Below are 144,179 nucleotides of genomic sequence, written 5' to 3'. Positions count from 1 at the left end.
ATTTATATTCTACCCTTAGTAGATTTAACATGTACCCTTGTAAAATTCACCATAGATGGTGTCCCACCAATTATCCTCTCCCCACCCATCCTCCCCCCTTCCCTCCCCTCCCTCTCCTCTTTCCCCTTCATCTTGGGCTGTAGTTGGGGTATAGCTTTCATTTGGAAGTGCAGGTGCCTACAAATTAGTTTCATAGTAGGGCTGAGTACATTGGATACTTTTTCTTCTGTTCTTGAGATACTTTGCTAAGAAGAATATGTTCCAGCTCCATCCAAAAATGGTAACTTTAATGTTACGCATATTTTACCACAAGAAAAAAATTGATGTATAAAAAAAAAGCCACTCAAGTCCAAAAATGATCTACATTATAATACATACTAAATTCAAAATTAAAGCAAATTGTGGGGGTCCACTTGCTTTTTATTCTGAACAGTGCAAAAAAAAATCACATTTAATCTACTTCTCTTTAAACACATAGAATAAAAGAGGGAAATCAAAGCTTCCCCCCCCTCACTTATCCTCTTCATAATGAGACATATTTTAAATTGCTTTTGATATCTGTCATTTTTGTAATCAGCATTCAACTGGTGTTCTGGGGGTTCCCACTCACCTTTCACCCTTCCTTTTCCTCTGGCCTGGCTTTCATCTGGTTCATAAGTCCCCTAGTTCCGGTCCCTCCCACCCACACACCTGGGAAGTCAGAGGAAATCTCTCTCCTCTGGGGTTACCAGTGTTAGCAAATCATGTTGACGATTCACTCTTAGAAAAGCAGTAATACAAACAACCAAAACCTGGTCAAGTGGATTCTGCAGAGTCAGGGCTGATGGGGACGCTGACACACGGGCTCCAGAGCACTGGTTCACAACACCCCTACTGTTCTGAAAGTCGGTTTTGTGGGGAGTGGATGGGGGAGGATGTCGGAAGAAGGGAATGTATTCTGTGGGCGATAGAAAAGAAACATAATGGAAAAGGCAATGATAAAACTGGAGGCTTATCTGAAATTAGACCTGAAAAGAGTACAGTGTGTACTCTTAATGACTGGAGACTGGACAAGGACAAGGTAGGCTTTTATGTATCCTGAAAATATCTTACCATTTTTTGCCTTATTGAAAAAGTCCTTAAGAGCACGGAGAATGTACTGTTTTGAAAGTAATAAAGCTTCCAAGTAACTATCCTAATATTTTTTATGATCAGAAAAAACAAATACTCTAAACAAAAAAATGAAAAGGTCACAGTGAATTTGGGGAACGCTTCAAATATTTTGACTGCTTAATAAAGGATCACCTACCCAAATTCTAACCCATGCCAGAGGATGATTCATTTTCCATACCATTCTCGCCATGTTTAACCAAGGACAATACACGTACTTAGTCTTATTTTTGAGGAGGAGAAAGAGACAGAGACAGAGACTGGGGGGCAAGGCACTAGAAGAGGCGGAGTCTGTGTTCCAACCTGCTTTAATGCCTGGCGCCACTTGGTGGCACTGTTGATTCCAGTTTGTGCCCAGATCCAAGGGGTGGGTCTATCAACCGATCCAGCCTTAACAAGCACGTGTGGCTCTTGCCCCATGAGGAACTTCATTAAGCCCTGACAGCCTTTATAGAAACATCAGAACATCTGTATTTCTACCACCTCCAGATCTAAATGGTAAATTGTCTTGCAAATGCCCTTCCCTTAGAACTTTCCCTTGCCTTTCCTCCAAACACAGAAATATCCCCAACCTTCCCTTGCAGGTGTCTGTGTCAACCTTAGTCTGCAAAACCTTCTCTAGGAATTGGAGCCAGAGCCTCTCATGGGGCTTGGCAATGTGGGACGGTGTCTTGGATGCTTCCCCAATAGAAGGAAAAACTGGGCAGAGACTGGGAAAGAAAGTGAGGAGATGAAAAGGAAATTGTCCCACCATCCTGAGATTTTAAAGCGTGCAAAATAAAATGCAGAGAAAATAATTCTCTGATAGGTTTTATTTCTGCAGTTTATTTGGTAGATGCTTTCCTCAAAACCTTCCAACATACCTATGTTCATACCCTATTTTGGAGCTAAGGAAACTCAGTTTCATGGGGCTTAAATAACTTGCTCCACGGAGGCACACAGTGAGAATTTGTGGGTCCAAGACTGGAGCCTTACCCTTTTCTCCAAGTTCCCAACACCACGCAGCCTTGATGGAACACAGGCCTTTGTGGAAGAGCTCCCCACGTGAACACATGGGGTGTCCCCAACAAATTCTAACCCAAATATCAGGTCTCCCCCTCTGCCCCATAAACCCACAAACATGCACGCTGAGCTTCATAATGCTTTATTTGTTCAACTTTTCCTTCCCACTTTTGAGATGCCCAAAGCTGGTAATTTCGTAAAGATTTTCATTATATAAGCATGCAGAGGAAATGCGTACATGTGTGACCATCCTCTTGTTCTCCCAGGGTTTATTCCTGTTCTATATTGATCTTTTGCTTTCTTGTAAAATAAGAGGATGTTACAGAAGCTTTCCACAATGACCAATACAGAGTCCTCAGAGAAAGCAGACAACGGACACTGTCAATGATTATTCCATTATTGCTTTGAACAATGTGTGTTATGATTCTTTAGTGGTGAGAATACTGTGCCATGATGCCTCAGCTAACTCAGAATATAAATCATCATCGGTGAAATACAAAACATAGGGAGATATTTCTGGTAGCTGTAATCTTATGATAAGCATTTGGTTTGTAATGCGTATGAAATATGGCTGACTGTAAAGAAATGAAATGGATCTTTAAACAAACACCAGGGCTCACATGCACCACAAAAGAATATCACCGCCTGCTAAGGAGACACTTTGGGATATTATATACATATTCTGTAATCTTGAGACTGCTCAAACCTCTGAAAATTCCCCTCTTGGTATGGTGCCAATGCCTGAAACAGACATTTTGACTCTTCTCAAGTGCTAAATATTCATACTTTGAAGGCGAATTTCATTTTTGGGAACAAGCTGAGTCACTTGGAACTAAGTTAAGCTGGAGAAAACTGAATCAGAGGCAAGATTCATTCATTAAGTGATTCAACGGTTATTGCGTTGGATGCTATAAAATATGAAGTTAGTCTCTGCTCTCAGGGTCTCAGTCTCCAGGGGAAAAAGGGTGTGTAAGTAAGTAATCATAATAAAAATAATAACATTTTCCCAATGAGATTTAAGCGCTCTGGTTGCTTTTAATTAGGGCTAGCCACAGTGGTACAGTAGCAGGGCTGGGCGACATTGACTTGGAAAGTGGTTATAAAAGCAGGTCCAGAAGTAGGAAGCGCCAAATAGAAAGTGCAGGAGAATGAGGGTGCCACCTCCACACAGGGCTACTCCAATAAGGGACAGCGCTCGTCTAGATACTGACATTCTGGAACTGGAGACACTGGTGCAAACTCATGGTTTTAACATACACATAGATAAATTAATATCTAACACACCCGTAGAAATACCTAGCTCTGTTCACTGTTTGACACTGAAACCCTACTGGCAACAAATATGCCTAATGTCTGAATGACAGATTTCTTTTTTTTTTTTTTTTGAGATCGAGCCTCAAGCTGTCGCCCTGGGTAGAGTGCTGTGGCATCATAGCTCACAGCAACCTCCAACTCCTGTACTCAAATGATTCTCCTGCCTCTGCCTCCCAAGTAGCTGGCACTACAGGCTCCTGCCACAACGCCCAGCTATTTTTTGGTTGCAGCCGTCATTGTTGTTTGGCGGGCCCAGACTGGATTCGAACCCACCAGCTCAGGTGTATGTGGCTGGCGCCTCAGCCAGTTGAGCCACAGGCGCCGAGCCAGAATGATGGATTTCTAAATACTATTTCACACTAAAAGGAACTGAGGATCCTTGGAGAAGGTGCTGATTCCTCCAAAAGAGGAAATATGCCCTCAAAGTGTGACTATTTACCACGATTGGGAAAAGTGAAAAAATATATTCTCAGCCATTGAATGTGACAGCAAAAGAGGGATGTGTACAGAAAATAGAAGATAAGCCTGAAACATCTTATTGTGCCAGAAAGCAAGGGTATGTCAAAAAAAATTATGGAATCGTGTCCAAAGGACCCAGAAACGTGCTTCCAATGGCTCCCAATGACCAGGTATGGGACAACTTAAGGATGGAAATAAGTAATGATGACGGATGGGTTTCCAACCCATTAAATAAAATAGAAAGTCATACACAGACACTGAAAAAAATAAATAAACAAATTAAAAGTTTGATGAGGACGACAATACAGATTAGCTTCAAATATACTCCCAACAAAATTCTTATTAAAGTTAAAGGGGGAAGAGGGGGAAAGAGTAATCTCAGAGAAGAAGCCTGGCAGACATGACCTTAATCAAATGATGTAGGTTAATATCTCCTCAGAGGATGCAAAGGAAAGCACAGAGCATCACCCATGAAACGCCCGCCAGTGACACCTCCCCGCACACAAACCTGAAGACAACACACAAAACTCCAATTGAGGAACATCACCTGGCCTTCAAAAACATCATAAAGTCACACAACAATTAAGGAAGCATGCCAGGCTGATGGAATCTGAAGAAACAAAACCAATGCAGTACGTGATTGTAGACAAAATCCTTTTACAATAAAGAATGCTGTGAGGGCTGAATACTATAGCTCATGTCTGTAATCCTAACACTCTGGAAGGCTAAGTTGGAAGAATCACATGAGGCCAGAAGGTTGAGATCAACCTGGGCATAGTGAAACCCTGACTCAACTAAAAGTCTTTTTTTTTGAGACAAGAGTCTTGCTCTGTAACCCTGGGTAGAGTACCATGACATCATAGCTCATAGCAATCTCAAACTCCTGGTCTCAAGCAATCCTCCTGCCTCAGCCTTTTGAGTAGCTTGGACTACAGGCATCCGCCTGTGTTCTACATTTAGTAGAGATGGGGTCTTACTCAGGCTAGTCTTGAACTCCTGAGCTGAAGCAATCCACCCGCCTTGGCCTCCCAGAGTTCTAGGATTACAAGTATGAGCCACCATGCCTGATCTTATGACGAAAAGATGAAATAAAAGAATATTATTGGGACAAGTGGTAAAACTTTAATGAGCTGTAATGATCATCTTATTGTGTCAGAAAATGATAACAGTGATAAAATCAATATTAATTCCCTGGTTCTGATGGTTGTATTATGATTATATAGGAGGATGCCTATTTGCAAAAAATACCCTCTAAAAGATTTGGTGGTAAAAAAAGCACTCTGGGAGGCAGGTGGATTGCTTGAGCTCAGGAGTTCAAGATTAGCCTGAGCAACAGACAGACCATGTCTCTGCTAAAAATAGAAAAACTAACCAGATGTAGTGGCGGGCACCTGTAGTCCCAGCTACTTAGGAGGCTGAGGCAAGAAAATCACTTAAGCCCAAGAGTTTGAGGTTGCTTTGAGCTATGACACCACAGTGCTCTACCCAGGGTAACACTGAGACTCTGTCTCAAAAAAAAAAAAAAAAGAAAGAAAGAAAAAAGTAGAATAAAATGATTTGACTCAGCAATGAGCTATTTCCTCACCCAACTCCGCTGCCCATTCTGATCTGTACCAGTGAACTATCACAAAAAAAAAAAAAAAAGAAAAAATACTGTATCTGTAACAAAGGACTAAAAAATACAGGGTGTCCCAAAGTTCACCAGACATACACAGAGAAAACAGGAAACTGTAGCTAAATGCACCTTTACTTACAAAATATTCATTACAAAATTTCACATATATTTACAAAATATTTCTCTGCATGTTGATTATAAATATAAAAAACATTAAAATATAAAACATACGAGTTTGTTGATTTTCCTGTGTATAGTGACCTTTGGGACACTGTACATTTGTTTAAAAAGAAAAAATTATAGGACCTGCAGGAGGTAGGTGCCCTTTTCCCAGTGACAGCTTCATGGACCAAGGGCCAAGGTACAGAGAAGAAATCTGAACACTTGCCAGGAACCAGCAGGTCCCCTGTGGATATGAAAGATTCTTTAGGGTATAAAAATACAAAATAAGTGAGGAAAGCCTAGAACACATGCTGGGCAGAAAGCATCAGTTTGATTTAAATTGATTTCATGAATGGGCTGCCGAAAAAGGAATTGTATTTCCATTGAGTTTGACTATCCAGGAAGTTTCCCATCCTTTTTTCTGAGAGTTGATTCTGTCCCTTCTCTTCAGTCACCACACCCCACGCCTTGTGAGGGTGAGTTGCTGAACAGGTGCACTGTGACCCCAAAGAGCCCGTCTGAGCTTTCCCTGGATTGTTCATGTTAATATGATGACTCTGTTTGCACTGCAGTCACTTAGCTGCGATCACCAGCACTCAATAGCCCATGCATTCTGTTTCTCTCATCTGTCCCCAAAGACACCATCTTGAAAAAAACCCTGGTGTAAATAACCTAAATTTCTGGCACCGATCCCTACGTGGGTCAAGTGGGTTGCACAAGCTGGCTTTCTGGGTCGTAACCACCCATGGGATAAACCAGGTACTGGGGTCCCAGATGGGAGATTAGAGAGACAGGAGTGGCTTTGAGACTTCTTCACATGTCTTTGCTTGTTTAACCACAAAAGATCACTGTGTGTGGGCTGATAGTTTAGGTGCTGAATGCTGCTGTATGCACGGCTGCCCTGCTCACAAATTGTTTTGTGTTTGTACAGCCTGACTCCTCAGTTACCCTACCACAGCCTTACTAGCATGAATCTATACTTTGCTTCTCTCGCTGCAAACAGTTGAGTAGACGCTCAATAAACAACATTGGACTGGGAGGACAAATACAGAAAGAGAATATTAACTGCTCCAGCTCAAAGCGAAATGAAACTACAGCTGGCCCAAGAGTTCACTAGAAATGTGTAAGAAATACTGAATGAATGAAACAGCCTTGCCTTCCTCCTCCTGTTCAATAGCCAGCTACGTTCACGCCAATAAACAGAGGCTCAAATAAGAGCACAGAGAAAGCCTGCTTGCTGCCAAGATGTGACATGACTTCCCACCTGGTCTGGTCATGGTTCTTGGTCAACTCACTAGGAAGCTTGGTGGGGAGTTCACGCATGGCCAGCCCCGTCACACATGAATGCGTTTTAGAAAAGAGACCAGTGGGTTAGTGCAGAAAAATGTGAAAAGGTGATGCCAATCTGATCGCCTCCATCCCGTGCCAGTGTCACCACACCTGTCACACTTGCTGGGCCTGAACAGCTCCTTCCAAGCCACTGACCAACGCCACTTGGAAGACGAACTACCAGAGACTTGGAAAGAATCGCCTTCTAAAACCGCCTCACTTTCATTTTAGGACCCATCTTATTTTCTTACGCTCCACATGTATACTTCTTAAAAATCTTTCTATTTCTTCCAAAAATATTTTGCACCCACCCACCCCCCACAGAGATATAAAGCTGGGTCCACTTTCTTCTCATTGTTTTATAGAAACTGAATTTTTCTGATACTGTGTTTTCAGTGACTATATTTTGGAATGACAAACACATAAAGACTCATTTATTTATGACATGAAAACCATTGTTTTCTCCAAAAATATTAAGAAGTTTACATTTGTTTAAGTTAAATTTTCTTCTAATGTGAATGCGCAACTATGGAAATATACTGTATGTAAATGTGAAACCTTACAGCCACTAGGCAACAAAAATAGGCAACGAAAAGAGACAAAAATATTGATTCCTCATTTGCATCTCACCCAGCAGGGTAGACAAGTCACCCAGACACCATGAATAAACATAAAAAATATTTTTGATATACAAGGGGAGCTTTATGGAAATCTGCAGGGTTTTTTTTCACTTTAGATTTTCTTAAAGTGGGCTACACCTGAACTTTTCTCTTATCTTCAAAATATTTCTTTGATAAGATATATTTTGAAAGAAATCCATAAATATGTTTTATTTGGTATTCTACTGGTACACTGACACAGAAAACAAACTAAAGGGACGAGGGCCAATCTGATTCTATGTGGTTTATCATCAAAGCAAATATTAATATAAAATAGAGCTCTTTCACAGTAGCATTCAGAAATAGCCCAGAATAAACACTGGCTTATGCAGATCATCGCTGTTTGTGTAAGGAGAAATCAATGACGTAGCAGATTGCTAATTTTCTATCAACTGCATTTAGACCCTGAAACTCAAACAGGATGATGCTATTTCCAAATCAGAAACCAGACTTCTCGAGAAACTGGAAACCAAAGACAGACACCAGTTTGCCAAAGAGTTGGGTCCCACCTGTCTGCCACTGGTAGGGTGAGTTCTCTGCATGAAAATCTTCCCCAACCTTAAATGTCAATCCCTGCCAATTTGGTTACCTGCTAAACTACCCATGTAGACTCAGCAGAATCATTACTGTTTCAAAGGATCTCTCTTAACCTACCACCCTCCCTCACCAAGATTTTGCCTCTGTTTCTTGTGAGTTTCCAACCCACCATGTCCCACCTCTGGCAAAAGGCAGGCACACAGTGTTGCATTTACTTAGGTTTCTATCTCTGTGAACTCCTGGAAGATAGCGACAGTACCTCCTTTGTTCCTAATGACTAGCAATGTCTGTCGTAGGCAACAATACTTATTTATTCTCTAAATAAATGAATGGGTAATTTTTCTGAAAACTAAAGCTTACCCCTTTTTTCTCTCAATTTTATTCTTTATGATAATCTTTGTGAGATGACTCTACCTTGAAGAGTACAAGGCATAATTAAGGGTTTTTTTTCTCACTTTATAAAACATACACTGGGACCCTCTGGCTATTGATCTGTACAGGACTCCCTGCTAGAATTCGAATAAGCCTTCATGTCTCTCTTTTCAGACTTTTTTTCTCTTCTCCCAGTTTTTACTAAAACCACCTCTAATAGAACTCACAATCTACCTCTTCTAATTGGCATACTTTAATCTGCTAAGGGCGGAGGAATGTGATAACCAAGCTTGTTAAACTTGTACGACTAAAACTAAATAGTCTCTGAATTGGAGCCTATAGAGTAATAATGTCTTGGGGCTTTGATATTTGAAATGTGTGACAATTAATTCAGCTGTCTGAGGTCTTGCAAATTACTTCACGAGTTCTCTAGTTTGCAGTCCTGACCTCCACATAATTGAGATTTTATAATATTTAAGTGCCTTAGATAGGATTTACCATAATCTGTCCTTAAAAGAAAAAGGCTCACATGAAAATTACTCAGAAACAGAAATTTAAAACAAATTAAATGGCTCTGGTTACATTCTGAAATAGGTTAATCGATTCTTGTCCTGAATCTGACCATTTGCAAAATGGAATATACCAGTAAACTCCCCTAGGTAGATATTCCGGGATAGTCAGGACAGGCTTGAGAGGCTGTGGGAACAATCAAGCCCAAACTTCCCCTGACAGTGGCTTTCTTCTCACTCACGCTACACGTCCATCATAAATCACCCATGGGGTCTCATTGCCACCCTGGGACTCAACAATCTATGTCAACACGGTCAGTCTCCTGGTGGCGGGAAAGAGACATAGTGCAACACGTCCTCACTCCTAACACTTCTTCCCAGAAATGACACACATCACCTCTGCCGTCATTTCCTTGGCTAAAGCAAGTCCCAGGACCCCTCTGAGCACAGCCAGATAGGAAGGTAGAAGCCTCCTGCGGTAAGGGAGCTGCAGGAAGGAAACTGGAATATCTGGTAAACAGAAATACCATCTACTGCAGTTACTACAAGATCCCGGAGCAGCTTGGCTACAGGCACTGAGCCATCAACCTTTTTTATCTCATGGCACACTTGAACTTACAGTTAAACTTCCACACCACACTTACATTATGTTGATCAAAAAAAAAGGATAAGAAAAAGAATATACTTACTGCACTTTGAACTTCTTTCAAAAATACTTTAATGATCTTTAAAAGTTCTCATGGAGCACCTAAGATCCTTTCGTGGCACACAGGTTAAAACTCACTGAATCAGAGAGCTGAGTGGCCTCTCTGTTCTTACCTGCTTCTGGCATTAGCCATTGCCCACCTGGCTAAGAAGGCACATACGGCTCATTGTTGCTGGACCGTTATGTTCACCTCCTGCTTGCTATTGAGTCTAAATAAATTTTTCTCCAGAACTTCAGATATACATATCCAGCTTGCCAGCAGATCCACTGAGATGTCCTGCAGACTCTTCAGACTCAATATGACAAAACCAAGGTCATCACCACCGCCTCCTATAACACCATTCCTTCCCTGTGTCTCATCCCAACCAGAAGCTCAGCCCCCAGCTTAGGAATCCTTCCTGCTCCCCCATGCCCCAAGGTCAACTCCACCTCCTGAAGCCCTCTCAGATTTCTCGACATATGGCCTTCCTACCACCAGAGCCTAGATGCAGACCTCCATCCTCTCTTTCCTGGTTTACTAAAACAGCTCCTAAATGGAAGCAGGAAGAAAAGAAGTTAGAACTCATGTTTAGCTACAAAGACTTCAAATGTCTACACGTGCACTTAACTCTATAGGGGGGAGAGGCAGGGAGGGGGCAGGGGGGCCTTATAATGTTCAGTTATAACATTTTCCTTTTGCAACATTTGGCCTTTCATCCTTCTTTTCCTCAAAAACCTTAAGATTTTCTTTTTTAGGGGGCCAGGTGCCATGGGCTCATGCCCGTAATCCTAGCACTCTGGGAGGCCAAGGTTAGTGGACTGGTTGAACTTAGGAGTTGGGAGACCAGCCTGAGCAGGAGTGAGCAATTTTTTCTACCAAACATAGAAAAACTAGCCAGGTGTTGTGGTGGACACCTGTAGTCCCAGCTATTCAGGAGGCTGAGGCAGGAGGATCACACTTAGAAGCCTGAGGTACTGTGAGCTATGACAGGGCACTCTAGCTTGGGCACCAGAATGAGATGCTGACTCAAAGTGGCTAGGGCATGTTAGTAAATGCAAAAAAAAAAAAAAAAAAAAAAATTAAAGGAAATTATGTTCTACTACAATGAAACAAAATATTAAATAAACAGGGAGCCTACAAAATACAAACTGTTAATACAAAACAAAAGCACTTCACCTCTTTATCCGATTAGCTACCAGATGCTCACATTTTCCTCTGAAATTTCACTGAGTCATTAGAGGTATCTTGGTTAGCATGGCTGCCTTCCTCTAAAATTTCTCCCCAATTCAGTCATTGCCCTCCATCTCTCCAACCGAAATTCTGACTAATTCATGCTCAGAGTGCCACTTTCAGCTAGGTAGCTTTTTTCTCCATCTTGTGTTTGCTACCAGTATTTTTATCCATAACTAATATAATTCTATAGCATGGCATTTTCCAATCAGTTAAGGTCAATCTGAATTCTTTGATAGTTCTACATCAGCAACTCCACGAAATCTTAAAACTTAGTGAGTTGTGTTCGCATACATTAAGCAGAACTGGTCCCTCTGTGCGATTACTACTCACCTGACCCTTGATGGACTGCAGGGACAATGACAAGGACAAGACATTCATTCATTCATATACCATAACCACAGTCGAGAGAAAACACCAGCTTACTAAAGTTAAAATGAACACATCTATTATTTTCCCATGGTTTGCCTGCATTTCTACATATAGAAGGCAGTTAGATTGGTCTAATAAGAAATTATTAGATGATTTTTTTGCTGATATCACTTCATATCTTTGATGTTGGTATGGCCTGTCTATAATTTCCAAGGTCAGTCTATTCTGGACGTGAAACTTTTCAGCGAGTTGCAATACCTTCCCTATTTTAATTCTCAGAAACGTCTCTTTATCTCCATAATTGAAAAATAATAATGGTAATGCTAATAGCTCACCACCACACTGGCACCTGCTAGTTCCTTCAGCAACCAGCAGGCTTTGCTAACACAAATGGTTCCAGTTCTTCAAAGCACTTTTTAACTCTTTTTCTATTTTGACTCTCTTTACTTTCATCAAAACTGGGAACTGTTCCAGGCCCCTTCACATCTGATGTCTCTTATGAAGAGCGAATTGAATAAGACATTAAAAGCCTCTGCCTTTTCACCAGCTTCTGTTATCAGTTTTCCCAGCCTGTCCATCAGAGACTCACACCAAGCAACTTGCAAAAGTATATTACAACAAAGTCTTTCTGGAACTTTCAGTAACTAGCCCATATGGACAAGGTCCAAAGTGGACTCACAGGAGGTTCTGTCTGATGTGGGAAAAGTTTATGACAAGGGAATAAGCAAAGTAGAGCCAGCTTTGTTCAATTTATTGTATTTCATTTTGGGCTCTGGGCTTCCTGTCCACCTACCAAGAAAAAGGAAAAAGGGTAGAATTTTTTAAGAACATTTCTGTTAATTTAGAATCGAGTCAGTCTATTTTTTTCCCCCATTTTAACACAGCCAAATGAAGATTCGTCAAGATTTGGTCTTTTTTTCACTTGGCTGTAGCTGCCTGAGTGACTCAGAGGATATGTATTTGGTAAAGACATGCTTGGCGGTGCCAGGGACAACAGGCCCAGAAGCATTTGAGGCATTTTATCAGAGGACCACAAGTTGGACAAAATTTTATAGGTGGAAGGAAAAGAAACAGGCCAGAGAAAGGGGATCCCCGAGTTTCCTGGCTCCCTTCAAGTCTCCTCCTCCTCCTCTCGCTCAGCTCATCAAAGGAACCAGGTGCCCAGAGACAAGCTCCCCATCCTCTGTACCAGTGGCGGAAAAGATCCACCCATGTTCATCTAGCTGCTGAGCCCGCGTACACTGAGCAACAGTGCCAAATTGCCAGTCTTGCCAACAAGCTGAGATAGGAGAAAGAATGTGCAACTAGACACAAAGAGGTTTAAGTGCTTTCTTCAAGAATAAGAGAGTTGAGGCCTGGGCTATGGCTAGCACCTGCAATCCTGGTACCCCAGGGGGCCGAGGCAGGAGGATCTCTTAAGCTCAGGAGTTGCCAAGACCAGCCTGCCCAAGAGTGAGACCCTGTTTCTACTAAAAATAGAAAAATTAGCTGGACGTTGTGGTGGCCTCCTGGAGTCCCAGCTACTTGGGAAGCTGAGGCAGGGAGATCCCTTGAGCCCAGGAGTTGGAGGTAGCTATGAGCTATAAAGATGCCACAGCATTCCAGCCTGGGCAACAGAGTGAGAACTCTGTCTCAAATTAAAAAAAAAAAAAAAAGAAGAAGATTAAAAGAGTTGGTAGAATTGAGACAAGGAAAGACCGCTGGGTTCTCTTCAGCTCCTGCATCACAAATCCTGTTCAGGTATACCTAAGTTCACTCAATGGAAAAGGAGAAAAACATTTTCTCCCTGAAAAATCTACAGCTTTATGAACAAACCAACAGACTTCTTGTGAAAATCTTTTACGAAAATGTCCTAGACTGGTTTCCTAAGCCCCTGCTCATGTGTTACTCACACTGCATGAATCACCCCAAAGCTCTCGCTGACCTTCTTTTCTAGAAAAATTACCTTTCTTTTTTGCAGGAGGGGAATCCAAGAAACATTTTGTAAAAGAAACATTTTTTGTAAAAGACTATTTACATTCCAAGTTGTCCACAGAAAATTAAAATTATATTTATCTGTGGTTTGACCATTAAACATCATGACTCAACTTAATTCGTTCTTTTGAGTCCTTAAGAATGAAAAGAAGACCAGCATTTGCTCTTGGGCAGAAGTCACACAGATCCCTATTAACATCAGGTCTTCAAAGCCTTACACTGTCAGAAGGGAATTTCACAGAACCACATTCATCAACTGTAAGGATGGCAATCCTAGGGGGGGAGACAATTCTCAAATGATGGTAAAGAAATACCTAGAGCCAACAGACACAGAAAAGGTAAAGAAAACCAGAGTGTTAAATGTCTCTATGATTTACAGTAGTGTATCCAAAATCGGACACCACCAAGCATGTGCCTTGTGGATCACCTGCTACCTGCAGAGGATGCCCCTCAACAGCAGTGTTTGCTGAAAATTTATATTCCAAAGCTTCACCTCACACCAGCCATATCAGAATCTAGAAATGGGACCCCTGAATCAGCCCTCTAGACTAATCCTGAGCCCCACTAAAGTTTCAGAACCTCCTTTCCTGAAATATCTCACAAATGTTCTATCCAATAGGGAGCTCTCCAGCGGGTGTTAAAATGTAGAGCCATTTGGCTGAGGTATGGATTGAATTGGGGACCTTCTGGCCTAAGAAAGGCAGGAAGGAGGAGAGATCAAAAATTGATGAGAAAAGATGGCCACAACCAACTACAAATTTTCTCCCATGTAGACTTTTTTTCTTCAGTCTAAATCATTAAACGTTTGGAAAACATGAAGAGAAACTATGATGTCAGCATAATTCTACCTTTTAAAATCCAATCACTAAACTCCTATTCAAACTGTTAAGCTTTATGATTTTGATGCCAATCAGGTTATTGAGAGTATGATTTCTTTTCCCCTTGCAGGGAATCTTTTTTTTTCCCCCCCCAACAGATGTAGGGGATACAAGTGCAGTTTTATAGAGTGGTTAGCAGTGAAGTCTGGGTTTTTATTGTAACCATCATAGGGTACGATTTTAAAGTAAGTGTGGCCCAAATAAGAATGGCATTCTTCTATTAAATCTTGAAAATTTTCTCTATTAATTCACCTTAAATCTGTGTGCAGAGATACAAGGCCACCCCAACTGTGTATGTCTCCCGGATGCTGGGTTGGCTACAGTTTTTCTCAACCAGGAGTAGTCAATTCCTTTCAGCTTTTCGAGAAATGACAAGGGAAGTCTGGGTTTCTCTTTCTCAGACAGAACCAAGATGTAAGAAAACCTAGTTTCTGATCTCTACTAGGCCACTGCCTAGCCTAAGTCCTTTAACCTTGTTTGGTTACAGCTTATCAGTAAATTGGGAAGGTTAGACAAGTTTACCTTCCCGCTCTAATATTCAAACTGTAACATTATATCCGATAGAGATGCCTTCATTTTCACTTTAAATAGGCATTTACAGCATTTCGATTTATTTTCCCCCAAAGAGAAATGCACTAAGTCAAATTGATCTTCTTGTTAATACTGTGACTTTGACAAAACAAAAAAGATTCTGCCTAAGTGAAATGAAATAAACTCCAGTTTGGACTTGAAGAGCCTCATTTTTCCTTGCCCTCTCCTCCCTTCCCAATCCTCACACTCAATCAGCTAATTCCTCTAGCTTCAGCTGGCTATAATATAATTTGCATATAAAACTTGCTATTCAAAAATAAACATCGTTGAGGGTAGTAACTTAGATTAGCTTGAAGAAGTTGTTCAGAAGCCCCTTTCCTAAAGGGTCTATCTGCAGTCTGTAAAGAACAGAATATTGACACAGGCCTTAGAGCTACTTAGGTTTAGAGTGTTTTTTTGTTTTTGTTTTTAGAAAGTCTCTTGCTCTGTCACCCAGGCTGAAGTGCAGGGGGCATCATCATAACTCATGGTAACCTCGTACTCTGGGGTTCAAGCCATCCTCCTGCCTCAGCCTCCTGATGAGGTAATTGGACAGTGTGTATCACCACATCCAGCTTGCTTATTTATTTATCTATTTATTTATTTGTGAGACAGACATTCTGGGTAAAGTGCCATGGCATCATAGATCAGCCTCCTGAGTAGCTGAGACTACAGGCATGTACCACAATGCCTGGCTAGTTTTTCTATTTTTAGTAGAAATTGATTCTTGGCTCAATGGTTACGAGCCACAGTGGGTATGGCATCAGCCACATACACCAAGGCTGGTGGGTTCAAACACAGCCCAGGCCAGCTAAATGACAACTACAAAAAAAAAAAAAAAATGACAACTACAACAAAAAAAATAGCCGGGCATTGTGGCAGGTGCCTGTAGTCCCAGCTACTTGGGAGGCTGAGGCAAGAGAATCACTTTAGCCCAAGAGTTTGAGGTTGCTGTGAGCTGTGACACTAGGGCACTCTACTGAAGGCAGCATGGTAAGACTCTTTCTCAAAAAAAAAAAAGAAAGAAATTAGGTCTTGCACTTGCTCAGGCGGGTCTTAAACTCCTAAGCTCAAATGATCCACCTGCCTCGGCTCCCAGAGTGCTAGGATTATAGACATTAACCACGAAGCCTAACCCATCTTGTTTATTTTTTGTAAAGATGGAGCCTTGACTGTTGCCCAGCCTGGTCTTAAGCAATCTTCCCACCTTGGTCTCCCAAAGTGCTGGGAATACAGGCATGAGCCACTGCACCTGACCTTGTAGAATTTCCATAGTTAACCACCTTCCTACAATGACCACCTCCTTAAGTTGACCTCATCTTCGCAGACCAGACATAACTACTGTACCTATCAGTATAGTAGGCCTAGTTCCTTATATTGAGCCCTCTGTATGTTGACCAGTTTGTTATAGTCCCTTGCGTAATCAATTTACAGAGGTTCTGCTGTATTTTTTCACTGAGAATTAGGCTGGTTTCACCACATCAGTCTCTTTTCTTGTCCTTATATTTCCACTTCTCTCTAGGCCCAGCTATTTCATCCTGTCTCCCCACAGCTTCCTCTAACCCTCTCAATCACAAGGAGACTCAACATCAAAAATCTGTAAGCTGTCCTTAAATATATATATATATATAATAAATAATTACTCAGCTTATATCTTATTTAAATATACTCATAGGAGTTTTTAACTTCTCAGATATCACTACTTTGGAAATTTTTGCCCACATGTTCCCAATTCTTTATTATTTCCATATAAAATTTACAATTACTATTTGTTGCCTCTCAGCAAATAAAAGGAGCTCAATAGACACGGTGCATCCTTCTGTCCCCTCCAGCAACAGGCTGCCGCCCAGGTCAGCATGGCTTAAATGCGTCATTTCATGCACTGTCAGCCTCCAGGCTCAGCCTGGACTACTCTGGTTGTCTCACTACTAACAAAAGATTTACAAACAGGTTTCCATGGCGAGCAACAAGAACAAATGGAAAAAGTCCAAGAGAAATGTAAACAGAAAAGATAAGTCTGAGTCAATCTCCCATGAAATCCGAATGCAACCCACCCAAAAAGCAACCACTTCAATCACCACAACTGAAATTGTTGTCATTTCCCTAAACATGACAGGAGCCACCCAATCAAGGAAGACACTGGACTTTTTTATGGATATAACGGTCACAGCTCCATCAGACTCTAATGACATAAGGGCAGTCACCTTCTGCACACAAATTCCTTCCCTTGGCTAATGGTCTACACAAGCATTGCCACTTTAATTCATGGCCCTACATAAAATGAACGTCTATAATAATCCTCTCTGGAATCTTGATGTTTTCTGTAACCTTGTTAGAAAAGTGCTGATAACAACAATTATCTCAATGTAAACAGTTGTTGCAAAAGGATGAAATCAGTAATGATGGGTTCCCTGAAAACAGGCAAAAATATGGGTGAATGCGGCTTTACAACAGCAACAAGATAAAAGCTGTGGGTCCCTCTTGTGTAGGAATAAACACACGCAGACTAGCACTCAGATGCCCTCTCACACACATTCCCGCATACACACACTCTCGCACAGGCAGTGCAGACAGGACAGGGGACATTTACATTCTCCCACCCAAACAAAGTATGACTTTTTCCTCTTTGTTGCCCTAGAACTTTTCCCAGCACACAGCAGGTAGTGCCTAATGCTCACCAAAGGGAGGTAGAGCATCAAATTCAGAGTTAGAAACTCTATTGGTGTTTCATAATTATGCAGAATAAAAACTGTATCATTTCACACAAAGGGAAGGAATGTGGGTGAATTTTTTCCACCCCTCTTAGAAAGGAGAAGCCATTCTGGACATCCTAGTATGCTGCAATTAGAAAAAATGTCTTGTTTCTCAATTTCCTCTTCTCACAATAATTCCTCCCTTGCCAAGCAATCCCTGATGAATTCCTACAAGACTGTTACAGGAAAGCATAAATATTCTTCAATATATACGTATCATCATAATTTGAATGCATATAGAAAAAAAAATTTGATAAAGTGTCCCTCTGGCTCACTTCCTCCATGGCTCTCCTTAGTGACAGCTTGAATGGTCGGTCATTTTACCAATAGCTATAGACAGTAATGAAGTCAAATGGGCTGGATGCAGCGGCTCACACCTATAATCCCAGAACTTTGGGAGGCCAAGGTGGGAGGATCCCTTGAGGCCAGGACTTTGAGACCAGCCTGGACAACACAGTGAGGCCCCCATCTCTATAAAAAAAATACGAAAAAATAGCCAGGCATGGTGGCACACATCCATAGTTCCAGTTACTCAGGAGGCTGAGACAGGAGCATTGCTTGTGCCCAGGAGTTCAAGGCTGCAGTGAGCTATCATCTCCCCACTGCATTGCAACGTGGGTGACAAGAGTGAGACCCTGTGTCTAACTCACTGACTAAATAATTTTTTAAAAAGAAGCCAAAGTAAAACAAATCTATCTTTTTCATAAACTTCTTCCTATACAACCTCAAAGCACTTAGTCACCCACTCACGGGGCTACGCCCCTCAGCTTGCTGCTTCTCCCTTCTCCGCTCGCGTCCTCCCCGTCTGGTACCAGCCTGTGTTCTGTCCCTTCACACCAGCCATTGCTATTCCTGCCATCTGGAGTTGGTTTTCCGTATCTCTGTCTCATCAACTCTCCATCTATTTTAAAATATCATCTGAAAACATATGTTCCCCACCACCACCACCCCTTTCAATTTCCTCTCTGCTTTTATTTATTTCATCCTCTGACTTCCTTGAGCTCTGAAAAACTCATCTGATTCACTTCAGAAAACCGCTCTACAAAGGGCTGTAACCGCATTTGATATGAAAGATGGTAATCTCGCAGATTTAAAGTACCCCGTGTGAGTGGTCAGCATATGTTCCTCCATTTTATCTCCTAGAAAGGATGGAAAGAGAGAGAAATAGGAACCAGGAAATGAGGGCATTCCCAACGTCAAAATTACCTCCAACCCCACAGATGATTTCTAAGCGACGGGTTCTATGTTCCCCAACAGGGCAGGGCCACTGAGGATGCCAGCCCAGGACGCTACATCACTGAAGTTTTGAAAGTGGGCTGCGTGGAGTATCTTTTTAAACCCTCATCATGCAATAAGAAGCCATTTAACCCCTTTTTAGGGTTGCAAAGAAAAGAGTTGGGAAAGAAAATGAAGGAGACTTCCTCAATCTTTTCTATTTCCCTTCAAAAGCAATGCCCAATAACCCGGCCTAAAACAACACAAGTGATGAACAAACAATTGAACAAAACCCGCGAAACAGAGTGAGGGTGAATGGTGCTTACACACGCCGTGGGTCCGACACCCCCATTCCAGACTGCCCGGGCTGGCCGTCTCATTCCACTGACTCTGCACTTACCCTACTCAGCCTCTGCTGCTGGGATTACCCTCTTGGATTTCCTCGGGGAGTGTTTATTAACCGTGTGTGGGGTGCGTGGTACTCAGCCACTCTCCACCACCGCCAGCACTTTCCTGCACCGGGCTGTGGATGGTTTTTCTTCCTACTTGCCTTTTCTCTATTCTCTCTTACCACAGTGAAGGAGCTGAGAAACGAGGCACGCACTCTCCAACTTGCTCCATTGTCAGGTTAGCCGGAGAATCCATGTTGCTAAGCAACACTTTGCACCCTGTGTAAAAGAGAAAGAGCGCCAAGCCCAGCTCCTCCAACAAGCTCTGGGGGGCTGACCTCTAACCAACAAATGTAGATTCTCTTCATACGGGGTTTGGGAAGGAAAGTTCTTCAATTTTCTTTCTTTTTCATTAGATCGTGTCTAATTTTCTCCAAAAGAAATAGAACCTAATGGGCAAACTCCATCATTGATTTGAGTTTCCAGGATGGATTTTTGCCACAGGTTTCCTTGTTGAATAGAGTTGCTTCCTCCTGTTCCCTTCCGTGACTCAGTTTCTTCCCCGGAAAAAAAGTGAAAATGAAACACTTCGCAAGATTTTAAGAAACTTTTTTTTTTTTTGAGACAGAGTCTCACTCTGTTGCCCTGGGTAGAGTGCCGTGGCATCATAGCTCACAGCAACCTCAAACTCTTGGGATCAAGTGATCCTCTTGCCTCCACCTCCCCAGTAGCTGGGGCTGCAGGTGCCTGCCACAACGCCCAGCTAGTTTTATTTTATTTTTTTAAACAGAGTCTCACTTTGTTACCCTTAGTAGAGCGCTATGGCATCACAGCTCACAGCAACCTCCAACTCTTAGGCTCAAGCGATCCTCCTACCTCAGCCTCCTGCATAGCTGGGACTAGAGACACATATCACAATGCCCAGCTAGTTGTTCTATTTTTACTAAAGATGGGGTCTCGCTTTTGCTCAGGCTAGTCTCAAACTCCTGAGCTCACATGATACACCCACCTCACCCTCCCAGAACTGTTTTTTTTTTGTTTGTTTTTTTTTAAAAACAGCATTATGAAGTCCTCAGCAATGACACAACTACTGTTCCTTAAATGATAGTAACAGACTTCCTGCAATCATCTTCAAATGTCTCATGGAGCAGACTTTTTTAATCAAAGGTTCTATTCCCACATCATTGACCTTTTGTGGGAGAGATACTAACCACCAGAATGTAACTTTTAAAGAGGGAGTGTCACAGGCCGGAGAAGTGGAGGGGCCAGTGAAGGGTAGAAGACTGAGCCCATCCTCCCCACTTCACTCAGGCTCTTAACTTCTATCACCTCCTGAATTGAGCCAAGAAATGAACAACTGAGTGACATTACAGTATCATGAGCTTCCACGGGTCCTCGTCATCTGTGAGGCCACAAGGCCTGTGACACACAGCTCCCCCCTGTGGCTAGGACTGCTGGTCAGCCACAGTATCTATCCTCTGTCCTTCCATGATCAGAAGACAGGCAGTGTGGTCAGGTAACAGCTCTGGCTGAAACAATCCATGCAGAAGTGACAGGTAAAACTTAACATTCCTCCGTCTTTCCTCCCCTCCGCAGCCGTTCTCAACCTGTGGGTCGCGACCCCTTTGTAATAATGAAAATGCATCCTGCATATCAGATATTTACATTACAATTCATAACAGTAACAAAATTATAGTAATGAAGCAAGAACGAAAATAATTTTATGGTTGAGGGTCATCACAACATGAGGAACTATATTAAAGGCGCATAGCACCAAGAAGGTTGAGAACCACTGCGTTAGAGGGAGAGTGGCCATGAAGAGCCACCAGACAACATCTGGACCTAGAGGGGGAAGGAAAACAAGGGAACGAGCCAGGGTCTGTAACGTTGGCCCAGAGCACAGGCACTGTGTGAGCTCAGACTCGACTGGCAGAAAAGTGCACAACCACCTTGTTTGAGCCACCATCTGCCCTTTTTGTCACTTGCAGCCCAGCTCACACCTGAATAATACATAATACAAATAATCCCAGACCCAAGAAGCATCAAGCAGACCAGAAAAACCATTCAACTTCGTGCCCAAAGGTAATTCCAAATGAGTTTAATAAGTGGAAATTGTAACAAGATCTACCACTTACTGAATGTGACTTTCCACTATCCAGAGCAAGAGAAGCAGTTCTCATCTATAATTCAGTTTGGGAAACAGCATGCTTTCTGCTAGCCAGCATCTATTAACTGAGCGCCACTGTGTACAGAGCACCGTCCAAGACAGAGTGGAAGCCACAAAGATGGACAGGACATGCCGGTCTTCTGGAACATTCTCATAGGACTGTCACGAAATGCAGCAATCTGTTCAAGGCTTAACTAAATGGCACCTCTCTTGAACAAATCCTTTCATTTCTCTGGAATGCTGATGTCCATTCCTAAGTTTTCACATTCTCCACGCATCTGGCTCCTATCACCACTGCTACCATCCTCCCTGCGTGTCCCCCGCAAAGGCATAAGTTAGGATTCTTGCCCAGTGCACAATCTAACCCTTGTCCCAAAATTCTCTAAATCTTTTTTAAAGCTTTAATAAGCTATAATTGGCACACAGTATAATACATCTATTTTAAAGTGCATAATTTAATGAGTTTTGATGTGTGTATGCCCATGAAACCACCACCACAATCAAGGTAATGAATGTTTCCATCATCAACAGATTCCTCATACTTCTCTGTACCCATTTCCATTCATCCCTCGCTAACCCAGAGAGCCACCAATATGCTTTCTGTTGTGACAGATCAGATTGTGTGTTCTGGAATTTGTCAGGTGGAATTATGACACTGATTCTTTTCACTCGGTATAAATTATTCTGAGACTCATCCATGATATGGAGTGTATGCTGTTTTGTTCTTTTTCATTGCTGAGTAATATTACATTGTATGAATAACAAAATTTATCCATTCACCTGTTAGAATTTTGGGTTGTTTCCAGTTTGAAGCTATTAGAAATAAGCCTGCGAAAAGCGTTTATGTCCAAGTCTTTATACACCTATGCTTTTATTTCTCTTGGATAACTATCTTGGAGTAGAATTTCAGGGTGGGGGGAGTGGGTATGTTCACTAACTTAAGAAACTACTAAATTGGCCGGGTGTGGTGGCTCATGCCTGTAGTCCCAGCGCTATGGGAGGCCGAGGCAGGTGGATTGCCTGAGCTTGGAGGTTCGAAACCAGTATGAGCAGAAGTGAGCCAGAGTGAAAACACATCTCTACCAAGAAAAAAAAAAAGCCGGGTGTTGTGGCAGGCACCTGTAATCCCAGCTACTTGGGAGGCAAAGGGCAAGAGAATCGCTAAAGGAAGAATAGGAAAAAAAAAAAAAAACTACAAACTAAGAAGAGTGAACAAGCCAGCTGAAATTGAAAGCAAAAATTAAAAAAAAAAAGAAACTACCAAATTGTTTTACACAATATTTGTACTATTTTATATACCTACCAGCAACATATTAGAGTTCCAGTTATTCCACATTCTTTCCAACTTCTGGCGGGTAGGTCAGTCCCTTTAATGTTAGCTATTCCAACGGGAGTGGTTTTTACTTTGCATCCATTTAATGACTAATTATGTCGAAGAAAAGATGCTCTTCAATTCTTCTGCCTACTTTTAATTGTGTGTATGTGGGGGTTTGTGGGGGGGTTGTCTGTTTGGTTTTTTGACTTCCTCCTGTTGAGTTTTAAAAGTTCTTTATACAGGGTGGCCATAAAGTTCATATGCAATTTAAACCATGAAGTTTACAGTCACTCTGTATAGTCAGAGGACAAGTCTTCCATGTGATATATATTTTAGAAGTGTTTTCTCCCAGTTTTCCTAGTTCATTTTATTATCTTTTGAAAAGAGAAAGGCTTTTTCATTTTCACGAAGCACAATGGATCTATTTTTTCTTGTATATACTTTTCGTGTCAGATTTTTAAAATATTTACCTACAGTTACTAAGATTTTCTCCCACATTTGCTTCTAGAAGTTTAAGTGTATAATGTACTTCAAGTGAATTCTATGTGTTGTGAGGTAAGCGCTGAAGTGTTCTGTTGTTTTTGTTTTAATTTCATGCATATGGCTCATTTTTTTAGCATCATTTGTTCAAAGAATTTTTCCTATTCAACTGAATTAACATGGGACCTTTGTGGAAAATCACTATTCTCCATTCTTCTAAATGTATTCTGCCTTTATTTTATATCACACTGAGCTTTATAGTAATTTTTTTTTTGAGACAGAGTTTCACTATGTCACCCTGGGTAGAGTGCTGTGTCATCACAGCTCACAGCAACCTCCAACTCTTGGGCTTAAGCGATTCTCTTGCCTCAGCCTCCCAAGTAGCTAGGACTATAGATGCCCACCACAATGCCTTGTTAATTTTTATTGTTGTTGTCATTGTTGTTTAGCAGGCCTGGGCCAGGTTCGAACCCATCACCCCGGTGCATATGGCCAGCACCCTAAGCACTGAGCTACAGGCACAAGCCTATAGTAATTCTTAAAATCAGGTACTATAGCCAACTTTGTTCTTCCTTTTTCAAATTGTATTTTTGAATCAGCAAGGCAAATTCTACAAAACAAAGAGTCTTCTGGTATTTCAATTGGGATCATGTTGAATATATAGATCAATTTAGGGAAAAATGACATCTTGAGTCTTTCAATTCACAAACATCATATCTATCTCCATTTATTTAGGCCTTATTCAATTTTTCTTGGCAACATTTTATAGTTTTTAGTGTAGAGATTTTACACATCTTTTACCAAATTTATCCCTAAGAATTTCACAGGTTTTGATGCTTTACAAAAAGTATTGTTTTCAATTTCAAGGTTTGCATTTTTTTTTTTCTTTTTGAGACAGAGTCTTACTCTGTGGCTCTGGATAGAGTACCCTAGCATCATAGCTCACAGCAACCTCAAACTCTTGGGTTCAATCAATCCTCCTGCCTCAGCCTCCCGAGTAGCTGGATTACAGGCATAATTTCAAGTTGCTCAATTGCTCATTGCTAATATCTAGAAATTCAGAAGATTTTTTGATACTGACTTACATCCTGCAACCTTGCTAAATTCACTGATTCGTCCCAGAGGCTTTGTTTCTGGATTTTTAGTATTATCTACAGAATCATGAGGTCTGCAAACAAAGACAGCTTTATCCCTCTTTTCTAATCTATGTCCTTTTTATTATTTTCTTTTACCTTACTGCTGTGACAAGAACCTCCAGTATTATATTAAACAGAAGTAATGAAAGCAAACATCCTCGCCTTGCTCTTCATCTGAAGGCAAAGATTTTTCCATAATTGTCTATATCAGAACGAAGAAGTTCCCGTCTACTCCTGGTTTTCTAAGAGTTTTTATTAGGAATTGATGTTGGCTACAGTCAAATGCTTTTTCTGCATCTATTAAGATGAACATACAGTTTTTCTTTTTTAGTCTGTTGATGGAAATAACAATGACTGATTTAAAAATATATATTATGGGGGGCGGTTCATGGTGTATGGTACACTTCTTTTGGGTGGGACACAACTATAAGAGGTACTTTAGCTAACAAATTCAATCAGTATAACCTAATTCTTTGTACCCTCAATGAATCCCAAATAATTTTATTTAGTTCTATATATACATAAAAAATATATATATTTTTTATATTTTTAATATATTTTTATATTTATATATTTTTATAAATATATATTATATATAAATATATATGTATATATATAACTGCATTCCTAAGATAAACCCCATTTGGCCGTATTATTTATCCTTTTTATATATTATTGGGTGTGATAGGCTAAAAGTTTGTTAAGAACTTTTACATCTATGTACATGAAGAGATTGGTCTTTAATAATGTCCATTTCTTGTAATGTCTTTGTCTAGTTTGGAATTAAGACGATGTTGGCATCATGGTGGCTACTATTTTCTGAAACTACCTGTGTAGAATTAATATTTCCTCCTTCAGTGCTTGGCAGAACTCACTAGTGAAGGAAACTGGGTCTGGGATTTTCTTTGTCAGAATGTTTTCCCTATAAAATTACAGATTTAAGTTGGTTAAGAGAAATAGGCCTATTTCTTCTTGAGTGAGCGTTCGTATTTTCAAGAAATTATTCAAAATTTGGAGAACTTTTTGCATTTCATCTAAAAGTTGTCCAATCTGTTGACATAGAGCTGTTCATAATATCCCCTTATTATCCTTTTTTTTTTTTTTTTTTTTGTAGAGACAGAGTCTCACTGTACCGCCCTCGGGTAGAGTGCCGTGGCGTCACACGGCTCACAGCAACCTCTAACTCTTGGGCTTATGCGATTCTCTTGCCTCAGCCTCCCAAGCAGCTGGGACTACAGGCGCCTGCCACAACGCCCGGCTATTTTTTGTTGCAGTTTGGCCGGGGCTGGGTTTGAACCCGCCACCCTCGGCATATGGGGCCGGCGCCCTACTCACTGAGCCACAGGTGCCGCCTCCCTTATTATCCTTTTAATAACTATAGGATCTACAGTAATGCCATATTTATCATCTCTAGTATTTGTTATTTGTTCCCTGTCTTTTTCTTAAAATCATTCTGGCTAGAGAGATGCAATAATTTTCTTACTCTCAAAAAAATAACGTTTGCTTTAACTGATTTTTCTATATTATCTTTCTGTTTTATATGCCAGTGATTTCCACTCTTTTATTATTTCCTTTCTTCTGCTTGTTTTGGCTTTAATTCCCTCTTATTTTTCTCTTTTCTTATTGTCAAAGGTCAGGTTATGGATTTCAGAACTTTCTACTTTTCTAATACATATGCATCTTAATGCTATAAAAATTTCCTTTTAAAAAGGCACTGCTCTATCGGTAACCCATAAACTGTAATATGTTTTAAATTTCATTCAGTTCAAAGTATTTTCTAATTTCACTTGTGATTTAGAAGTACGTCATGTACTTTCCAAATATTTGGAGATTTTCCAAATACCTTCTGTTATTGATTTCTGATTTAATCCCACTATGCTCAGAAAACATATTTTGTATGACTTAAATCCTTTTAAATTGATTGAAATTTCTTTTATGGCCCAAAATACAGTCTATCTTGGTAAATGTTCTGTGTGCACTCAAAAAGTATGTGTACTCTGCTGTTATTGAGTGGAATGTTCCACAAATGCCGCTTGGAACATATTAACAGTGTTATTCAATTATTCCATGTCCTCACTAGCTTTCTATCTACTGTTCTATCAATTATTGAGAGAACAGTGTTGAAATCTCCAACTATAATTGTGGATTTGACTATTTCTCCTTTCAGTTTAGGATTAGGGTCTCCAATCACTTTTAAGATTGCTTGGTTCTCTTGAGGAAATGATTTCTTTACCATTTCTGAATGTCCCTCTTTATTCCTGGCAATATTTCTTGCTCAAAAATAAACTTTGCTTCATATGCACACAGACACTCCAGCTCTTTCTTCTGATTTTTGTTTGCATACTGGATCTTTTTCCACCTTTTTATTTTTAACCTATCTATATCTTTGTATTTAATGAAGGTTAAATATAAATACATTTATATTTTATAAACATATGTAGCCAAAGCAAAATTGGGCATTTCTGTTTTTAATCCAATCTGACAAAACCTGCCTTTTAATTGACAGAACTTAGACCATTTACGTTTAATGTGACTACTGACATGGTTGGGTTTAAATATACCATCATGGTATCTGTTTTCTATTTTTTCAATCTACTCTTCATTCTCTTTTTCCTCATTTTCACTTTCTTTTGGATTAAGTCCAGTATTTTTTTAATGCTTCCATTTTATCTCCTTTATGGGCTTATTAGCTGTACCTTTTGTTTCTTTCATTTTTTCATTAGGGCTTATACGTACATCTTAGTCTCAGCCTACCTTCAAAGTCCTGTTGTATTATTTCATGTATTGTATAATAGCTTGTGACAGTACTTTCCCTTCATGCCCTTCTGGCCATCATGCAGCTACGGTCATACATTTTACTTCTGCCCACAATACATTATCATATTTGCTTTAAAGAGATAATTGTCTTTGCAAAACATTTTCAAAAACAAGAAATCTTCTGGATTTACATTCCTATTTGCCTTTTCTGGTGCTTTTCCTTCTTTATGTGGATCCGAGTTCCATCAGGTGTCATTGTCTTTCTGTCTAAAAGACATCCTTTAACGTTTCCTGTAATGGTGGTCAGCTGGCGATGAACTCTGTGAGCTTTAGTGTCTAAAAAAGTCTTTATTTCATCTCTCTTTGGTATTAACTCTATTGAAGTTGGTATAGAACTCTAGTTTGAGAGTTTCTATATTCACTGTCTTAAAGGGACTGCTCCCTTGTCTTCAGATTTGAGCTGTTCCCAAAAGGGAGTCTCCTCATTCCAACCTTTGTTCCTCTATCTAATGTGTCTTTTACCTCTGGCGACTTTTCAGGTGTTAAATTTGATTATGATGTGCCTTGGTGTAGTTTTCTTCACTTTCTTCTAATTGAGACTTGTTGAGCTTTTGGATCTGTGGAATTATAGTCTTCACCAAATTTGAACATTTTCCACCATTATTTGTTTAGATTTTTTTATTCTCAGTCTGTTCTCTCAAATGTCAACTTTAGAGGGTCAGTTGAGTATAATCACATAGTGGTGACATTATAAAATGGGCTCTGGAGTCAGACACCCTGGGTTCAAGTAGCGAACTTGGCCACTATTATGTATATGACCATATGTGAGTTACCTGGCTTCCGAGTCTACCTTATCCATAAAATAAACATATTAGAGATATCAGCCTACCTCAGGAGTACTGTAAGGTTTAACTGAGAAAACATCACTCCCAGTAACAGTAAATGCTCAGTGGAAACCGGCACACCCAGTGACATCATCTCCTCACATGCCAGCTGACAAAGATGGCAGCCTGTGTCAATCTCCCTGATCACACGTCCCCAGAGCTATCTCCAATGACATGTGTGCCCCCTACAGGCCACACCTGAACTGTCTACACGCGCTGAAGAATCTCATCAAGTTCAATAACTGCCAGGAATGTCTCCTCCAGCTCTGAGTCACGCCCATTGCTCCCTAATTCCTTCCTAGTCATCATCCTTTCAAAACAATTTTCTCCCAGGCAGGATCAAAATGTCACTATTTTTTTTTTAGGTATCCTGGCCTGCTTCCCTCAGAATGAGCAAAACGTTCATTATCCATATCCATTCCAAGTACTCCACCATACAGTGAGTCAATTTTGCATTTAGCATAACAATGAAATTCTGAAAGCATACTTTAAAAATCCAAAATGAAATTATCACAAGATAACAGCACAGCAAGCAATGTTGAGCTTTTCTCTGCTTAATGTTCTACTGACTTACGTTAAAGCTTTGTTTGCTCTTTTGCCAACCTCTAGGGAGAAAGACTTCTTAAGTGCAACTGGCTAAATAAGCTTGAAAAGTAAGTGAAGCTTTGTTTCTTTACTGAAAAAGCTATTATTTGTGAGATGTATTTAGACACTGTTCTGGATATGCCATAGGCAGAACTATATTGAACTACATTGATCTCATCTAGATGAAGTCATGTGTATTTTTTTTAGATTACACGGCCAGAAGAACCTCTCTAGTTGACCACCTCCCTACATTGACCATCTTCTTAAGTTGACCTAATTTTCACAGACCAGACATGCACCACACGTATCTATCAGTACAGTAGGCCTACTTCCTTGTGTTGATCACCTCCACATGTTGACCAGCTTGTTACAGTCCCTTGGGTGGTCAATTTATAGAGGTTCTACTGTACATGCATTTATGGAATGAGTCTTAATAAGGCCACTGTTTCAGTTTCTCTTTCTTTGAACGCATAGTCTATATACAGATAAAATACAACTCTGATGGTGGCACCCGTAGCTCATTCAGCAGGGCGCCGGCCACATACAACTAGGGTGGCAGATTCAAACCCAGGTCTGCTAAGCAACAACAGACAACTGCAACCAAAAAATAGCCAGGCATTATGGTGAGCGCCTATAGTCCAACTACTTGGGAGGCTGAGGCAAGAGAATCGCTGAAGCCCAGGGAGTTTGAGGTTGCTGTGAGCTGTGACACCACAGCACTCTACCTAGGGTGACTACCCAAGGTAACAGCTTGAGACTGTCTTTAAAATAAATAAATAAATACAACATTGGGTGCTATAATTCAGCCCGAGTTATAGCCTAAACACAAAGAGACATCATTTTTACAGCTTACAGAGCACTTTCATAGACATTATCTCATCCATTCTTACAGCAATCCTGTGAGCTAAGGACTGACAAAGAGGAAGTTAATAACATCACGGAAACGAAAGAAAGACAGATGCCAAAGAGCGATCCTTTCTTTAAGAATAGTTAATGCGAGACTATCTAAATCAATCTCCTCACAGTTTATGTTTGTGAATACTTACTTTTAATGGGCTGTATCATTTAACTTTGCCTAACATGTCATTTATCACGAACCTGAAATTTCTCCACTACCTCTTCCCTAACAGAAAACTTCTTTGTTCCCAATATTTTATTTTGAAAACTTTCAAACATTTGGAACAGCTTCAAAAATGGTGTAACGAGGCCAGGCATGGTGGCTCACACCTGTAATCCTAGCATTCTGGGAGGCCAAGACAGGTGGACCACCTGAGCTCAGGAGTTGAAGACCAGCCTGAGCAAAGCGAGACCTCCTTCTCTACCAAAAATAGAAAAACTAGCCAGATACTGTAGTCCCAGCTACTGAAGAGGCAGAGGCAAGAGGAATGCTCAAGCCCAAGAGTTTGAGGTTGCTGTGAGCTACAATGCTATGGCACTCTACCCAGGGCGATGGAGTGAGACTTTGTCTCAAAAAAAAGAAAAAGAAAAAAGAAAAATAGTGTAATAAAGATGATCTTTATGTAGATTCACCAGTCATCCATAATTTGTCATATCTGCTTTATACATGCACACGAATATATCATACATATAACATACATGTGAATAAAGCAAATATACATTCAATATATATTTGAATTATATTTATTAGACATTATATAAATAAATTTTATGATATAGAATGTGTTTTTAAATCATTTAGAAGTATATAGATGGACCATTTGAAAGTTAGTAGCAAGCCTTATATAGTAGCAAGTCATAAATACTTCAGTACAAAATCTCCTAAGAACGGAACATTCTCTAACAGACAGATAATTATCACAAAAGTGAACGCTGATACGTCATGACCTATCGTATAGCTCATTTGTAAATTTTCCCAAATGATCCACTAAATGACCTCATAGCCATTTCACTGATGCAGGATGAAATCGGGATCACACACTACACTTAGAAATCAAATCTCTCTGCTCTGCTTTAAACAAAATAAAGAAAACAGTTCCCCAGCCTTTTAGTCAATAACGACTGACATCTGTTAAGAGTATAAATGCTTCTTTTTGGATTCATCCAACTGTTTCTTCATGATTTGATTCAGGTGAAGCACTGTGGGCAGGAACGCCATCTAAGCAGACAGGCAGGGACAAGTCAGTGGGGACGCGACAGCAATGTGTTCCTCCAGCCATCTCAGCAGACAGACAGGGACAAATCGGTGGCGACGGTGTTCCTCTACTGGTGATGTTGAATTGTTTCAATTTGACCTCCTGTTTAAGGTCCAGGGTAAAGGTGCCCTTTACCTTTGTAATGAAGTAGCTCACAGGGTGACACTTGGAAGATACTCTGTTCCCCAACCATCTTTCACTCACTGATTTTAGCAACTGCTGATCTTTTTTACCTGGATTCCTTTATGAATGACTATGGTGGTTACAAAATCTTCTCTCCCATCATCCTTCTATATTTATTAACTGGGACTCTTCAGAAATATTTCATGACAGCAAAAAGAAACACCCAGGACTATCTTCATGAGACAGTTAGAGAGGAGAAGGGGACAGGCCCCAGAGACGTCTGAAGTCAGCTCTAGATACTCACAGCTCTGCGTGTGCTACTAGGAACATGTTTTCTCTCTGGTAGACCCGGTTCAAAGGCATTCCTCCATCCCATTGTGTGTTCTGTAGATATCTGCCGTGTTCTTTGTTCCAAGATGATGATGGGAACCTGGCACAGGATCTAAAGGAAGGGCCTTTTTGAGCTGCATACAGTAACCTCTAACTTCCTCCCTTCGGCAGAAGGAAGATCTCTGAAAACATCAGATTGAGAAAATTGGACCTGGCCGGAAAACCCAGGAGATTATTTGTAAAGTACATGTGGCTCTGAAACTATTTCTAATGGTATAGAATCTATCGGGTATATCCAACCTCTCTTCTTTTCTGCTGCACACTGGGAGAGTAAGTGTTGTCTTGGCCACAGAGTAAATACACAAAGACTGATGAAAACTGATAAGCAAACAAAAAAAAAATGGTCTGTGCATACTTATTCTACACTGCAGATAAGCAAAAACAAGTTCTCACAAAATCAGCCTTGCGGACACAGGTTGGACACCCGTGGATAGATCGAGCACCCCAGACTTACTCCCTTCCATTCTTATCGCACGTGGCTTCCGTTCAAAGAAGGAGACAGTACTTCTTTCCATTCCTTTATAACTACGTAACTTTAGAAACTTAGGCTCATTGTCAGGGGATCGATCGCCTTCATGCCTCGGTAACACCAAACCCAGTGCTTCCAAGATTCAGCCCCTACCACTGATTTTCATTCTACTAAAAATGTTGGCTAATAGAGTCAAAATAATATTTTAGTTTTGATTCAAAAATCCTGGTGTATCATGCCACTCTCCAATACCATTTTGAAGTGCTTAACCTTACACCTTTTGAGGTGTCACAGAGAAAGCCAAAATCAATGGCTAAAAAAATCTCTGCTGTCCTCTCCATCTACTCACATCCAGAACAGGGCAGCCATGGAAACTGATCACCACGAGAACATACGGATATGCAGAAATAGTGATTTTGAGTGTGGGCGATTAGAGGGAAGGTGCAGCTATCTAAGGCGGCAGGGGAAAGCAGGTTTAACCTGGTTAGGAGAGACAGAGTTTGGACTTAGGGACCTGAAGTTTCCCATCAGAAAATGCTCAGTGTCTGGATTCGGAATCCAGAATAGACATGTATTTGAGTCAGCAGGAGGGACCGCAGTTGAAAATATAACAAATGAATTTCCTAAGGAAAAGAGAAATGAGGGGGAAAGCTGCGGCAAAACCACTCACTCACACTCCTTTCAGGTATTCTGCCTTGGAAATGACTTTATCTTCTAATTTCCTCCCCCTGTGAATACTCTCATCTTCCTAATAAGTTCTGCAGGATCAAGAATCAAGGTTTACATACCTTCTCCTAGGTTATTGGGGTCATAGAAAATACTCGATACAATTGGGACTTTACCAATGCTTAACACCCTTGCTTAATGAAGACTGCCTTCTATGGGTACCCTGGAGTATCATTTATAATACTTCTTGGAGGTCAACACCAAGGGATGTCTTTATACTAAATTCATGCAACTATTAAAAATCCATCAAGTTCAAGGCACTGTGCTAAGATATACCTCTTGGGAGACACACAAGGTCCTCACTCTGCTAGATCTTGCAGTATTTAAATTTTCCCATGCAAAGTCAAAGGTAAATTTGTGCCTTGTGTCATTTTGGGGCATCTCAAGGTATTTGCAGACACAGCATTTGTAGTTTATAGTTTCCTTTACAACTCTGGCAAATAGTCTAAAATACTTTAATCAAAGTAGCAAGGATATGGTTTCAGGATAATTGCTACTTCCCTCATATCCATAGAGAAAATGGCATATTCTTAAAGTTCTTTATCATTAACTTTATTCAGAGGCTGATGGTATTAGTAAAAAGTTTAATAAATCTTCTATGCAACAAGAGCTCTGAGGTGACGTCCTCCTGGCTGTCCCAGGAGACCTCATCACTTAGCCCCTCTTTTTGAATTTACCTGCACCATTTCCCACCCCTGGAGCTCTCCTGTTCCCCTCCCTGTGACCCCTCACCCAAATTATTCAAATTCTTCCTTCTCCTTCAAGAATGAACATACATCTCCAACTTCATCTAGTCTGTCTCTGAATTGTGATGTCTATACTGCAGCGGTTCTCAACCTGTGCGTCACGATCCACAGGAACTGTATTAAAGGCTCGCGGCATTAGGAAGGTTGAGAACCACTGCTCTACTGTATAACCTCCAACCTACATATGTGTATGCACATAAATCTCTAACATATATAGATATACACATAGGGTATCCCGAAAGTCACCAGGCACAGGGAAACTGGGGAGTTATAGCTAAATATTCATTACAAAATTTTCCAAAAAGGTAGCCAACGTGGAGATGATATTTTATAACTGTTTTGTAAATAAAGGTACATTTAGCTACTATTCCCATTTTCCCTGTGTATGGGTACTTTGGGGACACCCTATATATAATCTCCAATTGGTTGGCAATATATGTACATCTCTGACCAACTTAATATTCAGGTTTTAGTTTTCTCATGTTTTTTAGTAACTACTTTATCTAAGTTCTTTTGTTTAATTTTTCCTCTAGTAAAATATATCAGCAAGCTCCTTCAGGGAAATCCCCACCTGTGATGTGAAATCCACGTGTGTGTTCACTAGCACCAATCTATGCAATTTCATGCAGACAGAAGGCAGATAATATTTGCAAGTGATTGAAATACATCTTGGTATTTGTTGAGTTTCCTAGAATACTTTATATACTTGGTCATGGATAAATGTTCTAGAGCATAATATTGCATGCTAGACCAACATAAATCTGTTGTACCCATAACCTGGCCCTTCAGAGGCAGTCCTATTTTGATGAGAGATGAATGAGGGGGAGGTAAAGCTTTTTGCATATTGATATAACCGTTATGGACACTGCATTGCTGTCCTTTATAATTTAAGGCAACATCAATGACAAAGATTAGGAAAAAGATCAGTGATTCATAAATTATTAACACAAAGACATCGAAGCTCATAATATTTTGTCCTTCATTTGCTGACCCATATGACCCATAATAATCAGACCTGGGTCTTTTGTCCCTAGCAGGGGTGATAAGTTCACACAGAGTGGCAGTTTCTCCCCCAAGCTGTCAAAAGACCCTTCAGGCAATAAAACCAACCACTTCTAGCTCATTAGGATCCCTCTTTTAACAAGATAAGGGGACCCCGCCACCTAACCACCTCAGGATTCAAAGTTTCAAATAGCCTGGGAAATACAGAGTTTAGAAAAGAGTCATAAAAATGATCAGAAAAACAGGCCAAAACAAACAAATTAGCATTGCCCGAATCAGGCTTCATTGAAGAGGGGTGATGGAACACAAAACTTATCTCAAAGCCAGAAGACACATGGGCATCTCTGATTTTTATGCCAAACGGAATTCCAGAATCCCGAGAACAGTGATTTTCAACTGGTGTCCCCTGAGAAGATATTAGATGTGCTGCAAAAATTTATAAAGATCATTGATTAAATTATTTTCTAAAGACGTTCGGAGCACAATAAGTATATTCTTTTTTTTTTTTTTTACTTTTTTTTAATCAACATAATTTAAGTGTGGTGCAGAAGTTTAACTACAAGTTCAAGTGTGCCATGATCAAAAAGGTTGAAAGACACTGCTCTAAAAACACACACACACAGAGCCACACATACACAGCCACTGTGCACTAGCGCTAAGTCAAAGTACCAAGTCCTCTGGCGCCCATAGCACAGTGATTACGATGCCGGCCACATACACCGAGGATGGCAGGTATATTGTTTAGCCCGGGCCAGCTAAACAATAAGACAACTGCAACAAAAAACAGCCTGGTGGGTGCATTGTGGTGGGTGCCTGTAGTCCCAGCTACTTGGGAGGCTGAGGCAAGAGAATCACTTAAACCCAAGAGTTTGAGGTTGCTGTGAGCTGTGACGCCACAGCACTCTACCAAGAGTGACACAGCACTCTACCGAAAGAGACACAGCACTCTACCGAGAGAGACACGGTAAGACTCTGTCTCAAAAATAAATAAATAAATAAAGCACGGGGTTTAAGACGCACTTGGACCAAGGGGTCTGAAATAAAACCAGGAGCTCTTTTTTCAGTGTAAGACTGCTGTTAAAAGGAAGTTTCACGTTTTAAACAGTCTTTCAACAACTGCCTTAAACTCTGAAGACACTTAGTGTGGTGGGAGGAAGGGGGAGTTCGGGAGGGAAGCTTAATGAACCGGCTGTTTGAGGCTTCCTTTGAAATCATCTGGCATCATTCTTACCTTTCTCCTGCAAAATAAAGCCTCAAAGTCAGGGAAGGCACAGGTGGAAGAAACAGAGGTGGATCTGCTAAGTGCAGACGCATTTAGAAGGAATGTAAGCTTTGTTTCCTGGCCACCAAAAATAGTTGGATGGATTTGTGCCAAAATGAGAAATAAAAGCGGGTTCTTTCCTCCCGCACCCTGCAGAGTTGCCTTTGAAGTCACATGTGCTCCACAGGGCACAGACAGAAACAAACCTCAAGGTCTTTCAAAATTATATTGTGCGTGCTTTGGTAGGAGGTGGTGTCCTTCAAACATTTACATAAAGTCATTTTCTTTTCAGTTGCCTCTTAAGATATGCTGAACTTTTCTTTTCATGCCCTGGAATTTAAATCCATGCTTCCCTCTGGTTATACCTTCTGGTCCCAGAGACAGCCTCAGGGACTTGGCCCGGTTGCCTGGATCTGGTTCAGTGCTGCCTGGATGGACGGTGTGCAGGGACGGAGACTGACCCTCCTCAGCCACCTGGCAAGTGCTGGCTGGCACCAGAGCCTTCTGGACTCCCCCATCCAGCTCCCTGGGAGGCCTCAGGCCCTCCTCAGTTCACCATTCTGCCTCCCTGGGCCTACGGATGAAGTGCAGCTGTCCCTCCTTCATGCCTGCTACCCCACATAGAAGGGAAGAAAAATATCACACACAGAATAGTAGCAACTATGCTGCTGGTATCTTTCAGAATGAATCCATCTTCAAAATCAGGCATTTCTTGGTAAGCCTCATTACAACCATGAGCATAGAAATATTTATTGTTTGTTTTGTTTTCTACCTAGATGTTGAACTTAGGGTATGGACATCCCCTAAGCCGGTATCACATCACTAGGAGATAAAAGATCAGAGAGAGAAACAAAAGCATTTCATATTTTGAAATGCATTAATTCACCCACTGGTGAATTTTAAAAGGACTTGTTCTGTAAAATTTGAATTTCAGTGAACAAGCCACATTCAAGGATCCAGAAAGCCACATGTGGCCCCAAGGCTGCAGATTCCCCACCCCTACAAGAGAAAAAAAAAGTCAAAATGGTAAACTTTCAACATAAGAGATGTAATCACACAATATCAGCATATGGTATCTTTTCTCCAGAAGGAAGCTACAACTGAAAGGAATTGTAAAACAAACTGATCCGATTTCTTGAAGAGGAGGAAACTGCTGGCTGCCTGAAACTAATAGTGTCAAAGAGACACAAAAGGAAGCTCCACTCGCCAAAGATGGGACAAGATTAATATCAAAAACAATGACTCGACTGATTCAAACACATCAAGTCTATAAACCCATGGGTCTGTAATGAGTTGGGGCAAGACGTTCCTTCCACTCCCTTCCCTTCCCACAAAAATATAAGTTGCTAGAGCCATAATTTGTTGCTTAGAAAATAGATAAATATTATAAAGGACTGAAAAATGTATGCAGCTTTTTCCTTTCAAATAATTATTTCAGGATAACTAAATAACAGATGATGGAAAAAGCATCCATATTAAAGAATCCCAACTAATCAATGCAAGAAAAATGGTAGAATTCGAAAATGTCCATTTTGTGACTTCTAAGAAGAGTATCAATAGTTGCAAAGTCCATTAAGTGAAAGGCAAAGCATGGACCAAGCATACCGCTAAATCTTCCAATCAAACTTAACTTTACTGAAACTGGGAGAAGCACATGCTCTGGTCTCTCCCAGAGAGTTGTGCTGGGATGTATAGAACACCACCTATGAAGGGTTCTTACCAGGAAAAAAACAAAAAACTGGGCCAGAAAATAATCAGGCCTCTTGATCTGTTTACGGGGACTGAAGGGAAAGAGGAATGAGTTAAATACACCACGAGGAAGCAACTGACCAAACCAGCATCCTCTACGGCAAATAAACTGGTTTCTTCAACAAATAAAGGGAATAAAAAAAGAGAAGGATGTGCACGAGGCCTACTACAGACTTCGACGCACTGACAAGACAAAGCTGTCAGTTCCATATGTGTGGACTGTGGCCCCTAAATTGACCAACTATTCAAACAAACAAACAAACAGACCTTTGCAATTGCAAGGAAGAAGCAACTGTGTCTATATAACATTGCATTGTATACGTGTACCACAACGTCTTTATTAATTCATCCACTGATAAACAAGGTGGATTCCAAACCTTAGTTTTTGTGAATAATTCTACAATAAACACGCAAGAATCAATATCCTTTTGATACACTGAATGCGCCCCCTTTGGATATATACACAGAAGTAGGATTGCTGGGTTATATGATGGTTCTATTTTTAGCCTTTTTAGAAACCTTCGTACTGTTCTCCATAGCGGTTGCACACGGGAAAAAAAAAGAGCCAGTTAAATCCAAAGTTCAAGAAAAGAAATAATAAAAACTAAAGAAATCAGTAAAATTGAAAACAGAAAATCAATGAAAACAAAACTTGTTCTTTAAAAAGATAAATAAAATCAATAAGCCTCTTAGCCAAGCTAAGAAAAAAAAAAAACAGACACACATTAGTAATATCAGAAATGAAAGAGGGACGTCATTACAGATGGCACAGCCATTACAGGATAATAAATACTGTCAACAACTTTATGTCCACAAATTCAATAACCCAGATGAAACAGACCAATTCCTTGTAAGACCAGCCTCAGCAAAGCGAGACCCCATCTCTACTGAAAATAGAAAAACTAGCCGGGCGTTGTGGCAGGGGCCTATAGTCCCAGCTGCTCCTTGGGAGGCTGAGGCTAAAGGGTCACTTGAACCCAAGACTTTGAGGTGGCTGTGAGCTGTGATGATGCCATGGCACTCTACCCAGGACAACAGAGTTAGATTCTGTCTCAGCAAAAAAAAAAGAAAAGAAAAGAAATTATTCTGATTTGCTACAATCTCTTTCAGAGGATAAAAACAGAAGGAATAATTCTTAATTCATTCTATGACACCAGCATTACCCTAAATAGCAAAACCAGGCAGAAACAGTGACCCCCAATTAGGTCACAGTGGGCTTATACTTTGCTCCTGGAAGTATGTTCCCTGTAAAAATAAATAAGCAGAAATAATAAAATCAAGCCAAAAAACAATCCATAGAACAAATAAAGGCAATGAGGGGAGAGAGACAGCATTACCATGTGTTAATCCGTGCAGAATCTCTGCTGTGGATGACACAGAAAACTGACCTCAAGTTTTGAAACAGAGGCACCATCTTTTTTCTCCCCACCAAACTAGTCATTTCTTCCAACCGCTAAGTTTGAGAAAGGGAACAGGGAGAAGTAAAAAGGAAGAAGGTGAAGCTGATCTGGCAAGAAACTGGGTCCCAGGGCCCCTTGGCGCCTGTACTCAGAAAGAAGTTGGCAAGATGTTCTGCTGTTGTAATTTTCGTATGGTCAATGGGTGACTTTGTCTCTATTCTTTGCAGAAGGATAAATACAGTTTTTTTTAGTATATGTGCACATATACGCACACATTTATATTGAGATATAATTCTAATGTCATAAAATACACTTTTTCAAAGTATACAATCTAGTCAGTTTAGTTACTAAGCTTTAGTATATTCTCAAAGTTGGGCAGCAATGACCACTGTATAATTCCAGAACATTTTCATCACCACAGAAAGAAACTCTGTACTTACTAGCGGTCACTCCCCCACCAGCCTCGGTGTATATGGCCGGCACCCTAACCACTGAGCTACAGGCACTGAGCCTCCAACTTCACTCTTTACCAGCTTTCTTTTTGTGACACTTTCAGTTTGATTTTTGAAGCTGCAGCCCTCACATCATGTATCTCAGTAGAAGGAACAGCTTCAAGGTAAGAAAGCCAGGTAATGTTTTTAACAAAATGAAATTACTGGTTAAGTCACAGAAGGGAAAAAAGTACTACACCTTATGAGCCTGCATGCAATGGAGGGTTGTTTACTAGGGGGGAAATGTAACCTGCTACAACTGCTCTATGATCTCAAGCAGCGGAGGACGTAGGGGCAGTCCACAGATGGGGAAGAAGAACAGAAGTCCTGAAGCCAGACTCTGTCTTAATTCTACCACAAGCTGTGTGACTCTGAGTCACATTCTTCTCCTCTCTGTGCATGAGATCCTCATCTTAAAATGAGGGAAAAAAAAATCATGCACGTTCATAGTTACAAGGATGATATTTTGAGCACCCTATCCATGTTAGCTATTACAGTAGTAAATAGCCCATCATATTAACCCTAGGGGTATGGTTTACAAAGAAATATACGTCTCAAAATAACAGCAGCCCAGGGCTTGGATGGGTGATGTGGCCATCGTGACAATACGTCTGATTCTCCCGGGTGGTTTCCTCAAATCCCAGAACTCAGAATATCCCAGTTAGGGAACCACAGACGCTCACAGTCATCTTCGTCCTGTGTACAATTCACTTTCAGTCCACATTCCTGTGCATATACCCAAGGCAAATTTCAAATAGGTACCAAATTTTCCATGCCACAAAAAAGAAAATAAAAAGACTCAATCAAGTAATGTTCTGCTCTCCTAGAGAAAAAGCTGCTTCCTACAGACAGAGGATTCTTTTGCTGCACTGTTTGTTTCCAGGTCATTTAGCAGGCAATGTTAGAAATATTCAGTAATGCTAGAGGCATTTTTTCCCCAGAATTTCCTGCAATGTTTCACAAAATTTAGGAGACACCACTCAATCTATGTAAACCCATATTGCAAACAATTTTCAGTTTCTTTTCCAAGGGCGGCTCTCTTTTCTACTGCTGATCCCTAATTATCCAGGTTTGGCCAACTTTCCATTCAAAGATAACTTCCTACCAGTTAGAAAGCTTCTAGAACATTTTCCCTCACAACTATCCCAGCAATTATGTGTGTGTGCAACAACTGAAAATTACTTTTGGGGGCAGAGGAAGAGAGTTATATTCTGTTGCCCAGGCTAGAGTGCCATGGCATCAGCCCAGCTCATAACAATGTCCAATTCCTGGGTTCAAGAAATCTTCCTGCCTCAGCCTCCCAAGGAGCTGGGACTACAAGCACCTACCACAATCCCCAGCTAGTTTTTCTATTTTTAGTAGAGATGGGGTCTTATTCTTGCTCAAGGTGGCCCTGAACTCCTGAGTCAAGGGATCAGCCTGCCTCGGCTTCCCAGAGTGCCAGGATTACAGGTGTGAGCCACTGCGCCCAGCCGCCAAAATTACTTTTAATATTATCATATGCACAATATAATTAGATGGGGAAAGCTTCTGGGATCATTTATAGGGTAATTACTGAGTTCTGACAAACATCAGGATTTGTTCATCCAGAAAAGCACTGTTTTTTTTTTTGTTTTTTTTTTTTTTTTTTTCAGTTTTTGGCCGGGGCCAGGTTTGTACATGCCACCTCCAGTACATGGGGCCGGCGTCTTACTCCTTTGAGCCAAGGGACCGCCCAGCACTGTTCTCTTTTTCACCTGGAAGGTGTACTACTTTTACAATACAATGCTGTTGTGGTCTAACAGAGTTTTCAGAATTCCTCTTAAGAATTAATTCCTTTCTGATCCAGTTACCTATGTACATACACACCACACACACTTAATATTTTATACCTTTTTTAAAAATCAAAAAAAAAAATAGGATCATTCAACTTGATCATTCATGCCGTCTACCCTCAGTCCAGGCCAACACTTTGCCAGGTTCCAGGACGCTCATTCATTTCCTCCCGGGATACCTCTTGTGAGTCATATTAGTTCAAACAGAGCTTTGTCTGTAACAGGCCCTATTTCATCCTGGAGCCCAAGCTGAGAGCAAAAACAGCCTGAACTCCACCCCCAGAACATTCCTCATTCAAGAAAACACATTTTCCTCTTCCAAACTGAACTCAGTAAGAATATAGTTGGATCTCTGTAAAGCTAGTAAAATAGTAAATCTGCTGGGGGAGGCGAGGCCACAGAGCCCCTGCTGAGCACAGCCCACCCTCCCTCAACCTCTGTCTCTGTCCCTACTCCATCCTTATCCTCCCGAGGGACTGTTTGAACATCTGATTTCTCCAAGCTCAGTAAACCCACATCCTAATTATAGCCTTGGTGGAGATTTAAAAAACAAAAACACAAAAAGCTAGCACTGATTTTTGTCATCATAATATTTAACAAAAATGAGGCACTGAAGAGTCACCTCTCAGGCCAGGTGAGGATACCTGTATTTGGCCTCTTGCAGTTATAGAAAACGAACCAAAGAAACTAAACAGCAAAGAGCTTTTCCACTAAAGAAAAAAAAGGAACAGCTCCAAATGGTGTACCAAATATACCCAAGGAGCTATTCCTTGGCCTGAGACATCACAGCACAGCCCTTCTGCGGCTGAATAGAGTTAGCAATGAGTCTACCCAAGAGGACTTCCATGCAAGTAGTGAGTGGCCGCCCAGCCCAGGTTTGCCTGGGACTAAAGTCCTGTGTTTTCAGCAGTCACCCCACCCCCCAGCTCTGCACAGCCGGCTTGCTCTTCCAATTTCCTCACCTCCAAACCAGGCCAGGCCAAGAGAGGAAGCCAGAAACTAGCTAAGAGGCAAGGAAGAGGAGGACAGCCAGTCCCCAAGGCAGAACTTTCTGGGGCTTAAACAGCTTTGACTGGTTGGATTAAACACAGTTCTCAAAGAGACAAAGCTCTTCTTTCATTCAAGGACCTTCAGTTGTCCAGCCAGAGAGAGCATACTCTCCGAGAAGCCACGGGAATGTATTCCCACTAGCCCAGTGGAAGAGGCTCCAACCCAAAGCTTCCAAAGTGATGGTGCACGGGCCATCAGCATTATTAATAAAATCACCTAATGAGACTGATAGTATCCAAAGTCCTAGGCCTGCCTCACACCTGCTGGATCAGAAACCTGCATTGTTAAGAAAGCCCTGCCTATATCTAGTAACTACTGAAATACAAGGATCGCTGTCCTGAATACTTATTCCAAACCTCCCACCTCATCACAAGCCAGGGACCCTATCTGCCTCTGAGTCTCCTCTGTCCATTACCCTTGGCTGCCCTGTGGTAGGACAAAGTTCACTGGTCCCTGTGTTCCAACCTCCACTTTCTCCTCCCCGACCATCAAATCTTTTATTCATGTAGTATTTTTTTTATTTATTTATTGTTTTTGAGACAGAGTCTCACTCTATTGGCCTTGCTAGAGTGCTGTGGCATCACACAGCTCACTCCTGGGCTTACGCCATTCTCGAGCCTCAGCCTCCCGAGTAGCTGGGACTACAGGCACCTGCCACAACACCCAGCTATTTTTTGTTACAGTTTGGCTGGGGCCGGGTTTGAATCTGCCACCCTCAGTATATGGGGCTGGTGCCCTACTCACTGAGCCACAGGCGCCGCCCTATTCATGTAGTACTTTGGTGTTAGGAAAGCGATCTAGATCCGTTAATTCACACGTAGGACAAAATGACTGATACAACTTCTTTTTTCTTTTTTTTTTTTTTTGAAGAGATGAGATCTCACTCTGTGGCCCAGGCTGGAATGCAGTTGTGCAATCGTAGTTCACTGCAGCCTCACTCCTGGCCTCGGGTGATCCTCCTCCCTCAGCCTCCTACTGACAGAACTTCTTATTCTTCTTGGGAAGGAAGAGTTGTTAATTGCCACAATGAGTCACAGATTGGTGAAATTAACGAACATCTAGGGGAAATACTTTTGGACTTGATAGGCTCATCCTTAAATCAGTACTACTTGGTACCTTCCCTGACTGGCACAAAATTTTAACTTGGCAAGGAAAAAAAAAATCCCACTAACGTAACTGTTACACAACTCATTACAACATATGACTATAAGGATGTGATTAAAGTATGGGTCTTTGGTCTTAAGTAGATATGAGTCTAAATTCTGGTTCTACCATTTATTAGCCATGTGATTCTGGGCAATGTACTTAACCTCTTATAAGTTACAATAAATTAAATAAAATTTAATTAGAATACATAGCTCACAGCATTGTTAGAATTCAAAGAAACAATTTTTTCAAAGTGTCTGGCATCTGATTCTTCATAGTTATTAGCATTATTAGAGCATGTCCATAACAAGTATTCATTCATCCAGACAACTTTGCTGTGTTCATGGTTAATTGATCATGTAATTTTGCTGTTCATTCATGATCTTGAAAACCTGAGGAAAACGTTGGTCATGACCAACCTCATTTTGTCCTAGACAAGTTTAAATGTGTACAATTAGTCCAGTTTATTTCTGCGCAGTATCTAAGAATATGATGGCTATTGCTAATTTCCTCCTTGGGTTTTCAGCCTTTACAGTCCATTCAAGGTCATGATCACTGAGGTTATTACCTCTTAGGCCACTTCCTATGGGTGGCACCGTCTAAGCAAAGAGAAACTGGAAGTGGAGAGGAGCCCAGTCGCTGGGGATGGTGGGGACTGTGATCTGTACTGATTAGTGGTCAGTACCTCTTTGCCGGCCCCCTTCCTAGAAGGTAATGACAATGACCATCATAAAAAAAAAAAAAAAACAGGCAAGAGGGAGCATGCAACTTCAAACAGCAGAAACCAAGATAAGGCTTGCATTATTGGGACGACTGACAGCACTGTCCCAACTCATAGGAAACACCTGCAAAATGTGTGCACTTTTTCTACTGGGAGTTTCCAAGATCAAAAAATGAGAGACACACTTGTGAGCCTAAAGAAGATCTGAAGTTATTATTTAGAAGCCAGCAAGAGATGACATCATCAGGCCACAAATAGTGAAAAGGGTTCCAGCCCAAGACCTGACTCTGTTGCGGACCCCTGGATCACCCTTCATCTGGAGAAACCCTAACTGCCCCCTTCTACTGATACAGGGTTCCCCAATTCAAGCCTGGACAAGGGACCTCAGTTTCCTGAGCCTGGGCAATTTCATGAAAAGAATACCATGACATTTTGCCCCAAGCTAGAGGGATCAACCTGGCTTTCCATTACCGTGAACCCTGGATCACCCTTCTCTGAGGAACCTCTAACTGTCCCCCCCCCGCATATCACCGTCCATCTTCAGCAGGAAGCAGTTTGGAGTGGTCAGCGCCTCTTTTCCCTAATGGCAGTTAGAGCTTCTATTTGGAGAGGGAGGATTGATACAGGATTCCCACTCAGGGCTGTATAGGGAGTCCCCCATTCTCTAGCCCAGGTGAGCTCAGAAATCAGACCCCCATTTCCAAGCACAAACAGGCTGCCTTTTCCAGGCCACACCCTCTGGGCTCTAACTAGATCATGCACAAAGCAGCCTGAGATGTTTTGGGGGGTGTGAGTAGGGAAACACACACTCTAACCCCTTCTCTGAGACAAAAAACTGCAGACCTAATAACCTTGCCCCAGGGAGGGACTGCATTCAACTTTGAAAGCGTATTTCTCCACCTACCAAATCCTAGCCAAAATTCTCCAGACAATATATATATACCCCTAGACCAGCGGTTCTCAACCTGTGGGTTGCAACCTCTTTGTAACAATGAAAACACATCACGGCATTAGGAAGGTTGAGAACCACTGTCCCAAAGGACCTGAGAGAGACTTCCAACTTGGGTCTTCCCTTTGGCCAAAAGCTCTGGTGCCTTTTTTACTGCTTCTGTATTGCTTTCTGCCTAATAAAATTCTATCATACCACTGGAAAAAAACAAAGAGAAGAGAAGGAAAACTAAGCAATGGCCCTCAGAGGAGGGAAGGTTGATGGCCTGTGAGTTCCCACCAAGCTCAACACAGAAGGTAAAACTGGGGCTCCCTCTGGAGACAAAGAAGAAATCTTCATAACAAATGGACTGTCAACTATGCAGTAATCACAAGGTAGAGGAAGCCATCATGAATATGAGCAATGCATGGCTTGTAGAATGAGCTGTCACGGAGAGAAGTGAGGCAGGCCACAGGCAATGGATGATGACAAAAACACAACTAAGATGGCAAGCACAAATAATAACCACCATATCAAAACTCCAGATAAAAACTCTGGGCTCTATGCTACATGTTCAGCAAGCAACATCTCACCTAATTCTCACCACAACTCTGCAAGGTAAGTACTGCCCACGGGAGGCTCTCAGAGGCTCAGTAACCTGCCCAGGGTTGCACAGCAAAAGAAACTGCAGAACTATGATCTAAACCCAGGCCAAACCAATTCCGAAACAGGTGCTTTTAATAACTCCGCTAAAGAAAGAGAAACTATAAAAGAACCAAGATGAAGGCAACAGAATATCTGCCAGGAAAAGAGAGACTGATGTTATCCCAGACCCTCTAAGTAAGCAAAATTAAAGTAAGTTTCCAAAAGTAAAAAGCACATCATTGTAAATAGTAGCCACTATCCAGGCCCTTGTAATATTCTTACACATAATCTATTCCTACTTTGATTCTGTTTGACTGTGATTTAGCCTTCAAATCTGTTTGAAAGCAATTCAACAACAAAATTCAGAGGAGAACACAGTCATCTCTTGTTACAATATGTACACAGAACTCTGAGAGTCGTGGCTGGCCTAGGAATTCTTATAATCAAGTTACAGAGCACTCGTGGAACTCTTTCTGGGAATCTAAGTCAAGCTCTAAAGGCTGTAATTTAAAGTAACATGAAGAAATTACAGGGAGGCATTTCATTCGCATCAAGCTTTAGAATTGTGGCCAAAGGTCTTGAAAGGAAATGTAAAATCCAATCAGACAGAATTAAATGACTAAATAATGCTACCAAAAGCTTAAGAAATGCTGAATGTAATCAAGCAAGGGAAGAAACCAGTTGCAGTCTGGATGAGAACGCAGAAGCTTCCATCTACTGGAGTCAGAGGAAAGAACCTAAGGGTATCAATCCATTAGACCAAGGTTGAAAGTCCATCACATCTGAAGGGTGTGGACCATTATCTGTTGTCATAGCAATGATAGGAGGCTTAGCCTCATGTTGTCATAGTAATTATGCAATGGATTCACCCTATAGTTCAAAAAGAACCCTCGGCCAGATACACAACTAGGTAAGAGCACACACTACAACTATTAGCATAGTAAACTCAACCTATCTCCTCTAACAGACCCGTCTGCCAGAGCAGCTAGGAGTCTTGACAACTCTGGGAAAGTATGGAATTAAATACAGAAGGATTGCTGTAAGAAATAAACCACAGCAATAATAGCTTTGTATGAAGTTCAAAATCATCTTGTGCCTTGGGTATGGAACGTTTGAGAATCTGAGAATCTGACATCTTTGAGAAAGTGTCAGATTATAATTGACTTTAGACTTGTGATTGAGTAAAAGGTGAAAAGAGTGTTTTCAAACAATCTTAGAATGTTTAGGAGAATGGGGACTCTATTTATAGGTTCAATTTTTAATTTACAAGAATTATTCAAGTACTTAGGAAAGTGTTTGCTAAGGCCTTCAGGTATGCTTGATCGGGGATTTCAAATGATTAAAAAGATGATTGGATATATTTATTTATAAATACAACTTAAAGTGTTTGAGATAATGTGATTATGTTAGACACTAAATGGATAATGGGAATTTAGGCTGTCCAGCTTGAGTTTATTGACTATTATTTAAAGCAAACACTCAAAAAAAAACTGTTCTTAACTATTTACTAGATTTATGTATAAAATAATGGGACATTTAAGGTAAAATAAAGGCACAAGATTTTCAACTTTAAGAAATCAATATTATTGTAAATTAATATGCACTTAAAAGTAACATAAAATTTAGTCCACCAAAAATGCACAACGTGGGCGGCGCCTGTGGCTCAGTGGGTAGGGCACCGGCCCCATATACTGAGGGTGGCAGGTTCAAACCCAGCCCCGGCCAAACTGCAACAAAAAAATAGCTGGGCATTGTGGTGGGAGCCTATAGTCCCAGCTACTCTGGAGGCTGAAGCAAGAGAATGGCCTAAGCCCAGGAGTTGGAGGTTGTTGTGAGCTATAACGCAATGGCACTCTACCAAGAGCGATAGAGTGAGACACTGTCTTTACAAAAAAAAAAAAAAAAAATTTCACAACCTGAATCTAATCATGAGGAAACATTAAATAAATGTAAATTGACAGGCAGCGTATGAAGAAACTGGCCCATACACTTCAAAAATGTCCTTGTCAAGAAGGAAAAGAAAAAAGCCTCCAGATAAAGACAACCAATAAACTACCTGTTCCAAGGTTTTTCTTTCTCGAAAAAGGACATTGTTTCATCTAGTAAAATATGAATGAGACCTGCAGATTAGAGAATAGGGGCACTATAGTATCAATGTAATTTCCCAATTTTGAAAACTACATGGTATTTATGTAAGAAAGGCCTTAGGGTTTTGTTGTTGTTAAGAGACAGGGCCTCAAAATCTGAGGATCAAGCAATCCTCCTGCCTCAGCCTCCTCAGCAGCTGCTACTATAGGTGCGTACTGCCACACCCAGCTAATTTATTTATTTATTATTATTTTTTTTTTTTTTACTTTTTTGGTAGAGACACAGTCTAACTATGTTTCCCAGGCTGCACTTCTGCTTTGGGAAAATACAAAGGGAATTATTTAGGGTCAAATAGATACTTTATACTTATCTCAATGGTTCAGGGGAGAAAACAAGTATAAAGAGAACAAGAAAAAGATAAAACAAATGTATCTAGATGTCATCATTTTGAGTTTGGGAGTGAAATGTACACAGGAATCCTTTGTGATATTCTTGCAACTTTTCTGTGTATCTAGTATTATATCAAAATAAAAGTTAAAAGAAAGAAAAACTAGTATTTAAAGTAACAAGTTTTTGGGTTTTTTTTTTAAGCCGCCCTTGTACCTCAAAAACTACCCATTGTTAGAGAAACTAGGTCAAAGAGAACAGAATAGGACTGAACAAAATAGACAAAAGGGAACCTCCCCATTCTTAATAAAAGTCAGTAATTTAGAGAAAGTGTTGTTGAAAGTATGTTAAGCTTTGCTTTACCTTGAACTCAAAGTCAATTACATCCCTGTGCGTGAGGGCTCTGACACCAAGCATGTGGGGTGTTTGTGGTAAATGTGTGCCCCAAGGTTTTACTCAATAGGATGCTTGAGGTTCAAGATTATTACCCCAGCACCTTCCCCGGAATTCCAATTCTGGAAAGTCTTCCTCTTGACGTAATACCAAATGCTTCTTGGTAGAAGGCAGGCCTCACCCTGGTATCTACATATCAACTCCAGCCAGGCCAGGACGAACGGGTTTTGAATCATTCTTTGTAACAGTACAAAAGACCTTATTCAGTGGGAAAAGTTGCAGGAACAAGAATTCCCTCAGCATTCTCCTTAGTGATATAACCCATCATTCCTAACCACTCCTTACAGGTGGAGATCCTGATGCACAGATACGTGACCCTTCTCTGAGACCACAATCAGACACAACCACCAAAGAGCTTAGAAATGCTAACGGCTTCATCCTGGGCTGTGCCAGCCCCATTTCAGGAATCCATAGCAACAGATGAAAGCAGACAAAGAAATTTCCTAACAGGATCAGTTATTAAAAATCAGAATGAACATCTAAGGAAAACTGTGGTATCCTTTCTGTAAATTCTCTAAAATGATGGAAGAAACTATTCTCAATATTTCACATATTCCTATGCCTAAAAGCAGGCAATAGAATTATATAGAATTATATTACATAGAATTTGAGACTAAGGGAGTATGTGTGTATAACTAAAGCACAGAAATACAAGAGAACCCCCATAATTGACTCCCTCCCTACACTGACCACCTCCTCAAGTTGACCTAATTTTTAGAGACAGGACATGCACCCCATGTATGCCCCAGTACAGTAGGCCTAGTTCCTTATGTGGACCACCTCTGTATGCTGACCAGTTCATTACAGCCCCTTGGGTGGTCAATGTACAGAGGTTCTGCTGTATATTACAGTTACCTTATCCTTTCACTAAATCAAGAGGTGTTGACTAAGCACAGGTTACTTGCTGTAATATGAATATATATATATAATATGAAGCTGGGAAAAGAGAGACCTTCAGAAATATGTACAAAGGAAGGTTAAAATTTTAACATTAAAAGTGCTATATCCTCCCTCCACCGAGAGGGTAAAGGGTGGGGCCACATCTATGGTGCATCTTAGAATGGGTACAGGCGAAACTTACTAAATGCAGAATACAAATGTCTGCATACAGTAACTAAGAAAATGCCATGAAGGCTACATTGAACAGTTTGATGAGAATATTTCAGATTGTATATGAAACCTGCACATTGTACCCCTTGACTGCACTAATGTACACAGCTATGATTTAACAATAAAAATAAATTTTAAAAAAAAGTGCTATATCTACTACTTAGCACAATGGTTCAAAGAAATAAGTAAAATCAGCCTCATTTTCAAAGTAAGAAATCTTGAGGAAAAAAGGGTGTGGGAGAAGATAGACGAGTATCAGAAAGATAAAAAATGGTACAATCACAAGTCCTACCACAGTAGAAGGGCCCCGAATTCTTGATCTGCAATATCTGGGTAACCTTGGCGACCCACTGCATGTCCCCAGATCTTCGATTTTGCATGGGTCCAATAAGTGTCTTGAACCAGAAGGCGCCTAAGGCTGCTCCCAGCCTTTAATAAATAAATAAACCCAGAATTTCTATCCTAGGACTTAGCCTTATCAAACATACATGCCAAGTCAGATCAGGATAAGAAGAAGCCTAAAATAAGACCATTCCAGAAAAATCTTTACATGTACTGTTTTATACAGAAAAGGAAAATGGTAATTACTCAATTAGAAAAAAAGAAATTATGATTATTCAAATAAGGTACAACAGAAAACTCCAATAAGGAGAGGATCTGTAGTCTATGTCTCTTGTGATTATTAAGAAGAGTGAGCCTGAGCACAAGGGCTCACACCTATGATCCCAGCACTCTGGAAGGCCGAGGCAGGTGGATTGCCTAAGCTCAGGAGTTCAAGACCAGCCTGAGCAAGAGCAAGACCCCGTCTCTACTAAAAACAGAAAAACTATCTGGGTTTTGTGTTGCGGCAGGCGCCTGTAGTTCTAGCTACTGGGGAGGCTGAGGCAGGTAGACTGCCTGAGCCCAAGAGCTGGAGGTTGCTGTGAGCTACGAAGATGCCAAGGCACTCCACCCAGGGTAACAAAGTGAGACTCTATCTCAAAAACAAAAAAGAAGAAGAGTAACATTCTCTAATCTCTGCAATACTCTGCTTGTGCCCTTGAAAGGCAGAAAGGTGGCAACCTCTGAGGGCTGTCATTCCCCTTCTCCTTGACCCTTATATCCACCCCCTAAGGAAAAAAGATACAGTCATGGCTCCCAGGCCCTCAGCTACTTTGCTCTTTCCCAGTTTTAGATGACTTCTGCAGGTTGGGCTGAACATGGCACTGGCTGGAAGCCTGTACCAGGCACTATTCCCCTTCTGTGACCCAGTGGCCTCCCTGGTGCATCATCTAACCATCCAAATTGCCCCACGAGGGTAACCCACCATCCTGGGCTACTGAGACTCCCAAATAAACCTCTCTGCTCAAACAAAAGCAGACTGGATTAGGAAGAGCTAGGTACCAACCCAAGCACTGTCATACAAGGCCAGGTGACTTTTACCAGCTATTTACCTTCATGTGCCTCTCACCTTCTCTGCAAAATGCCATCGTGATGGAAAAGTAAAATGAAATGGAAAAGTATGTACTTGTGTTTAAATAGATAGAAAGCCCCCTTCAAATGAAGAAAAATATGTATCTCCAAACAAATAAAAAGGTTAAAGGGTTAATCACAGAAGGCATAAAAACAGTCAAAACCATACAAAGATACTCACGAATAGAGCAAGGAATTGAAAATAGCACACCATTAGATGCTATTTTTCATCTAACAGATGAGTAAAATGTGAAAGATTATATCAGCGAACGTGGGGAGAGATACGTGTCCTCACACATGTTGTTTGGGAAAGTGGGGTGCTGTGGACTTTCAGCTGGGGAATTTGGTTAGTATCCAACAGAGCACTAAATATTTGCCTCCCGACCTGGCAAATTCTCTTTCAGAAATACTCTCACATGGGCCAAAGATATAAAGGTATTCAATACAGCACTGTTAACTAACTTAGGCATCCATTAATTGGAAGATGGTTGAATAAATGATGCACCATCTTTACTACAGAATAGTAAACTGCCATTCAAAAGAATTAAATCAATCTATTCATTTGTTCCAACATGAAATATATTATGAAACTAGAACAGTGCTTGATATGCAGGAACCATTTGGTAAGTACAGTAGAACCTCCATAGGTGACCACCTCCTTAAGTTGACCTGATTTTCACAGACCAGACGTGCACCACATGTACGTATCAGTACAGCAGGCCTAGTGCCTTATGTTGACTAGCTCCATATGCTGACCAGTCTGTTACAGTCTCTTGGGTGATCAACTTATAGAAGTCCTGCTGTATTTGTTGAATAAATGAATGCGTATATATCTTTCATAACACTTTACATATTCTAGCTCATCTAATTCCTATGACAAGCTTATGAGTTGAACAGGTGTTATTGTTCACAGAATAGGGATGAGCTCAGTGTAGTTATGACCTGCCCAAGATCCCAACCCCATGGTAGGGAGCCAAACAGAACGAAATGCACTGGTGCTTACTCTCGGTGGCTGACATTCATCCTGCCTGCTGTCCGGCTACCCTGCAAGCCAAGTGCAGGTTAGGGAGGTGCCGAGTGTTCAGTAGCTGGTGGGTCACTCGGTAACTGTGTGTTGACTTGGACCCACTGAATCTCCTTTTCCCAGGAAAGCCCTCCATTAGGTGAGGCTGGGCTCTCTGGACCACGGCTTGGCCCATCAGGCATCTAACAACAGGTCTGAAAGGAGGTCATTCAGCAACAGGTCGTCATGGAGACCCAAGCCCCCTCCTTGCCCCTGGAACAAAATGGAGCGGGGGTGGGGGAGGAAAGAGGAACATTTATTGAGTGCCTGCAATGAGCCAGGCACGATGATTAGGAAAAAAATTCATCTGCGTCTTCCTTTACACATCACCAAAAGAGAAAGAAACTGTGCATTGTTGAGCAAAGTACAGAATAGGCCTGCATCACCACTTAATCTAGATCAGTCATAACTGCAGAGGAAGTTTATTTCACGTGGAGCATAAACCGTCCAAGCCCCTTACACCTGCGCCTGACAACTGGCATCACTGTGCAGCCCCATGGACGCACAGCTGTGCAGTCAAACTCCCCCCAACTCACATTCTACCTGTTCCGATCTGGAATATACATTTCAGACACACCAGGAAGAAAAAAAATGCCTGATTTACAAAACACAAACACTCTGTCTCATATAAATGAGAGGATGGCCAATATATTTAGCAATTCCAGATAAAATGCTCACAGTAGAAAAGAATCTTCTTTCCCTTTTACCCATCCTACCCCTGGATCAGAGAACGGTGAAAACGGTGCTGTGTTTGGGCATTGTTACCTTGGAACTTTCATCTTAATTACAGAAGCTCTTAGCAACTGTTGCCTAGTAACAAACACATTTGAAATAGATTTGTTGACTGATTATGAGATGCTCTGAAAAGACCTTACAGTGAAACTCGCGGGTGGAAAAAAGAATTGCAACTGGTAAAGTAAAATACATATTTTTTTTTTAAACTGCAAAAGTACCCACAAACTTAGGGCATTACTAGATCCCACAGATATAACTAAATTTCTGCAATAGTAGTTCTGTAATGTTTTATGCCAGTATGTGGCTGAGACGGTATTTTCAGACACAGTGATTGGATAGAATGGCAGCTACAGAAGTTCTGGGTGATAAACCTTAGAGTTTTATAAAAATCCAATGCAGGATGGCCTCTGTACGTCTGTGGGTCCCCAAGATTCTCCCCCTTGCCTAGTTTTGAATTTTCCCTTCAACTCCACTTTTCAAAGGTGCCTGAGGCTCCTGGTGAGTTTTCAAGTCAGAAAGAAAAACTGCAGGGAAGTTTCGCTTCAATCTTCCCAGGGATAGTTCTTATTCACCTGTTAATAAAATCTGTGCCACAGGTGTTTCAGGACTACATCCTACACACATCTTCCCCAAGTACAACCCCATCCCTCCCACATCTATTCTTCCTCTTCTTCCTGACAGGGTCTCGCCAGCCCCTCACCATTTCCACCCCAGAAACTGGGGATCCTCTTTGGCGGAGTCAGTCCCTCCCTACCCTTGCAATCTGCTATTTTACTCTGACCCTGGTTCTCTTTCAGTCTCTTTTCTTACGTTTGTTTTTTTTTTTTTCTTTTTGAAAACCTTCTCAAACGCGGAGTCTCCAATCACTGGCTTTCCCTTCTCACCTCCCACTCAATCCCCAGCCCACAGCAACCTGACTTTACCTCATGATTGCCTCCCCTGGGCACCATTTCTGTGGATTCTAGAAAGACTTAATAAAGAATAATGTCAATCTCCCACGTCTTCACTATGCCTAGGCCCATCTTCCTAGGAGGCTGCTCAAATTTGCCTCAGTCCAAGCCCACTGGTAAGAAAAAGCCACCTCCTCTAAGCAGCGACCTGTCCAGAACATTCTATCTGGTTGCCCAGAACACCCGTTCCTCCTGGTTCACTTGGCTTCTCGACCTTAGCTGCCTGGCTCTGTAGGCACTTGAATTTGAGGGCCACAGGCATAGATCTTCGTACTGGCCTTCCTGCAGCCCCCACACTCCATTCATTCACGCATTCCTCCAAGAAACGCATATTCATCAACATGCCAGGAATTATTTTTAAGTAGCAATGACACAATAACAAAAAAGCATTAATAGGCTTGGCACCCATAGCACAGTGGTTACAGTGCCAGCCACACCATACACCAAGGCTAGCAGGTTCGAGCCCGGCCCGGGCCAGCTAAACAATAATGAACAACTGCAACAAAATATGGCCAGGTGTTGTGGTGGGCACCTGTGGTCCCAGCTGCTTGGGAGGCTGAGGCAAGAGAACTGCTTAAGCCCAAGAGTTGGAGGTGGGTATGAGCTGTGACACCATGGTACTCTACCCAGGGCAACATGGTAAGACTCTGTGTCAAAAAAAGAAAACAAAAAAAGTATTAATAAAACTCTCCCTTATGTCATCAAGTTCAGAGGATAAAGAATTACTCAAATGAATATAAAAATAAGTGCTAAGAAGAGGAATTATAAGAGCTCATGGTGGTAAGAAATAGTGAAATCAGGGAAGGCAACCTTTAAGGATGAAAAGGCGCCAAGCTGGTAAAGGTCTTGGGGGGCAAAGGGAGTTCCAGGCAAGTGAACAGTATGTACAAAGGTCTAGGCCCCTGGGTGGTGCCTGTGGCTCAAGAAGTAGGGCGCTGGTCCCATATGCCGGAAGTGGCGGGATCAAACCCAGCCCCGGCCAAACAAGAAAAAAAAAAAACAAAGGTCTAGACCCCTTCGCAACTTACTTACCCAGTATATTCCCGTGACAGAAGGATGGGGAGAGGCGAGAGAGGAGTAGACAGAGTGATTTTCATCTATGGCTCCTGACTTATAACTCCCATATCCCTTGTTATTTCCTAAGTGACTAAAACAATAAGCATATCTTTTGTTAAACTATTTGGCCTTCTGTCCTTGGGTCTCAAAGAAGTTTCAGAACAGCCTCAGACGATGAACGTGAAAGACACTATGTGCTATGACACTGGGGCACATCTCTCTCTCTCTGACCTTCTCCAGCCCTCCCCTTTCACTTGCTCCTTTTTCTCCCCAAACACAGGCCACAGAAACTAAAATTAGACTCTAGTCTTCCCCCACCTTTCTGTCATGGAGCTGGCCATAAAGGTGGTCTCTGACCTACCGCGCCTGACTGCAGGTCCTGAGATCCCCGTTTCGGGGGTCCCGCGCCACACCCGGGAAGAAGGAACGATACACAGAGAGGCCAAGAAGAACCCGGCCAGGCGGGGCTTGCTGGGCTTCCCCACTCGGTCTATTAACATTAGACCAAATTGTTTGGGCCAATCACATTTCTACACCGTAGTCTGTGGGTCAATCATGCCTGGCCTCTGAAGTTTCCAAAAGGTCCCAGAGACTAGGGTACAGAGCTTATGGAGGCCCCCGAGGGTGCTGGAGAAGGGCATGGAAGTGCCATATCCCTTTCCCCGTCCCCTGCCCTATGCATCTCTTCGTCTATATCCTTTGTAATAATATCCTTCGTGACATTAGAAACTGGTAAATGTCAAATGGGGCTTCCCTGAGTCCTGTAGGCCACTCTAGCCCAGTAACTGAGCCCAAGGAGGGAGTCGTGGGAATGTCAATTTATAGGCCAGCAGGTTGTTTGCTTGGTCTACGTGGGAAAAACCCTCACGCATCTGGTCACAGAAGTCTTCTGTCTTGATTGCTGGGGGTGAAAGCAGAGGAAAAACAATTTGTGTTTTTCCCACTCAGAACTCCCCCCTTAGGGAGCTTCTCTACTAAGTTATGTTTTGTTTTTAGCAGATTATAATTGCTGTCTAAGCTAAATAAAGGCTCTCGTTGCAGAATCAGAGCAATTACCTTTGAAAGATTGATGCCAAAATGTGAAATCGCGAATCCTAGGTCTTAACTTACTTACAAAATAAATAAATAGATAAAATATTTACAAAAATATTTTCCTACATTCCCATACCCTTGTTTATGGAAGGCTTTCATCTTTTTTAAACGAAGGATTTATATCAGACTAGTGTAAGCTTTTACTTCCCACCAACTTTCTGATAAATTCCACACTGAACAGCTGCTACCATAAAATTTAATTTGCTACTTCCCAAAAAAAGTCACTTCAGTGTAAAATAACTTTGCCTTCCTGCTAATATTTTACAACCAATTAAAACTGAAAAAGATGGCTGAGAATATACCCAGTGAGACTCCATCCACAGACCTGCACAAATACAGAACCTGGGGAAAATGTGAAGGCGTGTGCCAAAAAAAAAAAAAAAAACTGGTAGGGGGTGTTTGGCAAATATTAAATTGAGACGTGAAAACTTCAGAATAATTATCTGTGTAAATCAATTTCCACGTTTCAAAAGTTTTTCAGCGACAGTCATTACATGCTCCTAATTAACCTTTGTAGTAACCATTCCTCGCACGCCTCCGGCACAAAAGTCACCCTCAACCAGCAGACTGGAAAACCACCTTATGGCATTTATTATTAACCCAAGAAATGAAAACTTTCCTCAACTGTTTTCCTAGGTGTCCAAACTACACAAGAAAATTTAACAGGAAGTGGAATTTCACCAACTTCTTCGATGCTGACTTACAGAACAAGGTTCTGTTGTCAAAACTCATTCACACCAAGGTAGTGTTCTGTGTTCAGAAGAGGTGACAGGAATGTTTCCTCAGCCCAACCAAGAAAAATTAATGACCAGAATTCAGAAGACTACATTGCCCCATATAGTCTGCGGGGCAATCCCCTGAGCCCTGACCATCACTGAAGGGCAGGGAAACGAAGGCTGGAATGAGGGAAGGTGAGGGAACTGGCGTCATCTGTCAAGAAATAAACAAGTCTCAATCATTCTAGAGGATTTTCCTGAGCTCCCTCTAAAGTAATCCAGGCCAAAATTACATCCAGGAAAAAGATACATTTTTACACACAACACACAACACATAATTCATCCAGCCTAATCAAAAGTAATGACTTTGTCACTAATAACAAAAACCTCCTACACCACCCATTTCCTCAGACCCTCACGTCCTAGCAACTTCCAGAGCACAGAACTCCCTCAAGGACCAAGGCCCCCTTACAGCTTTTGGTTCATTTATGTGACAAAATACATTCTTTTTTAAAAAATACACTCTCATTTACACCCAAGGGAGTATCATTACACTAAACGTGTAACTGTCTCTTCACTGTGGGTGTGTACACATCCCTTTTTGGCCCATTAATGCTTTGTTTTTACAGAAGCCAGAGTGGTCCTGCTATAAAATCCTAAGTCACATATCACATCCTTCCTCTGCTCAGCACCCTGGCAGCTCTCCCTCACTCAGAGTGACCCCGACTCCACAGTCCCCATAATGGTTTATAGACCTTGCCTGGCCCCACCACCCCCAGACCCCCTTCATTCCCTCCACAGGGGCTTCCTGCCCTGGTTGTCCTTCCCACAAGCTCCAGCTTCCCTCCAAGCACCTCCTACTCCCTCATCTCCACCAAGTTTAGCTCAAATGTGAGGACCAGAGTTCCTTGACCAATTAATTCAAAATTGCAAACCTCCCTATGCAGTCCAATGACACTTATCTCCCCTCTCTGGTTGGTTTTCCTCTACAGAGCTTTCCAATATTTTATTTATTGTGTTAGTTCGGGGTTTGCCCACTTCTTCCCACCAAGAAGCTCCACCAGGACAGGGAGTTTCATCTGCCACTGATGTATTCACAGTGCTTAGCACAGCACCTGGCTCACAGCAGATGCACAATCAATATTAAGTAAATGAAGGAATGAATTCCACCCTGGCTAAAGAATAAGTGAAGGAAGGACTGAATTCCCGCCATACAGAAAAGGGACAGAGGAGGCGAGCTTTACTGGGCCTGATAGGAACATAAGCTGTGAAGATCAATTTCACTTCCACTTCAGTCATCTTCCAAGAAATCTGGAAGTTCAACTCAGAACAGTCTACAATGGATTCTCTTTCGGGCTCCTCTATCTGGCCACACCTTTTTTTTTTTTTTTTGGAGACAGAATCTCACTTTGTCACCCTATGTAGAGTACTATGGTGTCATAGCTCACAGAAACTTCAAAACTTCTAGGCTTGAGCAATCCTCTTGCCTCAGCCTCCCAAATAGCAGGGACTACAGGTGTGCACCACCACACACCAGCTAGTCGGCTACTTTTTCTCTTTTTCGTAGAGACAGGGTCTTGCTCTTGGGCAGGATGGTCTCAAACTCCTGAGCTCAGGCAATCCACCTGCCTCGCCCTCCCAGAGCCACTGGGCCACCCCTCTTATCCACAGCAGTCATCAACTAATCTCATGGTTTGGACCCCAAGGACAGTGACTCCAGTATAATATTTAAAATCTATTAATCCTCAGAATTCCACTGGCATCTCTCCACCTCTTCTTCCCAATGTCACGCAGTGTCCTGGGCCATTCTCACCTCACCTCACAGGCTACAAAGGACAAGTGCATCCACCATTGACAAACCATCCAACATAAATTCAGAGCCACAAAAGGGAAAGGGAAACAGAAAGAAGATATAATTTCTTCCTAATTTATTGCCCACCCAATTAATTATACATCAGGTAACATCATACTTGGTCCAGGCACAGACTTCACTCTGAACTCCAGAACCTCAGAACAGTAATTTAACTTCCTATTTGGAGAGAGAAGAAAGATGAATGGGTCAAGCTCTCATCTAAGAATCCACTGACCACAAATCTTTTCCTACTTATACTTCTAAAGTGAAAAGTGACCTTGGTTTTGAAAAATAACTATCAACTTCCTTGTTAGAAGTAACATGGCGCCTTTGGCTCAGTGAGTAGGGCGCCGGCCCCATATACCAAGGGTGGCAGGTTCAAACCCAGCCCCGGCTGAACTGCAACCAAAAAATAGCCGGGCGTTGTGGCAGGCGCCTATAATCCCAGCTGCTGGGGAGGCTGAGGCAGGAGAATCGTGGAAGCCCAAGAGCTAGAGGTTGCTGTGAGTCCTGTGACATCATGGCACTCTACTGAAGGCGGTAAAGTGAGAGTCTGTCTCTACAAAAAAATAAATAAATAAAATAAAATAAGAAGTAACATGGATAACAGAATAACTCAACAGAAAACCAACACCCCCATGGGTGACAAACAAAGACGTGGCCTCTTTAGTCTCAACCTCCCGTTTCAGCCTCTGTGGATTTTCTCTGGCCTTGAATCCTAGAACTCAGTACACTAGGGCCAAACTGTCTACCTCACACCATGGGCCTTCCATGTGTGCAGGATGCTGCAAGTCAGTAACATTTACGGGTCAGACTTTACATGCAATATCTCATGCAAACCTCTCAGCAACTCTTGGTGGTAAATGCTATTATTATCCTCAGGTCACAGATTAGGAAAACCAAAGTTGGAGAGAAAAAATGACTTTACGTATGAGTCCAGGGCCCAAGTGGTCAAATCTAACTTCAGAGTTGGGGCTCTTTAGAACTATACCTCATGTACATAAGGTAAGGTTACAAAGGTAATGTATTACAAATTAACTTCTTAAATGATGAAAGCATATACGTGTTTACTTCTTAAAGGTAAAATACAGGACTCTGTTATATTTGTTAAATGTTGCCAAATGTCATTAGTCCACATATGCAAAATAAAATAGGTAAAATAGAAAAGTGTATAATGAACACACACAATATATGTTTTTCAGAAGTATGTCTCCCCTTCAGTGTTTTTGAGAAACCATTTCCTAAAATTGACTTAATCATGCAGAGAACAGTTCACCAGTTTAGAAGAGAATGTCTCCTATTATTAATGCCAGAGAATAAATTTTCTTTAACACAAACTACCAAAGTCAAATTTAGAAAGTAATCGACAACATAAATGAGCTATATAACATTAAATTTCTCTGTCTGCATACTTACAGGTCTCCACAGCGCCCCCACAGCACACAAAAAAATATGGAAACATCATAAAATAAATGCTCACAGTGAAGACTCCTTGAATGTTCTCCACAAATAGTTTTCAATAATAAACTGAAGTTTAACCCAGAGCAAAAAGAGTTTCCTTCTCAAACTCTTACTCATAATCAAAGTGTTACACGAAACGTAAAATCATTTGAAAACGCATTCCAATTTGAAAAACGTACACAAGTACTTTTGGAGTCTTGAGTTTTGTGCCTAAAAAAAATTAAACACTTCCACGCTAAAACTCACAAAGCCCAGGTCATCAGTGTGTTGCTAAGGCTCCAACAATGGCGACACTTGGAGAGGGAAGGGGAGCAAAATGGGTAAAGCATTGCCTGGTTCCAGAAAGAAGAGCAGAGAGGTTGCCTTGGAAAAAAGGTCTCTCATGATCATGCTTGCCCACATGTATTGAGCACTGGGCCCGATTCTTTATAAACATTCTTTTCTCCATTCCTCCTCACAATCAATCCTTCTACAGTCACCCCTACTTCATGATGAGCACAGAGGTCCCAAGATCTAGAGTTGGCCCCTCACCCTCTTGCCCCCCCCTCAAAAGCCACACGGGTAACAGCACTCCCAGGTGGGGCCCAGACCCCATCTTTTGAAACAACGGTTTCTAGAAAAGTTTTAAAATGTCAATCCCACTGAATTTCTGGCCACCCTGCTCAGAATAGAAACAGTAGAAACTACAAGTAAAAAAATCCAGAGGCTTTCATTTATTTGGGGGATGGAGAGAGGAGAAGGAATTATATTCATGTAATTTGGGAGAAGTCACTTTGCCCTTTTTCTTTAAAGGCCCAGAAAGCTTTCCATTTGGTGTGTTTTCCATGTGGTTGTAAGCACAATGCGAAAAAGTACAAACGTACTTTTGTACAGATGTACAAAGAGTTATCAAAAAAAATGCATTCAAGATAGAAACAGCAACAGTATTTGGAAGGCTCTGAAAGCTAAGCTCTCATTATGAGGAGGAAAAGGGGGGAGCGTGTTCGGGGTTTGTTTTCAAAGTCAGGGGCAAACTGGAAGAGGAAGGCTGTTTTTCAAAACACACATTAACTCAATTGGTGGATAAGATTTCTATCGGGTAATAAAGTTCACCTGGGAGAACAGACCAGGGAGTATGTCCACTGAAAACAAACCAGGACCAACCCAGTTCTTATCACAGGATACATACACTGCTTACATGCTTTGTAGAAGAGCCCATTACTTGCATATAAAACATGCCAGTGTTATGAAAGTAAGCCTAATTAAGTCTCATAACACAGACAAAATTCTTCATTACTCATAAAATAATAAGAGAAGTTTTAAGAAAGTGACACTGAGAAAGTTCCATGATCAAATTAATAATTAAATGTTGACATGGAAATATGAATCCTGAATTGTAGGAATATTAAGATTCTAAGTCTCCATATTAGAATCTTCACATTGAACTACAGCCAAGGTCACAGTCATGAGATATTTTTCTCCCCACTTTTAAAACAAAGTCATTTTCTATAAAGTTTCAAGCCATATTTCTTCTTGCCATTTGAAAGTGGAATTCATTTCCCTATGAGTGTTTTTTCATGCCGTTCTCCTAAGAGCAGGAACCGTCTGTTAGAGAAATATTTTCTAATTGTTTCACAAGCTTATAACACACATGTCTCAAAGTGAAGTCCTAGGTAGAAGAGGAAAAGGTTATTAACACTTTGGAAATAATAGTGAGATCATGAGAATACACGTTAAACGAAGAAACATACTGCGGCCAACTTGTAACTCAGAGAAAGTTTCTATTCCTCCTCCGTCTTTTTTTTTTTAACTCCAACCTTTTTTGTTAAGCTTTACTGAAGTACAATTGATACAAAGAATTAACAGCATTGAATACTTTAAAAATACCAACTTCAGTGTATATATATATATATACATACACACACACATATATATATATATAATTTCTTGTATCAGGTTAATTTTGCTTGACTTAGCTTTCCTTAGTGAACCTGTTAGGGGGTGAATTGTGTCCCCCCTAAAAAAATGTATATTGGAGACCCAACTTTATCTGGAGATAGGATCTTTACATAAGTAATGGAGTTAAAATGAGGTCATTCCTGGGGATCCTGTTCCACTATGACTAATGCCCTTACAAAATGAGATCAGGACACAGACACATGCAAAGGAAAGACATGAAGACAAGGGGAGGTGACAGCCACCTACAGGCCAGGGGCAGAGACCTGGGACGGATCCTCCCCTCAGAGCCCCCAGAAGAAACTAAACTTTTGGGCACCTTGATTTTGGACTTTAAGCATCTAGAACTTTGAGATGATAAATTCCTGTTATTTAAGCCACCCAGTTTCTGTGGTGCTTTCTTACGACAACCATGGCAAACTGTTAAAAGCCTGTGAGCACTTTCTGTTTTGAAGTCCTCACAAGCCATCTCTGCATTCATCCACATGAGAATTTTGCCAGGAATTAATGTCACGTTAATTAGGCTGTAATTTCTACAATCTGTCTCTTCCCCTTTATAGAACTTGAATGATTTTCCCATCCCCCAAAGCATTCTTTCACTGACAATTTCTCAACAAGAACAGGCAAGAGTAATTATGGGTAACACCCAGTGTCTACTCTGTGTCAACTATTTACATAGATTATATTATTTACTCCTCACAGTAACCAGAAGAGGTAGTAAACACTATTATTATCATTAACTGAGACATGGCATGCTCGTTTTGTAGATAGGGTAACTGACATGACATGACATCACCATTTTACAGGGAAGGAAAGTGAGGCACAGCTTACTGAAGTATCTGAGTTCAATCTCCTCACACAACCACAACATCCACTCTCATCGCTAAGGACCATGGTTCCACGATGTCAGTTCCAAGACCACATCCAGGGGGTGTCCTCAGGTCTCTAAGATGTAATCCCTCTGAATCTAGAGATGCAAACTTCTTTCATCCTGACAAAGAATGCCTTCATGATTTCTTACTATTAATTCTCCTAACTTTAACTTCATAACAATGTGTATAGATCTTCTCTACTTGTAAATCTTTTCTTCTTGGTTAAAAGGATAAAAGTTAAATAAGAATCACTTAACTTTTTTTTTCCTTTGTCATCATTTATTATTACAGTATCTTCCCCGAAGCAACAGTTCCTTCATCACTTTTGTCAGAATATAAATGCTTTAAAAACCCCTTTCTGGCCAGGCATGGTGATTCACATCTGTAATCCCAACATTTTGGGAGGTTGAGGCAGAAGGATCACTTGAGCTCAGGAGTTCGAGGCTGCACCACTGCACTCCGGCCCGGGCAATAGATCAAGACTCTGTCTCAAAAAAATTAAAACAAGCAAACAAACAAACTCCTCTCTTGTTCTTCAAAACTTTTCACAAGCCACTGCTCACATGGGTGTTAGCGTTCCTGATCCTCTTCTTACCGGATGGGTCATTTTTGAACTCTTAGTCATCATCTTTTCAAGCTATGTATTGCAATCATCTATGCTCAGAAAGCTCCCAGGGAAATGTCCTATGTTTCTTTTTCCCCTTTTTTTAAAGATATATTCTCTTGACTTCTTTTTAGTGAACCTGTTAGGGGTTGAATTATGTGACTCCCTCTAAAAAAGTACATTAGAGACCTAACCCATAGACCTCAGAATGTTACCTTATTTAGAGATAGGGTCTTTACGGAGGTAATCAAGATAAATGAAGTGATCTGTGTGGACCCTAATCCAGTACAACTATTGTCTTTGTAAAATGAGATTAGGACATAACATATTTCTCTCTCTGAAACAGTATTTTTTATTAGAGGAGAAATACTTTTTACTCCTTTCATTTATTCAGTAAGTCTTTATTAAAAGCTATGAGCCAAATCCTATACTAGTCATGGGTGATAGGATGGCAGGATGGCCTTACTAATAAACTATCTAACTGAAAAAAAAATTAACAAAAAAAAGTTATAAACTCTCAGCACATAATTGCCCCTTTGAAGAAAAATATACACACAACTACCCCTTTGATTAACCACTTGAGGCTTAACTCATTGTCTTTAAGACTAACTTTTTTTTTTTTTTTGAAAGTTTGTTTCAGCAGCCTTGAAGAGCCCTGTGCAGATAGCAGAGGTACAACTCCCTACCCCAGTTCTCACCAGATTACATTCCAAGGAGCCTGATAAGCCAGCTTCTCAGAGAAGAGCGAGAGAAAGGGCAAAACAGACCCAACTGCTTCGCAGCCCTCTTGCTATCAGCTGGCAACAGTAACTATTGTGTTGGTTTTTCTCCCTTTGCCCTCAATAAAAGCTCAAGCCACAGGCACTTCTTTCTTTGTTTCATGTGCCAACTCTTCCCTCTCCCTCAGAAAGTAAAATAAACTCTCTACTTCTTTCTATACTAATCTTTGTGTCGAGAATTCTTTCTCATTCTGTGCTATGAGCTTCCATCCTAACAACAGGGTACACATAGAAGAGTAAAGCTCTACATGGCTCCACCCTTTCTCAGAAACCCAGGGCTTCTTTCCTCTTCTACTATCTGTTCAAAGAATGTCTCAAATAAAACAACAGGTTAAAGCAACAAGTTGAGCCACGAGTGGTTAATCAGACAAAGGTGTGTTATGATCTTTTTCTTCAAAGGGACATTTCTGTGCCGTGAGTTTATTCTTTATTGTTTTTTCTGTCAAATAGTTTAGATCAGTGGTTCTTGACCTTCCTAATGCTGTGGCCCTTTAATACAGTTCCTGTGGGTCACATCCCACAGGTTGAGAACCACTGGTTTAGATGGTAGTTTATCTGTTTAGATAGTAGGCTGTCCTAAAGTCTGGGTGTGATGTGACTGACAATTGCTCCTTTTACTCTTACAAACTTCATCATAAAAGTGACCACTTGTTCCAAAGTGCTGACAATTGCTACTCCACCATCTTATTTTCCAAATTAAGTACAAAGCACTTTGAAAGCAATGAAACTTTAAACAAAAGCAAAGCAAGAAATTAACTGATTTATTCTCTTAAACTTTCTACAGGTATCTATCTAGAAAAAGCTTCCCTTTGCCACTGCATGCTGCCTCTGTGCCAAAGTGTCAGCAGGTTGAAAAGACCTCAGTGAGGTGCCCAATATGGACAAGGGGTACATGGTCTGCCCTGTGATGGGACCACCATTGTTTCTCCTTAATTTCATTCTCAGCCAAGTGTTCTCCCCCATTTTTTCACCTTCAAGTTTCTTTCTATTCATGGTTTCACCTACTAGACATACTTCTCTTTAATAGCAAAGCAAGCCCCTGTGCTGTCACAATGTAATAATCAGCCTGTCCCCATCCCACGTTGGTGCTAACTTCTGAACCTTCTTAAGCATCTCTGCTTTGGCACAGATGAGTCAGGTCATAACATTCCCCTGCTGTTGTCTTCTGAAAAGTACTTGATCTTCCTCCATCCTGGTACTTCTTTCATGTTAACCACCTGTTTTCTCCTGCTAAAGAATTAATTTTTAAATCCTGGGTAGCAATCTCTCTCCACCCACTAGTACGCGCCAGAGAGAGAAGCCAGACGTAGGAGACTTGCTCATCAGATAAAGGACGGCTGTAACCCATTCAGAGTAAGTGTACTTTTGAAATCAATCCACACATATTTATTCAGCGTCTGTGATATACCCATCCCTATACAAAGAAAAGATAAACGCCCTTTTCTTTCACCATCTGCCAAACTGCTATTGTACCGGGGCCTTCCTGGGCAGCAGCCCCTGTGTACAAATCTTAGGTACTTCTACTGGCCGCTCAGCACTGCAGGTACCTGACACAAGGCGTGTGCAAATAAGCCAGCTTCCTGACTCCCAGCCAGTGAAACCGAACATTACATAACCATCGTTTTAAAAAAAGACCACAGAGGCAAACCCTCTAAACAGGATACTCCCTCTTTAGTAGCCTCAGAGGAAAAACTGCTCTAATATGGTGATTCTATTCCTGACAGGAATAACCCTTAATTATTATGTGCCTTAAGCATCTAGATAAATTTATAAATAGAATTTCACTTACTGTTAAGAAAAGCGGAGAACTACGTCACCGACAAGAGAAAAGACTTTCACTGCGAGGAAGAGGGAGAAACCAAGATGGGGTGGAGAGGTTTGGGGGAGCTGGGGGAAGCACAACGCCTACTGAGTTATTTTTAAAGTTCTAGAAATATGAGAGAGAAGACAGAATACTGATTGAAGAAAACCGCATGAGAAAATAAAATTCTTCCACAAGAAATTGTAAAGAACTTTCATTCATCAGGAATTCACCATTAATCCCTGATTAAATTTAGTTTCAGGAAATGAAGAAATCAGGTTTTTATTTCCAGGAAAAAAAAAATACATATGATATGTAAGTTAATGTGTATATGGCCTACAGGATTCACGCCTAAGACTTTGAGAGTTGTAACAAAGTGACTTTTACAAACTACCTTTGCAGACATTATTTTTGTCATCCTTTCTTCAGGTGCCTATCAGTGACCAGTAATCAAGCTGTAAATTTCAATGTCACCTAAACATAGGAAGTTTTTACAACTGTCCACTTGCATTCTCAGGCCATCCATAGCAAGCATCAGCTGGGCTGGCCGCACAGATCATTACGGAAAGAAAGATCTATTCCTTCTCATGAGTTGGCTTTCTTAGCTGGGGATGTCAGCCAAGCTATATCACGATCACCGGGCCCCCTAAAAAAGCTAGCTGGATATCTACTCTATCAAAGGGACAGTTCTGAGCACGCAGCAGATGCTACAGTGTACAAAGGCAATTAGGAGTATTCATGCCCTCAAGAATGTCATTTGGAAAGATTCACTTATTTAAAAAGGGAAATCTAGAGGGTTGCAGTGAGGGTCTTTCCCCTGATGAGGCATTGCCACCCACCTCCCATTTGCAGGCAGCAAACTGTTTACATCCTTGGCCCGACTTAGGATGACCATCCGTGTCCTTCTCCACGCCGCGATCTGAGCACTGCCACCGGGCTCTCCAAGGGCTCTGGGTTCAGCTTGCCCCCTACCTCAGATGGATGATGAATGTCCGGGAGCTCATCAACGCTTTTTATTGGAAGGGATTTTTGGACTGCTGAACTGAGGCAGAAGTACAACAGACCCCTGGTCTATGAACTGATCAAACCAGTTTTCTTCCAGCCCCTCCTAGAAGCCGATGGGAATGAGTAGACAGAATGTGAAAAAGTAAACGGGCAAAAATGCAGTTTCCTCAAGGACTCCATTAAGAAAAATGCACTGTGAGCTATAAATAAAACGAATACTGGATTTCCAATGCTAGAATAAACCACTGTTGCCATTTAAACCTGGTCCTTCTCACAACTTCCTGTTTTCAGGGTTACGTCTGAGCCCGTATCTAGGTTCAAATGGGGAGGCCTGTATAACTGTTTGATTCAAACAGCAAACCTGAACACGGATCAATGATAATCCTTTTTCCTTAGTCCCCGAAATGTTGTGAGTGCTCAGCTCATAAATATGATTTCAGATGTCAGTTGTCATCTCTCTTCTAAAATCCTAGGTCTTCCTAGTAATGGGAACTATAGAACTGAAATAGAAAAAAATTCAACTCTTCCCCCCCCAGTGACTCTGAAGGGGCTTAAAGCCCTTGAGGGCGAGGGTGTCATATGTGGCTGTGTCTGTATCTCTCTTTCTCCTTGACAGTCCTGGGAACCACTCTGTAAAGCACTCATCTGAAAACACCTAAAGAAGACGTCTCCAAATGTACCCGTACACGGGCCCTTGACACATAATCAATATACCTTTAAGCACACACATTTATATCCTGCATTAACCTTGCATTTCACCATGATTTAGGCGATATTTGTCGTGCTTCATCTCAAAATCTTTTCTAATCTGACATCACTCCATTACAAATACATCATCATAAATTAAGAGACAGAACCCACACATCAAAAAACGACTCTTGGAAACATTTTCACATGGGAGCAGAACTCGGAGCATGATTTGTAAATGATTTCAAAAGATACTGAAATGCATTAGATACCGTCACTGGTTCAGTCTCATTTCGCATAGACACTGGAACATTTTTATTTGGCTCAGACTATCTCCTCTTGTTTTTAATCATCCACTTATAACAAAAAAAAAGAAAAACTGTCATCCTCTCACCTCAAGTACTATGACAAGGAGCAGAGGTCTAACTTTTTCTGTGAGGTACATAACTAAAAAGTCAGGCAAGGCTTGTTACAATGATGCTATCCAGAACTGTTACGTACCCCAATCTCCTTCCAGAGAAATATTTATTTTTACCTAGATCTTTTGCGCTGCTCAATGTCTATAAAATAGCCAACTATTTTAAATTGTACTCAAACTTTATGGCCACCCCATATAATAGACTGCTTAAGCCATGTTAAGTTTTTAAAAATGTGAAATTACAATTGCCAAGATGTGGAACCAACCCAAGGGCCCATCAAGCCATGAATAGATTAACAAACTGTGGTATATGTTTACCACGGAGTACTATTCAGCCATAAGAAAAGATGGAGACTTCACATCCTTTGTGTTTACCTAGATGGAGTTGAAACACATTCTTCTTAGTAAAGTATCACCAGAATGGAAAAAAAGGTACGAAATAATAACTGTTGGGATTCATGAACTGTCTCCACGGCATTGCACTGACAGGCAACTTTCAATGCTCACGTATGGGGCTTTAAGAATTGGGACTTTACAAGTGTTTCTCAAGCTTTTCAATCACGATTTCCGATAAAAACATTTTTTCCTTCATGATCCAGTACTCACAGACCCATAACACTGGAAAAGGATCTTTTCCAAAACAATTCTCTTTTAAATCCTCAAATGCACTCTGGTGTTTCTTCTTCTCTCATTCTTTTTTCTTCTTCTTTAAATTTTGGTTAGAACCCACTAGCAGGTGGTAACCCACTGTGTGAAAAACTTAGGTATAAACCTTCCCGACATGTGACTTCCTACCATTTATCAACAGACTTTCTCTTCTCCCTCCTTCACTCTTTCTCTGTCCCTCAAGAAAGTGCCACTGAGAAAATAAGAGCACCACGGTTTCCTGAAGTTCTGCCACATGCCTGGTCTCATTAATCCTCACACAGCACTGAACCTTCGGTGGGAATGAAGTGAGACAGGATAAAGTCAGGATTCAGATTCAGTTCTATCTGGCTCCAAAATTCCAATTACAACACACTGCACTCATGACGGGTGCTTAAGTAATCAAAGCTACCTTGCTAGTAGGAATTTCATAAATCCTCTCAAAATAAGTCTAGCCCTTTGAGTGTTACAGATCCAAATTTTGGACGCCAGAACAGAGATAAGGGAAAACTCTCAGGCTGAAATTTAATTTCCTTCCACGTCCTGAGATTACCCTCAGCTGGTGGACTGCCCGAGCAAGAGCAAGACCCCAGCTCTAAAAATAGCCGAGTGTTGTGGCAAGCACCTATCGGCCCACCTACTCGGGAGGCTAAGGCAAGAGAATCACTTGAGCCCAAGAGTTTGAGGTTGCTGTGAGCTATGACACCATGGCATTCTACCAAGGGTATCAAAGTGAGACTCTGTCTCAAAAAAAAAAAAAAAAAAAGCAACCAATAGGGAAGTGGTAAGGGAGAATCAGTGGACTGGTGGCCTAAACAATCGCCCTCAAGATAGGCTGGTGGAACTGTGCTGACCGTTGTTCTGAGTGGTTTGTCACAGCAGCACCCAGCTTAGCATCTCCCAGGAGGCAGATAGTCGATATTCACGAGAGGGAATGCTAGCACAGGCGGAATGCAAGCCAACACAACTCTTACCTCCGCTGTTCTACATTTTAAAGCTTTCCAAATCAAGTGAAAATCCTTGGGAGGGACCCTTTCATGGCAGGACAACTGAACACACTTCACTCAGATATTTGTGTTCTTTTGGCTCCATAATTAATGATACATTTGACATCGATGCAGGATATATTAAATGGGGCCAGACTGGAACAAATGTACAGCTCCAAAAAAATTTCTACAGGAGTGATCTGGGGAAACTATTGGCCAGGTCATGGTAAACTGTGGCATCATGACTTGGTCCCTACCCCAGAACTGATAGGATGTGACGTTTGGTGACAGCACATTAACTGGCCAGTCATTGGCAATGCTACTTCAAAGTGGTAATAGCTCTCAGAAGATTTGAAGAACTGATGTATATTTTACAAACACATATTAAACGCAATTTTGAATTTTATGCACAATAAATTACAAATAATTTGACAGATGGCCTCGGGGGTTATATTCTTTGTGTGGCGTCTTTGGGCAGCAAAATGTTGATAGTTTAACTTGGCATATAAATTCACCTAGAAATATGAGCTATGTTTTTTGTATAATCATCTAGTGTTATTTTCTCAGCACCTCCTAGCTGTGAGAATTTTGCCTCATTCTCTTTTCTTTGCAAGTTGCATGATAAAAAAAAAATAAATCCTGAATGTGCTAAAGAATCCATTGCCTGCTTATGAAACATAAAGGCTTGTGAAAACATGGCAAGCACTCAAGGAGACCAGTTTGTTTTTAAATATTTTAATAGTGTGCACTGTTGCGTTAGGAGCTAAATGTGTATTATGCCCAATCTTACATCTAGCGTGTACTATACTTTGATCTTTCTATCAAAAGATCAAAATTTAAATATCATGTAAATTATATTTTACACATATTCTCTCCTCTGCATGAAATCAAACAGAATGCTTCTTTCTTCTCTAAACACATGAGAATATAAACAAGCAACATATTTCAGATGAAAAAAAATACTCATTACTTCATGCTATTAAAAAATGCCCTCAGGTATCAATTAAAATAAGCTGTTAGGTTTTCTTAAAATAATTCTAAATGTTTCTGTTCATGCTTTCAAATTTTTAAGCACATGCTTAACATTCCTTCTACAAGCTCTTAATTGTGCATGTTATTTTCACAAGCAATGCTACTTAAGTCCTCTTCCTGAAAACAGACAAATTACACAAATCAATAAAAAAGATAGTAGAAATTGAATAACTGATATTGAATCTCTAATAACCAAGTAAAGTTATTTTCATAACAGCTAAATGTAAAGTATGGACTTTGACTGGATCCTGGTTTTAAAAATGACATTCTCGGCGGCGCCCGTAGCTCAGTCGGCAGGGCGCTGGCCACATACACCAAGGGTGGTGGATTTGAACCCAGCCCGGGCCTGCTAAACAACTATGACAACTGCAACAAAAAATAGCCCAGCATTGTGACAGGCACCCGTAGTCCCAGCTACTTGGGAGGATAAGGCAAGAGAATCACTTAAGCTCAAGAGTTTGAGGTTGCTGAGAGCTGTGATGCCACGACACTCTACCCAAGGTGATAGCTTGAGATGCTGTCTCCAAAAAAAATTAAAATAAAAATGACATTCTCAGAACAGCAGGGGAGATACAAACACAGACAGGATATTAGATGCTATCATGAGATTTCTCTTAATTTTCTTAAAAAATAAATTAAAAATGATGGCTTTATGATTCAAGAAAATGTCCTTCTCAGCACATGTGGTTTTTAGAGAAAATGTCATGATGTATAAAACTGACAAATGACCCATCAATACTCAAAATACTTAGACATATAATTAGATAACATTTGCCATATTTGCTCCATATTTATAATAGGGGAATTTCAGTGGAGGGTACAGAGATGCTGGTTGTATTACTCTGACATTTTGTATGTATGAAATGTTCACAATAAAAAGTGACAGAGGGAAGATGAACAGTTATTTTCACTTAAGTTTGTTTGTATATTGCTTCCTGAACCAAGCTAGGTACAGATAAAATATTGCTTTACAAGGACAGTGAGGGTTTCATTTTCTGGTAGCAGAATACATTAGAGAATCAATTTTCCACCATTGACCCGGAGAAATTATGGCAGCCCTCTGGCCACAACTACAGGGAACAGCTGATTGACACATATGCCCTGAATCACAGCAAATGCATCAGGATGCCCAGAGGGCCATCCGCACTGACCAGCAGTTTACATGGCAACAGGGTCCTTCGAGCCTGGAACCCTCACAGCCAACACAACCTGCAACTTTACCAGACTCCATTTTCTAGAGGTAGCATATCAAGCTATGATAGCAACTTTGAACTAAATTAAACGAGTTTAAAACATCGGCTCTCTCTACTCATTCACCTACGAAGGGTGAATTCCTATCTTCTCCTATTTATCTGTTCAATAAAGTTGAACACCAGGCTCAATATTAAGCAAAAAGCCGGAGGGGCACTCCCAAAATTCAAATGACAGCTAATAATGAAGTACCGTAGTTCCACTACACATTGTAAATATCCAATATAGACGTACCAAGAATATTAAAAATAAAATTCTTACCTATGAAACAAGACAGCAGCTATTTCCTATTTATAAATACGGTAGGACCCACCGTAGTTGGCCACCTCCCTACACTGACCATGTCCTTAAGTTGACCTAATTTTCATAGACCAGATGTGCACATGTACTCAATGGAAGTTCCTCACCTTAACCTTCCTCACCTTCCAGAGATTCACCTCAAAGTATCTAGGCACTAGTTCATGAGTAAGTCGGAGTGCAAACCAGCTCTTCCTGACTCACCCATGACTCTCTGCAGAATTTTATACTCTTTTTTAATTAGATTGAACTTAAACTAGAAATTCACCCACCTCAGAGTTTTCGAAGTAGGTTCATTCAGTTGTTGACACAAATTTTTCAAGTGGCCCGATATAATCAACAAAGCCTCTGCAAGTTACACCTTTTTCTGTCCTTGTATGTTTTATTTCTCTCTCTCCCTCACCCATCTGTTACTGTTAAAACTGTCAGTCTCTCCTCCTTTTCTTTCCCTCTCTTCTCTCTCTCCCTCCCAAACCCTCCAGACCTATAGGAGCACCCAAAAGGCATTAAACTCCAGGCCCTGCAGTGGTACAGAATCCTGAATTCTGATGTGGCTCATAAAGCCACTGAAACAGGAAGAATGGTTCACTTTCCTCTAACCAAAGAACAATTACTCCGTTTATGGACTGTAGGGGGCCCTTCCTTCTCCTCAGGGCTGCCTGCCTTTGATCTTAAACAGTCTTTTACAGCTTTCTGGAAGGGAAGCAGGAAACCATGATACTGAAACCTCACTTTTACTTCACATTGTCCCAATAAGAGGCATGGTCCTAGAAAGGTTGGAACATCAATTAAGTTTGGGGAAGTATCTGTAGACTTCACTTTATCCAAGGAAGTCTGTTCAGTGCCCTTATTTTCTGATTTCTTGAAAAGTTTCTGATCAACCTATAAGCACTAAGCTAGGATCTAAAAGAAACACAAATTTTAAAACATCTTCACCACATGAATTTCATGAACAGAGAGGTACGACATGTTGACATTTGTCTACCAAAAATTTACTGTCCATGACAATATACTCCCAGGATTGATGAGGCATGAATTAACCCCTGGCCCTCCATCACCAGGACAACTGAATGAAGCTGCTTGGAGAACTCTGATGTGGGTGAATTTCTAGCAATATTCCAGGCAAAAGGCCAGAGCAGTTCAGAGCTCCTTTTGTTGCCCCTGGACCAGGCCAGTCCCACTAGGGAGCTGGAAAGAAGGCAGCTTAAATCCAGGGCAGAGAGCTCCCAGGGTCACAGCAGTCTAGGGTGGGAGGTTGCTTATAATAGTAGAGAAACAGGCCCCAGGGCAGCAAGGCAGACAGCTGGAAGTACCAGCCCAGTGTTGAACCACCTGCAGCTGGAGCTCAATGCCTCCAAATGAGAGTAATATTAGTGCCCCCTAAGCTGCAGGGTCATTGTAAAAACTGAAGGAGTCAGTATGGGTAAAGTACTTAGAACAGGGCACATGATAAGCACTATATACATGCCACCTAATTGGTATTATAGGCAAGCCTGCCTACAAAAAAAAAAAAAACACAACCTTCCAAAGAAAGCTGACCTTCTTTAATCCCCACCTACTATAGTACTAACCAGCCAGAAGTACCTAGACTACTGCAGTCGGTGTACCAGCACAGACCTGCCACTAACCAGCCAAGAACACCCCGAGTCTCAATTCTTCAGTTCCCTGTTTAGGCCCCAGGATCTCTGCAGTGGTCACAGCTAAGACCAAGTGAGCGAGACTCCTTTCCCTAGCAACTAGCTTCAGATAGAACATTGCAGGATAGCAACATTCTATGATTAAAATGGAAATTGACATATGATTTAAAATGGAAATCTACCTGACATGCACTTCAGAGCCCACACATTCTCAGTGGGTACCTTCTGCAGCTGCTAAAAAAATGTCCCTAACTCTGCAACAACATGAACCTCAAAAACTAACCCGGCTGGAGATACACACAAATTACCCTACACATTAGAAAGACATGAACGCAGTGACCTTCCAACATGGCCTCAGAGTCTGTGGCATAAACAGGTAATTGGCCACTGGCACACCTGGGTGACACGGTGAGTCAATTCTTGAGAACAGGCAGATCTTCTGGCTCTCATGCTCAGAGGCTGAAAGCCACACCTGGCAAAGCATGTTGACAATACTCACGCATTACAATAGGGCTTCTTTTCATAGCCTTTGTAGTTGCTCATGTTGAGAGCCATCTTGCAGACCTCACAATGGAAACATCCTTTATGCCAATACTGAAAAAAATAAAATAAAATATTTAAAATTTCACTACAATGCCAGTCCTTGCCAAGACAGATACAAAAGGAAGGCTTTTTAGTTCATCTCAATCCAAGTGTTTGAAAACACTACAACAAAACTACTGTAGGAAATGGTCGATGTGCTTACCTACTTCCAGTTAAGCAAATAAAGCAGGCACTATTAAAATTGAGTTTTAAATTAATTCTCACCCGGACAAACAGACTCACTATAGAGGAACTACCAGGCTCTGTCCATATAGCACTTCTGTGAGCAGACAGAAAGGAATTCTGAGCTCAGCTAATGGAGCAAGGGGGCCCATGGAGCGGCTTCGTAAACCCAGGGGTATCCAGTTCAAAGCTCCTACGCGTTTGTCTCGGTAAACTGATGGGTTCACCAGAAGTCAGGCAACCTGCGGGGGTCGGGGACCTGGAGGAAGGCTGTGTAAGATGTCTACTCGGCCCCCCATCCTGTCCAGCTTCCCCCCAACTGCAGAGACGCGGACTCCATCCGGGATGACTGTCAACTTGCTCTAATGGAGCATTTGTAGCGTCAAACGCAAATTTCACCCAGAGGCCACCAGCTGGTTTCAATTGTCAGTCGCTCAGGACCGGGATCGAGCCCGAATCTCTCTCCCAAGCTGTTCGTCTCCATCCACGCCGGGGCAGGGCAGGTCTGGCCGGAGGAACCGGATGGATTAGGCACCCGTGGGTCCGGCCCGCTGCGCTGAGCCCGGGCTCTCCGGCGGGGATTATTCCTAGCAATGCGGCAGCGGCCGCCCCGTGACATATTAATTACTATTTGCCTCTCCCCTCCTCTCGGTCACCGGAGGCGCTGGAGCTGGGGAGAGGCGGGGATGCGGGCGGATCTGGGGGCTGTGGGTGAGGTTCGTCCAAGTGCCCCCTGCGTGCCCAGCCTAGTGCCCCAGAGCCCCGCGGCCGCTCCACCGCGCGCCCTCCGCAGCGGCTGCGCCGAAGCCGCGCAGCCCCGCACCCCGACAAAAGCCGTTGCCGGTTCCAACACCGCGGTCGCCTAACGAGGTCTCCGACCCCACGGCGGGCGTCTTCGCTCGCGCGCCCTCCCCTGTGTCAAGAACGCCCGCGCTCCCAGACCCCCTCCTCTCCCTCCAGCCCAGGCGCCCAAACTTCTCGGAGCAGGTGCAGCCGGGCAGCCGGCAGGTCGGGGCTGGCCCGGCGCCCCCGCGCTCACCTTATCCAGACAGTTGACTTTCTCTGTGGGATACACGACTTTTCCGCAGCGGGCGCACTGGGGGTTCATTGTCGCGGTTCCCGGGGGCGGTGGCTGGCGCTGCGGAGGTGGCGGCTGGGGGCTCCGAGGAGCCGCTGTGACATCCCCCGGCGAGCCGCGCACCGCCTCCGGGCAGGCGGGAGGGCTGCGGGCTGCGGGCGCCCGGGCTGGAGTCGGCTCTGGGCCCCGGCCGGGGCGGCGGGGGCGCAGCGGGGCCTGGCGCCGGGGGCGGCCGCGCTCCGGGGCTCTTTGGCGGCGCTCGGGCTGGGCTCCGGCTCCGGCTCCGCGCCGCCGGCTCTGCGTCGCCGCTCTCCAGGTACGGGTGACTCACTCCGACACTCGCGCCCGCCCCTCGCGCTCACTCGCTCCCCCGCCTCGCCGCCGCCGCCGCCGCGCAGGCCAAACCCACCGGCGCGCCCCGACCGAGTGGCGGTGAGCGAGCACGTCGGGCACCCGGGGTGGGGGGGGGGGGGCGCGGAGACGGCCACCGTGCGACCCGGGAGCGAGCCTCGCGTCTCCGCCGCCGCAGCCCTGGGCGCCCAGGGGGGCGGTGGCCTGGAGGGAGCCTGGCGGGGGAGGCGAGGGAGGCGCCAACCCGAGAGGGCGAAAACCCGCGCGCTCCCTGCCCCTCCTGCTCGCTCTTCTCCCTCAGCCGGGCGCCCAGAGGTCGCGGAGAGCGCGAGCTCGGGATGCGACCAGCCCCTTCCCGCAGCCCGGGGGGTCGGGGACGGCGGCGCACCCGCGCCCCTCGCAGCGCCAGCCCCAGGGCGGAGACGGTCCCCGCCTCGCGCAGCGACGCTCCGGGTCCCGGGGAGCGGGCGAGCCGCGGGGAACCCGGAGACGCGAGTCCCCACGGCGCCGAGGGCTGTGCCGTGCCCGCTCCCCCGGGACCCTGGCGGGAAAGAGCCCCATCTCCCTGGCTCCCGCACGCTTTACACCTGTCCTTGCAGAACGACTGGTCATTTCTTAGGCCCGAATCAAGCCTCACTTGATGATGAATAAACGGCTGGCTCGGTCTTAAATGTGTGTGCTTAATTAAGCACCACACGGATCTGTGAAAACTTCTTCACCTGCTTGAAGAGAAGCAATTGTTCACACAAACTCACGCTCCAAAGCAGAAGAGCCAGAAAATCTTGCTGAAGGCTCAGAGAAGAGTCAAACCACACTGACCAGGAATCAGGTTTTTTCGTTTTTAACGAGATGTCAGGTTGGTTGGACTCACCTTATGAGAAGGCAGAGAAACGGAGCTCCACTGCCTGGGTTCAAAGCCCGAGCCTGCCACTTACTAGTCATGTGACCTTGTGCAAATTCTTTAGCGGTTCTGTGCCTCAATTGTTAATCTCCAAAATGGGGGTGAAGCTACAAAACAGCTCCTACCCTCCTACGGAGAGGATTAAATGAGTCAGCAGTTCTGCAGAGCTTCAGTCTGCCTGGTCCACAGTAAGCACTGGATTATTATAAATTGAGTGTAACATTCGGCTGCTGGCACTTGGGGCCCAGTAACGCCACGTAGCAACTGCTACTCCTCTGGCAAATATGACTGTCATTTCAGAAAGAAAAATCATAGCTGCAGGATTTCATGAAAAAAGAGAACTATTGATTTCTGAGCTTCTGGGGCAAGCTGCTCTGATTAACATTCATACAAAATACTGTGCTATTTGACTTTACAGAAGCGGTCACGTCTTAAAAAGTAGTCCTCACATGCAACAGCTTCTAAACCACCGCTTGCTGTGTTCACAAATCCACCTCAAAAGCAAATAAAAAGAGAATTTGCTGTCAGATCAGTTGCCTTTTAAATCACTTCAGAGTTCATTAGATATTCAGGGGTAGAGGAGTGTATTTATGTGTTCACTCAAAAGGCAGTAATTTTTTCAACATGTAGATTTTTATAGCTGTTAATTCACAAAATGTAGTTTGAATAACTTAATTCTTTTTCAATTGTAAGCATAAAATTCTGAGGAAGAATGGGGGTGATATGTGGTAAGTATAGCTGGTTATATTGGATCTTTTAACTATAATTTGTACAATTTCTTACCAGACCAGAACCTATTGCACTGCCTGACAGAAAGTAGGTACTAATTACATGTTTGCTGAAAGTCTAAATAAAAACAATACTTTAAAATCAGAATTGATGTGACCTGTTACTTTCTCTCGTTTTCATTTTCTGCATCAAATCAGTGTCTAAGTTTCTTCTTGCCATTTTACTGATGTTTGAAGAATTTTAATACCATCTGTCTTAAAAGGACTTCTTCATTTCCAGATTCAAAGTACTATAAACAGAGAGTTGGCAGAAACCTGTCATCTGCCCAGCCTTCCTCCTTCAAGCAGACAAATGATTTAATTGTCTACTAGGAAGACCTTTTACCTTTCCATGTCTTTTTCACTTGACTGGTCAAGAAATCATTCCTTGTGGTATCTATATCCCAATATCTCTCATTTAAATCCTTTTCTGCTGGCAGGGACATCTACAGATATTAAAAAAAAGAAAAAAAAACACTGACCATTATCACCCTCATCAAAACATCTACATATTTATAAAGTTAAATTTTATTCCCAAATCTGTTTACTTTTCTTTCTGGGGCCTAATTACACAGAATCTATCAAAGACCTTAATTACTCAGGCTACACAAATTGAACTCCAAAAGTTTTAAAGAGAAATTAATATTACAAAAAGGCAAATAATGGCTTTGACAAACATTACTTTGGCTGCAGGTGGTGGTGGATTATATTATTTGTTCACAGTTGTTTCTTTTCTCACACCCCCTCCCAACCCTAGCACAATTCTGCTAGGCAGAGTGTATTTTCCCACTTCAGTGACCCTGAGCTTGACCTTGTGAATTTTCTTGTGGCCAATGGAATGTGAGCGGACATGACAGACATTGTATCAGAGCAGAAACTTTTAAATACACTATATCCCTACACAGGGATAGTTTGTCCTGTACTCTCAAATTTGGTCCTTAGCTTTGAGAAAAACATACCCCAGAGAGTAGCTGTCTCTTTGACTTTTATCCAAGAATGAGAAGACCTGTCTAGACAGTAGAACCTAATTAAGTTCAATAACCCACACCATGCCCAACAGAACCACAGCAAGCCCACAACCCTCACATGGTGAGAGTGAGTAACAATTACTGTAATATTAGCACTCTGGGAGGCCAAGGCAGGAAGGATCACTTGAGGCCAGGAGTTTGAGACCAGCCTGAGCAATAGCAAGCACCCATCTCTGCAAAAAAACAGAAAAATTAGCCAAGCATGGTGGTGCACACCTGTAGGCCGAGTTGCTCAGGAGGCTGAGGCAGGAGGATCATTTGAGCCCAGGAATTTGAGGTTGTGGTAAGCCATGCTGAGCCTGGAGAACAGAGTGAGAACTTGTCTCAAAGAACAAGAAATCATTGTTGTTGAAAGCCAATGAGATTTTTGGTAGGGGTGCTTGTTACTGCAGCAAAACCCCACTAATACACTAGGGAAGAGAAACACTTTCCACTTCATCAATAACAAGGAACTAATGAATTTACATGCAAGTTCAGTATATATTTATTTCATTACTTTTCTAAATGTTGTGCCATTAGAAGTACATTAGCCAATGAAATATAGAGCTCTCATTATTATTTCATCATGGCATTGATAAAGCTTTATTGTGTACCTTCTATTTGTCAGACATCGTATACCATGGCACACAATGTTTCCAGCTGGCTTAAATTTCCTGTGGAGGCAAGACTTCCCAGCCTACAACTTTGGCAGGTAGAACACAAGGAAAATAGTACCTTTCAGCTCCCAGTTTAATTTGATACCTGCATATGAGCATTCATCTAATGAGACATTTCTCCAAAGATCTTAAGCACTGTAGAGAAATTATCTCATTTACCATTAAAATATCCCTGCAAGTCAATAAGAAATGTAAAATAAAAACATTAAGGGAAACTCGAGATTCTAAAACTACTGTAGAAACAATTAGTTTCATTCATTCATTCCATATATAATTACTGGTGGGTAAGATGCTCAGTGCTAGGGGATGCATTAGTGATAAGACATGATCTCTGTTATAATAAAACCTAGTGGAGCAGAGAAGTAAGCAAAGAATTACAATATGATAAATGCTCTAAAACAAATCTCTGTTCTAGATACCAGGGGAGACCAGGGAAGAAACTTCTACTTCAGGCTGGGAAGTCAAGAAGTGGGTCACTATCCATCCTGCCAGGAGTGGGAACTACTTGAGACTACAAGACCCCGTAGAGCATGGCTTTCAACCTCCGTAATGCTGCGACCCTTTAATATAGTTCCTCATGTTGTGGTGACCCCCAACCATAAAATTATTTTCTCCAAGATTCATAAAGTAGCAACGAAAATAATGATATGGTTGGGGGGTCACCACAATATGAGGAACTGTATTAAAGGGTTGCGGCATCAGAAAGGTTGAGAACCACTGCAGAGGGAGGAATTCAGGTTGATTAGCCTAATTTTCCCTATTTCAGGGATTACACATGTGCTGAAAGTTTATTTTCATTATTTCAATGTCTCCTCCCCACCCCCAACATAGTATAACGATAAATAACAATGGAGCATTTCTTGATAGTTGACACATCTCATTAAAATGAGCCCCTGGCTTCCAATTTATCAAAAGCGTTTGTAGATATCAATGCACCATTGGAAATTTGACCCAAAACCTTTCAGGATTTGGAAAGAGAGATAAGAAAGGCAGGAGGAAGAGCAACCCCTTGTTTTAATTCTTTGGGGACTGAGCCCCCCAGGAGAGATACCTTTATGGCGGGAAAATGATGGCCTCCCCAAAATGCCCACATCCTAATCCAGAGAACCCGTGAATGTATTACATTACACAGCCCCAGGGACTTTGCAGATGTGATTTCTTAAGGATGTTGAGATGGGGAGGTAAGAGGATCAGCGTGAGAAGGAGATGTTAACAACAAAAGCAGAGGCCAGTAAGAGAGGATGGAAGGTGGTGCACTGCTGGCCTTGACAATGGCAGAAGGGGCCACAGGTCAGGAATGTAAGCAGCCTCTGGAGCAGTGATTCTGAACCAGGGTGCCACGGCCTTCTGGTGTACATAGAGAGAGGATCTTAGGTGTGCTACAAAAATTCTTAAAGATCATTAATTAAATTATTTTCAAAAGAAGTTCAAAGCACACTAAGTATTTTTTTACTCTTTTTTTTTTTTGATCAACATAATTTAAGTGTGCCAGGAGATTAAAAAAAAAAGTTCAAAAACACCACTCCAGAACCTCAAAAAGACAAGAAAACAGATTCTCTCTTAAGCTTCCTAAGAGACTGTGGCCCTGCCAACATCCAGATTTTAGGATTTCTGACTTTTAGAACTGTAAGATAGGGGCGGCGCCTGTGGCTCAGTCGGTAAGGCGCCTGCCCCATATACTGAGGGTGGCGGGTTCAAACCCGGCCCCTGCTGAACTGCAACCAAAAAATAGCTGGGCGTTGTGGCGGGCGCCTGTAGTCTCAGCTATTCAGGAGGCTGAGGCAAGAGAATCACTTAAGCCCAGGAGTTGGAGGTTGCTGTGAGCTGTGTGATGCCACGGCACTCTACCCAGGGCCATAAAGTGAGACTCTGTCTCTACAAAAAAAAAAAAAAAAAGAACTGTAAGATAATAAATGTGCATTGTCTTAGGCAATAATTTGTGTCATTAATGGGCCCTTTCTGGTCTCTGTGTTAGGAATACCATTAGTCCTAGCACTTCTACAAGAATTAGTTGGAAGCTGAGATGGCTCTGATGCCTTATCAGTGCTGTCTCTACAGAAGAGACCCAAAGCAAACAGGAAAAGGTACAGCAGGTATCCATTCTCTCTCCCCGCCCCATTCCAATAAAAGGATTTTTTTTACTTGCAGTCTTAGATAACACTCCATTTAACTTTGCACATGTAGACACAAACATCAGAGTTTGCAAAGTCGCATATTCTCCCCAAATCTCCCTGAATTTTTCCTGTCCTCTAGAGAGCAACTCAATGAGTAACATCCTCATCTTTGCGCCAGAACCCTGAAAATCAACCAAAATGTCCCCTCTCTCCCTAACCCACCCTGTCCAGTTTTCTAATCCTGCCAATTTTATCTCCAAAAGAGCTCTTGAATCTGTCTGCACGTGGCTGGCGCTGCCTTCACTTGGCAACTGAAAATGGCTTCCTTGTATTGTTGTAAAATGACTCTCTACACAGTCTTATTCTCACATGGGCCACGGAAGGGGACAGGACTTAGAGATGTGATAGGCAGAAAATCCTGCTCTCAGGCCTGGTACCCCTCCACACACTCTATTTTTTAAAATAAACATTCATTCATAAAAAGCATGGACACAGTGCCTAGCACCTAGGAAGAACTTAGTAAATATCCGTTTAGTCTTTGAGTGACTAGAGGAAAGAATAAAATCAGACACTTCAATATATTTTAATTACAAACTAGATGAGAGGCAATAAATATGATGATAGTTATTACTGCCCTTTTCATGTATTTCGAGACTGCCTTCTGAATCATCTGCTAACTTGATGAATAGCAAGCCACAAAAATAAAACTTGCATTAAAAATACTTTTCATGGCGTACTCAGAGAAGAAAAAATGTGATATGTTATTAAGACTATAATTTGCCTTTCCTGCCTGCTATGGACTGGATTATGCCTTCTGCCGCCCCCCGCCTCCAACCCCAAAGTGCATATGTTGAAGCCCTAATTCCCAACGTGATGTTATTTGGAGATGGGGCTTTGGGGAAATCATTACGTTTAGATGATATCATGAAAGTGGGGCCCTCACTGTGGGATTAGTGCCCTTAGAAGAAGCAACTGGCACCTTTTCCACATGGCCTATAATCAATAGAAAACTAGATCAAGGGACCTATAATCAATTGAAAACTAGAGCATGGGAAATGTTCTTCTTGCCAATTAACAACAGTGATAGAAATAAAGATGAGTTGTTTTTAAATTTCTTATAGTCTAAAGTTCTTATACATTTTACAGCAAAGCTCTGCTCACTAATTAGCATCAATTTTGAACTACAAAGGAGTTTTGTCAACCTGCTTGGCAAGAATTGCAATTATGTTGAGACAAATTAAGGGATTGTCTTCCTTTAAATATACACAAAAGCATATAAGAATATAATCATTTTAAAGAGTAATATTAAATTATATGATTTAGCATCAGTAAAGGAAATGTTAAGGTAGTAAAACATTTTAAAAAGCCTAGGGTTAAAATGGGTTGATTAAAATTTTGCATTGCCCAAATATGGTGGCTCAGACCTGTGATCCCAGCACTAGGGGAGGCAAAGGCAAGAGGAACACTTGAGACCAGGAGTTCAAGACCAGCCTGGGCAACATAGCAAGATCCCCATCATTACAAATAATTTTTTAAAAATTAGCCAGGCATGGTAGCATGCACCTATATAGTGTCAGCTACTCAGGAGGCCAAGGCAGAGGAGGGTCGCCTTGAGTCTAAGAGTTGGAGGTTGCAGTGAGCTGTGAGGAAGCACTTTAGTCTGGGTGACAGAGCAAGACCCTGTCTCACCAAAAAAAAGAAAAAAAATTCAGTGTGTGCCCAACAGAAAGGGGAGGTAGGAGGGACAAGGGTCTGGAATGTACCTAAAACTGGAAAGCATTTTAGGAAGAAAAACAACATTAACTCTAAAATGTGTCCAAAATGAAGGTAGTGTTTTCTTCAGGCTCTTTGATTAAAAGCAACCAAGAGCCACTGAGTATTCTCAATAAAGGAAACTCAGGATAGTGTTCTCCATATGCAGGAACTCAGGGAAGACTGAATAGCCCAGCTTCTAAAAGGAAGCATCTTTTGTAAAGCTAGGCCACAAGAAGAAAAAAAACATTAGATCTGTAGGTCCCGCCTAAAGCAACCTGTGTTAGCGTAACGCAGCCAACCTCACTTACACTTCTTCTTCTTCTTCTTCTTTTTTTTTAGGGTCTCACTATATTGCCCAGGTTAGTCTCAAACTCCTGGTTCAGGAGATCCTCCCACCTTGGCCTCCCATAGTGCAGCGATCACAGGCGTGAGCCACTGCGACTGACCCACGTGTGTTTCTAGCTGACGTTATCACTTGTCTTCCCATCAGGCAGCTTCTCCAGAGATGGGTTTCCCTGCACACAGAGCAGGCCTCCTCACAACTTCTTCCCTGTGCTATTGGCTGACCATGAACACGCATAGTCCCTCCGGCTTCTTCCTGCTACTCTTGGTATCTTTGCATCTTTACTTTCCATTAAACAACAGCCTTATTTCTTCCCTATTTCTAGTGCAGATACCAAAGAACAACGTGCTGCTTGGCCCCGCTCTCCTTTGCACATCTTGGGGTCATCTGTCCACCTCTGGGTTATCCTGGAATCAGGTTTAAGCAGCTCTGCAAGAAACAAGGAGGCCCCCTAGACAAGATCACATGGAGTACGGGGACCCCCTCCTCGGCAGAGACTGTGGCCGTGGTAGGGATCTGATGGCCTAATCCTGAGAATTAAGGGAAACTCAAAAATAAGAGCAGAAGAGGAGTTGAGGCTTATTTTTAAAACCTGGATGTCATTATAGACTAAACTCTAACCATGAACAAAATGCATCTGCTGGTCATTTTCTTTCCCTTTCAATTTTTCAGATAAATTAGTAGAAGGATGCATATTCTCATGTTTAAGACAAACTATTCCCATTGCTAAAAAACAAATAAGAACAAGAAAGTCATTGAGGCCTCAAAGGAAAGCTCTAAGCCCTTGGCAATTGGAAAACTGTGAATTCTGAGAAACAGTTCAAAGACCTAAACACGTGCTGGCCAACAGAACTATGGTGAGGTCTGCAAATCAGAACCACATGTGTAATTTTAAATTTTCTGGTAGCTATATTTTAGAAAGTAATAAGAAACAAGTAAAAGTATTTTAATCATATATTTTATTTAACTCAATTTATCCAAAATATTATGTCAATATGTGATTGATCTTTTAAAAATGAATGAAATCGTTTACATCGGGGTTTTTTTATGCTAAGACTTTAAATTCCAGGGTCTATTTTACACACACAGCACCTCTCAATTTGGACTAGCCGTGTCCCGGTGCTTCAGAGCCACTGGTACCACTTAGCAGCACACAGCACTCTTATTGGAGCCCAAGACAGAAAGCAGGTGGCTCCACAGAGCTAGAGTGTGGGCCAGAGGTTAATATTTGCACACTGCTTACTTGGAAGGGCTCCAGGCAGGAGTGATGACACCAGCCTTCCTCCCCCTCACCCCAAGCAGGGAAGACATCACGTTCTGCTGATGTCAAAACTGCTGATCCTCTCCTGCACGCACCCCCCAGACCCAGCCCGGCAGCATGGAAAAGAAGGTGAAGGCAGAGGCAGATGCGTGAGTCACCAGGAGAGAAAGGCCAAAGAGGGCAAAGAGGGCGGAAGATGGGGAAGGGAGCGCTAAAGTGAAGAAGGGAAGAAAAGACAGCCATGAAGACAGACAGAGGGTTGGAAGAGGGGCTACAGCAACAGGCCTAGAGGGCACTTGAACCTGACCAGAAAGGGCATGGTCAAAGGCACCTCTGAGCAAATCCAACAGGACAAATACAAGAGCAACAAGCCACACACACACACACACACACACACACACACACACACGCATGCGCGCGCACACACACACACACACACACACACACACACACACACACGGGAATTTCACAAAAAACAAGCACCTGGGGGTGGGGAACATTCAAGAGAACAGCCTCAAAGACAAACACCCCGCTTGCTTCATTGACCGAAGTAGAACGTTTTGCTTTACGTTAACAAATTAATTCATTTGCTTAATTGTGGTCAACTAACTCTACCTTTGAGTTCACTACTAATGGTGTAAGCTGCTAGCAAGGAGACCCGTTTGCAAGCTTCACATAAGAAAAAAATAATGAGGAAGAGAAGGCCCAAGTGAAAACGAAGCTAGCAGTTGAAGTGACCAATTTTTGTGTGTGTGTTTCTCTGATTATGGTTTTTATTGTTCAGTGGACTATGGGTGCCAGCTTGTTAAAGAATGTTTTCCTGTTTTGAATAATGCTGCAAAAAATGTCTTGCAGGAAAAATACAACAGAAGTAACCCATGCTCATACACTGGCTGAAATTTCACTAAAAGATGTAAAAGGTGGTTTTCCCTTCATTAACCGTGACTCATCAAACAAGCCTACAGCCTGCTCTTTACCAACATTTTACAAACGTGCACGGTACAAAATGTGCCCATTAGCAGTAGGCATCAGAACAAGTAAGCATTCTTCAGCATGAGTAATATAAATTAAGCAAAATGCATGCAACTGACTTCACGGAGATGGCTGGAGAAAAGAACCTTCATTCTGCAGAAGAGAAACCTGAGCCCTGGCTGCTGCTACGGCAGCTTCATCCAATAAAAATAGGTATTAAAACTCAAATAAAACAAAACAGAGATGTAATGTTGTAACAGAGCACCTCTTAAAAATTAAAGTGAAAAGGTAAAACATAATGTTAAATCACATTTAATGACAGGAAAAGATGTTTCTGATATTTTGCTAAGTGAAAAAGGCAGGTTGTAAAAACATCTGTTCACGATGATCTCATTTTTTTTGGTTAATTTTATATAAGTAAATGTGCGTAGAAAACGTTGGGCTGGTGCACATTAAAATGGTAACAGAGCTGGGATCACAGTTCATTTGTATTTTCCGTTCTGTCTATGTTTTCCGCATTTTCTACAGTAAACATTATTTTCATGAGTCAACTCCTCTGTAAAGCATATGAGAGCTTTGTTTTGGAGATTGCTGCCCAAACGTACCCCCTACGAGCCCCCCATCTCCCTCCCACCATGCTCCCGTTGGCTCAACCACCTTTAAAAGAGGGAGCTCTTACCATAACATCCCTTCTCTTACTGCAACAGAGGAACAGGTGGAACCCAGAGGAAGAAGCAACGACCAGTTCTTGGGACAGATTTTAGGGTGTGGGCTTCTGTTTTGTTTTGCTCCCATTTTAAATAATGTGGCTGACAACACCCCAGCCAAAGCCCTTGTTCTGGTTACTAAGGAGAGCAGGAGGGCGTGAAGAGGTCGCCTCTCACAGAGGCTGCTGAGACTTGCTGTGCAAATAGCACAGCAGGATGGGATGAGAAATAACACAGCTCCCACCCATTCCTGGGGCTCCTCAAAACTCACCTTTGTCTGAAGAGGGGTGATTGTCAAGCTAAGCACACAGAATTTCAACTCTTTCTGCTCCATTCTCCTTGAACCCTAGGACACATACATTGCCTTCATGAAATTCTGGCCAGAGATTCTCCTATTTATAAAATCCTCATGTCTGCCTGTAGTAGACCATTTTGGCTAAAGATGGGGATTTCGGTTCTATCCGTGCTACTGCTTGAATTCCCAAAGAAGCTCACTAAAGGCGGCAGAGACTTGTGCTGCAGTGGCTTCCATTTCTAGTGAGAGCATCGTTTTGTTTAATTCCCATTTGCACCTCCCTCAGTTCCCATCATTTCAAGAAACAGCAAAGGCAAAATTGACTTTTGAATTGTAAAACTTCAGGTAGAATTAAGACACGATTTCAAAACGTTCAAAACTGTGTCTGTATGCATAGAAAGTTGTTAGTGACATATGTAGTGAGTATAAAAACAGATAAAACAGAATATACAAAACATCCTCTTTTTTAAAAAATTGTTTTTATGTGTACACACAAGTGTGTGTATACAGTTGTCCCGAGGTATCAGGGAATGGGTTCTGGGATTGCCAGTGGACACCAAAATCCACCCAGCTCACATCCCTGATAAAAAATGGTACAGTATTTGCGTATAACCTACGCTCATCTCCTGTACACTTTAAATCCTCTCTGGACAACTTATAATACCTAATACAATGTAAATGTCATGTAAATAGTTGTTATACTGTATTTTTTTTTTTTATTGTTGGGGATTCATTGAGGGTACAATAAGCCAGGTTACACTGATAGAATTTGTTAGGTAAAGTCCCTCTTGCAATCATGTCTTGCCCCCAGAAGGTGTGGCGCACACCAAGGCTCCACCCCCCTCCCTCCTTCCCTCTCTCTGCTTTTCTTTCCCCCCATGACCTTAATTGTCATTAATTGTCCTCATATCAAAATTGAGTACATAGGATTCATGCTTCTCCATTCTTGTGATGCTTTACTAAGAATAATGTCTTCCACTTCCATCCAGGTTAATATGAAGGATGTAAAGTCTCCATTTTTTTTAATGGCTGAATAGTATTCCATGGTGTACATATACCACAGCTTGTTAATCCATTCCTGGGTTGGTGGGCATTTAGGCTGTTTCCACATTTTGGCGATTTTTATACTGTATTTTTTTTTAGAGAATAACAAGAACATAAACGTCTGTACGTGTTCAGTAGAGATGCTTTTTTTTCTTTGGATATATTTCATCTGTGATTCTCTGAATCCACACATGCAGAAACCACAGATACAGAGGCCAACTCGTGTGTGTGTGTGTGTGTGTAGCAAAAGGCCTGAAGTAAATAGGCCTTCGTCTTGAGATTTTCTGTTTACTCGGCTATGAGGCTGGCTTGGGTTTATTTGCCGTGGGTGCTAAGGTAGCTGCAGGTGTCAAAGGCTAAAATTTCCCCTAATGCCCTTGTTTTGGTCTCCCCTGGAGACTTCTTGACTAAGGACTGAGAGAGACAGTCGCTTTAGTAGTGTTCGGGGTTATCAGGCAGAAGCCCCACGTGTCATTAAGGAGGGGACAGGAGAGAAGCATTCCGACATCCCAGGATTAAGCTGGTCTCAATATTCCCCTGAGCTGTGCCCCTTGGGAGTGACTTTGAGTCTTCTCTCCTCGCCTGTCCTCCCCTTAGGAGAGACAGGAAGCAGGGTTGGGGTGGGGTGGATGGAGTTGGGTATTTTCCTTCCCCCAGGGGGATCAGGCTCTGTAAAATCCCATCTGTTAGGCTCTGGCTGAATAGTTTCTCTTGAGGGCAGACCTCGTTAAGAAGAACAGAAGGCTCTGGCTGTTGCAAAATGGTCCTTTTTCCTCTCTCTCTGCTTGAGCATGAAGGGAGTTTTTCTCTGATCTTCACTGTGAAAGCTTGCCAGGGCCCCCAGAAATAAAACTCACAAGATGTGGGTGCCCCATAAACCTGGGTCTCTCTGGAGTTTTTCTCTCTCGTGCTTGTCCACACTGAGCCTCCAGCAATTTTGTCCTGTACATTTAAGGGTTCCCTGCCCTGCCCTGGGTCCTGTGGAGGGTTCTGTTCACTGGCTTTGGCTCTGGGATGTTGGGACTCTCTGTATCCACCTGTCTCTGCAATTTCAGGGGTAGCAGTTTGCCCTGTGACCTCTATTCTCTGTTGGGTCTCAGAAGAGCTCCTGATTTGAGTTTGTTCAGCTGTCTGCTTGTTGCATGGGTGGGAATGGCAAAGCCCAGTCGGAAACTGGAAGTTGTGAGCCGCACCTGTGGCTCAAGAAGTAGGGCACTGGCCTCATAGACCATAGACCAGGGGTGGTGGGTTCAAGCCCAGCCCTGGCCAAAACTGCAAAAAAAAAAAAAAGGAAAGAAAGTGGAAGTTGTTGCCTAAGACTTTTGATGGACCAGATAGCATGTACAGGATCTGAAATGCTGAGGGAAATCCCAATGTTTCAGCATCAGTTTCACGAACATGACATAAAAACAGTTGTCATTTCTAGCTGGTCTTGTCACAGTTTGGAAATTTATATTTCTTACGCCAGTTATAAGTCTAATCTATTTCTTCTCGAAGTTTAACATGTGTTATAATAGCAGCATGTATAATAGTTGCAAAACGTGCAGATGCCAAATGCAATTAAAACCTCCAATTAGTGGATATAAAATGAATTCTTAATTACTCACGCAAGTGGAGTGGATAAATAACAGAATAGCTCAAAATTCTTAGAGGTTTAGGGGATATACTTCAACACCTATACTATATAATATATGAGATTCTTAAGATTGTTTTTCATAAAAATATTGGAATGTTGTCTGTAAATAAGTAATGGGTTGAAAGGTAGCCCTAAAAAGATGTCTGTGCCCCTAATCCCCAATGCTTATGAATGTTGCCTTATTTGGGAAAAGGGTCTCAGATGTAATTAAGGATCTTGAGATAAGGCGATCATTCAGTATTATCTGGGTGGTCCCTAAGTCAAATGACAAGTGTCCTTATAAGAGAAAGGCAGAAGGAGATTTGATACAGGCAGAGGAGGAGAAGCCACAGAGAGGGGGCAATGTGACCACAAAAACAGAGATTGGTGTGATGCAGCCACAAGCCAAGGAGTGTGGGTGGCCCTAGAAGCCAGGGGCAAAGAATGGATTCTTCCTTAGAGCCTCTAGGGGGCGCACAGCTCTGCTCACACCCTGATTTCAGACTTTTCTGCCCTCCAGAACTTTGGAAGACCAAATATCTATTGTTCTAATTTGTTAAAGCAGCTTGGGAAACTAATCTAACAAGGAAGAATATTCTAAAGTGTCAATTTTTCTTTTTTTGGAGACAGAGTCACAAGCTGTCACCCTGGGTAGAGTGCTGTGGCATCACAGCTCACAGCAACCTCCAACTCTTGTGCTTAAGTGATTCTCTTGCGTCAGCCTCCCAAGTAGTTAGGACTACAGGTGCCCGCCACAACTTCCGGCTATATTTTGGTTGTAGTTGTCATTGTTGTTTGGCAGGCCTGGGCTGGATTTGAACCTGCCAGCTCCGGTGTATGTGGCTGGCGCCCAGCGGCTGAGCTACAGGCACCAAGCCTAAAGTGTCCATTTGTCTTACTCTGCCCTCCTGCTCAGAATTCTTCTCCATATCTGGCTGATGCAAAATAACAGCTTAAGTCAAACTACTCTGTTAAAATTGTTCAGAATTCCAGATATCATCCAAGATTTGAGGTGTTTTGGATTATAAAAGGTCTTTTTGCTCCATGGCAAAAAGGAAGCAGCACTCTTCCCTAATAAATTATAAATTCTTTGGGAGCTGGAATAACATGGATAATTCATCTCACTATCCCAGCAACACAAAGTTTGGCCCATCACAGGCACTCCATATTTGGTTAGTAATTGACTGAAAAGATATCACAAGATCCTGGATCTGGCACCATCTCCGATTAGTTAAGAATTTAGAAGGCAGGATCATCCAAGGCTCATTTAAAGTAGATGATCCATTTGCTGATTATTAGAAATGAATTCTACAATGTAATTAATCTCTTAATGCAAGTTGGCCATCACAATCTGCTTACACCAAACATTTAAAAGAACATTGGAAACAGATTCTGTATGAGCAAAAGATCTAGAGGTCCAAACTGTTCCTGAAACTAAAAAGTCCTCATAGAACATAGAAAAATAATTATGATGCTTATGGAATGAAATCAAATGCTAATTTAACCAGAAAGAAAATAAAGCTATGTAATAGATGTGTCTTTTCTACTAACCAGCTGTACCTAAATGCTTCTAAATTACCTTCTCAGAATTCAACCTGACCCTCTCTCTAAGGACTGACAAATAGTACATTTCCAGAAGAAAAGTGAGGCTCTGCTTTCTGTTACATTTTCCCTTTGTCAGTGTTCTCCCTTTATAATGCCTGTGAGTATTTTCTATTGATGGAGGAACCTTAAAAACTACTCAGAATAGAGGGATGCAGTTTGAATACAGCATTTGATTCAGCAGTATCCACAGATGGTTTTGGGGTTTTTTTTGAGACAGAGTCTCACTATGTTGCCCTTGGTAGAGTGCCGTGGCGTCACAGCTCACAGCAACCTCAAACTCTTGGGCTTAAGTGATTCTCTTGCCTCAGCCTCCCAGTAGCTGGGACAACAGGTGCCCACCATAAGGCCCAGCTGTTTTTTTGTTATTGTTGTCATTGTTGTTTAGCAGGCCCTGGCTGGGTTCGAACCCACCAGCCCTGGTGCACGTGGCCAGCACCCTAACCACTGAACTATGGGCACCAAGCCTCCACAGATATTCTTAATCAATTTGCCAAGTTCCCACCTGAGGTCCCACCCCCAAGCATTCTTAAGTCTAGTACATTTTTAGTTGACACTGCCAGGTGAGCTCATGATATACCAGTCATTTAACAAACATTAACTAATTTATTCCTCATAATAACCCTACTAGTACAATGAGTAAACCCACTTTATAGATAGAGGAAAAGGAGGGTAGATAACTTGCCCAAGATCCCAGAACTTATAAGGCAAGAAACTTGACTTCCTCCAAGTCTGACTTGGAGGCTGAGTTGCCACCCACCATTCAAAATTGGACTGAGCTGAGACTTCTTTATGGTGTGGAAGCACCCGGTTAGGAAGTCAGACCCAGGATTCTTCTCATCAGTGGCAGCTCTTACCTTCAGAATGGCCCATCCTTGTGCTAGGACAACACCCGAGTTTACTGATGGGAACTTTTGTTGTTGTTATTTTTGGCATTAGCAGAAGAGGCCTATTCAGCCAGGAAAGTAAAAACCCAGCATCTGCTACTGACTTCTGGGATTCCATCATGTAATTAGTTACCCACAGGCCCAAAGCCTTTGACAATAGGTACATTATTAAAATATTATTGTTTTTAGCTGAGGGCATTCTGTACAATGAGTCTTTCTTATCAAAAAACAAATCCCATCGACTTCACAATCATTTTCCCAGCCCTTCCCTTCTGCAGCTGCCACATGCTTTCCCACAGAACATCTGATGGGAGAAAACTTCCCCGACTTGCAAAACTGGAAAGGGCACAGGAGATCTGGGGACAGTGGGAGGCTGGAAGAATGGCAGTCAAAGGTCTGCAAAGCCAAGCTTTTGGGATTTCTGTTTTTCAGGCTTGGCAGGAGCACTACAGGAAAGAGGGTTATGGATGGCTTTTCTTAAAGGGGCCTGGAGGATTTTATTTCTTTAATGACCTTAGGCAGTGGAGGCTGTCTTATGGGGTCATCATCATTTCCAGGTCTCAGAAGTCTACTTCTGAGCATGTGAATTCTTCTGGGCAATGCAGTTTTAGACTCTTCATTCATTCATTCCTTCAAAATACCTCTGCATTTTTTTAATGCCAGTCACTGTGATAAGCACCAGGAATTAAAAGAAAAATAACAGGACAAAGTTCCTGACTCCAAGGCACTCACAGTCTAAAAACAACAAAACAGATGAAATATACAAACTTTGAATACCAATGACATGTTATGACAGCCCCCTCAAGAGACTGGCTGGGCAGTCCAGGGGAGAAAGAGCATTGCAAACAGAGGGAAGAGCGTGTTCAAATGCACTGAGCAGGCCTCAGTGCTCTCAGGAGAGAGTGAGCTAGTCTTGGAGATGGGAAGAGGGAGGATGAAGGGAAGGGAGAACTGGAGAAAAAAGCTAGGCAGAAATATGAGGGATGGATTGGGTCAGGACCCGGAGACCTGGAAGCCATGGGAGCCAAGAGATTTCGAGGAAGTCGGAGATCTGAAGTAGCTGAAACTGGACAGAAAGCTGATTATTGACAACTGCAAAGACTTTCAAGAGCCAGCGCCAAAAGCTTGACATGACCAGAGACAGCAGAGGTACAGTCCTCAACACATGGAAATCACTCTCAGATCTCAGGAGTTTGTGTGCTACAATCCAAGTTTTAAGAAGCACTGAGCTTGCTGTGTAAACACTGTTTCAAGCCAAGTCCTACCAGGCTCCTTCCAACCAGAGATCTTGTCCAAAACCCTTCTCTATAGAAATTCTAGAGCAATGACAGAGCACCAGAGGGAGAAAAGAAGAAAACAATACAGACCCATGACCTGAGTAATAACTGATATTGATCGAGGGCATACTCAAGCACAGTAACATACATTTCCCTCACATCCCGCTCTTAAATCTTTACTCCATCTTATAAGGAACCTCACACTGGACTGTCACTTATATTGTAGCAATGTTTATTTGTTGTTGCAGAGATTACTTTTTTTTGAGACAGTGTCTTACTTGGTCACCCTTGATAGAGTGCCACGGCATCTTAGCTCACAGCAACCTCAAACTCTTGGGTTCAAGTGATTCTCTTGCCTCAGCCTCCCGCGTAACTGGGACTACAAGTGCCCGCCACAGAGCCCAGCTACTTTTTAGAGATGGGGTCTCGCTCTTATTCAGGCTGGTCTCAAACGGGTGAGCTCAGGCAATCCACCCGCTTTGGCCTCCCAAGTGCTGGGATTACAGGTCTGAGCCACTGCACCTAGCCTCAGAGATTTCTTCAGTACAAGAATTAACGCTGTTAAAATGTATCAACTGTTTACATATATTTTATTTTTAAATGTTACATATGCAAAGACAAAACACTGACCCAGTATAATACTTTCCCCTTGAAGAGTGAATATTAAAATATTTAAATTCTATAAAGTCATAAGAAATACTGTCAACTCTAGCAATCTTTTTTAAAAATAGGAAACAAGTTATTGAAGTAAGCATTTATACCCAAAGCAGGACATAGTCGTTATACAACAAATTATTAAATCATACAGACTTGATTTTAATTGTTAACTTGGAACTAATTACTATGTTTTATGATTTCATGTCCAAGAATCTGTATAACTTAAAAGAATGATTTTGAAAAAAAAAAAAAGAATGATTTTGTAATTATTGTTGTTAGAGAAATGAAGTGTGTTCAAACATTGTTTATTTATGGAAAGGGTACTTTTTTGTTAACTACTACAAAGCTATAATATGAGCCAGAAGATATATAGAGAAGCAAGTTAGGCCCTTTCTCTGAAGTCAAGTGAAGCCTCTCTTGAGATCTACCCCTGTACAATTCAGTTATATGAGCCAACAATTTTTTTTTTGCATAAGCTACTTCGGTTCAATTTTTCAATCATTTGCTACCAAAACAATGCTGACTGTTATAGAGCAGCATGGTCACGTATAATCTGATGAGACTCACTTCAGGGAAATCAGATAGAAAGCTAATGATGTGGTTCAGGACAAACAAAAAAAAAAAATAGGCACTGTCTGGGGTGGACTCGAGAGGTGTTCAAAGCTAGACTGAATTTGTTCTGGAAACAAATGAAGGTAGGAGGGCAGGGGAGTAATCTAACTGACTCATTTCTAATTACATTTTTAGAATTTCATACGTGATTAACTAAAAATAAGTTAGAAATTTCCTAGACCCAGCCCACCCTCCCTTCTATCAGGATTATTGTCAAATCAGTTCAAACAATCACCCTGGAGATGTGTTGTAGGCACAGCCATCTTCTTGAAAGGAAGATCTTCAAATTTTTGGAGAGACATCACTCACCAAGACTAAACCACAAAGAAGAAAAACCAGATGATGATAAATGAGGAAATACACCTGGCTCAACTTAAGTGACAGCTGTAAAATTAACCCTACTTAAGGGGTTTTCTAAAAACATAAATCGTCAAGTTGTCAGAATGATGTTCCGCATAAAAATCACAACGTATCCAGACACACTACATATGCTAGTAATTAAGTTGGCTATCAGTCACCAGAAAGGACTTCTATTCCCACTAAATATATTCCCCCCATGAACCTGCCAGGCTGGCTCAAAGATGACACAGGTGCTTTCAATGACTAGTTAAACACGAACGTCCCATTTTGTTGCGCAACTGTAATTCTAAGAGTTGAAAAACAAACTCATCTTCACTGCTTTTATATCAAGTAACCACATACCTCGCTCCCGCTATCCCTACAGTTTAAAATATCCATGTTATTAGTTTAAAATATACATGCTTAAAATAACAATGCAGATATTTTAAACTCTAGGGTAGTAAATCAGCTCTCAGTAAATTCCAAGTTGCCACAATATAACATAATCCAACAGAAATATTGGTGGTATTTGAAATCAATTGCAAGAACTCTGCAAAACTTTTTCTCTTTATTTCACACAGCCAAAATTAAGGCAATCAATTGAAGTGATATCTAGACAAAGCCCTCCAAAGGGTTTTTCATTTGTTTGTGCCGTTGACTTTATTTTGATACTATGGATGCTGGAGACAGCTGTCCATTTCCAAATCTCTCTCCTCTGCTGGCTTCAAGGATGCTGCTGAGCTTCCCAAGTCATTTGACAGACTTTTTTTCTTTTTAACTACGTGATGGTGTCACTCTGAGCCCAGTTTGAACCAACATAATCGATCACTCTTTAAAAAGCTCGAGATCGTGTTCTAAATTTTTTCTTTCTAATCCTTTCTCTCCTTTTGTCCCTGCCCAGGCCCTGTTGCTAAGAAAATGCACTGCGGCCTTTTCCATGAAGCACGGTTCTCAAGGATGTTCCTCATTTTCTCCCCTTCCCAGTCAGCAGTTCTGATAGCTCTCGTACTTACAAACTAAAAGCATGAGGAGGGTACCTTGGCGCAGATTCCCCTACAAATCGTAGCATATTTAATTTTGCTCTTCCACTTGTGAAAAACATGGTTATTTCTCTCTTCTGGTGAATTTTATCAAATGGTTTTTCTCCAGCCGTGGCACTCAGCCCTGGCTGTGCATCAGAATCCCTGTGAGGTTGTTTAAACATACAGATGCCCAGGGCCCTGCTGCCAGGAAGGCTGACGCCATCGCTGGCATTTGCAGATTTAAAAGCTTCACAGGTAATTCTGATGGGCAGCCAGGGTTGAGGGCTACTGTCCCACAATATGTCTAAAAGCTCTTCTTCTGAGGGAACGGAGATGAATTAGTTCTTGGTTGTTGAAAGCAACAATTCAATATTGACCTGTATTTTTTGTGTCGTGACTCAAACGGAGAAGGGTCTAGAACAAGATACAGAGAACGTGGATCACAGCCTTGCTGTCTTCTAGAATCATACCTCCTGGTGGTCACCGCCCTCACTGATTTCCCTGAAGGCTCTGCATTTCACAGGGATCTACTGCCTGGATGTCCCTGACGAGGTACTGGGTCACCCTGGGCTCTGAGATCTTGTTAAAACTGACTTTAACCCCATTTCATTAACCAGAGAAAACCCAGAGACCATTCCCATATCTTCAAGATGTATTGGAAGGAGGGGCAAGGTGAGTGCAACCCACATGTTTCCTACATCTCTGGTCTCTAAGCTGTGGCTTCTTCTGGATCTGCCTCTGGTCCCCTCTCCCCTACTTTGCACATGGCCCCTTTTCTGCGCCATGGCACCCCGCTGTATGAAGCTTAGATACCCCCCTTATAAAAGCACCACCATCACAGGATAGGGGTGGGATATTAGCAAATGTGGAATATGGGGTTAGGCAACATAGGTGGGTCACCTAGAGCGTAGAATAGCTAAAAACTCCTAGTTTAATATTAGAAATCTTTGTTCTAAAAGTCCCTTGCTCGTTCTTACTCCAGAAACCCCTCTGTCTCTGTCCCTCCGTGTAGAACCCTGCCCACTGCCAGGTCGCTCACTGGTCTCCATCCACTCCCTCCCTGCAGCCACCAAGGCCACTACTGTTCCTGTACAGTGGGCGTGAGCTCCTCCTCTGTCCAGAGCCTGTGTTGGAACAGACCTTATTATTCCCCAGAAAGCTCTCAAGTTACTAGAGAATCCAGAGAGTGACCCTTCTCCCTCTCCCAGCAACTTTACCACCTGCTTTTAACTACAGTAGCATCTCCATAGTTGACCACTCCCTCCACTGACCACCTCAAGTTGACATCATTTTCACAGACCAGACATGCACCACACATACGTGTCCATACAGTAGGCCTAGCTCCTTATGTTGACCACCTCTGTATGTTGACCAGTCTGTTACAATTTCTTGGGTGGTCAACTTACAAAGGTTCTACTGTAACTTTTTTCTGTCTGTTTAGCTGGTTCCCAAGGACCTACCAGAGATGGCCCCTAAAGGAATTATTGATTTTGTTTTTAAATCTGTAAGCTTCTTGGAACTCTTGAAAGATTTAATAAATAGAAACAAAGAAGTCGTATCACCAACCTCTTGAAAAAAATCCCTAAGACTTCACCAACTGCATATCAGAACCTTTGGATGTGGCTTATGTGAATTCTTCCCATCCAGGCACCAGCCTCCTTAAATGTATACATAGATCAGTCCACTGACTGGGACAAGGGTCGTACACAGTCACAGATGGGCACACGGACACAGCTCAAGGGATTCACAAAAACAACTGCTTGAATGGATGTAAAGAACCGACCTGTCTATGAGGCTCTCCAGGGGTGACCACCCAGATGATCCCGGGCTGCTGGGGACGCTGGCAGCCAAGGCTCACCAGTGAGTCTCACTCAAGAAGTCACTCTTAGCCAAAGAAATCTGCCTCTCCCACGATGATGCTCTCACATCACAGTGGTGTACCGGGAAATTGGACAAGTGGCCAGAGGGTGGAGGAGGAAGCCTGATTTGTAGTTTGCCAAGGTATCAAGACTCCTCCTGCGAGGTGGATGTGAAGCTAAGGCGGGTGCTGTTGGACACAGAACAGGGGGAGACACGTGCTGTCAGCTCTGCATCCCACTGGGCTAGCCCCTGTCTCATGGCTGGTCAATGCAAGGGGCAACCCAAGGCCATCCCCTGGTCACAGTCGGGACAGCTCTGGGATAAACCATCCTAGCTCAGGAACTCCCTGTGGGGTCACCTGAGGTCTCAGCTGCAACTTCATCACATTTTCATTTCCACCTCAGCCCCATCCTGCACCCCTTGCTGCCCGACAGGTGCTGCTCCAAAGAGCACCCCATCAACTGTGCTCCCAGAGCACCCCCATCAACTTGAAGATTCAGAGTCCGCTTCCCAGGAAACCTGGAAGGCAACTAAGGCAACTGGCTGTGTTTATTGGCTGGGTTTGTCAAAATCGCTTGTGTGAAGTGACAGACCCTTAAGGAGATGTTAAAATAGTCACAACTCCAGAGATGTCTGCAAGGTGGTATTCAAAGTATTTAACACCTGCCAGGACATGGGGATCGTGGTGTCAGCCAGCACACCTGAACCAATGTCATTCTAGATTTCAGGGACCTATGGTTACAGGTGTGGAGATGATATAAAAAGTGGATTTTTCAGCAGCTGGACAATTTTCTCCTGCAGAATTTCGTTTCCCCTATCAACAGGGACAGATGCTAAGGCTAGGATCCTAACACAGAAGGAATTGTGGCTTCAACTGTCTGCCTAATTCACAATAAAAGAATACAACTTACCCTTCTTGGTGGGAGCGGACCTAATCTCCTCAGCTGCGTTGGATGGTCTCTATTATGCAGGTAGTATGGAAAAAAAGCTTTTACATGGTGACCAGATCAAAAGAACATGATCTTTACATTTTTTGTTGTGCTCTTTTTTATTATTTATTTATTTTTTGTTTTTGAGATGGGGTCTCACCATGTTGCCCAGGCTGGTCTTAAACTTCCTGGCCTCAAGTAACCCTCCCACCCCAGCCTCCCAATGGGCTGGTATTAAAGACTGAACTCACAAGAAAATGACAGTGATTACAAATTTGAAAAAATGACAAATACTACAACCATCACAAAATCTGGAAATTATGTATATGTATACCATGGAATACTATTCAGCCATTAAAAAAAATGGAGACTTTACATCCTTCGTATTAACCTGGATGGAAGTGGAAGACATTATTCTTAGTAAAGCATCACAAGAATGGAGAAGCATGAATCCTATATACTCAATTTTGATATGAGGACAATTAATGACAATTAAGGTTATGGGGGGGAAGCAGAAAGAGGGATGGGGGGAGGAGGGTGGGGCCTTGGTGTGTGTCACACTTTATGGGGGCAAGACATGATTGCAAGAGGGACTTTACCTAATAATTGCAATCAGTGTAACCGGCTTATTGTACCCTCAATGAATCCCCAACAATAAAAAAATAATAATAATATAAAAAAAAATTTTAAACATTAAAAAAAATCTGGAAATTATAATAATATTCCTGTTAATTAACTGACACACCTGTAGGATACCCTTTTTTATACAATTTTTGGTTCCATATTCTTTAATAGCACCCATTTGGTAATATTTTCATAGCACACCAGGATAACTCAGTCTTTAGCATGGTGGATCAAGTGTTTTTTATTATGGTTAAAAAAGTTTCTTTCAACCTCACAAATCCTTATTGGTAACAGCATGCAAATGTTTAGGACTGTTGTCAAATCTGGGCAAGGAAACTTTATCGGATGGTTTAACATAGACATTTAAAAGAATATTCTAGAGTAGATTGTGACTCCACACACTTAAAACTCTTCCTTCACCTGTTGGCATACTTTCGGTACCTTGCACCGTTTCCTATCATAATACATCTATCGCTGTATCTCTAATTCATGACACCAGGTAATCAACAAAGTTGGCAGCAAGAAAAAGTCTGTGCAGGTGACACTGAGAAAATGCAACCTGTCCTCCAGGCCTCACAAAGCCTGCCTTTGTTTTCTTTGTTTTTTAATGTCAGAATTAAATGGGAATCGATGTAAACAACCATTTTATAAGTAAGCAATTCTGAAAATCAGTAGTCATTATTTTTGTAAAAATTATCATATATATGCAAGCTACATTTATCATTGTTACTATTTTTGTGAAATTAAAAAAGATACCCTGGGAATTCCTACTACATAATCCCTGCTCTCTTCTCAATCCACCCACATTCTAGAAACACAGATAACAAAGCAGTTGGCATAAACTTGGACAGGATAGAGTTGATTCACCTTCCAATTTTTCTTTGAACTCTGTAAAGTACATCTTAAAATATTGAAGATGTTTTCTTCAATAAGTAATGGTATCATTGGTAAATGTATACCTGGAGCAATTTATCTTGCTAGCGTCTGAGAATTTCTGCTCAGACCACAGAAAACTCCCCACAAACTAGGAATGACCTATGAGTATATTTGGCAGTGCATTTATTGGAAGCATATTTGCACAATCATTCAGGAAAATTAGTGCTGCAAGACTTGGAATAAAGACCCTAAGCTCTTGGAGATTCCTGAATCAGCTTATTTCTACAGGTACTTTTGAAAATCTGCTTTAATTAATAAGCCACTTGTCCTCTTGCAATGAGGAGTCTCAGTGAGACTGAAGAACACTATCTTACTGTTATCTCATTAACAACAAATCATTTCTTCCTCTAAGACATTCTCAGTGTGGTTATTAGCTGGGCCCAGATGGCCACAAGCTTCCACATCAAATGTTCAGAAATCTCCAAGCTAAGTATTTCCCCTAGAGGATCCAAAATCATCTATATAAGTTAGTGTAAAAAAAGCCTGAGAAATTGCTTTTACAAAAAAGTTCTCCAACTTATGCACTGAAATTCCATGGGTGTTTATCCAGGCGGTAGAATTTCTCACTTCATTTCTATTTGGCCTAAGAGAGGCCAACAGATAATCTTCTAATTTTGTGGAACTACAGCAAAGTCTTTATTACTCTTTCTGTAATTGGAACAGAAGAGTGAGACTGAATGATAAAGAGCAGAAGGAGAAAATAACATCAGTATTTTATATTTTAGCTACAGCTTTTGCGACAGGTCTGAATGCCACCTGCTTCTGTAATGGGAAAATTGAGTGACCCAGCAAAAATATACAGATGGTCTTTCAAAAAGAACATTCGTTATTCTTTCTGACTGCTGGGTCTCTACCAAGTCAGATTCCCCCCAGAAGACCCGAGATAGGCTTTGAAGGCAAGTTATTATTTAGGATGTGAGCTCCGGGAGAGCTGGTTGGAAGTTAGAAAACTTACAAAAGAAAAAGGCCAATAAGAGGACCTTACTTGAAACAACAACAAAAACAGGGTACCTTAGTGAACAGGTTACCCCGTGGGCAGCTGAGGTGCAGTCCTGCTGACAGCCTCCAGGGGAGTCTCCAGCCCACAGACCATGAGCAGATCATGTGAGGACTTTTTTGCTTATTTATGGTGGTAGATATCACAAAAAATTATGTATGGACCTTTTTTTTTTTTTTGCTCATCAGCTTGTGTTAGTGTTTGCGTATTTAATGTGTGTCCCAACACAATTCTTTGTCCAAAGAGCAGCAGAGAAGAGTAAGTTTGGACACCTAAACAAGCCACAAGCCTCCAACTTTCCAGGGTGAAAAATCCAATTTATTTATCTTCTGTTATGGACTGAATGTGTGTGTTCCCCCCACCCTCAAAATGTATATGTTGAAATCCTAACCGCACTGTGAATGTATTTGGAGTAAGGAAGGAATTCAGGTTCGACGTGCTCATAAGGATGGGTCCCTGATCCAATAGGATTAGTGTCTTTCTAAGACACCAGAGAGCTCGTGTACTCTCTGCTCATGTTCTCTCTTCTCTCTCCTTCTTCCTTTCTCTCTCTCTCTCTGTCCATACACACAGGAGGAAAAGCCACATGCGGACACACCAGGAAGGCAGCCACCCACAAGTCAGGAAGAAAGCCCTCCAAGAAACCAAAACGGCCAGAACCTTGATGTTGGAGTTTCAGCCTCCAAAACTGTGAGAAAATAGATTTCTATTATCAAAGGCTGCCAGGCTGTGGGATTCTGCCAGCACACCCTGAGCAGGTGAATACATCCTCTGATTCTCTTGTGTCCTGAGGGCATTGTCACTCCAGGACATCAAGCCTGTCTCACCTGGGGTGAGAAGAGCTTTGTCAGAGGCAGCCCTCAGGTAGAGAATTACAGGTACTTTCAGGAACCATAATGGAAGAGGGAGCCGCAGATGCCAAGAGGCCACGGAGACCACAGACAGGGCACAGACAGAGACTGCTGCAGTTACCATCATGAGACTATGGCACTGAGAGTTCAGGGGCAACAGAAGTGGCTTTTTCACCCAACCATCTCTATTGTATCATTTTTGAGCCTTTTCCTGGTTGTCCAGCCTTGCGCCAAGGTCCTGCCCCCTGAGAATGCAGAGAGCTACCATTTCACAAATCACTTTTCTGCTTCAGAGTCTGCTTTTGTTGCTTGCAACTATAAGCACTCACTGTGTACTACAAGTCTAGACAAGAAAACAAGAATGTAGCACTCTCATCAGCCTCTCACCATCCAAAGTTACAGCAATAACGGGGTATAATTCATAACTGAAACAAGGCAAACTAGTAGATGACCCTGAAGGGACACTTCTTACAAAATAAGATTACAAAATCTGCCCCGAGTATATTATCAAAAGACTTAACACTTTGTTTACCATGTTGCCGTGGGGTTCTAGCTAATTTGTCCTAAAATAATTGGACAGGAGCTGAATGAGTGTGTACTGTGATAAATACATAATTTTAGAGCATTGTATATAATAGCAGAAAATTAGAAACCAATGAAAGAGCCCTCAATCGGGAGAATATTTTAATAAACTAATAGATCTGTAGTAGAATATTTTTCAGCTGTTAAAAGCGTCATTGCAGAAGTACATTTTTTAATGGGGAAAAAACATTCCTGTTGTAAGTAAAAAAAAAAAAGTTACTAAACGCTATTTTCAATGGGATCCTATTTTTGTAAGAAGAAAAATACATAAAGCATGAAGAAATTCACATTCCTTTTGGAAAGATGTTTGGAGAACACTTAGAGATCTAAAAATAGATCTGCCATTCAATCCTGTAATTCCTTTACTAGGTATATACCCAGAAGACCAAAAATCACATTATAACAAAGATATATGTACCAGAATGTTTATTGCAGCCCAATTCATAACTGCTAAGTCATGGAAAAAGCCCAAGTGCCCATCGATCCACGAATGGATTAATAAATTGTGGTATATGTACACCATGGAATATTATGCAGCCTTAAGGAAAGATGGAGACTTTACCTCTTTCATGTTTACATGGATGGAGCTGGAACATATTCTTCTTAGTAAAGTATCTCAAGAATGGAAGAAAAAGTACCCAATGTACTCAACCCTACTATGAAACTAATTTATGGCTTTCACATGAAATCTATAACCCAGTTATAACCTAAGAATAGGGGGAAGGGGGAAAGGGAGGGGAGGGAAGGGGGAGGTGGGCGGAGGGAGGGTGATTAGTGGGATTACACCTGCGGTGCATCTTACAAGAGTGTATGTGAAACTTAGTAAATGTAGAATGTAAATGTCTTGACACAATAACTAAGAAAATGCCAAGAAGGCTACGTTAACCAGTGTGATGAAAATGTGTCAAACGGTGTATAAAACCAGTGTATGGTGCCCCATGATCACTTTAATGTACACAGCCATGATTTAATAAAAAATAAATAAATAAATAAAAAGAAAAGAAATTCCAAAAAGAATACATACCAATATATTAATCAAAGGTGTGTTTGAGCCGGGCAAGGTGGCTCACACCTATGATCCTAGCACTCTAGGAGGCCAAAGCAAGTGGATGGCCTAAGTCTCATGAGGGTAACTCTTGAGCCAGAGTGAGCCCATCTCTAAAAATAGCCAGGTGTGGTGGCGGGCATCTGTAGTCCCACCTACTCGGGAAGTTCAGGCAAGAGGATCCCTTGAGCCCAGAAGTTTGAGGTTGCTGTGAGGTATGACACCATGGCACTTACCTAGGGTTACAAAAAAAAAAATAAAAAGTGTGTTTGGGCAGCAGAACAAAGATACTTTTTATTTTCATCTTCTATTTTAACCTATTTATGATTAATAAATAATAAGCACTACTTACCAAATTTTTACATAATAATACCTGTTCTGCCTCACTCACAGGGATGTCTTAGGGTAAAAAATATGATTGTCACTAAAAATTTCATAAACATGCAGTCAAGGAGAGCTTCCATAAAAGACACATGACGACCTTCAAAATAATGTAGCATAGAATTTCACAATGCATCACTTGGGCTGTGATGATTCATATTAACAGGCACAAAAATAATGCTAAGATTGAGCACAAACAATCAGCCGTCGAGTGTGAATCAATCTGGGAATTCATTCAGTACTGAACGTACAAACCTAAGATTGTCTTCTGCCTCAGTTGCATCAAGATGTCCTGGACTAAAAGTGATTACAAGAGATCAAAAAGTCCTGGCCAGTAAAATGATCATTGGATTATGTAAAAATATTAATAAGGCAGTGAATATTACTGATATCACAACTGCTGGTAGCAGGAACATTTTCAAATCTTAAGGAGACAGAATTCAATCAGTAGCTCTGGCAGAAGAATGAAAGCAAATGTGTATAAATCGAATACTACTAAATTAAATTCTGTTGTCCTGACAACCCTAATGCTTTGATAAATAAGTTACTCCACATCTTACAGAACTTGGAATTGATCACATGTTAGTGGCAACGCAGAAGTCATTCCCTCTATAGATTTGTCATGTGGCCAAAAGATTTCTATCTCAAAAATAGCTCCTCGCCATGGATTTAAGCCCCAGGGGCTAAGATGTAACCAGCTGGGTATAAGCTGGGGATTGCTCTGCTCCATTCCCTCCCATTTCCACCCAGCTTAACAGAACCCAGATTCAGTTTTGGCATTGACTCTGTGCACACGTGGCCTATGGTCTGCTTTGTCCTAGGAGCCTGACCCACATGGACTGTACCATGGGTTCTCGTGAACTTGAACTTCCCCTGCTGGGTTTGTCCTATAGAGAGACCCTGCAGAGACCACAGAGCAAGGGAAGGGTAAAGCCAGGGTAGCCATCTCCCTGACCCCTCCTTGCCAACTGGCTTATCTCTGAGCCTACATTCCTAGGATTGGAAAAGCTTCCCTCTCCCCACGGATCTATGTACCCAAGGCACAACTGTCTCTAGGTTCTAGAAGCCGTTCACCGACCCACCCTTTAGGCCTGGGTATGCTTTGGTTCCACTGTTGTTACTGTGGTTGCTTTTAGGGTCTTCTTCATGAGTTCTTTGCCTAGGCCGAAATCTGTAAAGAGTTTTCCAACGTTTTTTCCTAAGGTTCTCACAGTTTCCTGTCTTAGGTTTAAGTCTCTTATCCATTGTGAGTTAATTTTTGTGAGTGGTTAGAGGCGTGGATTCTGCTTCAGTCTTTTACAGGTGGCTGTCCAGCTTTCCCAGCACCATTTATTGAACAGAGATTATTTTCCCCAGTTCATGCCTGGGTGTGCTAAAGCTCTGCTATTACTAGGGGTCTGCTCTTCTGTTGAATCCCTACACCCCTCCCCATGTTGGTAAATAGACACTTCATTAAACTGTCCTCAAGTTACTCAATGGAGTGTATCATTCATTTCCCACGGGGACCCTAAACTATCTATGTGCCCCAGGGAAAGCTGGCTGCACCTGCAGCTCCTGGAACTCACCGTGGTTTGTTTAAGCCAATCAGCACCTTCCACTAATTGATTAAGGAGTAGGCAGAAAATACGGGGTCCAATGAGGGTAAACCCCAGGATTCTTGCTGACATGCCATTATTGCCTGGGGCCGCTGTTCTTGCTGGAGGTGGGATGAGTAGAAACAGGGATGGGGCTTGGAAATTACAGACATTCCCTCCACCCACATTCCCTTGGCCAGAACTCAGCGAATGGGACCCATCTTACTTCAGGGACAGGGAGGGGCTGAGAAATGTAGTCTAGCGGTGTGCCTGGCAAGGAAGAAGGAAAGAGAATACTTTGAAAACCAGGCAGGCTCAGCCTCACTCTTCCTAGGTGTGTCAGTCAGAACGTTTGGTGCCTTGTAATTGGAACTGAACTGTAGCGACTTAACCAAATAAGGCTGTCATGTGATTGTTTCTATAGAGCAAGGAATCTGGGAATAGGTAATTCAGAGCTGCTCAAGGAATCTGGCCTCTCCTCCCTTCTTTCTCTGAAATCCTTCAAGCCAAATTACGTCTCCCAGTTGCAAGATGGCCCTCGGTATTATCTCCAAATTCCATGCAGGAAGAATGCGAGAGGGCAAAGTGAAAAAGGCAAACATGAATATGTCCGATAGGCATGGTCTCTTTTTTCAAAGGCTTTTCTGGAAGCCTCATCCGGCCAACTGTCTCTTTCATGGCTACACTACCTTTAAAAAGATTGGGAAAGAGTTGCCAAATAAAACTGAGGCATTCGATTAAATATGAATTTCAGGTAAACATACATCAATTATAGTAAAATAATTTTTTTGTATGAGTGTGTACTTCCTATGCTATGTGCCATGTTTTTTGTTTGTTTTTCCTAAATCTGCAAAGTGTAGCCTGGCAAGATGTGTGTTTCTTAATGGACGTGTTTACTCTCTAGAAAAAAGTTAAGGTGGCCGGGAGCGGGGGCTCACACCTATAATCCTAGCACTCTGGGAGGCCAAGGTGTGGGGATAACTTGAGCTCATGAGTTCAAGACCAACCTGAGCAAAAGCGAGACCCCCGTTGCTACTTAAAAAAAAAAAAAAGAAAGAAAAAAGAAAAACTGAGGCAAGAAGATCGCTTGAGCCTGATTTGGAGGTTGCTGTGAGCTATGATGCCATGGCACTCTACCCAGGGTGAAAGCTTGAGACTCTATCTCAATAAAAAAAAAAGAAATAAAGAAAAGAAAAAAGTCAAGGTTATATTTAAAAAGGAAGAAAGGAAAATGACATTGGGTAAGCAACTGGAAGTAGATGTCTCCATGACCATATGGCCTAAATTATCAATGGCATATAAGCAGAAGTCTGCTGGATATGGCTTCCAGGAAGTTTGCACTTTCTCTTGATACAGGCAGGCAGACTTGACTTTCCTTGAACTGTAGATGTGAGTCCTGGTGCCTCAGCAGCCATATTGAGGCCATGAGGTAACTACATGTCAAGATGGGAAACAGAAAGGTTATAAGAGCCTGGGTGCCAAAGGGATTGTTGTACTGCTATGCCAACCTGGATGGCCGGCTTCACTCCAGACTTCTTAGAGTACACGTCAAACAGTCATCTCTCTAAGCTTTGACTGTGCAGTTCATTCATTCATTCATTCTTTCTTTCTTTAATTTCCCCTTTCTCCCCATTTTTTTCTTTCCTTTCTTTTTTAACAGAACATAGCCCAGACTGATCTGTAGCTCTTTCCGTACGCTCCATGATTACAGGTGTCAGGAGGTCCTACCATGTCTCTTTGTCAGGATGAAGATTAAACCAAGACCCAAAAGAGGATAGAGCTGATGGAATTTTCCCAAACAAAGCCAGAGCCACCAGGTTACCCTGATCCTTAAAGCCCCTCCTACTTCTAGTTATAGGAGTCAACAGACGCCCTCATTGTTTAAGCTCATTTAAGTCAAGTTTCTGTTCCTTGTAGGAAAAACATCCCAACTAATAAAACCAGATACTTCATCCCAATACATATACTACTAATGATTTGGACAACATTTATCTCACTAGACCAAGATGGGGAAGTAAAATTAACATTAGGTGCTATAATGTGGGTGATATTTTTAAGTAGGAATATATAGATATGTTTTAAAGACAAAAATTCAAAATGAAATCACACAATTTAATGTCTTTGCCAAGCATGTTTTCCCCCCATTATTCTATGTGTTTTGTAAGGCCTGTAAATAGATTAAAATTTCTAGTATTAATTATTCCCACTGGTTCTGTCGTTGTACACTAAACTGCCGCATTTTTAAGTTTCAATAATTGGACTCTTGAGACTCACGGGGAGGAAGAACATATGTTAAGATGTCATATTCCATTCTCAACATGCAACTGTCATTATCTTCCACTCAATAATGCTTATAAAAGTACCAGCTACATACATACAGAGCTACTGTAAGTCTTTAAAAGGCTGTACCTTGACATTGATAGCGATCCTCACCAGCAGGAGTTAATTTTAGCAGGTTGCAGTTACTGTTTCATACATGCCCTCTAGGTTCTTTAGAAACACTGTAGAATATTTGGCAAAAAAAAAAAAAAGGAAGAAAACGGTGATCTACACCATCAACTTGGGTTTTCTTTGACATGAGCTGTGTTTTACAGATTCGGTAGAAATAAAGGCTGCATGCAGAAAGAGGGACGCGCTAAGTCTCAAGCCCACATTTGCACTATGTGATTTGATCATCCTTATCAATGCCACGTAGGGAAGGGAAGTCCTAGCGTGAAAACTGGTCAGAACTAGTTATTTTTCTGAGCTGGCTGATGTAAGCAGTCAAAATCATTTCTCCAGTCTTCCCTGGACTGGCCCCCTTAACACTCTTACTTTTTCTGATGAGGAAAGCCATTAGCTGTACTCTCCTCTTGCACAAAGATGCCAAACCCAGTGACATCAGCTTCCAAAAACTGTCGGAATCATTTTGTGGAGGTAAAATGTGGTGGTGACAAATGTTTGCTGTTTCAACTAAGGTGGCTCTTGCCAAGGGAGGTCTTTTTGTTAGAGAGGGATCCTCAAACTAGCAGTTATTGTGTTGATGAATCTAGATGTGTAGGTGGGGTGTCACTCATTCCCCGGTGGCGGTTGGGGAAGCACAGAATTTCTCACCAATGCTTAGGTTAGAAACCTTTCAAAAATGACCTGGAACGGTACCATCACATGTATTTGCTCTTATGTAAGGTCGTTCATGCTGGCAAATATGTTTCAGAGTTTAAAATCATTCAATTCTCTCTCCCTTTATATGTTATACATATGTCATTACATCTTACATATTATACATTTATATTTTATACATATAATATACTGTATTACACATACAGTTTATATACAGTGTATCTCAGAGAGATATACTGTATACATAGTACATATTGTATGCATAATACAACAAATATTTATTTTATGTTGAAGAAAATATGCAGATATCTCAACTTGTAAATTTATATATACCTGTAACGTACAACAAACATTTTTTCATCTTTAAGAAAATTCACTGGGAGGAGGAGGGAAGTGGGGATGAGTAAATTCACACTAAGTGAAGGGCACACTTATAACGTTGACTCTGTTCAAAAACAAAGTACGGAAACAAACTATGTGTACCCCTAATATTCTGAAAATGTTTTTAAAAAAGCATTTGCTCAAACAAACAAGCGAAAAAAAAAAAAAAAAAAAACATTTACTGGGAAATACAGGTTCATCAGCTTAATCTTCAATTAGTGCAATCCTTGCCCCAAATTTCCTTTGCAAAGAGTCCCAGCACCCGGCTGGGACTGAGCTTTGGAGAGCCCTTACCCATTCTCAGAGTGATCAGAATAAGAGAGGAAAGATGGACGATGGCTGGAAGGATGGAAGAATACACCATCACACATCATTTCTCAAGAACTGGTGAAACTTTCCATTTTCCATATCTGCTCCCCTGACGTACATTAAGGAAGCTTTGGTTTAAATGGTGGAACTGCACGCCCTTCAGCTCTGTTTTGCTTGGCGGGTGACCAGGAACATCCTCAGATTTTCACTCACGCCTGCCTCCTGAGCCAGGTCCCTCAGCCAGCGCTCTTCAGTGGCCCTGTGGCCACTCACCCCTGCCACCGGCTCCTCACATTTCTACTCTTGCATCCTTTTCGAGATACTTGCCATTTTTCATCATCGCAAATAGCTGGCTTGACTACCATTCTCACTCTTTTAGCTGCTGCGTCAATACTTCAAAACACTCAGTCAGTTAACTCAATTCAGTCAAAAATTGTCACAATGTTTAGCATTGTGTTGACACAGCCCATGGCATTGGAGGAAATACAGCTCATTAAGTTCTTAGTGATTCTTTATGGAGCAGAGCTATACACTGTAGCACCTACAAATGTAAACAGACCACCACAACAAAAGGAAGGAATGGAATTAATACCCAGCGCTCACGTGTGCCAGGCACCCCGTTAGAATTTACTCACATCTTACCTCACTTAATCTACGACAACCCACTGCCCTCCATGCTGACCACTGCCCCCAAGTTGGAGTGAAATGATAGCTTATTACGGAGTTCATTATGAAATATTATTTACATATAGTACTCAAAGAAGGCAGAGGAAAATAAGGTTGACCGTTAAGTTTCACTTAATGGCTTAAGTCTCTTGAACTTGTATTTGGCTTTGTTGCCAACTGAGCTGGCTCCTTTAAGAACTCAGAATGCAGAGTGCCTGGTCTCCGGGACTTTAGATAAAATTAGAGACAGATGGGGAAACGGTGCTGGTTGCAGGAAGAAAGAAGAAGGGGAAGAGAGGGGGACGGGGAAGCTTCGATCTGCAGGGCGGTGTCTATCAAATGTGCGTGCAAAGGAACACTGTCTGAACGCCTATTGTGTGCAGTTACAGGGCTGACCAGGAGATTTTAAGAGGCCCAGAGGAATCGCTAACTTTGCTAACGAGAAGCCAGAGAGTGTTAATGAGGCATTTAGAGAAGGTGCTCTAAGGACTTAGCATTGAGAATGTCCTCAGGCACAGAACCAGGGCAGCAGGCAGCCTGGGGCGACCTGGTCCGGAAGAGCCAGTAAATAGAGAAAACCCTTAGAAACAGTTCTGCAACAAGCAGCCTTTAACTGTAATATAAATAGAGTTTAGATTTTAAATGATTCATTCCATATTTATTCCAAACATTTCAGTCTTTAAAAGAACTAATGAATCTCTGTGACTGTCCACACCTACTCACCTTCCATCTTCCATACCCAGAGGAAGTCCAAGACCCCAGGTTCACGCCTGCCAGAAACACCACTAATCACTTGTGAGTAAAGGACAGGACCTCTTCCTCAAAAGCAACCAATCATCCCTCCTGGACTTTCTTGAAAATATCAGCCCAGTAAGGGAGTGTCTTGAATGACAATAATACAGACAGATAATTAGATCCTAATTTCTGCTTCAGTGTTCTTCAGTCCTCAACAACTAATTGGTAATGTACTCTTGAATTTCCCCCTTTGCCTATATCTCACCCATGCACACACAAAACAAAAGGCAAAGAAAGATGGTCCCTCTGTTCTTGTCTTTTTCAAATTAGAAATTGGTATGTTGCCTACCTTTTTTAAGAAAATATAAAATAAAGGATTCTTTGATAGTCCCAGCAATGTGTTAAGATGCTAGCAAGCCTTCGTGCATTTATTCTGAAGGGAAAAGGGAGGAAAAGAGGAAGGAGAGAAACACAGAGGGAGAAAGGAAAATGACCTTCCCGGTATAACAGCTGCTCCCAGGCACTCAGGGACACACACACAGGCACACTGCACACGCAAACTTGAGACTGGCAGAAGGGATGTTTAGGAGCTTTCTTCTTCTGCTAATACATGCTATTTACAGAAAGATCAGAAACTAGATAGTATATAAAAGGGATATTTTTAAATTTTTTTTATTAAATCATAGCTGTGTACATTAATGCGATCGTGGGGCACCATACACTGGTTTTATAGACCATTTGACATATTTTCATCACACTGGTTAACATAGCCTTCCTGGCATTTTCTTAGTTATTGTGTTAAGACATTTATATTCTACATTTACTAAGTTTCACATGTACCTAAAAGGGATTTTTTATATGAAAATCACTTTAATTGAATCTCCCAGAATTAATCACAGTTGATATTTTTAGGAAAAGTCTCAGCAATAGATCCTGCAAACAGAACATCCTGTGATCTTCAGAAAAATTGAAAGAATGGGAAATAAATTAAAGGAGAGACCCTCCAGCCTCTCCTTGTCCCCATCACCTGGGGTCTAACTCCCTTCTCCCTGCCCGAGAGTGGCAATAAATAAAATGTGATACCCACACCCCTGTGCCACCTCGCCTAACCCTATCCTGACCCCTCTGACCCCATGAAGAGATGTCCATTTCCTCTAAGATCAGACCTAAATAATTAAAATTAACTTTCAGCCTGGCGTGGTGGCTCGTGCCTGTAATCCTAGCACTCTGGGAGGCCCAGGCTGGTGGATTCTCTGAGTTCATGAGTTCAAAACCAGCCTGAGCCAGAGCAAGACCCCATCTCTAAAAATAGCCAGGTGTTGTGATGGGCACCTGTAGTCCCAGCTACTTGGGAGGCTGAGGCAAGAGAATTGCTTAAACCCAAGAGTTTGAGGTTGCTGTGAACTGTGAGGCTACAGCATTCTACTGAGGACAACAAAGTGAGACTCTGTCTTAAAATAAATAAATAAATAAATAAATAAATAAATAAAATAATATAAATAAAATGAACTTTCAGTTTCTCTCTTCTTCCCTAACAAGCAATTTGGTTAGATTAGTACCAATTAAGAATGTATGTCTTTCTTACCACAGGCATTTCGTGATGTTCACAGAAGTTACTTTTAGGGGGATTCTCTGGAGCATCTGCCTCTGGGGAACAATTGTCACCAAACTTAAGGGACAGGACTTTGTATTTATGAGCCTGAAACTTACACAGTCCAAAGGGTGGGAGGCTGTTTTATAAAAAAGATATAAAATCATGAACCCAAATGTAGCGCCCAATTAAATATTTATTCAGCATAAGAAAAGAATTCGCAACAAATAACACATTCTTGAAAGCTGATAAATGCCACAAGCACCACAAAAAGCAGAAAAATGGTATAATCTGTTTATTAACTGGCTGCCCCACCAATATACTATTTTTCCAGACAAGTGTCTGACTCTATTTCTTCCTCCCTAATCCCTCCTCCCTTGCAGAGACAGGCAACACCCTTGGACAAAATCCTATCACAGTTCAGCCTCCGAGCCCATTCCTTCATTTCACGATTCCAGGCAAATGAGCAGGAGGGTACCCCAGAAACCCTTACCTATGCTGGAAAGTCAGCAGCCATTTATAGAGTGACTCTGAACCACAGGAATATGGTCCCACTAAACCCCAACTCAACTTCCCCTTAGCCAGATTTCTACAAGGTCACTCAGCTCAAGGGGAAGACAAGAAGTCAGAACAGGGGCTGCGCCTGTGGCTCAAGGAGTAGGGCGCCGGTCCCATATGCCGGAGGTGGTGGGTTCAAACCCAGCCCCGGCCAAACCCCCCGCCCCACCAAAAAAAGAAAAAAAAAAAAAAGAAGTCAGAACAGGAAGACACAACGTATCGTGTTAAATATCATGCTTTTGCTACTTTTACTACACTGCTACTCTACAACACAGTGCCCCTGGGAGGGATCACATGACATTTGCTGAGAAAGACCTTGTACAGCACCCCAGAGAAGCTGGCATCTCCCCAGAAGCTAAAAACCTATGTGGGGCCGATCACTAACTTAGGTGAGGAATCAAATTGATGGATGAGAGGCCGACCATATCCAGGGGAAGGGAAAGCCAACGTGAGTCAGTGCCACGTGAAAAGTCACAAGGGACAACACTCCAAATTACAGGTGTAGATTTGCAAAGGAGCTGAGGGTAACTATCTGGTTTGTTCTGGAGTGAGGAGCAGCAGCTCTTTATTTATTTAAGGGTGGTAGACAGCTGCCCTGAACATTGCCAGCAGGCCAGCAAGTTCTAAATGCAAACTGCCTTCCGATAATTTAAAAACCTTAAAGTTGACAGCACACCGCTGTTGGAAAAAATGCAGGTTTTGGGCATTACTTCTCTGTGGTTTCAAACCAAGGCTCTGCTAGTTACTGGCTATATGACCCCACGTAAGGTACTTAGTTGCTTTGAATCTCAGTTTCCTCATCTGAAAAATGGGTTTAACTATATTTACTCTGCAGGATTAGTGAAGATTCATGCTATTTCTGCCACAAATGAAATTTTCAGTAAATAGTGGCCACTCTTATCAGATCTCTTATCCAATACTTTGTTTCTGCACGAAGAAGGCACAAAGATTAAAACTGCAGTTGCAGCTGGGTGCTAATCCTAGCACCTTGGGAGACTGAGGTGAGAGGATTGCTTTAAGCCAGGAATTTAAGACCAGCCTGGGCAACAGAGCAAGACCCTGCCTCTACCAAAAGGAAAAAAAAAATTGTATTAGCTAGATGTGGTGGCACATGCCTGTAAGTCCGAGCTACTCAGGAGGCTGAGGTAGGAGGATCGCATGAGCCCAGGAGTTCAAGGTTGCAGTGAGCTATGACCATGCCACGGTACTCCAACCTGGGCAACCTAGCAAGACTCTGTCTTAAGAAAAAAAAGGAAAATAAAAGAAAAAAGAAAAATGTCATTGGAACTTTAATAGGAATTGCATTGAATCTATAGATCAATTTGGGTAGCATGGAGATTTTAACAATATTATTTTTTTCCAATTCATGACTGCAGGATATATTTTATATTTCCACTCATCTGTGTCTTTTTCACTTTCTTTCATCCTTATTTTTTTTTTTTTTTTATTTTTGTAGAGACAGAGTCTTACTTTATGGCCCTCGGTAGAGTGCCGTGGCCTCACACAGCTCACAGCAACCTCCAATTCCTGGGCTTAAGTGATTCTCTTGCCTCAGCCTCCCGAGTAGCTGGGACTACAGGCACCCGCCACAAGGCCCGGCTATTTTTTTTGGTTGCAATTTGGCCGGGACGAGTTTGAACCCGCCACCCTCGGTATATGGGGCCGGCGCCTTACCGACTGAGCCAGAGGCGCCGCCCCATCCTTATTTTTTAGTTTTCAGCAGACAGATCTTTCACCTTCTTCCTTAAGTTTATTCCTAAATATTTTTTATGCCATTGTAAACCACACTGTTTTCTTCATTTTTGTTTCTGATGGTTTTCTGTTAGTATATAGAAACTCTCCTCATTTTCATACATGGATTTTATATCCTGCGGCTTTACTGAATTTGTTTGTTCTAACAGTCGGTGTCTGGCATCAAAACAGACATATAGATCAGTGGAAGAGAATAGAGAGCCCAGAGAGAAATCCACACACTTATGGTCAATTGAACTTCAACAAAGATAGTAAGGACCCACAATAGAGAAATAATCTCTTCAATAAGTGGTGTTGGGAAAACCAGATATCCACACGCGGAAGAAATTGGACCTTTATCTCACAGTAGATGCAAAAATCAACTTGAAAGACTTAAATGTAAGATCTGGAACTATAAAGATACTCGAAGAAAACAGAATGGCACAGCTGCACGACATTGGTCTGAATAACGATTTGTCGTATGTGACCCCAAAAGCACAGGGGACAAAAGCAAAAAATAGACAAATGAGATTACATCAAACTAAAAAGCTTCTGCACAGAAAAGGCAACACTCAGTACAGTGAAAAGACAACCTATGAAATGGGAGAAAATACTTGCAAACTATATACCTGATAAGTATATTTAAATACTTAAAATATGTAAGGATCCCCAACAACTCAATGAAAATAAGTAAATAAACAGATTAGAAAATGGGCAAAGGATCTGAATAGACTTTATTTATTTATTTATTTTTTTTAGATAGAGTCTCACTTTGTCACCTTGGTAGAGTGCTGAGATAACACGGCTCGCAGCAACCTCAAGCTCCTGGGCTCAAGCAATTCTCTTGCCTCAGCCTCCCGAGTAGCTGGGATTACAGGCACCCACCACAACGCCCGGCTATTTTTAGAGACAGGGTCTTGGTCTTGCTCCAGCTGGTCTGGAACCTGTGAGCTCAGGCAATCCACCCACCTCCCAGAGTGCCAGGATTATAGGCGTGAGCCACCACGCCCGGCCTGAATATACATTTTTTTTAAAAGAAGACATACAAATGGTCAACAGGCATATGAAAAAAGCTCTCATTGTTACTAATCATCCAGGAAATGCAAATTAAAACCACACTGAGCATCACCTCACTCCTGTTGGAATGACTATTAACAATAGACAATGATTACAAGTGTTGACACGGACGTGGAGAAAAAGGAACACCATTCCTGGGGATGTAAATTAGTACAGGTATTACGGAAAATAGTATGGAGGTTCCTCAAAAAATTAAAAATAGAACTAGCATAGGATGCAGCATTCCCACTTCTAGGTATATGTCCAAAGGAATTTGAAACAGCATGTCAAAAAATATCCACCCTCTCATATTTAATGCAGCGTAGTTCACGGTAGCCAAGGTACGGAAACAAGTCAAGTGTCATCAACAGGTGGGTGGGTAAAGAAAATGCTATATATGTGTACACGATGGATATCATTCCTAAAAAGAAGGAAATCCTGTCATTCTAAAACCTGGGTCAAGCTAGAGGACATGATGCTAAGTGAAATAAGCCAGGCAGAAACAGACAGATACGGCACGTTCTCACTCACAGCTGCAATCTAAAAAAGTCAGGCTCACAGAAGCAGGGAGGTAGAGCGGTGGTTGCCAGGGGTTCAGGAACTGGGGAGAAAGGGGAAGATGATAGATGTTGGTCAAAGAGTACAAAGTTTCAGATAGACGTGAGAAATAAGCTCTGAGGATCTACTCATAATAATACCCTGTATACTTGCAAATTGCTTAGGAGTAGATTTAACATTCTCACCACCAAAGAAAGCGACCATATGAGGTGAGGGATATGTTAATTCACTTGACTTAATCATTTCCCAATGTACACATATACAAAAATTTCACGTTGTGTGCTGTAGATGTGTGTCATTTTTATTTGTCGATTATATCTTAATCAAGTTGGGGAAAAATTAAAAATAGAAAATAATTGATAGAAATGTGCCAGGCTGCTCTCCTGACGAGCAAACACCCTTGCCAAACTCCCACCCCATGAGGTTTCCCCAAGTTTCTCACTTTCTCTCTACCTTGCCAGTGTTTCCTTCTGAGTCCTGATTATTTTACAAGAACAGAAATCGAATTTCTTTTTACTTTTTAAAAAAACATTTTAGTGAGTTATATCAGGAAAATAAATGTTTAAAGCACAGAGAATTTCCTGAGTTCTGTCCTCTCTCATTCATCTTTGTGTTGTGTCTTTACACATAAATATCAAGACCCATATCAGCTCTTTGCCCTTTGGTGAGGATGGATGAGGCCCTCCAGAAAAAAAAATGGTAAAGTTTTGAGCCAGCCTTTTTTTTCTCTTTGCTGCCACTGAGAGCCAGAAGGGGACCCATCTCCGGCCATGGGAAATGAACTCTGGCCGTGTGCGTTTCAATCGGTTTTCTACTATTATCTCGAAGTTTGTGTTTTCAAATTGTGGTACGGTATATCCAAGATGAAGAAGTGCTGTCAAAAAGCATAATGATTTGAAACCCAATTTCTTTCTCATTTCTACCATTTTTATAGCCTTGAGAATCACTCATGTAAATCACAGATTTTACTTTGTTTTTTCAATCAAGTCTTGTTTTCTCCTGTGCAATCAACATTTTCATTGTTTTGTTGTTTTGGCTACTATTACCTATTGCTGCTAAATCTAAAATGTCTAAACCTACCAAATCAATACTATTTTCTTAAAATCTTATCTGGGAAATCTCCCAAGATTTCACAGACACAATTTCACCCAACTGAATTCTTAATACGGTTCTCTATAAAATAGCTAACATCTCAAATCAGTAACAATTTTCCACTGTTCCTTGGTGGCCATATTTAAGCATAAAGTTTTATTTATTTGCAGTTGTAAATTATCTTATCTGTGAACTTAACCCATTTATGAAACAGTTTGCTAAGCTCATTGCATCCACTCTCACCCAGAATAGGAAAGTCCTTTTCAGGATACCCTTCCTACCTTCATGCAGCTAATTCCATATTTTAGGGTTTTTGTTTATCTGCTGTAAGAGCTCCCAAACCTTTAGGATTTCCCTAGCATTACATATCTAATTATTAGGCACATAAATAAGTAATGTTAAATTATCCTTTAAAATGTCATATAGCACATTTGTATGGTAAAAGATATGAACATGAATTTTGTGTTGAAAAATGTTGATTTTTTTTTTCACTGTGATCACTGGAAAGTCTCCAGGTATAAGAAAACTTTTCTCTTGGAGCTGTCTGACTTTCTACCCTCTCTGGCTATAACCATCTCCCTGGGTCAGAGAACAGCTATAAACTTTTCCAAGGTACATTTTACTTTGCCAAGTAACACTGCACATTAAGGGTCATTTGAAAGCACTTGGAATTTTTGTTTTTATTTTGCAGGGGTGGGGTTTTATGTCAGGACACCTTGAGAGAGAAGAGAGATCTCTGGTACAAATGCAAATGGTGATGTTCACAATCTCATAATAAGCAGCGATCTTTAAAATAGATATTTACATTTACATTTTTTAAGCAGTTCCAGGATGTTCAGATTTTGAGAATTAGAATAGCAGAGAATGATAGTGCTCCCATCTGGAGAGGGTATTTTGTTTAACTCAGCTTATTTGAAGTACAAGAAGATAATGATCCAAACTTTTTAGTGGATATTTCTTGAACTGGCCAGAAATTACCAAGTCATCTTGTTATACCTGAAGCGAGTGGAATAGAGAAATGCCAGCACACTGAGTCCAAATTAAGCAAGGGTCCCTTATAGACCGGCAGGGCCGAGGACAGACATAAGCCTCAAAGTCTCTCGACCCCTAGAAGCAGGGATAGAAAACTTTTATAAGGTGCTTTCAGTAGGGGAGGGGCAGTCCTTAATGCAAGCCAAGTTTCAGAGGATTCAACACCTGCAAAAATTAAGGGGAGTGCTTACAAGGGGAAGCTGTGATTTCACAGGTTTTTGAAGTTTTTGCTAAACTCTGCAGCTTTCAGCTGAGCTGCCTGTTGTTGAAAGCCCTTAGCAAAGTCCTTAGCAAAATGGAGTAAGTCTGGCTCTATGGACAAAATGGAGTTAGGGCATTACGACCTTTCTGGCTGGCAAACCTAACTTCCCCATGGGTTACAAGTACATAGCAGGTGCATGTCCACAGATTAGAACTTAAGGAAAAGCAAGATCGTTTTTAAAAATCACTTTTAAATGATTAATGAAAAGCAAAGTAATTTTTAAAAACTAAATAGTCAAAACCAATATATAAACAACTACAAGCCCACAGGAAGGATAAACACAAGTATAGTCTAGTGAGGGGGAAAGGGTGATTTCTGAGGTCTCACTTAATGTGCACAATGTGAGGGTGTTCAGCACGCCCCCTGGGTGAGGGCTCAACTACAACTTGAACTTTACCTTAGAACTGAAAACAATGTAACCTAAACATTTGTACCCTCATATCAATCTGAAATATAAAAAAAAAATTAAATAAAAATTAAAGTCATGGTACATTTAACTTGAATCTTACCCTAAGTTGTTTTCCACAAATATAATTTCTAAAATATAAAAATAGAGATTATCATATTCAGGAAACATAATTTTACCTCATAAAACCTTAGCACTAACTCCAAACCTGGGGCAGTCATTCATTCTCCCTATGGAATATTTCTAGCTCTCTGCACTTTTTACTGCCTCATGCTTGGGTGGCAGTAGCTACTTTGACCCAAGAGTTAGTGGTAGCTATTGCGTTATGAGGTAAAGTGTGAGACTCTCCAGAGCTCTTTTTTTCCCTCTGTCACAGCCTGCATCCCAAAATGACAACATAAAACAAAGCCTTCCACCAGAAGGCTGCACACAGAAAATGAGCGAGAAGGAAAAAAAAACCTCTGTTGCTAAGATCAGGGGCATTTTGTTACCTCAACAAAATCTAATCTGTGCTGACAGCTACAAATTTCATATAATAAGCTAATAGAATATAATGTTGCCAGTTTGGATTAAAGTTTAAGATAAAAACCAGAATGAACTCATAATTTCTCTGAATTGCAGAATTTTTAAGAAAAGCATGTTATTTCTAACAACTGTGTACTACAGTATGACCCCCCCATCCCCACCAGACTTTGCCCTGTACAGGAATTCTTTTCAGCTCTCCTATGACTGGATAATAAGTAATGTTACCTTCAATGGTTTGATTCCCAGTTGTTTTATTTCTATTCTGGGTCTCTCAAGAAGGTAGGAGAGGATATCCCCAACAGGATTAGGATGTCAACTAGAACAGATGGACTGGGCTTTGGCTTTTAGACACATCTCTGTTAATGTATCTTCTGACAACCTTGACCATGTACCTTTGGGTGTAAATAAGAATCACATGTGCCAGCACAGAGCCTGGCATGTAGTATAGCTGCCTGGCACTATCAGAAACCATTCAGAGTACAGGAGCCTGCCCTTGTATATTTAACCACGTTGCACAGCTCGGTGCCCTGCATGGGGTGGTGGAAAATGCAGCTGGCAGACAATAATTTTCAAAATGAATCAACTCTTCTTCTCTCTCCAGTTCATGGTCCATCAGGTAATTCCATCTCTTGGGTTAGAGATCCCTGCTGTGGTGCTTTTACATGCAAACATTCAATTTCATTTTTAAATTGGAATTTTGATAGCCCATAGAAATAATTCAAATATACCTATGAGATTCTCACTCTAGTTTTCCCCACGGGAGGCAGGATAAGGAAATACAAAGAATATAGGTTTGGGAGTGAGCCAGGCTAAGGGCTGAATCCCACACCTGCTCATTTACTATGACCTGTGGCAAGCACGTGAATTCTCTAATTCTCAACGGCCTTGTCTCTAAAGGCTATTAATCCCTGTCCTAAAATGTTGTCAGAAATATAAACAGAGCATGAATATTAAAGCACATTACCTGGGATACAGTAACTGCTCACTTAAAAAAAAGAAGACGACGAAAAGTGTTCGTTTCTTTCCCAGACGTGCATCTTGGGTTTTTGACATGGTTTATAAATATTTAAATTACTACATAGAGAATGAGGGTTTCAGGACTGAGTGCAACAATCTCACTTTCTCAGAGTTCCTTTTATTCCCTTTTGTATGAAGAGAAAAACACTCCAAGTCCATTTGACTTAAAAGCTTAAGATCATCCTCAAACTGGAAATTGACAAGTGTTAAGAAACAAAAGCAACCCCCAGGCAAGCTGGTTCCTTCTTAAACATTCAATTAAACTGAAAACCATGACAGTGTTGCTCTACTTTATGCTATCTTTCCAAATAAAGCAGGATGCGGGGCAGAAGAAAGTTCGTTGATTTCCAATAACACCTCGCTAAGAGGAAGCAGGAGCTGGTTGATTCATTCATTCTTAGTATTTACCAGGCACAGGCACCTCCTGGCTTGGTAGCTGCAGTAACGAAGGAGAAAGCCAAAAAAAAAAAAGTTGTCTTCATGGAACTTCCATCCTAGCCGAGGACAGAAGCCGAGCGTCTGTCGTAAAGAAAAATAGAAGAGGGCAGGAGTATAGCGTGACGCAGGGAAACGAGCAGTGTGACTTAGAATCAGGAAAGCGCAGCCAAAGAGTTACATGAAGAGCAGAAAGATCTGGAGAAAGAACCTCCCTGGAAGAGGAATGAGGCAGTAAAGCCTTGAGGCAAAGCAAATTTGCCAAGTTCAAAGAACAGAAAGGCAGCAAATGTAGCTGGCAAGGGAAGACAGGAAGAAGAAGGCCAGGAAACAAGATCAGAGGGCAGAGTAGCAACCTGACGCAGTTCTCCACAGTCTGTGTTACACAACCTGGATTTGACTTTAAATATTTCCAGAAAGCACTAGAGGGTTTTGAGCATGGCCTGATTTATGTTCTTTAAACAATCACTTAAGTTTCTATATGAGAACAGACTGCCAAAGAACAAAATGAGGCCAGGTGCCGTGGCTCAGGCCTGTGATCCAGCACTCTGGGCAGCTGGGCTGGGTGGATTGCCGGAGCCCAGACCAGCCTGAGCAAGAGCAAGACCCCCCACGCTGTCATCTCTACTAAAAATAAAAAATCTAACTGGGCGCAGCGGGCACACCTGTAGTCCCAGCTACTCGGGAGGCTAAGGCAAGAGGACAGCTCAAGCTCAAGAGTCTGAGGTGGTTGTGGGTTATGACTCCACAGCACTCTAGCAGAGCAACAGAGTGAGACTGTCTCAAAAAAAAAAAAAAAAGAAGGAGAAGGGAGAAGGGAGAAGAAAGAAAAAGAGAGCCAAAGGAAATGTAGCAGATCTATCAGGAAGTTGCAGTCATTCAGAAGAAACCGTTCTAGCTCAGAGTGGAAAGATGGATTCAGGGGAGTGAAAAGTTACATATTGGGAGCAAATCTTGATGGCAACAACAAGGCTTGTTCTGCTTGAGAACTTGAACGTCAGCCATAAAGGAAAGAAGAATCAAGGACAACACCCTTTCCTATGTCGGATTCGACCACATTTTTGTTTTTGTTTTTGTTTTTTTGAGACAGAGTCTCACTTTGTCACCCTTGGTAGAGTGCGCTGGCACCATAGCTCACAGCAACCTCAAAGTCTTGGGCTCAAGAAATCCTCTTGCCTCAGCCTCCCAAGTGGCTGGGACTATAGGCACCAGCCCCAACACATAACTACTTTTTAGAGACAGGGGGTGGGTCTCCCTCTTGCTGAGGCTGGTCTCGAACTCGTGAGCTCAAGCAATCCACCTACCTAGGCCTCCCGGAGTGCTGAGATTACAGGTGTGAGCCACACACCCAGCCCCTCAACCACATTTCTAAGCTTGCTCCGAACTCTGAAGCACTACTCCCAGAATTTTAAGTGTTTGGTCCTCTGACCTTTCCTGAACACTCTTCCATCCTAACACACATTCAGCATAAACACCTATCTCCAAGGAAGCTAAACAATCTGGGAAAGGGTTATTATTAGGGTTGGAAATATAAGGGAAGAGCTATTGCTGCAAGGGGGTTTAGTGGATTCAACTTTGCTGTGTCACAATGGGACAGTGGATTTGGATTCAGTGACACTTGTTCCCATTAAACGTTGGTATACTTCTTTTTTTTTTTTTGGAGAGAGACAGAGTCTCAGTCATCCTGGGTAGAGTGTCATGCTATCTCCCCAGCCCACAGCAACCTCTAGCTCATGAATTCAAGCAATCCTCCTGCCTCAGCCTCTCAACTAGCTGGAACTACAGGGACCTACCACAGTGCCTGGCGAATTTTTTATTTTTAGTAGAAATGGGGGTCTTGGGTGGCGCCTGTGGCTCAGTGAGTAGGGCGCCGGCCCCATATGCCGAGGGTGGTGGGTTCAAACCCAGCCTCGGCTGAACTGCAACCAAAAAATAGCCGGGCGTTGTGGCGGACGCCTGTAGCTGCTCGGGAGGCTGAGGCAGGAGAATCGCGAAAGCCCAAGAGCTGGAGGTTGCTGTGAGTCCTATAACATCATGGCACTCTACCAAGGGTGGTAAAGTTAGACTCTGTCTCTACAAAAAAAAGAAAGAAAGAAAGAAATGGGGGGGGTCTTGCTCTAGCACAGACTGGTCTCGAACTCCTGAGCTCAGGGGATCCTCCTGCTCAGCCTCATCAGAGAGCTAAGATCACAGGCATGAGCCACCACACCCAGCCTGTTGGTGTGCTCTTAATCCCCTTCTGTCTCCTCCCACTCACAGCTCCAGGATAACCTCAGCTGACCCGGATCACAAATCTAGCTTCCTAACAGAGATCAAATCAGCTGTAAGGGATCCAGAGAAGCCAGTGGAATGTCATGAAGCAGCACTCTGCCCTGACGTGTCACAACACTTAAAGGTCACTGCTTCATCCGGAGGGAAGTGACATGGAACAGCTGGCTTCCTCCAGAACAGGCCGACACAAGCTCAGCTGTGAGGTATAACCAGCACCTGAGGCCTCTGTAACAGGAAGAAGAGGACCTACGGAGAGCAAAGAACAGGGTCCACGAAATGATCTCAGTAATACATATATAAGTCCAAAGAACTAGAAACAAGAATATTTTTAGAACTCAACAATTGTTCTCCCACAAATAATTATGAGGTAGCTTAAGTAGTTCGGGGCAATAGACCAACTACCATCTATGGACTGAGAACAGCAAAGCAAAAAAAAACTTAATAAAATTCTTATAGATTGCTAGCCGGTAAAAAAAGTATTTATTTTGTTGTCGCCTATAATTAGAGATCAGGGCTATGTTGAGGCAGAAAAAGGTCCTTACTACATCAGGTATTGATTTATGACACGTCTATCTCATCTGGGCATGTGGACATCGTTCATGCTTCCTGAAATATGGGGCATCAGTCAGCTCTCCCAGGACATATTACAAAATGGAAAAGAAACGACTTTTTTAAAAATGATATATTGCAGTCTTGTAGCCCCTATGGTGGAGAAGGGTTCAAGGCCACCGGCTTTTACATTCATAGCTCCCATAGTTTTTATTTATATGACAAAGTAGATGTTGTTCCTCTCTGGATTGATTTTCTCTTCACCTATGGAAGACTTGCATTCAGTAATTCTTTCTTTCTTTTTTTTTATTAAATCATAGCTGTGTACATTAATGCGATCATGGGGCATCATACACTGGTTTTAGTAATTCTTTCTACAGGTGTTTCATATCAAATCAATTCAAAGTAGCTTACAGTCTCAATCATGGAGGGAAAATGTATCTGGGTTTAGCAGTTTGGGGCTGGAAATGTAAAAAAAAAAAAAAGAGTATTCTTTTTTTTTTGCAGTTTTTGGCCGGGGCTGGGTTTGAACCCACCACCTCCAGCATATGGGTGGGGCATGCGCCCTACTCCTTTGAGCCACAGGCGCCGCCCAAAAAAGACTATTCTAAACAAAGAATATAACAATTGAATTTTATAGCATTGTTGCTTTCTGATGTTTTACTGCTCTGATGCTATTGTTATCTACTTAGAAAAAAATGTAAGGGGCTCGGCACCCGTAGCTCAATGGTGAAGGTGCCAGCCACAAGCACCGGGGCTGGTGGGTTTGAACCTGACCCAGGCCTGGTAAACAAAAAAAATAGGTGGGCGTTGTGGCAGGCGCCTGTAGTCCCAGGTACTTGGGAGGCTAAGGCAGGAGAATCGCTTGAGCCCAAGAGTTTGGGGTTGCTGTGACATCATGGCACTCTACTGAGGACAACATAATGAGGCTCAGTCTCAAAAAAAATTTTTTAAAAAGAAAAGAACAAAATTAGGGGAGTGGGAGATTAGTAAACTGTCACCTAATGGACACAATGTAATTGTATATGGCACACCTCCTGGGTGAAGGGCTCAACTACAACTTGGACTTTACCTAACAAATGTAAACAATGTAACCTATTTGTTTGTACCCTCATATTAGAAATAAAAAATAAAAAACCTGACACAATAGAGACTGTCACAATTTTTAAAAAAATTTTTTTGAAAACTTTGAAGATTACCCCATCACCTACCAAATTAAATACAAACTTAAATCTGATATTTCAGGCCACAAAATTAACCCCAACCTCTTCCTGGTCTCATAAACACAGAATCTCCTACTAAATTCCACAAATAATAATAGTTAACACTTTTTCTTTCTTTCTTTTTTTTTTTTTTCAGTTTTGGCTGGGGCTGGGCTTGAACCTGCCACCCCCGGTATATGAGGCCAGTGCCCTACTCCTTGAGCCATAGGCACTGCCCACTCTTTTTTTTCTTTTACACAGACAGGGTCTCCCTCTGTCTCTGGGGCTGGAATGCAATGGGTGCCACCACAGCTAACTCCAGAACCAAACTCTTGGCCTCGGCCTCCCAAAGTGCTAGGATTACAGGTGTGAGGCCTCGTTAACACTTTTAAAGCGTTTACTATAAATCAGGAATAGGTCCAAGAGTTTCGCATACCTTAATTCTCAAAACTACTCAGTAAGACAGATATGATGATCATATCCTTCATAGGCAGGGGCCTGAGGCATAAATTAGAAAATGCCCAAGGTCACGGAGCAGCATTTGGTAGCTCTGGGATTTAAACCTAAGCCAAAACACTTGATCGTGATCACCTGCCATTCCTTGAACTTGCTTGTTTCATGGATCCCTCTCTACTCTGCATCTTGAGTACCCTCCTCCCTAAAAACCTAGTGTCAAAATCCTATCAAGATCCATTTCAAACATCACATCTTGGCTGGGCGCCTGTGGCTCAAGCGGCGAAGGCACCAGCCACGTACACCTGAGCTGGTGGGTTCGAATCCAACCCGGGCCTGCCAAACAACAATGATGGCTGCAACCAAAAAATAGCCAGGCGCTGTGGCGGGTGCCTGTAGTCCCAGCTACTTAGGAGGTGGAGGCAAGAGACTTGCTTGAGCCCAGGAGTTGGAGATTGCTGTGAGCTGTGATGCCACAGCACTCAGCCTAGGGCAACAGCTTGAGGCTCTGTCTCAAAAAAAAAAAAAAAAATCACATCTTTCACAAAGCCTTTTGTCTTCCTTCCAGCTCATCGGCCTCTGGTCTTCCTTGGAGACGATGCTATTTCTCTCATAGCTTCCTATCTCCTCAATGAGCCTAGCTCTGATCCATCTTTATTTATCATTGGGTTTCTTGCCTCTGACCCCTCAGAGGGGTCCATCAACCCTTGAGCACAGGGACCAAGTTGTCATTACCCCTATTCATCCCCGCAGCCAAGGCAGCAGCTAGTAGTCAGTCCTTGGAACCCTGAGAGCTCTTGACAAACGTACTCATGTTATGAATTCCTTCTTCCTTGTTTTGGTCTAAATTTTCCTGGGGCGCAAAGCACAGAGAGAATGTCAACTTTCAAGAATGGAATCGTGCGGCATGGCTTTGAATATGTCCACTTCAACAACAGCCAGCAAGTGTTTCACATTTTGTCTGTAAAGTCAATTACATTTCAGGGGAAAGGGTGATTGTATGGGTTGGCAATATGGTCTCACCACAATGTGCAGGTGGATGTCTGCAGGAGTTGTCCTTATTCCTAAGAGCTCAGAGGCAAAATCCAGCTGTGCAACTTCATGAAAGTGGGTAAGGAATTCTTTTTCCTTTCAAATAAAGAAGGTTGAAAGGAGAAAAGGAAGAAGAGAAACTAGACTCCTATTTGGGGAAACTCAGCCCCTCTAAAAGAGGGTAGAACTCAATGGCAGGTGGCCGACTAGCTCTTGCTCAAGGTGTCTCTCATGTTGGTTTGGTAGGTTCAAGTTACCAAGAAAACAAAAGCTCCGGTTACTTTGACAACACAGCCAACTCAGGGTTACAGCACGTTTGACTCTAAATTCTCTTGCAAAGCCTTCATAGATTTTGCACCATTTTATCAGAACCACATGCCTAAAACTCTTGTTTTGGTGCTAGATTAAAAGCAGCACTAGAAAATGGTTTTCAGGATAAATTTATCTCTTGTCTCAGGGATGACGTTACACAGCTTTAATAATTCTGATAAGCCAAGTCTCCTATCTTGAATTGCCTGGGTTGGTTATCTTCACTGCCCAGAGGCCCTCAATAATAGTCCCTAGTCTATTCCAATTTGCCCTGGTGAGATGGCAAATATAGTGCGTTTTACTGGTGATAATTAGCTTTGGCCTGATGTTCAGATGCTGAATATTTTACTCTTCATTAAAAATAAAAATGCTAAGAAATAGTCATTTGAAGAGATCAAATTATTTCCTCAGGAATCTAGTCATTTGCTACCGATACCAAGGCAAACAGATACCCTTGAAACCCTGTCCTACCCTGCACCCCATGTCCCAGCCTTAGTCTTTTCTAGTCCTGGCAGGCTCATTGGAGGACTTCTTCCAGCCTCTCAAACCTAGGAGCTCTGGAATGCTCCTCCCCTAAAATCTCTGGAGGTCTCCTCTTGGGTCTCTCCCCAATCAGCTCCAACTGCCAGGACCCCTGGGATCCATCTCCCTTGGGACTGCCGGCAGAGCCATGATCATCACCAGCCTCATACAAACTCAGAATAGACTTCCTCAATAAAAAATGTTGTAGGCCAGCTCGGTGGCTCACAACGGTAATCCTAGCACTCTGGGAAGCTGAGGCTGGAGGATTACTTGAGGTCAGGAGTTTAAGACCAGCCTGAAGAAGGGCGAGACCTTGTCTCTACCAAAAGTTAAAAAAAATTAGCTGGGCCTAGTGGCATGTACCTGTAGTCGCAGCAACGCGGGGGCCTGAGGCACGAGGATTGCTAGCCCAGGAGTTTGAGGTCACAGTGAACTATGATGACACCACTGCACTCTAGCTGTGGTGACAGAGACTGTCACCAAAAAGAAAAAGAGCATGTTTTAAGTGGTAGTTAATATCTGCCTCTATTTCAGGGGGAGATTAAAGATGGCAGCTGAGTAACAGCTTCCCTGCAACTGGGCACGGTGAGTCTGGGGAGATAAGACTCCAGACATCTCTGGCTGGTGGGATCTGCCTATAATCATCCCTTTGAAGATACAGGGAGTCAGCAAGGGACTTCTGGACCCCAAGAGGAGGACAAAAACAGTGGGAAACTGGCAAGTGGTTGCGTGTGTTTGCTCGACCCAATCCTGCCGGCAACCATAAGTACAAGCAGCAGTGAGACGGCAAACCGGAAAGGCCTTACCTGTGAACTGTTTTGGTGTTTTTGGACTTGGCACTCAGTTGAACTGCCTTGGGGAGAGCTTGAGCAGGACTGCGGAGAACTTTGGGCATTGTCTGGGGCCCCAGATAGAGCCACTGAGCTGGGCTGCAGAGAGCCATTGTGTGAGAGAACTGCCCCGGAAAGCTCTGCCCTCAGGGTCCCAGAGCAAGGATCGGGTGGGACCTAGTAACCTAGTGACTGAGCAGCCTAAAGGCGGGGACTGAGCTGCCTTACAGCCTTAACCCTCAGGGGCAGACTGAGAGGCTCAAGCTGTTGCCCTAGGTAGAGTGCCGTGATGTCACAGCTCATAGCAACCTCAAATTCCTGGGCTTGGTGCTGCCCAGACCTCCATAAGATCTGTGCCGCAACCCCGCACCAACCGGGCCTCATCATGCCCTGACCAGGAACTGCGGGAGCCGTGCAACCCTGTGTCCTCCCTCCTGTGTCCTCCCAGCCTCCACACTGGCCCGCTCATCTGGCTAGGGATACTGGTAGCTGTGTGGCCTCTGGAGCCCTCCCTGCCTCTGCACAGAGCCCTTCTCCTGGCCAGAGACTGCTGGAGCCTTGGGCTCTCTGGGCCAAAGTCACTGGGCACCAGGTACTCCCAGAACTGTGCGCACCACCTCCCGCCCTGTTACTGGATCCGAGTGTCTCACACACCGGAGCTACTTCCACAACCAGAACTCCCTAGATGGAACAGCCCCAGAGGAACTACACAGGGTCACTCCCTACAAAGATCAAGCAACAATAGAGTGATCCTGCTGGGATCTAATCTTGGAGAAATGCCTCCCCAACTCTGAGGACAGCCAGAGGCAATGGTGAAAAACAACAATGAAGCGAAATCAACAGAAAAACTCTGGCAATATGAATAATCAGAGTAGATCAACTCCCCCAAGGATCAATGGGGCAGACACAGCACAAGATCCCATGCACAAACAAATAGCTGAGATGTCAGAAATCAAATTCAGAATCTGGATAGCAAATAAGATTGAATTAGAACTCCAAGCAGTAACCCAAAAGATATCTCAAGAATTCAACAAATTCAAAGACCAAATGACCAAAGATTTTGACACATTGAGACAAGAAGTTGCAACCCTCAAAGATCTGAGAAACACAGTGGAATCCCTCAGTAACAGAATGGAGCAAGCAGAAGAAAGGATTTCTGACATTGAAGACAAAGTTTTCGAACGTTCCCAAACTCTCAAAGAGGATGAGAAATGGAGGGCAAAAACAGATCACTCTCTCAGAGAGCTCTGGGATAATTAGAAGAAAACCAATATTCGTCTTATAGGGATCCCCGAAAGTGATGAAGTGGCTTCACAAGGCACAGAATCTCTTCTCCATGAGATTATGAAGGAGAACTTTCCAGACATGCCAAGAGATTCTGAAATTCAGATAGCAGACAGTTTCAGAACTCTAGCACGACTCAACCAGAATAAGACATCCCCCAGACACATCATAATCAATTTTACTAAAGTTAATATGAAGGAGAAAATTCTGAAAGCTGCCAGACGAAAGAAAACCCTTACCTACAAGGGGAAGAATATTAGAATAACTGCAGATCTCTCTGCTGAAACCTTTCAAGCTAGAAGAGGATGGTCATCAACTTTTAATCTCCTAAAACAAAATAACTTTCAACCCAGGATCCTATACCCAGCTAAACTGAGTTTCATTTATGATGGAGAAATTAAATACTTCAATGACATTCACATGTGGAAGAAATTTGCCATAACTAAACCAGCTCCCCAGGATATTCTCAGACCTAGCCTCCATAAAGACCAGCGTAATCCTCCATCACAAAAGTAAACTCACCCAGAAAATTTTGACCAAATACCAACTTCCACAGTCGCAAAAGAATTAAAAATGTCCACTGGACTCTCGAAAGGCTTATCAATATTCTCAATTAATGTGAATGGTTTAAACCGTCCTCTAAAGAGGCACAGGTTGGCTGACTGGATACAAAAACTCAAGCCAGATATCTGCTGCATACAAGAATTGCATCTTACATTAAAAGACAAATATAGACTCAAGGTGAAGGGATGGTCATCTGTATTCCAGGCAAATGGAAAGCAGAAAAAAGCAGGCATTGCAATCCTGTTCACAGATGCAATAGGCTTCAAACCAACCAAAATAATTAAGGATAAGGATAGACACTTCATATTTGTTAAAGGTAATACTCAATATGATGAGATCTCTATTATTAATATTTATGCACCCAACCACAATGCACCTCAATTTATAAGAGAAATTCTAACAGACATGAACAACTCGATTTCCTCCACTTCCATAGTAGTTGGAGATTTTAACACCCCTTTAGCAGTGCTGGATAGATCCTCCAAAAAGAAGCTAAGAAAGAAATCTTAGATTTAAACTCAAAAATTCAACATCTAGACTTAACAGACATCTACAGAACATTTCATCCCAACAGAACTGAATACACATTCTTCTCATCAGCCCACGGAACATACTCCAAAATCAACCACATCCTAGGCCACAAATCTAACCTCAGCAAATTTAAAAAAATAGAAATTATTCCTTGCATCTTCTCAGACCATCATGGAATAAAAGTTGAGCTCAATAACAATAGGAACCTGCATACCAACACAAAAACATGGAAGCTAAACAACCTTATGCTGAAGGATAGATGGGTTATAGACAAGATTAAGAAGGAAATCACCAAATTTTTGGAAAAAAACAACAATCAAGACACGAATTAGGGCGGTGCCTGTGGCTCAAAGGAGTAAGGCGCTGGCCCCATGCGCCGGAGGTGGCAGGTTCAAACCCAGCCTGGGCAAAAAACTGCAAAAAAAAGACACGAATTACCAGAACCTCTGGGATACTGCAAAGGCAGTTCTAAGAGGGAAATTTATAGCACTGCAAGCCTTCCTCAAGAAAACGGAAAGAGAGAAAGTTAATAACTTAATGGGACATCTCAAGCAACTGGAGAAGGAAGAACACTCCAACCCCAAACCCAGCAGAAGAAAAGAAATAACCAAAATCAGAGCAGAACTAAATGAAATTGAAAACAAAAGAATTATACAACAGGTCAATAAATCCAAAAGTTGGTTTTTTGAAAAGATCAATAAAATAGATAAAACTTTGGCCAATCTTACCAGGAAAAAAAGAGTAAAATCTCTAATTTCATCAATCAGAAATGGTAACGATGAAATAACAACAGACCCCTCAGAAATTCAAAAAATCCTTAACGAATACTACAAGAAACTCTACTCTCAGAAATACGAAAATCTGAAGGAAATCGACCAATACCTGGAAGTACACCACCTACCAAGACTTAGCCAGAACGAAGTGGAAATGTTGAACAGGCCTATATCAAGTTCTGAAATAGCATCAACTATACAAAATCTCCCTAAAAAGAAAAGCCCAGGACCAGATGGCTTTACATCAGAATTCTACCAAACCTTTAAAGAAGAACTAGTACCTATACTACTAAACCTCTTCCAAAATATAGAAAAAGAAAGAAAATTACCCAACACATTCTACGAAGCAAACATCACCTTGATCCCCAAACCAGGGAAAGACCTAATAAGAAAAGAAAATTATAGACCAATATCACTAATGAATATTGATGCTAAAATACTCAATAAGATCCTAACAAACAGAATCCAACAACACATCAAAAAAATTATACACCATGACCAAGTGGGATTTATCCCAGGGTCTCAAGGCTGGTTCATTATACATAAATCTATAAATGTAATTCAACACATAAACAAAGTAAAAAATAAGGACCATATGATTCTTTCAATTGATGCAGAAAAAGCTTTTGATAATATCCAGCATCCCTTCATGATCAGAACACTTAAGAAAATTGGTATAGAAGGGACATTTCTTAAACTAATAGAGGCTATCTACAGCAAACCCACAGCCAATATCGTATTGAATGGAGTTAAATTGAAATCATTTCCACTTAGATCAGGAACCAGGCAAGGTTGTCCATTGTCTCCGTTGCTCTTTAACATTGTAATGGAAGTTTTAGCCATTGCAATTAGGGAAGAAAAGGCGATCAAGGGTATCCACATAGGGTCTGAAGAGATCAAACTTTCACTCTTCGCAGATGATATGATCGTATATCTGGAAAACACTAGGGATTCTACTACAAAACTTTTAGAAGTGATCAAGGAATATAGCAATGTCTCAGGCTACAAAATCAATACCCAAAAATCTGTAGCCTTTATATATACCAACAATAACCAACCCGAACAAACAGTCAAGGACTCTATTCCTTTCACAGTAGTGCCAAAGAAGATGAAATATTTGGGAGTATACCTAACAAAGGATGTGAAAGATCTCTACAAAGAGAACTATGAAACTTTAAGAAAAGAAATAGCTGAAGATGTTAACAGATGGAAAAACATACCATGCTCATGGCTGGGAGGAATCAACATTGTTAAAATGTCCATGCTACCCAAAGCAATATACAATTTTAATGCAATTCCTATTAAAGCTCCATTGTCATATTTTAAAGATCTTGAAAAAATAATACTTCATTTTATATGGAATCAGAAAAAACCTCGAATAGCCAAAACATTACTCAGCAATAAAAACAAAGCAGGAGGAATCACGCTACCAGACCTGAGACTGTAGTATAAATCGATAGTGATCAAAATAGCATGGTACTGGCACAAAAGCAGAGAAGTAGATGTCTGGAACAGAATAGAGAATCAAGAGATGAATCCAGCTACTTACCGTTATTTGATCTTTGACAAGCCAATTAAAAACATTCAGTGGGGAAAAGATTCCCTATTTAACAAATGGTGCTGGATGAACTGGCTGGCAACCTGTAGAAGACTGAAACTGGACTCACACCTTTCACCATTAACTAAGATAGACTCTCACTGGATAAAAGATTTAAACTTAAGACATGAAATTATAAAAATACTTGAAGAAAGTGTAGGAAAAACTCTTGAAGGAATCGGCCTGGGTGAATATTTTATGAGGAGGACTCCCCAGGCAATTGAAGCAGTATCAAAAATACACTACAGGGACCTGATGAACCTAAAAAGCTTCTGCACAGCCAGAACATTGTAAGTAAAACAGACAGCCCTCAGAATGGGAGAAAATATTTGCAGGTTATACCTCTGATAAAGGTCTAATAACCAGAATCCACAGAGAACTCAAACGTATTAGCAAGAAAAGAACACGTGATCCCATCTCAGGGTGGGCAAGGGACTTGAAGAGAAACTTCTCTAAAGAAGACTGATGCAAGATCTACAAACACATGAAAAAAAGCTCATCATCCTTAATCATCAGAGAAATGCAAATCAAAACTACTCTGAGATATCACCTAACCCCAGTAAGAGTAGCCCACATAACAAAATCCCAAAACCAGAGATGTGGATGTGGAGAAAAGGGCACACTTCTGCACTGCTGGTGGGAATGCACACTAACATGTTCCTTCTGGAAGGATGTTTGGAGAATACTTAGAGACCTAAAGATAGACCTGCCATTCAACCCTGTAATTCCTTTACTTGGTTTATACCCAGAAGACCAAAAGTCACAATATAACAAAGACATCTGTACCAGAATGTTTATTGCAGCCCAATTCATAATTGCTAAGTCATGGAAGAAGCCCAAGCGTCCATCGACCCACGAATGGACTAGCAAATTGTGGTACATGTATACCATGGAATATTGTGCAGCCTTAAAGAAAGATGGAGACTTTACCTCTTTCATGTTTACATGGATGGAGCTGGAACGTATTCTTCTTAGCAAAGTATCTCAGGAATGAAAGAAAAAGTATCCAATGTACTCAGCTCTACTATGAAGCTAAATTATAGCTTTCACATGAAGGCTATAGCCCAACAATAGCACAAGAGTATGGGGAAGGGGCCAAGGAAGGGGAAGGGAGGGGGGAGGTTTTGGTGAAGGGAGGGTAATGGGTGGGGCCACATCTATGGTGCATCTTAGAATGGGTACAGGCGAAACTTACTAAATGCAGAGTACAAATGCCTGCGTACAGTAACTAAGAAAATGCCATGAAGGCTACATTGAACAGTTTGATAAGAATATTTCAAATTGTATATGAAACCTGCACATTGTACCCCTTGATTGCACTAATGTACACAGCTATGATTTAACAATAAAAATAAATAAATTTAAAAAAATAAAAATAATAAATATCTGCCTCTATTTCTAGCTTTTCAGTGCATTTTACACATTGGAAATAGTGTTGTTAGTCTAAGATCATGAAGATTCAGGGCATATAAGTACAGTCTGAAGAAAATTGTTTTGCTTTTGAAAAAGATCACTATGTTTGATATTTTAAACATATAAGTAAAATTTAATATTGTTGTAAGTTATTGGAGTTTTGATTTTTTGTTCATTTGAGGGTTCAAATAACAAGGTTACAATGTTTGCTTTTGTTAGGTAGAGTCCCTCTCGCAGTTGTGTTTGCATACAAGAAATGAGCCAGGATTTGCTTTTTAAGGTTTTTTGATTTATTTTTCTATTTTTTATTTTTATTTTTGGAAACAGAGTCTTACTGTGTCACCCTCAGTAGAGTGTCGTGGCATCACAGCTCACAGCAACCTCCAACTCTTGGGCTTAAGCGATTATCTGGCCTCAGCCTGCCAAGTAGCTGGGACTACAGGCGCCTGCCACAACACCCAGCTATTTTTTTGTTGTTGCAGTTTGGGGCCGGGTTTGAACCCACCATCCTTGATATATGGGGCCAGCGCCCTACTCACTGAGCCACAGGCACCACCCAGGTTTTTGAATTTATAATGAATGGCATTATAAACTCAGAATATAAAATAATATACCATCTCTTCATTTTTGCTCATTTTGCCAGGGTATGATACATAAGCAAAATTGAAAGCTTAGAAGAAAACACTTACAATACAGATGTATTTACTAAGAAAAGAGGAGGACAGACACTCATTTTCAGAAACAGAATAGACAGGGACCGGTATAAACTGGCACGTTGAACGTTTTCTTTCTACTGAGCCCCATTTTCTGGGATTTCAGTAATCACATTTCCTGTTTCTTCTGTCGCATTATGTTTGTCAGTTTCACAGATTTGTGAGAAGAGGAGTTCTCAGATTGAAACAGGCTTCTCTGTCCTTTCACGGGTTTATTTCTTGGCAAACATTCAAGCTTCTGGCCCCAAGTTTAGGTTAGTGGTATCTCTCAAACATGAAATGAGTCCTTCATAAAGTCCAGAGCTAGAAGACCCTGATGACATTAAAAAATAAAAACTAGTAATAAAAATAAGCATCAAGAAAGCAGGAGAGCCAGAGTCTGGCCCGGCCTGAGCCAGGCCCCCAAAGCCGCCTCTGTCGTGAGCTTGCTCAGAGCCTCCGTTGTGTACCTGGCTGGCACATCTGCTTCCTGTGACTTTTGAAAACTTCTACGTGGAGCCCCCTGAGGGGGCAATGCAGTCAACACAACCCTAACACAACCATGGCTGACCTTGCTGCCTTGATCCTGGAAAACCGTTCTTGGTGTCTACTCCCCCGAATGTTCTGTGGTTTATGTTTTGCTGTCGTGTTCACAAGAAGTCATGAGCTAGAGGCTGGAAAAGAAAGGATGGCATGCAAGATTTTTCTGCATATCTGGAGAAGTCCTAGGTGAGGAGGTCCCCAGGCCACAGGGGCATTTGACTTCAGGAAGGCCAGCAGGCACACTGCCCAGCATTCCAGAGGAATTAAAAGGTGATAAACCAGTGATGTTTTCCAAAATCAGCCAGTTCTTCACAGAACTGGGATTCCACTTCTGTGTCAGTATATCTTGGTGTTCAAATACACCCACATCTGGTCTAAAAAAATGTGCAGGGTGGAGGGTTTGGCATACCTGTTCTGTGGGGGACATAACCATAGGAGGGACTCTCCCTAATGAAATCAAATATTTTGACCTGGTTGTTTGTACCTTCACATTAACCTTAATAAATTTACTTTTTTTTTTATTAACTCATAGCTGTGTACATTAGTGTAATCAAGGGGTACAATGTGCTGGTTTCATATACAATCTGAAATATTTTCATCAAACTGTTTAACATAGCCTTCCTGGCATTTTCTTAGTTGTTGTATGAAGACATTTGAATTCTGCATTTAGTAAGTTTCGCCTGTACCCATTCTAAGATGCATCATAGGTGTGACCCCACCAATTATCCTCCCTCCTCCCCTCCCTTCCCTTGGCCCTTTCCCCATATTCTTGTGCTATAGTTGGGTTATAGCCTTCATGTGAAAGCTATAAATTAGCTTCATAGTAGGGCTGAGTACATTGGATACTTTTTCTTCCATTCCTGAGATACTTTGCTAAGAAGAATATGTTCCAGCTCCATCCACGTAAACATGAAAGAGGTAAAGTCTCCATCTTTCTTTAAGGCTGCATAATATTCCATGGTATACATGTACCACAATTTGTTAATCCATTAATAAATTTACTTTTTATTTAGTAAATTTACTTGAAATAAATTTACTTGTCAAACAAATAAAAATAAAAAAATAAAAGTCATTAATAAAAAATATGTATACATTTATTCATATTAAAATGTTCTGTTGTCCTAAGGGAGGTGCACAACTTGGGCAAATTGAGGAAAAGGGGAACTGAACTACTAATCCTATAGGTAGTTCATATTTGCAAAGTATTTGGAGCATATCAACATATCAAAAGGCTAAAACAATTAACTGGGTTTTTTTGTTTTTTGTTTTTTTTAAGACAGAGTCTCACTATGTCACCCTCAGTAGAGTGTTGTACTGTCACAGCTCACAGCAACTTCAAACTCTTGGGCTTAAGAGAGTCTCTGGCCTCAGCCTCCCAAGTAGTTGGGACTACAGGGACCCACCACAATGCCTAGCTATTTTTTTGTTGCAGTTGTCATTGTTGTTTAGCTGACCCAGGCCAGTTTCGAACCCGCCAGCCTTGGTGTATATGGCTGGTGCCGTAAGCACTGTGCTATGGCACCAAGCCAGAATTAACTGTTTTGAAATCAGGATTGAAGAAAGAGCTAGCTGGTCCAAACATCTCTATCTAAGAAAGTTGCAAACCAGGGTGGAGAACCTGCAGCCTTGAGGCCACACGTGGCCTTCTGGGTCCTTAAGCTCCGCCTTTTGACTGAATCCAAATTTTACAGAACAAATCCTTTTATTTTTTACTAATATATTTTCATTCATCTTTTATATTTTTATTTTTTAAATGAATGTATTTCAAATACCAAATAATAAAATAAGTATCAACAAAACAATCCTCCAAGATTGACCAGCACAATTAGAACATTATAAGACACAAGGGCTAAATTAATGACTGCTACGCTCATGATTTAGTTCTAACTTCCCCCACCTCACTGGGGCTACTACCTCACAAGGCTGTTTGGCAAGAATTTCCCATACACTAGTCTGTTCCTACATATCAGCTTTGACAACAGTGAGCTATGTTTCTGTTTGAAGTAGAATTTGTGAATTGTTGCACGGCTCAGTGGTATTTTTTTTAATTCTGTCTGCTTCACAGCCCACCATGGAAAGAAGATCAAGGGAACACTTAAGGAAGAAAACAGATTTCTTCATGAGAATTGAGAATTGCAGTATGGTCTTGTTTCTGCTAAAGATAAGATGATTTGCTTGCTTTGTGATACTGCAATATCAACAATAAAGAAATGCATCAGCTTTATAACACTCATAAGGACCACAAGTAATTTAAATTAGAGGGATAAGGTTGAAAGGTTGTATTGCAGAAATTGAAAGATGAAAACAAAAGCAAAGATGATTCTTTCAAGCAGCAATAGGACCTGGAAACAAGGCCACTGAAGCAACTTATAAAGTAGCTAATATCCTCGGGATAAAGGGAAGCAATTCAGTGATGTAGAAATTGTGAAAGAAAGCACCATTGAAGATGTAGACCCCAGATAATGTTTCAAAGTACAAACCACTGCCTCATTCAAGGGAAACATAATGGTTCGGCAGCATGAATTAGGCTTCAATTAAACAGAACAATTTCATGCAGTACGCCAAAGGAAAAATATACATTATTCATTCACTTTGGATGAATCGACTGACACTGCCAACTTAGAGCAGGTTGATTTTCTTTGCTACAAAGAGTTGTTTGCTTTGGGCACTCTTGTAAACAGGACACAGGAAATAATGCCTTCAACAAGTTTCAAGATGAATGTCACGAAGTTGGACTGAATTTGGTAAATTTAGTGAGTGTGTGTACAGACAGTGCACCTTCCATGACAGGAAGACATGAAGGGTTTATTGCACAGATAAAAATAGTATTCACAGTTTCAGAGGCTCTCATTTCTCTTAATTGTTATCTTGCACCAGCAGAATCTCTGCACTGTTGTAGAAGCAACCCAAATGCCCATCCACCATGAATGGATTAACAAATTATGGTGGGGCTCAGTGCCTATAGCTCATGGCTAGGGCATTGGCCACAGGCACCGGGGCTGGCAGGTTTGAACACAGCCCAGGCCTGCCAAACAACAATAACAACTACAACAACAAAAAAAATAGCCCAGTGTTGTTATGGGCGCCTGTAGTCCCAGGTACTTGGGAAGCTGAGATAAGAGAATCACTTAAGCCAAAGAGTTTGAGGTTGCTGTGAGCTGTGATGCCATAGCACTCTACCAAGGGTGACATAGTGACATTCAGCCTCAGAAAAAAAAAAATATATATATATATGGTGTATGTATACTATGGAATACCATTCAGCCACAGAAAAAGATGGAGACTGGCTTGGCGCCCATAGTATATAATAGTTAGGCGCCAACCACATACACTGAAGCTGGCAGATTCAAACCCGGCCTGAGCCAGCTAAACAACAATGACAACTGCAACAAAAAATAGCCAGACACTGTGGCGAGCACCTATAGTCCCAGCTACTTGGGGGGCTGAGACAAGAGAATCACTTAAGCCCAAGGATTGGAGGTTGCTGTGAGTTGTGACGCCATGGCACTCTACCGAGGGCAATATACTGTCTCTCTCTCTCAAAAAAAAAAAAGATGGAGACTTTACATCTTTTTTGTTTACCTGGATGGAGTTGGAATAGATTCTTTCTAGTAAAGTATCTCAAGAATAGGGAAAAAATGTATCAGATGTACTCAATACTCTTGTGAAACCAATATATAAACACTTACACGCTCATACAAATAATAAAACACAAATATAATCTAGCAAGGGAGAGGAGGGAGGAGGAGGGAGGGCATTGAGTGGGATCTCACCTACATGCATAATGCAAGGGTATATTTTAAAATAACTATGAGTAAATTTTAAATGTTTTACCACAAAAAAATAAGTGATGTGATGGATATGTTAATCAGTTTGATTTAAGCATTCCACATTGTATATCAGATCATCACATCATATCCCATAAATGTATACAGTTATAATTTCAATTAAAAATTAAATTTAGAGGGCGGCGCCTGTGGCTCAAGGGGTAGGGCGCCGGTCCCATATGCCAGAGGTGGCGGGTTCAAACCCAGCCCCGGCCAAAAACCAAAAAAAAAAAAATAAAATTTAGAACAATCTTTCTCTCAATGATCCTTTTTCTTGCAATAGGCGCATTGGTCCTGTTTTAAGGGAATTTTTTTCTTTCTTTTTTGTAAAAGATTTTCACTTTGTCACTCTGAGTGCCATGGGGTTATCGCTTACAGCAACCTCAAACTCTTGGGCTCAAGTGATTCTCTTGCCTCAGCCCTCCGAGTAGCTGGAACTACAGGTGCTATCCGCAATGCCCAGCTAGTTTTTTTATTTTTAGTAGAGAATGGGGGGGTGTCCTCACTTTTGCTCAGGCTGGTCTCGAACTCCTGAGCTCAAGGAATCCTCCCAACTTGCCCTCCCAGAGTGCTAGGATTACAGGCATGATCCACCACACCTGGCAAGGGAATTTTTTTATTTAATCCTTTTGCTTTCGGGGACAGTGGTCCCCATTGAGAGGACCCCTCAGAGTTTTCTGCCAGAACTGCTGCCAAAAGTTTTGCCTGTTTTATTTTACATATCTTTTTTCCTTTTGCTATTCTTTAATCTATTTTGGATTATAAAGACCTTATTTATTTATTAGTTTACTTATTTATTTATTTATTTTTGAGACAGAACCGCAAGCTGTTGCCCTGGGTAGAGTGCTGTGGCATCACAGCTCACAGCAACCTCCAACTCCTGGGCTCAAGTGAGTCTCCTGCCTCTGCCTCCCAAGTAGCTGGAACTACAGGCACTTGCCACAATGCCTGGCTATTTTTTGGTTGCAGCCATCATCGTTGTTTGGCGGGCCCAGGCTGGATTTGAACCCGCCAGCTTAGTTGTATGTGGCTGGCACCTTAGCCATTTGAGCCACAGGCCCCGAGCCTATAAAGACCTTATTTATAAGCCACTTCAATCAAATGAGATACAGACAAAGTGAGAACCCCCTCTAACTTCTGTAACTTTTGCTGGATACTAGGCATACTCTGGCTAACAAAGACCATGTTAAGCTGGACTTTCTGGATCTATATCAATATATTTCTAATATGTCTCCATAATCTTTTTTTTAGGAAGATTGATGGATTTTTATCTGTTTCTTGTCTTATTTCCTGAACCTTGTTCAGGCTTTTAAATTTTGGGGGCTCATTTTCTAAGCCCAGTCAGGATACAGTCTCAAAAATGTTGACTCTTCCTTACCCCCATCTCCATGGTTTGAGTCCCAGTTGGGGGCATATGTTGGGATGGCTAAAGAGGTTCTACTTTTCACTTAGTGGTTTGGGTCTTCCTCATGCAATTGGTCAGCCTCTTCTTGAACTTTTTCTAGGACAATGTGATGCTCTTCAGAGGTTAACAATATATTAAGCAAGTTCTGGACATCTGCCCATGTTGGGGTGGTGTGTGATGAAAATAGATTCAAATATATGAGTTATACATTACAGGTCATCTCTGTAGGCAGGATTATTCTGTTTCTAATTGTATAAATTAGAAGTGGAACCCCCATTAATCTAGCTGTTGTCTATTCTCAAAATAAATAAATACATAAATAAAAAAATTAAATTTAATAAATAAAAAATAAAAAATCTCTGTGCTAAAGCTACTATTTTAAATGATACTTTGCAACAAGTTGTAAGTATTGTTAACTATATTAAGGCCGGTGCAACGTGGCCTCCGCAGTTTGGTAACACGCTCAAGTTGAACATCAGGTATTCAGAGTGGATCATGTCATTCTAAAGTATATTGGCTATTGCAGGGATAGGGGTTAGCCACAATTTTATCACTGTGAGAATAGTTAAATTTTGTAAATAACAGAATCGGCAATGGAAATGACTGAAAGAAAATTTCTATAGGAAAGCAAGATTTCTGTGTGATATGTCAAATCAAAATGACTTGAATATTTCCTTGCAAGGGAAAACTAAGTCTAAATATGATTTGTGGCCTAAAAAACCCCGAGCATTTCAAAAAAAAAAAACTTATCCTTTTTTCAAAACACTTCTTCAAAAGGAAATTTTAGATGCACATTTTCCCCAGTTAGCAAAGTTCATCGATGAGCAGGATGATCTACGTGAAACATTTGAAGAATACGAAGCTGCTATAGGCCTATTAATTGGAGAATACAATGAAAGTTTCACTGACTTTGAGAATCATAACATCACATTCAAATTAGAATTTCAGCCTCTCCTAGTTGACATCATGAAGACACCTAAAGAACTACAGATGGAATTGATTGAGCTCTCAGTAGGCCACATTTTTAAGTCATTGTTTGATGCTGAGAAAGAGCCGATTGAAATATGAAAAAATGCGGGCAGCGCCTGTGGCTCAAAGGAGAAGGGTGCCGGCCCCATATGCCAGAGGTGGCGGGTTCAAACCCAGCGCTGGCCAAAAACTACAAAAAAAAAAAAAAAGAAAGAAAGAAATATGGGAAGATGCAGTAGAATACCCACACCTAATACACATGCCCCCCAAATTATTTCTTGCTTTTCAACCACTTATTTCTGGAATCTACATTCTCCTACCTAACCCAAATCGAGACATCGTTAAGGTCGCCAATGACTGATACCCAGTTGGGACAGCAACTGAAACCACGGACCTCCACATTGCAACCAAATATTCGTATCCTTTCCAACAAAAAGCAGACACAGCAAGGTCATTCAAAGGTTAATTAACTTCAAAATTAATGAGTAGTTTTCATTTTTTGAAATGATAAGTACATAGTAGTTAGATTTTTATAAAACAGTGCATTTTTAAGTATATCTAATTAAAGTTTCTAAAAAGTGGCCTTCTTTGATTACAGCTAAATTAATGTGGGCCTCCAACATGAAAAGATTCCCCACCAGGTCTCAGACAGAGAGGCCCACGGAAAGTTAACAAGCAAAGGTCGGGGGAGGGAAGAACGGAAAGAAGGAAAGGAATAATGAGCCCTCCACACACCCCTGCTTTGAGAGATCCGGCAGGCCTCGTAGGTGGCTGGGCTGTAGGTAAATAGCATTTCTAATGTTACTAGTGGTTCAGAATCCATTGATCTTTGTTTGTTCAGCCACACACCAGGGTAGCTGATAAGGAATCTGATTGCCATACTCTGGGGCATCTCCAGTTAGAACCTGCTACAGCTGCCCACCCCCCACCCTTACCCTCCCGGCTGCATCCTGGGAGAAAGGTTCAAATCATTGTAAAAATTACATTCAAGATGTCTAGACCAGGCGTCCTCAAACTTTTTAAACAGGGGGCCAATTCACTGTCCCTCAGACTGTTGGAGGGCCGGACTATAGTTTAAAAAAAAAACTATGAACAAATTCCTATGCACACTGCACATATCTTATTTTGAAGTAAAAAACAAAACGGGAGCAAATACAATTCTCACCGCTTCATGGGGCCCGCGGGCCGCAGTTTGAGGACTCCTGGTCTAGACCTTTGCTGACAAAGAAAGGACCAGCCTGCAGGACTCAGCATGATCTAGATCCATCCATCCTGGATGACTTATTATTAATATATAAACATATATATTTTTGTTTGTTTATTTGTTTAAGTCTCACTCTGTTGTCCTGAGTAGAGTGCTGTGGCATCACCACAGCTCACTGCAACATCAAACTTCTGGGCTCAAGTGATCCTCCTGCCTCAGCCTCCTAAGTAGCTGGGATCAGACAGATGTGTCATTCACATGCTAATTTTTCTATTTTTAGTAGAGACAGGGGTCTCAAACTCCTGAGTTCAGGCAGTCTTCCCACTTCAGCCTCCCAGAATGCTAGCATTACACTGCACCCAATTTATCGTTAATATTATTATTAACTACCAGGGTAAATTGGCTCTTTTCAACATGCCAGGAACTATGCCAAGCACTTCACAGGCATCATCTCCTTAAATATTCACAGCAACTGTATACAGGAGGTGCGACTGCTTTATCCCCATGTGGCAGAACATTTGCAAATATCAAGTGAGCTTCCCTCCCCATCTTCCCCCGCGCGGTGGCAACCAGGACATTCCACACTCACTCCGCAGGGCATAAGGATGGCACGACTGAAACATGACGAGAAAGAAGAGTCTATTCTTGGGTCCAAATACACTTTTGGTACTTAAAATAATTTCAGAGAAAAGGGTGTGTTTATCAAGATGCCATTTGTTTTTAATTTTTAACTTAAAACAATTATAATAAAAATCAGCAATCTTCTCTCCCACCTCTTTCAATCTTTCCCCAGCCCAAATCTAGAAGATCACAACTTTCAACTCCCAAAGTTTATGATTATGTTTATTTTTTTATTCTCGGATTGCATAATTACACTGTTTAAGACTGATATCTCAATATTTAACATCGTCTGTCTCCTTCCTGTTATGGTTGGTGAAGGTATAGCCCTTCCACACTTACACCTCCCTCTTCCCAACTCCCAACCTCCCCAGATAATTCCATTATAAATTGTAACTAGATCAATAATTATATTTAGGCAGCGCCCGTAGCTCAGTGGGTAGGGCACTGGCCACTTACACCCAGGCTGGCAGTTTTGAATCTGGCCCAGGCCAGCTACACAACAATGACAACTGCAAAAAAAAAAAAAAAAAAAAAAAGAGCCAAGTATTGTGGTTAGCACCTGTAGTCCCAGCTACTTGGGTGGCTGAGACAAGAGAATCGCTTAAGCCCAAAAATTTGAGGCTGCTGTGAGC

This window comes from Nycticebus coucang, chromosome 20 (genome assembly GCF_027406575.1).
Source record: "Nycticebus coucang isolate mNycCou1 chromosome 20, mNycCou1.pri, whole genome shotgun sequence".
Classification (NCBI taxonomy): Eukaryota; Metazoa; Chordata; class Mammalia; order Primates; family Lorisidae; genus Nycticebus; species Nycticebus coucang.
Note: the sequence above shows the minus strand (reverse complement) of the source record.